This window comes from Scomber japonicus, chromosome 13, assembly GCF_027409825.1.
Source record: "Scomber japonicus isolate fScoJap1 chromosome 13, fScoJap1.pri, whole genome shotgun sequence".
NCBI classification, from domain to species: Eukaryota; Metazoa; Chordata; class Actinopteri; order Scombriformes; family Scombridae; genus Scomber; species Scomber japonicus.
In genome coordinates, this window is record NC_070590.1 from 22286322 (window position 1) to 22430500 (window position 144179).

Here is a 144179-nt window from a genome sequence, read left to right on the forward strand (position 1 = left end):
ATGTCAGCTAGTAGTTCTGTGGTCTAAAAGCAGGATAAATAATGTCTCATTAGTCCAAACAATAATATGCCAAATCAGTTTTGGATCTAAAAAGAACATTTGTGAAAATACTGAGGTATTTTAACCTGTTTTGGCCCTGTATCAGGGTGTAATCCTCCAGCTCTTTCAACTGTACATGGCTGTCCCATATGCTGCGTTGGCTGCCCATCCTCTCGTGTTGCTGGTTTCTGGCTGACCTGAGAAGTTAAAATAGATACCAACATTAAAAATGAAATTTAATATGTACTACCTACTTACTACTTTCTAAAGATTTAGAGCCTGGTCTTGACAACAGTTCTATGATACTTATTTTGCAATATATTTTGTAATGCTCAATTACAAAACAAACAAACACACATAAAACATTATGTTTACCATTACCAACTAGTTGATGCATAAAATGCATAATTGAATACAATTCATAGATATTGAATGCCCTGGACATGATGACCGTTGACAAACTATCAATCAAAGGTTGCATAATGTAAACACTTACATACATGACATATATAGGCAATGCTCTTATCTCATGCTAATTAACTTGTTGACATGTACCAGTGACATTATCTTTGTCACATTCTCTGGCAAAAATGTATGAATGCACCAGCAGCAGATATCACGGTTGGTATAAGGACTTGTTACCAATCTACAGACAGGTAGCAGGGGGTGGGCGGAGTTATATCAATTACATTTCCTGATTATTATAGTTTTTTTTTCCTCTGCCAGGAAGATTCGGGGCTAGTCGAAAAGCCAATAAGGTCCTGCTGTGGCTTGTAGCACCTCATACTGTGCCCACTGGACGCCAAGCCCCCTTTAGCTCATGGCTCTTCTCCTCCTCTTGTCTTGGTATTACCATTGTTAAGCTAAGCTTTCTAGTCAGCCAACAGCCACTGACTTTTTCTGAATACTTATTGTAACTGTATTGCAACTTCAGCAAATGTATTAATTAGTTTTTTTAATATCATCTCTTCTCTAACTTTAATGTATTATTGTGTTAGCAGTGGCAACACAATTTGATTACATTAGTGTCAGTGCTAAACTATTATGCAACATGTTAAATTAAATGCTTGCCTGAAGCATGTTTCATTAAATATTTCATATCTTGTGAATCTGTAGTTGTGATGCTAGGCTTTGTCTGCCCTCCAACATTGTTGCTGAAAAGGCTAGTACATCCTATAGGGAGCACAGCATGCCACCTCAGATGTAGGTAGATACTCCTTAAGTCACAAACACAACTGACTGCCAACAAACAAAATAATTGAATGATTCAGTGGCTATTGTCTCATTAAAGCTGCCTTTTTAAGTAGTAGATGACATATATAGATGAAACAGCCAAACCTGATAAGGTTTCAGTGTCTGACATTTGTCATTTAACTCTACATTGACTAGTATTGATTAAAGGCATGTTCAAAAAAACAAAACAAAAAAAGTATACCTTTGCCTTTTAAGAGTTCATACTTTGGCCCAAAGTGTAGTAATTGCAACATAAGCATGTAACATTTTATTAACATTTCATAATTTATTAACATTATTATTACTTTTTTTGTTAACACCATGCAACACCATCAAAAGTAGTGGCTCAAGGTGGTGGAGTCATCAGGTAATTTGAAGGTTCACGATTTGATTCCAGCTCCTTCCAGCAGCATGTTGCTGAACCCCACACTGCACAAGGCTTAACCTGTCTTTTGTTGGCTGGTGGTTTAGCAGAGTCTGAACATACAAAATAAAACGTATTTTAATGTTCAATTATGGAAACACATTTTTTTTTTTAAATCCAATAGGACATGCAGTACTCACATAAAAACATATCTTCATTCAAGCCTCTCAAATTGACAACCAACACCACAAGTGTTTCTATTGCTTTTCCCATGCAATAACCCTGCAACATAGCACTCAATCCATAAAAACTTCACTGCCCAGCTGGTGCACAATTACCGTACCATCCAGTGCTTGTATGTCTTGACCTTCTTTCAGCAGGGTGGTTGCTTACAAGGTCCAATGTGAGTATCTCCTTTGGTGATATAGGTAAAGATAAAAAAGAAGCATAAAGACAGTAATTAGTTGTGTGTTGAAGACGGTTTTGCTTTACTTCTATTTGATTTACAACATGGCTAAACACAATTTCCACATAACCACGCACCTGCAACAAATATTAAGGGAAATTTATGTTTATGATGCACCCTCAGGGGTTGGAGTTCTCAAGCAACATAACACCACCACTTTCACACAGCTGGCATGTCATGCTAAACGGGGAGTGTTAAGAGAGGTTACATTATAATCTTATCTGGGTTATGCTATCAACATGTATTTGAATGTATGAATTACGAAAGGAATGCTTTTCTATAAAACCAGTGACGCATAGGTAGGAAAAGAAAACAAGGCAGAATATAACCAGCACAATATTTAACATATGTCAGAAACTGGTCTATCAATTAGAGGATAGACTGTTTCCTCACTGGGCACGGCCATTGAATACCGTTTACTGACGGTCAATCAGCAACAATCACTGAACCTCTTTATTAAGAGTCCCACTGTGACATTCCCTGTGCTGTACACCTTATAAACACACCAATGCAGGAGCCATTTAACTAGCATATGACACATCAACAGCATGACTCATTAACTACTATGTAGCTGCTTCAAGGCCATACCACTCTCTCCTGTCTGGGGTATTTGATGGAGCCCAAAGACAATCTGCTGGCTTGCACATTTTGGAGGATGGTGAAAGCTTCACAGTGATCTGGGATTCACACAAAATATCAATTACTTCAAGATTACACACAAACACCAAGATGCTGGCAGCTCATGTTAACTAAGCTGGGGTAACCTAGCTTCAATTTAGTTTTGATTGGTCAATTTCACAAAAATTGCAAGCAGCTGCACTTGTATCAGGCTTTACTGCTAGCCTTCCACCTGTCTGAGCAGAGTTATTATGGATCCCACTGATTTTCTTAGCAAGACCTGTCCTATTCTGCCTATAAATGTCCTTCTCTGCCTTTGATTGTCTATCCCTGATATTCTTACCCTAACCCTAACCAATCCTATTCCCCATGCCTAAACCTAACCAACCAAAGCAACAAAGTCAACAAGTACTAGCCAATCAGAGGCAGAGTAGGGTGGGTCTGAACATAGATTTGATGCCTGGTAGTGTGCAGAGGTGGACAAAGTACACAATTTCACTACTTTAGTAAAAGTACAGATACTCCTTGTCAAATATTACTCCAATACAAGTAAAAGTAGCTTAGTCAAAATATTACTTAAGTAAAAGTACTAAAGTATTTGCTTAAAAAAATACTTAAGTAAAAGTATTTTTTAAATATCTCAGGAAATACAGGAAAGTAGCTTTATTGTCATTATACAATACACTGATGCGATTCTGCTTCAGACATGTTTATAGCTCAAAAATACTTAGCTGCATTCAACAACAAATGAAATTTCTTCATATTGTACAGTAGTTATATTTCAACACACCTAACCCCTACCTTGGACTCTGATACGAATTGTATATATAAACATGAACAGAAAGTCAACTTAATCATTCAACTGCACTGCAACAGTTACCATATTTTTAAACCATTTAAAAATGGCAACTATGATACTACAAGCACATACGATTACGTTTAAAATTAACATTAGTAACATTAAGTACTTTTTCAGGTTGGAAGACGGGTTTTGGAGGCCGTGATATAATTTGTTCGCGGTAAGTACAACAAACGAACTGAAACAAATCAGTTTTTGTGACAAAAATGGGTTTGAGATAAGGCCACGGGTGCTCGATGGGAGTTTCCCCAGTTTCTTCCTCCATTTCTTCATATGGCATGACGTAGTACAGGTACGGCAATACGACAAATACAAATCATATGCAAATCAGCAGAAACAGTTTATTTTCTCAGAATTTTGCAAAAAAAAAAAAAAATCTGACCTAAGCTCAAAAGTAGAGAGTAACGAGAGCATCAATAGAAATGTAGTGGAGTAAAAAGTACAATATTTGTCCTTCAAATGTAGTGGAGTGAAAGTAAAAGTATCCCCAAAAATAATACTCAAGTAAAGTAAAGATATTCAAAAACTGTACTTAAGTACAGTACTCTAGCAAATTCACTTTGTTGCTGTCCACCACTGGTAGTGTGTTTGTGAAACAGTACAGTAGTTTTAATGACCTGATTATGTTAAACTGATAGCTGACTGCAAGTGAACACCATGCTAGTATGATATCCCTCTCATATATCCCATCCTTAATAACTGGTAGAAATAATCCTTAACAAAGAACTTTGACCTAGATCAGATCAGTGATGTCTGTACTAAAATCCATAAATCCTCAATCAAATCTTCATCCCATTGTGGGTTTCTGGAGGCTCATGTTGCACCCACTCATGCCCCACCCCCTGGTCTACAGACCGAGGGGTTCAGGGCTGCCAAGTCTCACGCATTGACCGTGAGACTAACAACAACTGACACTTTTCACATGCTCTCACACCACACATCCATTTTCTCAAGCAGTGAAAAACAAATTCATAACTGATAACATTGCAAGACAAAAATAAAACACTGACCACACACGGACAGACAAGACAGAGCAGCATAACACAACACAACTGCTTGCACAGTGCTGCTGTTATTCAGACCATCAGGGGGAAAGCAAAAAATTCACACAAATCTATTAAATTGTAATTTATTTGCATGCACGCTGCTCAGAGTAATTTCAGTCAGTGGCTCTTCTAGCAGGAGCACAGTGTTCTTCCTCTCGTTTGTGCATGCAGGCAGGAGCGGGAGTTACTATGGTTACGTTATTTATGGTTACGTTATTTATATTATTATGTCTTTCTATTTTTCTGTACTTTGTTTTTATTATGGGGGGGTGGGGTGGGGTGGGGGGTTAATTGTATGTTTTAAGTTTCTCAAATTACATGTTTTTCTGTTTTATGTAAAGCACATTGAATTGCCATTGTGTATGAAATGCGCTATATAAATAAAACTGCCTTGCCTTGCCTTGCCTTACAGGGACACTGTTTCTCACGCTCTGAAACTTTCTTGCGATTCCCAATAATAGGTTTTTAAGTTAGTTGTGATTCCATTTCATTCATTCAAGCTGTTTGTACATTGTTGCATTTGCTAGACTTTGAAGAGGTGTTTTGAGTATTTGAGAATAGCAACCATCACGTTTAACATTATTGTATTGTATTGTCATGTGTTGTAAGGGTATAAATTGTTGGTTCTTGTTTGAGCTTGAACATGGCCTAGTAGTCTGCAACCTACTAATATTTTAAGCTATGTAATATTTTTATAAATATAATTCAAATATGAAATAGCTATTCTTCTAATGAAGAATTCCTGTTTTGATCCAGCCAATTATATTTGCTGTTCTTGATGCATTCTTGGTTTTCGTAGCACCTTCAATCTAACTAATCTAAACTTGACTTAGAAATGCAGGACATTTGTTTTAAATGATTTTTCCTCTCTCAAATAATTACTACTGGAGTAACTGTTCAATAAACTTATCTACCACCTCATGTGTTGTAATCCTTGTTTTTACAACAAATACTGATTACAGGCACTTTAAGCAAATGTCCAGCTGACCAAAAGTGGTGCCTGTGCTGTCTCATGTGAAGGCAAAGCATTGAGATGTTTCTTTACACTTTGAAAACGGAATGGGAATGGACATTTTACACCTAAAGTCCTTTAAGCACAATCCCAAATTTTTAACCAAAACCATTATCAGTGGTCTATCACATAGAGAAAGTGCTTTCCTCCCTTGGGATTTTTTCTCAAAGTGAGTCTTAATAGTTTTGAGGGAGTCAAATAGTGGTTAATGACTGTAAAATGAATGGATCTCCCTTAACACCATTTTGGAATTCTTATAAGGTGAACCAATCATTATCTGTAAATGAAACATTGAAATCTTTCCCATAGTGATTTAAAGGCAGTTGGTTTAATAAACTTGCACACTAAACGAGACTAATATCTAAGCACCTCATGACCACATCTGAATAAAGCTAACAGCTGATCAATACTTTTTTTTTCTCATGAAAAAGCAACATTCACCCAAGATGTATTTTGTTGGAGACTGCAAATTTGGAGATACCTCCATCACCGAGCAACTAGCAGTTTGTATTCTTGACAGATTCTCAAAGGGCTTCAAGGTATTGCTGTCATATAGATCTCATATCTTTTTCACCAGAGATATCAACCCCATCAATATGTAGCTACTACTTACCTCTCCTCCTCTGCATTTATATAGCTGACTCATCCTGCCATGATCCCACTCTGCTCCCAAGGCTCCATTCAATATTGTACATAGGGCTGTCCCACTCAACCTCATTTCACAAACACTGCTCACACACTGCAGCCAAACTTCTCTCTACTTTTCTATTAGCATTTCACAGTCTCAACTACTCAGGTACTCGGAAAGACTCTCACAATTGAAAGAGAATATAATACATTTCTGGGACATTTCTAGGACATCGACATTTCAAATATGGTTTCCCACATACTAAAATTGTCTAAATATATAAAACTGGATTTGTGGATTTAGGATTTATGACCAAACACATTGTTTCCACTGCATTAAATAAGTCTGCAGTTAATTAATAAAATCAAACAGAAAATGGCTGTTGCACCACTCATATACTGCAATGTCCTTGAAACCAGTCGTAAACCACTGACTGTAGCACCAGAAATAAATTCCTGATCATAGGACCAGAAGTAAACAGCTGACTACACAACTGGAAACAAACAAGCAGCAATGAGACCAGAAATAAATGACTGACCCACAGAGCTGGAACTAAACTGGTGATCACAGGAGAGTAGATAGATGACCAATTATCAAGCGGTGAATAGGCAAAGCTCCGAGGGTTTGACATCCGTGAGCTGTGTGCGTATCCCCTCAACAAGCCGGTGCCCTTTCGGCTGCCTCTTAAAAGAGTTGGTCGCTGCGAATTTGCTGCCTACACTGACTGTCCCTGAGGTAATGGGTCAGTTCCTCCTAAAGGTTACATTCTGTCACTCTAGGGGAGGAGGGTGGGTTGTTCGTGAAGATAACAATCAGCTGGTAATTCCTGTATGGTAGGTGTGTGTATGTGTGTGTCAAGGGCGTAGGTTTGCATATAGACAGTATGAACATGTCCCTACCCATATTCTGGGAGGACAGAATTGTCAATTATCAATATCTCAGCTAACTTGTTGGCATCATCTTTATGGTGAAGTCATATTAGATAATTCCATGTGCCCTCCCAGAGGCTACATCTACAAGAAGATTAATCTAGGCATGCTAGCATTTGATTGGCTGAAAGGGAGAGGAGCTATCAGAAGGCTCCTGATACCTGCAAATGTCGTCTTTACTGCCAGGCACAGAGGAGGCGAGAGCTGATCAGTGTGTGTTATCAGTTCTGTCAGTCCATACCTCAAGCATGGGCAAAAAATGTGTCTCCCTTACTCCCTTTCCTCCATTGCCTACATTGCACACCACACATAACAACATTTTGTCCACGCCAACACATTTTGTACTTTGTAGATATCATACCAGATGCCACCAAGAAAGTGGAGAGAGTAAGTAAAAGGTAGAAAACTAACTAGCCAGTAGCCACTTTGATTTAAAATGAAAACTGATAATTACATAACACCACCAGCCCAGTAAACAATAATTTCAGCTAATATCAGCTAAACAAGTTACCTTTCATTATAATTACAATATAATGAAAGTGTTTAGCATGTTTAACTTCAACCCTGGCTTCCATAATCTGTAGCCAAGCACTCAGGTTTCCAGCAGGAATACATATAAAATGGGTGGATATATTAAAATATGATTTGAATTTTAGTATAGAAATCCCATGAAATTGTCACCATTAATGAATTATTTTGTATGCAGGAAACACTCCAGCAGGCTAGAGAAGCAAAGCATGCTGATGAGGAAACAGATATTTCAGGGCTTCAGGTGAGAGGCCAACAATGAATTATAGTTTGGAATTATAGGGAGGCATTAGCATCAAAATCTTATGATGTTCAGCAAATATAATCTTTGAAAGTCAACACATTTGTTTATGAGTTTAAAAAAAGAAATGGGAAGAGAGAAAAACATATAACATCAGAACAAGTTGGTTTTATAAGATCTTAATCACTCCAAATTTAAAATTACCATCAGTGCATCATTTTATTACACAGGAAACTCAAAAATAAGTAAAGACATTGATGGGAAGGTTAAATGGGAAGTAGCTGGACTTTCAGGGTTTAAGATGAGGTCTTGAAATGATACCATTAAACATATACTATTATAGAATAATAATAAATTACCAACTTACATGTAATGTAACCATAGTCTACTTATTTTGATGTAAACTTAGTAGACAGTTGATTTGTTTACCCTTTAGAAGACAATCATCGTGAGTGAGTGCACATGGGGAGCAAGCCGTACTAGCCTAATCCAAAATTCAAAGAAGAATAGCAATCTCCAAACAAGATGGTGCAATCAGGCAAACTGGTATACTTAGTATCCACTGCTTCATTGTGGTCTAACATGTGAAAAAGGTTCTTTGTTTTGAGTGCGCCAAAGCAAACACCATAAAATAGACAACTTTGGAAATAAAAAATGACCCTGTCTTCTGCAAAAAAGGGTTTCAATAATTGGAAGAATGCCACAAGTAGCTTTAGTCGCCACCAAGCCAGCAAAGGACATCATCATGCAGTTAAACTCAATTCACACACAATATCAAATGCATGGTAAAATGCAGGAGGAGGCGAGGCACTGTCTGAAGAAAATGAGTTCTTTAAGGTATCTGGCTAGGCAGGGAGTCACATTTTGAGGAAATGAGGCAAATGAGGGGAAATTGGACCACTTTGCGACGTTACTTGCAATTGATGACCCTTTTCTTTCCCCTTGGCTCACCTGTTGCTGTGATTATGTCATTCCACAGTGCCAAAATGAATAGCCTTAACCTTGCCCAATAACACAATTGGTAGAGGCATTGAAGCAACAATCAGGTTCTTACCAGTGGTTCAGTGTTCAATTATAACGGATGGCACTCAGGATATACTCTGAAAAGACCAAATTTCCATATGTTTTAGATTTGTGGGCCAAGACCTGGTGCCACAGGAAGAATTTGTGGGATTGTATGAGGTGCCAGGGACAACTAGTGAGCAGATAGCCAAAGTAGCTATTGATGTGCTCCTGAGATTGAATATTCCAATTTCAGGCTAACGATGGCACTGCTAATATTGTAAGGAAGTGTTCAGGGACACAGGCATTGTTGAAGAGAGAACAGCCATTGACTCTGTATATGAATTGTGGTGCACATTGTGTAAATCTTATAACACAATGTGATTGCAGTGCTTCTTCCCCAGTGTGTGACGCAGTGCAGTAAGTCTTTGAACATAGAACTCTTAGCAACCAGTCAGAGAAATTCAAGAGGCTATTGGCTGGACAGGCAATATGGGCCATACCATACAGTCAAACCTCTGTGTCCAACTAGGTGAACAGTTTGTGGACAAGCTGTTGATACTGTACATTTCTTAGTCAGTAAGCTGTGTTGTCCAGTTTGAACTAAATGGCCTTGGAGTTAGGGGTTGGTGTAATGATTTCCTACACAATACGGATATCAATATGTTTCTGTACTGAGTGCTTTTTAGGCCAATACTGTAATAAAATAAGTATAAAAGTAAGCAAATGGCATGTGAAAGGTTCTGAATGAATTGATAAAATGCACTTTACTGCTGTCTAATATTAATCCCCCACTGAAAGAGTATTTCAGCACAGATAATGCTAGCAAATAACTGTTGGATTGTGGTTGATAAAATGTTGAGGAACTGATCCACCTAGGAGGTTCCTGGACATTTTATCCAGCTACAAATAACCAGTATCTAGTCTAACATCAAAATTGTGGCAGCCTTTTCAGTGATGGGCTTTTCAAACCCATCACTGAATTGTGAATAAAGTCAGTTTAAACACTGCAGTACATCAGTTAGGAGATTGGTAAGCACTCACAAATTAATTCCGCTATGAAATGCCCGGTGAAATAATAGGTTGCTAGATCCAAATAACGTAAAGTGTCCTGCGGAGAAAATATGGAGTTGGGATAATGAGCCAATCAATTATTTGAATCTGCCCAAGTGACAGTTGGCTCTAACCATTCAACAAAGTTAACTCATTGCCTGCAAAATGTCACTGAGTGTTTCTGTTTTGCACAAGATTCCAAAATACCCTCAGAGAGGGGAAGACACATAGAACAAAAAGGAACTACAACAAGACTTCCAAGAAGAAAGTGAACCACAACCAATTATTCTATCACCTAAAGGCCTCTGTAAAAGGTTGACAGATTGTATGAGGCAGGTGATTAGTTTTAAGTGTCAGATGACTGGGCTGTGAACTCTGCACTTCGAGAACTATTACAAGGACTAATGGAAGGAAAGCTAATATTCTCAGAGAAACTCCCTAACAAGCTTTCTCTTTTTGATTAAATATAATGAAACACTTCAAGTGTTGAAACAGCTTTCTCTGTCAAATACCTGGAAACTCTTTTTACACTGCAGCAGCCATGATCATGCCTGGCACTGAGCAGAATGACTTCTAAGCGAATGCTACAACTGTACTTTTTCCACAGTAAATATGAGATTTACATTAGATCTTCCCTAAAACCAGCATGTGAAGTCACTGTACTGTACGTTACTCTGCTGCTATTAAATTACTCACCAAGAAAGATTCCGCTAATTAGACTTAATATTTAATTACAAATCACAGCCTGTAAAATATAATATGCCAAGACTATCTTCCAACAACAGACTGTAATGCCTGAGGGCATTACAGTGTTCTACACACGACTTTTGTTTAACATTTCATTTGCTGTGAGATTTCTTCTGTTCTTACAGATGACTTTGGATATGTCATGCAATTCCACTTGCCGGTAAATCTTGAATCTTAATGAATGAACACACTCTGATACTGTGACCTATTTGTGGTTTTCTTCTTCTTTCATTTTTTTTTTAGCAATGAGAAATAATGCTCTGGCTTCTTATTATAGGGATTATATTTATTTATTTACCTATTCATAGTCTTTATTTTATACCGTGTTACTTCTTCTACTTCGGAACAAACATACATATTTCATGGCCACTGTCTACCCTTGTCTTCATTTACCTCCTGTGTTTTCTAAGAGTCTATTCTAGCCCTTTTTGTGGTTCTTAACAGCAACACGCATTACTCAGCGTATTTAGAGCCACACATACCTCTTCCAATCTCTCCTTTGATCATTAAAGTTTTCTTTCCATTCCGATCTCCACCTGGTTTGTATTGGGTAACATCAGTCTCAAAAATGTTTTTTTCCCCCTGTAATTGCACCTGACAAGCAACCTGCTGGCCCAAGTAACTGTTTATTGACTTGTCTCTCTAGAGAGCAGTGCTGCTTCTCATGGTGCAGTGCCATTGTAGTTGTTTCAGAGGCACAAGGTGCTGGCTTGCACCCATCCCCACCCAGGTGCCACAGTGTGTAAAGGCAATGATCGATTTCAAATTTCTCGAGAGCTGCAGGGAATGCTTGTGGTAACACAAAAACTGTCCCACAATGAGAGAATCTGTACATCGGTCCCTTCAGTATCTCACTGAGCAAGACATAATTTTTTTGTGTCTCTCTTTGCTTACATATTGTATGTCCTTCTGGCAGCAGCAGCGACCAAAAAGATGAAGGAAATGGGTATTTGTGCCTGCCTACTTTAGATTAGCCCAGTTACACAATCAAAGCATGTGATTAAAGTTGATATGTCTGGTATTGTTTTAGGATTATTATATTCACATTAAACAAAAATGTCAGGCCTTAATAAAACATATGAATTGGGTGATGAATGTTCGCAGTAGATCTGGCTCGAGTTCTAAAAGTACGTCTCACTGAAATTCAAGTGGGCAAAAAACACACCATGACCTCTGATGTCGAGAGCCCTTATTAGTTATTGCAGAGAATAGCTATTGTAAATGTGCAGCTTAGACTGCTAATGGAAATGAGTATGAGAGAATGGAGAAACTGCTAATGTAAGTACAGCCATCTGAAGATGTCTATATGCTGTATATGCTGAATACATTTTAGGCAAATGCAAACTGCGTTAATTCCATTTGGACCTGTAGTGCCGGCTTATTAGATTACCACTTAAATGTCATGTTTATCAGGTTTAGAGATGTAAATGGAAAACATTAAATGTCTCCTTTAAGGCTACATAGGGGAAGTAAGTGAGCTCTCCCTGGCTAACAGAGAGCTTGTGTAGAGTTTGTGGCTGATTTATTCCAATACAGATCACTACTGGCCCACAAGCCTTTCCGTGTGTGGGTGGTTTGCATTAAACTAAATGAATATTTGGTACTACAGTCAGCCCAGGAAGTATTTGAACAACAAAATACTGTTTGATATTTTGGCTCCATTCTCTTTCTACTTCAAATGCTCAATGAGATCATGCTAATGAGGTTAGTTGGTTTTTAATTTAAGAGTGTCTTCAGATTCAAATTAATATTCAATGAAGCACTAGTTCATTTCCTTTTATTTTACTGTTAGAGCCATTATGTGCATGTGGTGCCTGGAGACACAAGTACCTCTCCATGAACAAGGGGGTTGTTGTGAACAGAGGCCAGCAGCACTGAAGCACCGCTCACCTGTTCAGCCCGACAGCCAACTTGGCACTGCTCAACCCTGCCAAGCAACCAGCTGGTGGCAATCTTCAATTACAACACCTGAGCCGCATTAACTCATCAGCCCCGACCCTGAATGCTAGCAGGTGTGTGAGGAATAGGTGCCGGGGCTCACTGGTACCTGTGGACAACCATCGTCTCAAGTCAAAAGGAAAGAAAAGTAGTTTTATTAATTTACTGAGGTGGAATTTGCAGTGAGAAATTGAGATAACTATTGTAAGAAAAATAGTAAATGATCAGTTAAGTGGTTTTTCGTGCAGTTCTGACAAATGATATCTGTAAATAATACCTTGTTAGAAACTGTTGATGTCTTAACTTACTAATTGTAACATAATAGTTTCCTATTTATGTGGCAACTTTTATCCTGTCAGTAAGAAATATCTCACTATGAACTCATGCTGTGAAAACAAGCCACAAGCTTTCATACATTCACACATTTGATTTTAAAGTGAGAGAGTGATGATCCTATCTTGGCAATCAGAAAGCTACAGCAACACGTGGAGTCATCACCTTAATATTTAGTTTCTTTGATCACATTTAATTTTAATAGGAGCATTTTGCAGAGAGAAAATATTCAATATTTGCAGACTGTCCACATATTATGTACAACCTGCAAGTAACTTTGAAAAACAACATGTCTGGAAAGGAAACAAATTGTTGAGTTTCATGGTGAGGTAATAGCACAAGTCTGACATGTTATCTGACCAATTACTTTTGACATAATTAAATGTAACCACTGTGTACTGAAGAGGTGTTTTTTTATATACTGTTATCCTTGATTAAAGTGAACTCTCTGCTCAACCTCACAGCCAGTATGTCCTCCCCTTGTAAAACAAATCATTACAACAAACTAAAATTAAATCTCACTCTCACTCAGTGCGATGGCATCATAATAAGTCCTTGATCTCAGTGGCAGTTTGCCTCATCGTTTGAATTAATGCTGAAAATACTCTCAGCAGTTGGCACTATTTAGACAATGATTTATTGAAGTGAGGATATTGACTCTGAAATTAATTTCTGATATTTTCATAGTCGAACTGAGAGGGACGACTAAATTTTGTTGACTGTTAGAGGGTTTACAATTGTAGCTGAAAGTAAACCTCTTCTGTGTTATGATAGATTAACTTAATTGATCTATAATGTTCTTCAAACAAATTAACCAAAAGATTAACACAGTGTCTATAAGATAGAAAGATCCAATACAGTGAAATTTTATGGATGATTGCAACGTTTAGGTCTTCATGCTCCTTTTTAAATGGCTCTGAAATCATCAGTCGCATTTTGCCCCGAGTCTGTTTGAGGGCTTTTCGCTCCATCACAAAAGGTCTGTCAATGCAAATGGAAAGCTTGTGGCTAATTCCGTAATGACTGAGAGTGTGCTCAGGTGGGAGGTAATAAGAGTTAAATGAGTGACGCAAATCTTCACAGACTCAGCTGAGTTGGGAGAAATGCTTTCATTGCAGGCTGATACAGACATAGTTTATGTTTTTTTGTCTCTCTCTCACTCTCTCTCTCTGTTTTTAGTATGTGTGAGAGCAACTGACGGGAATAAATTAATGATGATGTTATACATGAAACATACCAAGTGCACTTCTACAGAGGAGTTATTCACTTAAAGCAAACGTCCCGTAATAATTCACTTAAATTTACTCCATCAATTTTAATGCAGTAATAACATCCTCAGTTAATCAAAGTAAAAAATTATGGGATGTGACATAAATTGCTGAGTGTTATCAGACTTAAAGACTTGTAACCATAATTCGTCACACCTATATTTCTGTTATCAATCATTTATATAGAAATGGCCTTGAATAGATGAGAAAAAACGCCTTGCTCTCAAGTACTTGAAACAGTAGCGCACGCAGAAGGATGCAGATTTGGATTGATCACACAAGCTCTTTTTCTTCCTCCAGTGAACTAACCGTGTCAATGTTTGGAGAATTGTTTTTGCTTATTTGAGCACAGGGCAGGCTTGAAAAAGCATTCTTGTAACAAGGCTGTGTCTGATCCATGTTACATTTGTATTCACGCTACTAAAAGACATGGATTTTTGAAGTCATTCATCAGTATAGCAACCATAGTGCAAGCTTTTAGAAGCATAGCTCCCAGGTGCTTGGTGTATTATATAGAGAGCAGATGTAGCTTTAAGAAACATTGCTATTTGAAAGTATTTAATTGGAGACTGCATTTCAAGACAGCCAGCCCTGCCGCTGGTTTTATTCTAATTGCCAGCAGCAACGCACTTAATGAAGCGAGTGGTGAAGAGTGTGGGTAAAAGAGTGAGAGTGACCAGGTTTCCAAGGCAACAGCAGCGGTAGCCGAGTAGTGTTTTCATCTTGAGGAAAAGGCTACAGGAGAGCAGTGTTTCCCTGCAGTGCTTCCTGCAGCTCTATAATGAATATCTATACGGTAATAGATAGTCGTGGAAATGTTGCAGAGCTGAAAAATGCATGCAAACCTGTGGAGTAAGGCACTTTACAATCCACTAGAAGAACAATTTTTCTCCAAAACTCAGATTAGGCTTGTGTTGGCCACTTCAGAAGTACAAAAGTGCGCCCGGTAAGTCTTTGAAAGGGCAGGGAGAGATGTTTGAAATGTTTGAACAAAGAAATAGGTTAGTCATGTTTTGCCCTGTTTATTCCATTTGTACTACTTCAACTATGCATGCCAACAATGGATTATCATTATCCCTGCAGTACAGTTCTGCAAACTATCAGGTTAGGGGTTTTTAGTGCACTTCAGCCTCGGGTCGCGTTCAGGTTGGGTTATTTTCAAATATCATTTATGAGAAATTACTCTCTTTTTTTCTTTTTGCCAATGGTCTGTATCCATGTGTGTTATGTGTTCCAAGTAGGACACACTAGGCCCAGCAGGAAGGGAGAGAGAGGGAGGGAGAGAGAGAGAGAGCGTAGCCAATGTGTTGCATTAGCCTAACGGCCAGTAATGGCTGTAATAAAGCAAAAACTTGCTAAAGGGAATATCTCAAAATCCCCAATGATTCGGGGAAGGATTCTTTACTGTAGGAACATGATGACCTTGTATGATCCATGATTATGCCTGTTTATAGAACTGTTGAGTTCATCTGGGAAAGACCGTCAGGGTTTAAACAAGCTGGGATCAACACTAGCCAGTATTGGGAAAGGCAATATTGAGATATATATAGACTCACAAGTAAGTTTTCATACCTCAGCAACTCAATACATCATCAGTACCAATCCATTCTAAATATGTGAGAGCTTCTAGTCTACTGTGGTTAAGGTTTAAGAATGAAGAGCTTGTTCGTAACAAATTAGCATTTAGGTTAGGCAACTAAAACCTTAAGTTTAGGAATGATTGTGATCATGCCTAATTGTAACCAAACCCTGACTGAGTACTGTAGGAGATCAGTCTCAATCTGCGGTTGTAAAGTCAAATCCTTTAGTTGTTCACCCACCTCCCTGACATCCATATCCTCACTTGTCAGTGTGCTACAAGCTTCATGCTTGTCCCTGATTTGGCACTGGTTGCTAAAAGCTGTTTGAGCAAACAACAAGTGCTCGTCTTTATCAGAGGAGGACATTCTCCAAAGGCAGACGCTTTGTTATTATGGAATATTATCATGCCATGTGCTCTCATGCTATCACAGCTGGCTGCAATTTGTGTTATTTTTTTTCTATGCATGTAATATACTATAAGAGGAAGTGATAATTGGCTTATATATAGCTGGAACCCCCTTCTGTATCATTATCTATGTTCTGGTCATTGCCAAATTAGTTATTAGAGATTTTTCTTTGTCACTGAGGAAGTAATAACTCAAATATAACAAAGTTAGTTTCCATTCTGATATTTGGTTGTACCAGCATCAAATTGTGTCTTAAACTCATTGTATGGGCCAGTTTTTTTAAGTTCAGTATTCTGTGGATAATTATCTTTATAGATTCATTTAGATGTCTCAGATTGGTCATTTTAAAGCAACCTCATGTTAACAGTTGATACCAGCCTATAGTGCTTTCACTGTAAAAAAGAATATGATCTGTAAAACTCAATTACACGTCAGGTGGCACATGAGATATCTATGCAGTTATTGACTCAATTTAACATATTCAATTTGTCATCCTCCCGGTCTCATCTTTATTGCACTGTCAATTACCACATAGTCTCGGGTCTCCCTCACCCAATTCTAGGTGACTCCCCTGAATAGCAAAACACTTCCATGAGTCAAAAAGCAGATAATAACCATAATACTGAGACAGCACATCCCTCAAGTAAGAGGTCTCCAGCAGAACATAGACATATTAATAATTGATAGATATCTAGCCAGTACTACATAGCAATGCTGGGGAGTCCAGTGCCTGACACAGGAGAAAATTCCAGCAGCAAATAGGTCTTGAAGGTGCCAGTTATGTCATCTTTCACTACAACAGTGAAGTGAAATGCCGAGCAGGTCTAATAGACCAATAAATTAGAAAACTGAGCCCTTTAGCCTAGGTTAAAATTCAATAGGGGAATAGATGTGTTGTAATGCCAAAGTAACAATTGAACCAGCATACTCAGATCCCAAAATGTCTGTGAATGGTAAAAATGCACCCCTAAACCAAAAACCTCAAAGACTTGGTCATAGCAATGTCAGGTTGTAACTCTGGCTTTCCACAGTGTTATAACCATATATGACAACAAACAGCAGTATCCCCAGTATCCCCAGTCTACCAGTTGCTGCATCTGCTATAGTTAAATGCGTTTAACATGAAAACCTTGAACTTCCTTTTCTTTTCAGTTTCTATCACTGCAGTAGATGATGTAGTACCATTTGCACAGAAAGCTCTGCCCCTTGTCCACCTTTAAGGTTACACAGTATTGATGATATTGGCTTCCTCTCACTCCCTGCCAAGCACAGCAGGCTAAAATTAGCAGCGAGTTTAGCAAGGCATCAGGGCTGATAAACTCAGTAAAGTTACTCATGCAAGTTGTGTTTGGAAGAAAAGCATTGGAAGAGAACCTGATAGGACAATGGTGTCTCTTCAAGCTCTTGTGCATCCAACCTACTGGTTAAAGTGAGAGTGAAACTAATTACTGCACATAAACTGGACTTAAGTTTTATGTTGTGTCATAGTTGTGCCTTTTTGCATTAAATTGGCCTTTCTGTACGTATTGCAACTTATGCAGTAATAATTGTAATTAAGCCATCACTGTAAATACTCTATGTCCAAATATTTTACATTGGATTGAAAAATGGCTCTGTTGGTGTTTGGAGATGCCTCCTTGCGCAGTGGTCCTAGAGGCAGTCACCAGGGAACATAATCCCTCTCAAGCCGTTGTCTATTAAGACGTGGCTGCTGCTTGCCTTAAAATCAGGTTCAGAGACATTTACTCTCTCTGTTTGTCCAAGTCACATACTCACATTGAACCAGAGCTTTTCCATGCCATAACCCATCTCTCACACCTTAAAGCATTAGGAGTTCTCTCAGGGCTGGGATGGTCCACTTGGATGCTTTTCATCCTCCATCTCACTGGGTGGAAAACCTGCTTCACAATTATGCCCCGCTCTTGCCGTAGCATGTTATGTCCAACAAACAGGTGCGCAGCAGCTTTTTATCTGTTAATGCTGTCAGAGAGCCTGTCAAAACAGTTGCCCATTGACCTGGCAAAGGCTTTTCACAAGTCTGTGTGGAGAGAGTGTGGAGGAGATCATGGTTAGCACCATGCCTCTACATGCTGGCTGGTTTTCTCTTAAGGTCTATTTTGAACTCAGGTTCAAATTACCTATGAGTGCTGAGCTGTTTTCCCTTAATCTGCCACCATTTTCCAGTGCTCATTGTTTTTCAAGGATGCACATTCCTCAGCCTCAGCTGGTGCTTAGCACTACCAGGGCTGGCAAGAGCAAGAGGCCATGCAAGATACCCATATCCAGGAATATAGCATCCTCAAGGGAACCGTGCAGATGGCTATCCAAGCCTTAAAAGTCCTGTCTGAGGTTGTGTGTATACTGTGATAGTAAATATTGTGACATTTTACACACTTAGCCAACAGTCACATCAGGCAAATGCTGAATACAAAGCCAACCTTGAGCTCAAAGACAAGAAAGAGGAGAACTCACAGTGGCAAATGGTGGTACACTCTGCTGCCTCACTTCCTCTCAGATAGCCTTTCACTACTGTGCAATGTCATGAATATGTAGTTTATGTTTACTGGACTATATCCTCAAATTTATACAGGAATGCAATGATGAACTGTGATGTTGTTATTACAAATGCATTTTATAAATAAAATAAACATCAGCAACATCAAATTAACTGCAGAAAGGGATTTGTATGTATCATCCAATAGAACACTATACTCTATAAAGTCACTTTTCTGTGTGCACCAAGGCCGTGCATGAAAAGCAAGCATACCATTTTTTTACTACACAGATATACAAAGCCATACATTGACTAGTATTTTCTATAATGCTAGCTGGCAGCTATGACTGTGGACAACGTGTCTAATGAGTGTAGATTAGCAGGCTTATATAAGGGAGAGTGTCGCCTCTTTCTATTTCAAGAAGAGTTCACGCAGACAGTTCTGGTGGCCAGTGCAGATGTTCAGCAGTCACAAAGTACTTGATTCTTGATCTCGGAGGTAAATATCATACACGTACAGCAGGTTCATCATTACAAGGCTGTGAAATGCAATCTGAAAACCCTTAGTGCTGAACATCCTACACTGTTGAGTTATCTGTTTTTAGCCTTGATGGGTAGTTGGTGCAACACTTTGGTTGAGGCTGAAATAACTCAACGAGTATTAAGTGGATTACCGTGAAATTTTGTACTGACATTCTTGGGGTCCTGATTATATATCCTAATTATTCTTGTGATCTTCTGACCTTTCCTTTTGTTCCACTAGCAGGTTGACAATTATGGTTCAGAGTAAAATGTCTAGTGGATGGATTATCATGCAATTTAAATGGGAAAAAAATGATAATGACTTCTGATCTAGCACCATCATCTGGTCAACATTTTTATTTGTCCAATACTTTGGCCTATGAGCAAATTCCCCCAAATTTAATGATATTCCCACTAGTCTCACTTTTACTTTTTGTGCTAATTAGCGTTGGATTGGACAGAAAATGACCTGTGAGCGATGTATTATAAAGAGTTCATGCCTAAATGTTCAGAACAAATGAGGACTTTGTTTGTTACATCTCTCTAGCTCATTATTACATATTTGCTCAACCAACACTAGATATATAAAATCTCACAAGTGACTTAACATGATGATCTCTCTGCTTTCACCATTTTCACACAAACCAACTATGACATACTGAAATGCACATCTCTTAACACTGTCATGCTTCAACATGATAAAGCTGTGGTACTGTATATAGAATGCCAAAGGCCACCCTCAGGCCAATTACTACATTTATCTCACCATGCCTGCTAAAGATCAAAAACCAAATGTATTTATGTTTACAATGAGTATTACAGAGCCTTGACTGTAGAGCCCAAGTCTTGTTAGCTTCCTCATTTAAAATGGCCTCTTGTCATTATCTTCCTGCATTTTGGAAGTGGCCTGAGATGTATAGTCACAATACTCAAAATATTATCCATCTCTCTGGCTTGATCTTGATACATTGTTTGATGTATAATAAATATATGCACTGTCTACCATTTTGGTGATTATTGAGGGCAAGATTTTTCTTGCCGTTGTCTATACCCCAACTGAATTAAAATGAGTGCTGTCTTAAAAATCCTTTAAGCGCAGATACTGCAAGCAACCAAGAGTAAAAGACACAGTGGCATGTAGTCCTATATTCTCTCACATCTTGAGAAGAATATATAGTAGAACTACATTACCAAAGTGACTGAAGTCTTGGATACTACTTGTGAAACAGGCCTAAAATTGCTTAATCACTCATCTTATATTACTATAGTTCACACATGATTAAATAATATGGTATCTGTGCAACAATGATTAAGTCAATTAAGTTCACAACTAATGTGCTAATGATCAAACACAGTAGAAATGCCTCAAGTGTGAACATCCAGGCAGAAGAGTTTGCCTTTCACTGAATGCTTTCAACCGTAGCTCATTGTCCGCGAAAAAAAAAAAAAATCTCTCTGACTTAAAGCAAGGGCACAGAGACATCTCAAAATTAACATCACAAGACAGCGGTCTCGTAAGCTTTGGCCTAAATGTGTAGCCATGGCCAGCTCATCAATGCTTTAAAGAAATGTTCTGTATTATGCGGAGCGCATGATGAGGACTGTGTACTTGAGCCACTTTGTTTTTCCTAGTTGAAGTAGTGAACACAGGTCCTGGGACTCTGCTACTTCAAGCACTGGAATTTATCCCTCTCAACATTCTGGGGCTTCCTGACTTAGAAATGAGACGCTGGTCCCCACATGACAAGAATACTAGTTCTTCTTAATGAGCCCCGGTCCTAGAGTGAGACACATTTTACACAATGTAGCTCCAAGGCTGCAGAACCGCTTATAAAAATGTAACAACCAAACGCTTGTTTAACACTCAAAAGCGATGAATAATAATAGAAAACAAAGACAACACTGACAGCATTCATTTTTTCCCTGAAGTGATTTTATTACAAAGTTCATGAGGACTTACAGTATTACAAGAGAATTTTGTCAACATGCGAAAACAGAACGAAGCAGAACACAGGAGTTTAACAAACTGGTAAGATAAGACAATCCACTGTTCACAATAAACATAAAAACTGATTAAGTCCTCAGGAGGTGGGAGCCGGTGAATGACTACAGTGCAGGCATAGAACGGCCACATTCACACTGACTCAGCAAAGGTCAATCCAACCAAGGCAAGATGTGCACATCTCAAGAAAACATGTTACAATTTTTATATGCCATCGGCTTTTCTCAGAACTTTTAGAAAGCTTCACTTTTATGTACATAAAACTGTACAAAAACATGGCATCACAAGCATTTTATCCTATATAAATATACCAACAATTAGGATAACAACTAGATTCTCTCTTGCAAAGACATATTTTCAAGGCAATTGTCTTTGTTCTAGATGAACTGTGAAAAAGATGAAATGTGTAGTTTATTTCAGTCTGTTTGGGAGAGGGCCTTTTGAATATGAACCAGCACTGACATTTCAGAAGGTAAATTAAAAGAAAGCGAGTAAACTGTTTCTACCAATTATCTTTGGAATTCATGCTAAAATCACCGCCTGCTTGACAGCAGACACGGGGTTGTGGAGATCTATGTACACTACACCACCAACATTTCTTTATTTTTTCGCACAACCAGTTTGATAAGAGTCTTTGATCAGTAAGAAAAAAAAAATCCCCCTTGCCAATTTCAATACAGTAATTTGTCCATCTGTCCACAGAAATGATCACCATACAATACACACTACAGAGAGGCAAAAGATACTCAAGTGAATTCAACATTAAATCAATGTTACAGTACAAATTAAACATTATCCAACATACTTTTGAGTGTATTTAGGTGCTTCATGATGTCTTCTCACTTTCATCAAGGAGAACCATTCTGGGTTTGAGAGAGAACACAGTTCATTCAGCATGAGTTCAAAAGAAAGGTCGAACCTGGTGATATATTGTTCCAGGGGTGAGTAGCAGGTCATTATCAGCTAGAGTGAACAAGTCCAACTCATCAAGAGAGAAAGGGGTTGGGGGGGGGGCTTGTTGTTGTTATTTTGTAGAGGACTTTAATCAAACTCCTGTCATTCCATTCAGAGCAACTGCTGATGATCACGACTTATCTGTTAAGAGTTAGCCGCATTTATTTCATGTATTGGTGATCAAAGAGACAAAATCTGAAGATACATTCCAGACTCACTAAAGCGATAAGTGTACTTAGGCTGGAATCAGGTTAGGATTTAACCCCCAGAGATAAATCCTGATGCAAAGCAGTTATGAATCTGAACTGAGCCAAAGCATTTAAATAGATAAAGTTGTGACTGAGGCTATGTGACATTGGCTTTATCACTCATTGCTATCTTTCTCACTTGTCATTAATTCCAGGTCAGTGATCTTACCCGCTGCCTACGATTCGTGAAGGCACAGCTCTGAGAGGGGGCGCATGGGGGGGAGCCGTGGGGGTTTATCACAGTGTATCATGGCTGTTGTTTGAATTTTATTTCAGTCACTAAATGGCTTTGAAAACGGCATAATGTGCTGTCTACCCCTCAAGGCAGGATAATCGCCCACCTTATTTAATCATGGCCATGTCCGGTAATTTCCATATGTTTTCACTTTAATTATTCTAAACACAGTTTTCAATGGCAGCGTGATGAAGTAAGTGCTGATAAAAATACCCCTTTTAACTGATTGTAGCTCTGCGGGTGGATTTGCATTATCTGGTGGGTGTCTTGTCCTGGGGGGTGTGCTCACACATGCCCTCGCTCAGGACTCATTACTCACCCTAATTAGGAAATGTCCATTCTAGGCTCTTCCACCCTTACTCAGAGACACAATCTCACTATGGAAATACTCTGCAGAGGTGAAAGGTATCTACAAATCTAATCAAATCAATGTTTAAATCAAAGACACCGGCAAGCTCTACAATGTTGTAAGGCAGGCTATGTAGTCATCATTAACATCCAATTACTGACTAATACATAGTGTCCTTCAGACATATCCTTCAGATTCACTTGTAAAATCTTTGTAAAGATAAATGAAGCCCACGGGCATGCCCTATTTTTATTCTTTGCTCAATAGCCAAAGGAGGAAAAATACCTAATAACTTATTAAGCATGTTGTCCTCAATACAAGGAAAATCATAATTAACAGGAGTTGCAGTAAATCGAGCCTCACTCCCACTGTCTAATCCTACATTTAAGCTCAAATTTTCCCCATATTTGTGGACATAATTATTAGCATAAAATCAAATATTTAAACTGAAATCTATTCATTACACCTCAAGGACCACACTGACTGTGGATTCTTTCCATTCAGAGGGTGCGCTGAATACCAAATTCACCTCTGAAGAAGTCCATTTAGAGTGAGAATACAGAGGGATACTTTGGGAAAGAAATGAAAATGCTCGGAATGTAGAGCACCTGTCTAGTTTTACCACAGCGTAATATTAACTTCTGTAAGTACTGGATCTCTCGTGTGGCTCTCAAGACTCAAGTGCCTTCTTTCATGAACGTTCATGTAAATAACTCCTCATGCATTCATTAAATCTACAGTTCTTATGGGTCGTGAGGGGAAAGGATTATGAGTTGCATTTAGAGGCCCATCTGATTGTCACGATAAGAGAAAAAGCTTTTTAAAACTGAAACGCCGGTATGATTCTGCCAAACCGAGCGAGTCGAAAGCTTTTGAATGAGAAAGCCAATCAGAATGTATCGAGTGAGCAGTCTGCATTTGGTCATTTTGACTCCGGAGGGGGTGGGGAGGGTGTACTGTGGCCAAATCATGATGAACGATAGGTCACAGTGCTGAGAGTCAGTGGAACATAATGTCAGTTTAAATGTTGCCACACAGCTTTCTCCACCAGTGGCAGAGCTCTACGGGGAGCAGAGGTAAAGGCCATTCTACTATGATTATGGGTCGAAGGTGTGTGTATGTGTATGTGTGATTGTGTGGAGCGGATAAATGCTTACCACAATTTCAAACTCTACTCCTGGAGATGATTTCAATCAAGTTTTAACAGCAGCAGCAAAGAAAAGCTTAAATATGCTAAAATTCTGAGGCAAGTTTTTTTTGTTGTTTTTTTTTGTTTTTTGTTCAGCTTATGCCAGACGAAAAATATATGTAGAACACACCATTGAAATGTATTTACAGCACTGTACATTAAGAGAGACCATTTCATTTGATTGTTAGTCAAAAGTGTAACGCCTTCTGATAGGGCTTTCACCAGCTGTCTATTAAATTGTCTAATAATGGCACAAGAGCACTGATCACAACTTTCAAATTCAAGAGATCACTTCACAGAATGGGACTTGGCTAACTACAACAATAATTAGTTACTACTAAAGTAGCAATTACCATCTGCACTTCCTTTTGTATCCTTCAAGATTTTGTATAAATAAATGAGTGAGTGCATTAATTAACTTTGTGAAATTCTTAATAAATATGCTAATAAATTAATAATTTAAGGAGGAAATGACAAAAAAACCCAGGTGTTCATGCCAGTGATTGAATGAGTCACAGCCTATTGTTACCTACAAAAACGGGCATTGGCTTTAGCATGTTTAGCATGTTTCTCCTTCCGTAGTGGGTGTATCTTTTCTTCATTTTGTGCACCGATCGGTTGATGATATTCCTCACAGATAGATTTCCCTTTTGGGAGTGTGGCCAGAAGGGGAGGTGGGTGGATACTCAGAGGCAACGCTCAGGGGCATCTCCTCTAAGGGGCAGTCCTGATTGGCATCATGACCACTGCTGGAATAGGCACTGCGGGAGGGTGGAAGGCGCGACCGGTGCTCCTCGCCACCCAGCCTGGCGCTCCCGTTGGCCAGGCGTCCCAGGCTCCCTCTCTCCTGGTAAGGCACGAAGGTGGAGAGTTTCGGGGGGTTCCTGGTCTTGCGTACAGGGGAGGGATGCCCGGGCATCCAGCAGGCATCCGAGTGGCCCAATTCGCTGCACTCGGTTGTACAGTTTCCGGTCATTGCCACATCAGGGAGAGAACGGATGTCTGTGGGCAGCAGAGAGAAAACAGCATCATGAGAGAGCTTCGTAGTGATAAACATTCTGAACAACATTCATAAAAAATAAAAAAAATACATAAAAAATGTCATAAAAAGCATTTGTGAACAGAAATGGTGTCATCTGAAACACCCCATGAAATCTGCCACCACTCCTCCCCCCCTCCCTTTCTTGAGGTCTTTGCAGCTGTTGCTAAGCAGTCAGCAGCAGTTGCTATGTAGCTGTTGCTATGCACTGTGTAATGAGCGCTACTCTGTGTGTAGTCCACTGGCTGATGTGATGCATTCAGGAGATGGTGTACTGTGTCTGTGTCATTTAGAAGTATCCAGAAGCAGTTTGTCTACTATGTCTGAAATATATCACTGTATTGTTTACACTTTAAACAGAAATGTATTGATTTCTACTATATGTGGTGTGTTTGCTGTAAATACCCCCAAATTTGTGTCACATAAAGAAGATAAGCATGGACAAATTACTAAAAAAAGAAGAATAATAATAGTACAGTGTCTGGTAACAAATGGAATAGATGGATTCCTTTGGGCAAAAACACTGTTGAACGAGTTATTGATTGACAGTGCTGAAATGAGTTCCCTGCCCTTGATTATCATCCATTTTTTATTCAGTGCTCCTAATTAAATAAATGGGTCCATGACCCAGTGACCTCATTTTAATGTGCAAGCTGTGATAGCTCCAAAATACGCTTGCTTCAGCCATCACTAGAGTGTCACATAAAAAGGAACGCTTCACAGAACAACGCAATGTTCTAGGCAAGTAAAACTCCACAGAAGAACCCATGTATTTGTTTACCAGATATGTGCAGCTGGCAGCCAATAGGCTTGTTAAACAGCCCACCTGTTGGCACGCTAAACATACAGCTGAGATGAAATGGAAATACCCTTCAATTTATCTTTGTTATCCCTTCAGACTCAGACTAGGGCAGCCAAATCAATGTCTGTGGAGAGAGAAACAGACAACTAAGATCTGTGAGTCTGTGATGTCAGCCACATGTTAAGTTTTGATTGCTGTGATAAATGCATTATGTAACGCCACAGTGTTGTCCACACCATGAAAGAACATGTCCATCACTGTTGCCCTGTCTTGTTTTGTGGCTACGGGATGGTGTGTAAAAGAGAGAAAATGTATTCACAGTAAAGAGCTCAGCGTTTCACACACAACGGATGTTGCTGCATGTGAATGATGCAACCGCAAGAGATGACGTATTAGAAGCAGTGGTGAGAGTTAGAGAAAATGCAAGTTTGACAGTAAGCCTATGAGATGCACCATCAGTATTGTACTCATGACCAATGGCAAGATAATTATCCCACAAAATGTCAGACTTCTGAGGCTGGAAAAAGTGCATCTGGTCCACCAAGGCTTCAATCCATCAATAACCAAGGAGAGGCAGCTTGTGTGTTGACCAGCCATGACTTTAAATTTGAAACTGCGTAATGAAAATTAATGGCGGGTATTTATTCTTATTTCACGTTCTATATTTATGTCAAAACATCAATTTCTCATGGGTAATCCATATACAATTGTGCCATTGTTTGGTAAATAATAATTATTGGACAAAAGAGAATGCATAGCTCAATCTATTGTTGCCCTTAATCTCATTGTTCCTGTAATCCTAAATTGCTAGATGTTTAGGCTTTGAAATACATTTACTTCACAATTGAGCAATGTTCTGCCTTATCCATGCTTAATTATATCATTATGCCTAAGTGGCAAATTCTTCTGTCTGTTTACTAGGCCTATGTCAATGAACTAGGATTCTTTTCAAATGAATAAAGTACACTTTTATGCCTGATTAAAAGAGAAGAAACAGAGTTTGGTGCTTTAAGAAAAGACAGTCTACCGAGGCAAGAGTGTGCGTGTGTGTGTACTGCCTCATGCATGATGATCAGAGTTTCATTTTCTCAGCTTGCTAAGAGCGTTGTCTGTATGCATCACTGCAGTGAAATGGACTCTTGCTACAAAAGATGTTCATGGGAAGAGAGTTGGGGGGGGGAGTGTTGAGGAGTACGCTTCTAAGCACAAGCACAGTTGTGTAGGCATCTACTCCAAAAGGATTTCACACTTGATTAAAACCTCTCCACAGCTTCCAGGAGGTTTACGCCACACCAAGCGGCTTCGTGTAAAATTCTGCGCAGCTGGGCGACTAAAGATCAGTGTACGGGAAAAAAGGTACACTTACACAGGTTTTCTAAAACACTTGCCATGCCACAATCGTTCTCGCTACTATCTTTATGAATAAGAAATTGCCATTGCATGTGTGGATGTGAAAGAGCTTGTCCAAAAAAAGGTACATAAAGGTTCCATACTTATCTATTTAATGTAGGTTTTCTCTTTTTACTCATTCAGTCGCACAAAAGAAGAGATAAAGACATAAATGTTGAACCCAATTGCCACATCTTCACTGACTGTCAGTTCGATAATTGACTTTTGCTCGACTGTGTTTTTAGAAAATATAATTTGGACTTATTTAATGAAATGCCAACTAAAAGAAAACATGTAATGCAAAATGATGCCATGCACCAGTGACAGGAATTAAAGCCCATTTTGAATCCATGCTCATCATCATCAAGGTCCATAAAATGAGCAATGACAGCTAAATACACTGCCTGGCTTGCCAAAGTCTGCCATTTTCTTCCAAAGGTGCCAAAAGCACATATCGCACGTCATCAAAGGAGAACACTGATGCTCAAATGCCAGCTATTTTTGTAGGCTACTACCTTGTCTGTGAGCGTTTCATCTGCATTTTATATGGTTTTATTTATAAGGTGGCTTTGACATATCATCTGTTCTTAACAGACAATTTAACATATGGGAGGTCTAAATTCAGGAACTGCAACCCATCGTGTTGGAGTAATTGTAGCTACACGCTGTCATTAGTGTACTATAGTTTATATTGCCAGTCGCAACAGGTTTTCAACATGCAATGATAATAAATTGGCCATCATGTAGTTATCACAGAATGGCATGATAGGGTGTATCATTTGTAAAAGCACAAGTTTTTACATTTGCTTGCACTGACCTTTCTGTCACACTCAAATCCATCCCTGCGGAAAAAAAATCAATACTGATAATTATACTTTTGTGTCTGCCTTTTGCTGAGGCCATTAGCCATCTGTAGCTGTAGTACCCTGTTACAGCATGGCAGAATACTGTCTGCTCTGCACATCAAAACACACTCCCACACGTTGCTGAAATGATCATTGTTTGAATATTTGGTGGACATGATGAAGCAAATGAGTCAACCATGGGGTGAAGGAGCAGCCAAAGGCACAGCGGGAAAAATTGGTATTTTCTCACCCACTCAAACCTGTTTTCTCCTGTTCCTCTACCTGAAATAAATCTGCTCACAGGCTGGAACAAACCCTTTAGAGTTTATAGTCTTGTATGTCATGGATGGAGAGCCAAGGTGGACAATGGAGAACAGAGGGGCAAACCACAGCACAGTTATGCTATTGGCTGGAACAGGCTGACTGGATTTACTGAGCTTGTGATTTGGTTTTGAAGAGTAGTGACTCAATGACATTTTTCCCCCTCTCTTCACACCAGAACTCTTGTCCTCTACACTTGGAGATGGATTGCACCTGTAGCTTTCTCCTTTTTTTATATTGGGTCAGCCTGCTTAAAGCAATATTGTGGGAAAAAAAGAGAAAACAATTTCCACCTTCCACTGCCCTCAGTAACACATCAGCTACTCACAGTCAACCTTAGCAAAGCTGCTAAAAGCACCTCCAACTGCAGTAGCATAACATGCACTCCACAGTGCAGTTACAGAGTGGGGGTACACACAGAGCTTAACCCCCTGGCTGACAGATACATGTGAGGGGTGGGTTTGCATGCTGCTTGCATCAGGGTGCCAGTGGGAGGTGTTGAGTGTCTGAGGCAGGCTTCCTCATCGTCTGATCCCCTGCCCACAGGCATGGGGGAAGCTGCCTCTTCCTGAGATTTCACACTGCTCCTCTCTGTTTGATTGCAAATGCTGCCTCTCCCCACCGGCTGCTTTCCAGCGTGTGCGCCACACCGCTATGATCGATGGCGAACAAATATGAGAGACCCACAGCTCATAGAGGGATAACAGGGAAGGGGGAGCAGCTACTATTGTTTGGGAGTGTATGAGTGATATTAATGGTGTATTTGTGGTCCCTGCAAACAGTTTATATGGCAAATGACTTTAAAAAAAAAAAAAAAAAAAAGTTCCAAAAAACAAAAAGGAGCAAAAAGAAATATTCCACATCAGAGCAGACATTAGTGTCTGGTGCTGGCTATCAGTGTAATAACTGGATGTGAATGTATATTGCAGTTGTCACACAGTGAGGAAAAAACAAGAAACTAGGATTTTGTATTTCTTTAGCTATGACATGTCAAGTCTTGTTATTCAAGTGCTCAGAACAGTTTCTCACAGTAAGCGGAGGCAACCAAAAACACTCTTTTTTTTCTTCCCCTTTTCTCCAGAGGGGTGCATTTTTAAGAGAGGGAAACTTGCGACAAGCACACAAACACAGTGTCGACATGCGCATTCTCCTTACTTATTGTAATGGAATACAAAAGAACAATGTTTTGCAGTTTGTAACTTTAGACGTGCACTCTCAAAGCACATCTCAAAGCAAAATTAGAATGTGTAGGCTGGAAGGCTTTGTCACCTTATCTGTACAGAAAGTAAAATGTGAGATAAAGCTGCAGTTCACCATTTTGTTACAATACTGCTGTGTTATGCTATAGATAATTGGTATGTGTCTACAGGCTTTGTGTACAATTGTTCACACACACACACAAACACACACACACACACAAACACACACACACAGCACAGAATTGTTATGAATGCACATCAACACATATCCCACTTACTGCTGTTTTTTGGTCTTATGAAAACAAGATAACCTGTGAACAAACCACTTTACACCGCCTTGGAGAAACCTCTCCGTCTTTGTTTGGTCTCTAAGTGTAAACGGTTCAATGTTTTGTTGAAACAAGCTAATCAATTTCTCAGTCGAACTGTCGAAGCAAGGTGATCCCCCGGATAAGTATTGCTATTGAAGTTAAAGGCGCATGTGTCAAAGTCTTCCTTGCAGATGTAAGGTCTGAAATGTTTGGCTTCCTGAACAGGCGAGCCGCTCGCTGACAAAGTCTGATGAGTGGACATGTCGGCCAGCGGCACGTCAGGAAAAAGCGGGCTGTGGATGGTTCAGTGGGTGATGGTACACCTCCTGTCAGTTCTCTCACCAGCTTCCATTTTGTCTCGGAGTTCCTTTTATTTGAAGACTGCCTTTTGTATCACTGCATTTGACAAAGCCTTAGCACCTGCTGACAGATCACGCTATGCACCAGTTCCTCCAATTGAGAAGTTGATATGCAGTGTGATATGTCAACCAACACTAAGGCTTTGTCAGACTGTGACATACAAAAAGGCATCTTCAGATAAAATAGATTCAAAACATTGGCGGGGGACTGCGAGGAAACGGTGATAAATGATGATACAGTTGCTTTGGTAAGTAATATAATCGTTTCTCTCTTTGCGAGCAGAGGTGTTGGTGGAATGGTTGTGTGGAGAAACAGCTTCATGCCTCTGCCCACAACAATCTGTATGGCTCGCGGGCCAATTACTGACAGGAAATTGCATTCTGAACCTTGACAACAGAATATTGATCCATAGCGGCTACCAATGCAAAAAAAAAAAAAAACAACAACAAAAACCAACACCAAAGAAAACAAATTATTTATTATGAACCTAGTGATTCAAGTTTATGATTATCATCACAACTCTCAAGACCGTACCTCGATTGACTTACTTCAAACAGTACCAGTTATGTATTTGTGACTGCAAAGTAATGGTAAAATAACAAATAAATGATGGGTCTGCAGACAACCTATCCATGCATTTGTATTATACATTAAAACATCGTACAGAACAGTATGTCTTGACCATGGACAGTAATTCAACTTAACATTGCCTTGATAAGAAATGATGCCTACATCATTTTACCTTAATCTTTCATTTGGGCAGTCAGCTTGGATAATACACAGCATTACTCTATATGCTGTATTCAATCTCATATTCATGCAGAGAGGACTTAAGGGGCTCAGAGTTGTATGTGCATGTTGAGTTTGAAAGGCATTAGTTAGACATCACTGCCTTCCTCTAAATTTAGCAATGAGTCTTTAGGCCATTATAGGTATTCTATTAATGCTGTTCATTTAAATCTGTATTGGGTGTAAACACAGGGGCCAGCATGATGTAAATTAAAATAATATTATGATATACATGAGTGTCATTACTCAACCTTTTTATTACAAATTACTATGACTTTCATTCCCAATGACTAATATGAGTAGCTATAGTCACTGGTGTTTTAAAAGAGTTTTTTTTTGTTGTAATCATAATATATATTTATACTGGCCTTGTGATAACCTGCCTGCATAATTACATTTCGACCCACTCTGCTTCTTCTTTTTCTTCTTTTTCTCACTCCTGAAATAGGAAACCTTGCATTTCCCATTCAGTTTTCTGTGTAATTTAATTAGAAAAGCTCAAAGAAACGTAGACTAAATCCCTGTGGTGCAGGGTTGTGACTGGATGTTCAATGGGCTGTTTTTTTTTTCTTTACCCCACCACCACCACCCTCCCTCCCACCCACCCACAAAGACTACTGTAATTTCATAACACATTCTGCACAGGTCAAGCAAGAAGAAGAACTCGGCTCTTAACAGTTTGAATCAAAGTTTGTTGAAAACATTTTCCGCTGCTCACCACTGAGCAACCTGATTGTACTTGATTCTGCTGTGAGCGCGTGCCGACCTGTATTTCTGGTGCAGATTAAATATTAGAAAAACATGTGGGATTTTATTTGGCATTTCATAATTGGTGATAGCACTGAGGTTGGAAGTGACAATAGAGTTGAGAAAAAACGAACCACCAAAAATAAGTTTTGAGACGTTTATGACTGATTTAATGGGAAATATTGTCATGATAATTAGTCAGACTGCTTTATCACCGACCCTTCTCTGATTGCTGTGTGACATTTGCTTGAAGAGTCACTTGTCTATTCCTGTCTCACACCCAAATGTTTTTTTTTTCTTTTTTTTTTTCCTTGTCTCTTGTCTGAATGTCTCTTTCTTGGTCGCTGCCTTTGAAGCTTTCTTCCTCCTTTAAGGCTTTCAAATTTGCACTCTGTGGCTCTTTCTACCACAGTGGCAGCACTCTGTGGCCTCATACGAGCACGTACAAGATGTTTCGTCTTGCAGCGGCAGAAAAAGGAAACATATGTATTCAAGCCTCACTGTTAATGTTCATGGCATTCAGCACAAAACATTACAGTCTGGCTTTTATCTTTGTCTGACGCCCACATACTAACCTGTCTCTAAGAGCCTCCATTTAACCCATTACAAGACTCACTTTCTTGAATTCAGTAGGAAATATATATATAATTTTCATAATTACACCATGGGGGTGGTGAAAATGTCCTTTAAGTGTATTGAACATTGTGACTGGATTTAAATGGCTCTGGATTGTTTTGCTGGTTAGGAACAGTTATAAGTCTATGTTCAAATCACACCAAATAACTTTTATTTTCATCAGTAAGAAAATCAAAGTCTTCTCTATATGTGATCTACAGCTCTAATCATCAAAGAAGGAATTATTTTTCCTCTCAGGATTTTCCCCTGGAGTTAATTCCTATGCACCACTTTCATGCTCACTATCTTTCACCGATTGATCTTATTGACATGTAAAACGGATGTCTTCCATGATCCATTTGTTGTTTTTCCTCCCCTTTCGATCAAGATGTTATCTCTCTGCTAATTCTACCTTTGATCTCCACGGTCTACAGTGGGAGACGTCATTAACTTGAGGCTAACATTAGCTGCTAATTATGCCTACACCTGCATACAAGGTGGAATAGAAAATAGAAACGTCAAACCACAGAGAGTGATGAAAGTTTCGCCTCGGAGTAGTTATGTATTCTCAACTTTTTGCCATGTCATACCTTCTCTATGGCCACAGTTACTCCAGGTCAACTTTTATCATTTCATCATATCCTTAAACCAGAAACCATGAGGTCATGCTAAGATAATGATCTGAGAACTGTGCAGTCTGGATGCATCGTAGGCAACACGCATAAGCATGAGTGATATAAAGATTTAACCGCAATATAAATGAATACACACAGATTTAAATAATGCAGCCACAGGAGATGAATCATTTTCAGTCCGAGTATGGACAAACATCAACATAATCTCACAAAATCCGATCTTCAGAATCATATAAGCAGCCCATGTAGCGGCTAAATGATGACCCTGGAGAGGCAGAGCTTTATTTGACCGCTTACTGTAGCTAGAGTGTTGCTGCGTGACTGACAATTTACTGGGAAAGTCAGCACACTAACGCAGTGAGATGGAAAGCTCTGTTCCCACAATGCTCTGAACAATACAGCTATGTGTTTGGAGCAGGACAATTCAAATTTATAACATGATGAAATATGAAAATTGCCTTTTTGTGCAGCAGAGATTCAACAGGAGAGAACAGCAGCAATCTCGCAACGCTGTGCTGCCAGGCCTCAGCTTTTTTGACAAGGCTTTGATTAAGAGAACGGGAAAAAATATATCACATGGAATCAAGAGCATGATTGAATATATAATTATCAAGGGAAACTGCAAATTTCAGTCTTTAAGTATGGACTTGAATCGAAACGCAAAACACAAGAGGCAGCAGGGGGTCATCATGTCTGCTTATGAGGCGAGCATGATTCTCCCCCCATATCTGTACTTCCTTACCAATCCATAGCATTCAGCTGCTTGTTCGTGATTGACTTTTATAAGCTCTGGCATGGAGAACAAGTGTCAACATTCACGTCCTTTGATGTTGAAACCCTCTAACAGAAATAATCATCACCACAACAACAAAAGGTAACCTACTATTAAGTGAGATATGGGAGTAAATGTGGGGGAGAGGCAAGAACACTTGGGATTTTCTGGGAGGCCGAGTATTTTAGTTAATTGAATGAAGACCACATCTGCACTTTAGTACTCTCTTGTGTATTAAAAGGGCATTAAAATAGCAATATAAATGTTTTATCACATTAGAATAATATAAATGGACAGGACACTACACTACATACATTATGAGATAATAAAATGAAACTTTAATGAACTGATGGAAAAAATAGGTCAGTGCAGGAGTCTGGATTTGTCTGTGACCATGGGCATGCACAGCTAAATATCAGCAGTTGGCTGAAATGTGGAGGCTTATCAATGATGTTTTTCACTTTTAATGTTGGGTATATTGCTTTTGTGTCATGTGAATGTGGCTAGTGATGCAGTAGACCAAGGCAATCAAGTGTATGGAAGCCACAATGAGAGTAAACATCAATGTTGTTGTTGTTTTTTTTTACATGTTTTATTAAAGTGGCTGCACCCACCATCTGTTTTTTTACAGTGCCTGTGGTGGCTGTGAGTATGATGGGTACCTCAACTCCAGGGTAGATACAGTTTCAAAGTAGACAGCTCATCAAGATGAGTGACAACTGTGTTGGGACCTTCAAAAACAGGCCCATCTTAGGAGGAAGTTACCCAAAGGGAAAGTGATGACCAGTGACTTAAAAAAGGCCTATGTGCTTCAGATTGGAACCAGCATGAATCACTCACAATTTTACAATGGAGTGAAGTACACTCTCTAATTAAAGTAGATATTCGGCAGAAACGCAGGGTGAAAACAAGCTTCATCATGCAAAATTCTGTCAGAATTACTCCTCTTCTGGCTTGAGAACAAGGGCTCTTTGGGGAGGGCTCGAGCCAGGAATTGAGTTTTAAAGTGAGTTTGGAAAGCCAGAAATCTCCAGTACTGGTGAAGTGAACTGAGATGTGGCATTGATCAAAAACTATATGAAACCCCTGTAAAAATACCGTATATGTTTTTTTGGTAATAGGGCAGTAAAGTAAAATTAAGGCACCTTAAATGGATACCAATGTAATATACTTGTCCACGAGGATAAGCAAGACAAATTCAGGTAATTCATATTTAGCTTAAAGGCATGTAGAATATTGACTGCATGATATACCATGTTAAATTAAGAATTGATCCATTCACAAGGCGGATATGTCCATTTATAAATAAATGTACCGTTTTCTTCCATTTAGTGTTTAGAGGACTTTTTCATTTTCACTGGATGTAGTCCTCATTGAGTTTGTAGGGTCCTTGAACTGCAGTGAATTCTGAGATATCCTCAACTGTCTGTGAGAAAGCCTTAAAGCAATAGCGGCTCCATTCCTCTGTGACTCACTGGAAATAAGGAAATGCATGTCAGACCCATACAGTACAATTCCAGTCCCTCAAGTGCCATCCATCATTGAAGGGCAGAACACTAGTTAGAGGGAGGTTCAGCGGCTCTCGGTCCCCATCACACTATGATGGAGAGATGACCCCCAGGGCCTTTCTCTGATGCCGGCTTGAGCTGCCCGACCAACTGAGGTTGAAGTGGATCTGGCCCCTTGCCAGCATCCCCTCCCTGATGCACAGTGCTCTACCTGCTCTACGAATCACATCTGGGGTCAGACTAGGTAGGACCCTTTGAGAGCAATGGAGCACTACCACCACTTTCTATTTCTGCCTCCATAATTATCCTTAAAGTTCCAACTTAAGATCTCTTGTACCTGCCAGTGGACACTCAAGCTAAAAGAAACATCTCCTATAGCCAGGAGCGACACCAGGCTAATTAAGAAATCTTTCTCCATGTGTCTTTATAAACTTGTTCTTTCAAACCCACGTTTAAACATACATTACCACCTCCAAACCTGCTGCTTCAGCAGGCTGTTGCCCAGACTCACTGGTGTGGCAAGAGCAGCCAGCGTGCTATCCAATTTTTTGCCTAAGTACAGAGAGCCATCCACTTTTGTTAGAGTAATACATGAGCACATCTAAAGCTTAGGGATACTGGCTTAGGCATACTGGCTCACTCATTCACTTTACAAGCTTAGTGCTAAAACCGGACATTTTTGGTGGCAGGATGGTGTTAAAAGCACTATTTATGGAACCTAATGTGTGCTTATATGCATGTACTTTTCTTTCTGCTCATAATTCAGAATACTCATCTGGGTTTTCATCCATGTTATATACATGTGGATAAGAGCCGAGTAGCTTGTGTAGATCTCGATTAAAATGAAAAGATATGTCCCTAGAAAAATGTTCCAGAAACCTTCTGCTAAATCACTCATGTTTTTTTTGCTTTCTTCTTCTTTATAATTTAAACATTCAAATAAACATGTTTTATTATTCATATAACATTTTCAATCTTTTCTCAGCATTTTCATAGAATAGATACAAAGAGTGATACCAAAAAAGGAATACAGAAAAAAATATATAATTCCCAACATAAAAGCTACAGTATTCAGACTGTACAAACTAAACCTGAAATACTTTTCAGGTTCTAACAAAAGCAAGTGATGTTATCATCGTAGTCTTCCAGTCAGCTGGACACAATGATGAAACTGCAGAGAAATCGCTTTTATGTGTAAAAGAAGGTAGTATGAAATTGAATGCAAGGGGTAGATTTATTGGGATAATGGGCTTTTATTCTGGTTCAATCTAGATTTCACATGTGGCTGCAATCTTTACCACACAACAATATGTCAGTTCACACTAAGACACAATAAGCCAATTCTAGACTTTGCTACAGTTAATGGTCTGAGCTGTGATGCCGTCTCTTTTCTCTCAGACAGCCACCCTATTCAAAGGTTTGGCCTGTCTGCAGTCATTTGACATACACTGTTATGCACAGGGCCAAAGTTTGGGAAGAGCATGCGGATCGCATTGTTAGTGATCAAACAAGCGAAAGCACATTTTCAGATTCAAATTGGGCGAGGAAAATCTAGACACGTTTAGAACTGTGACGACTTGACACATCATCAGTTCCATTCTGAATTCAGATGCATTGTCCCATAAAGTTATTGGTAAAAGGGTGACAGTAAGCCATTGTCCATAGTGTCAAAGCCTAATCCAGGTTAGAGAGTTTAATTCTGCTCCAGTTAGGATCTTCCAGTGACCTATTTGCTCTGGAATAAAATTACAAACAATTGGGGGTAACAAACAGCAGCAGCTGATGTGAGCAGAGCACAATGCGTGTGCTAGAATGAGCACGGGATTATAGGCGTATTACTCATGACAACTTGCCTCAGGGGACCACTTGTAAGGACATTTTTTTCCACAAAAGCCTCCACAAAACTGCCAGTTTCATGACCTGTCCCTTCCTGGGTGGTGGCAGTTCCAGTGGTGGCCGGTGTAGGCCACACTGCTGGCACTCCACATAGTGCTCCATTGTTTCTCTACCAGGGGTCTACTGGTCCATGGTGTAATGGCAGGGTGTCTGTGAATTAGTAAAATACATATTTTAAAATATCTGTGTTTCCTTAAACAGTGATCTGGACTTTTATTTCCCTATTTAACTGCAGAAGCTAGCAGGCCTTTATTTGAAAAAGGCTTGTATTAGAGGCAGGCCTTTATTTCTAATTCCATCTGTGATGAGTATAATTAGTCATATTTTAGTAGTTGAAGACTAATTTTGATCCGCTCTGGTCTGCTCTAGTGTTTCAGTGGACATAAACTGTCATGGAAAGCAGGGCAGATGGACCTAAATGCACAAGATACAAACAGGGCTGCAGAAAAATGGTCTGGTTGTTTTCAGGCTAACACAAAACTAGAAGGACTAATGAGAACTACACAAAGGATCCAACAGAGACTGAACATAAAATCCAAGACTAAGGCCCCGTTTATACGTACCCGGTTATTTTTAAAAACGGAGACAACAAAGGGCGTCTGTTTAGACACAAACGGAGAATTCTCCCCTAAAAACGATGCTTTTTAAAAACTCCGGCCAGAGTGGAGATTTTGGAAAACTCTGTTTCCACGTTTGCATGTAAACAGAGAAAAACAGAGATTTGGGGAGCCGGAAACTGCTCCTGGGTTAAATGCGACATCGTTTACAATCTGTGGTGATCATGGAAGCATGCAGAATAGCAGTCACATTTATGCTGGTGCAATCCCTTTGTATTTGTTTGCATTGCAAATATAAGTGCTGTACTATGTGGAGGAATGAAGTGACATTGTTGTTGCTATGCGGGATTCTGATTGGCTAACGTGGGCTTGAGCTGCTCTTGACGGCATATATACACAGGTTAGTGTAAACGGAAACTTCTCTGAAAACGGACTGGTATGCACGCAGGTTTTTTTGTAAATGGAGAGGATGAAATGTCCGTATGTAGTCTTAAACTTAAAACCAAACTAATCAAACAATGGGGAACAGGTGGCACAAGGCAAGGGCAGGCTGGGAGCTGATTGGCTAGGGAAGACACAAGGCACACATGGCAGGGCTAATGAAGAAAATGCAGGACTGGTGTGGATGAGGAGCACACATGGGAAACAAACTGATAGTCAAAACCTGGAAATCACCCTTAAACCCCAAAATAAATGAGCAAAACCAAATGGCTGAATACACACTGGAAACCAAGAGAACAAACACACACATTAACCCATGACAGAAACCAATCGTTTCTTACATAAACTGCATGAAAATAATGGAAGTGGCCACCATGATGTCACCCATTGGTTTGAAGCTTTGAGTTTGGAATTTTGGCTGTTAGCAAAAAAAGGGTTTGAAACCATTAAAACAAAATATACTTACCAGAAAAAATGGAACAACATTCCCTGCTTTGTGGTCAAATCTAAATGAAATGGAATCGTGATTTATAAAATGAACATAATGATGTAACTAGCAATTGAGACCATAAACTCATTAGGAAAGTGTTTATTGAGGTAATAAATCCAGTGAGAAGTAGGGTCATTTCATTATAGACTACTATAGAATTGGACTCCTTTTTGGAGCTAGTGGAGAAATAATTCAGGTTTTAAAATATAGTACCAGTACCCAAAAAAGGTTGAGAACCACTAGTCTATTCCACTTAATAGTACAAAACAGGCAGGAACTCTGACAAGGCACAATGACATCTGTTTGAGGAAACCCACACCCCTGCATCAGCATGCTATACTGGCACCTGTGCAGGGACCCAAGCTGGCACTCACACGACAAACAAGCCCCATTACACTGATGTTCTGCCTCTCAAACTGCTCGTCTTCCACCAGATATCTCTTTCTTTAAAAATGTTCCTCATGCTGTGCACATTATTTTATTATTAGTGCACACCCTAAACAAGTATTCACATAGACCCCGTGATGCTGAAGCATAATGAATGAAAGCAGAGGAAAAAATTCCCTGACAGGAGTTCAAAAAGAACAAATATATGACACTACATGCATCATCTGAGAGATCTAAGGCAGGGAAATCAGACAGCATTACTAAAGAACCTCATTATCATGCAAATGCCATTTATTCCATTTTATCTCACCCCTCTCAATAGCCCATATGGCAGTGAGTCCACACAGAGGAAGACACAGTGAGACCTCACGCTGGGCAACCGGCCACATCAAAATTCCTCCATCTGTGGTCAATTGAGTTTGTGTGTGAAAGTGTGTGTGTGCGTGTCTGTGCCCCCCCGGTACCTGTCTTCAATCCACCTGTGTCCTGTCGGTGTTAGCCCTCATATCACAGCCAAAGACGTCTAACAACTGATCCCCAGAAGAGTGATTATTGTCTTGGTTGGACTGGGCATGACGGGATTGCTGATCAAACTTGTGTCATAAGAAGAGAGCAGAAGCCTATCAAGGGACCCAAATAAGTCATGCCTGAGGGTTCTGGGTGACACGAGGTTAAACAGTTTATGTTATGTGACTTCTAGTGTGTACAAGGAAACCAAAATATGCTAACCAGCGAGGGCTGTCATTGGTTTTCTTTGGTATGAAATGTAAGAGCTGAAAGCAACTGAGAAACAAGGTGGAACAAAATCAAACCAAGTGAATTCAAGGATTAAAGCTAAATAATGTTGACTCATGTCATCTTGTGTTACTGATAGAAAAATAACTTTTTTTTGGTACTTGTGTCATTTTTCAGAGGACTTGAAATGGCAGACAGCGTGTAATGTAAACAGCAAATCACCAAAGCAATGTGTTCTCCCTGTGAACTGATCAATAACAAATACTATACTATAAATCATTTTGATCTTTAATTAAAATCTGATCAGCAGTGTCTGACTGGATAGAAAGATTGAATTTATCTTTTTTGGTAATTTATGTACTGACAAATGTCTGGGGGATAAAAATCATGTTTTGTTTGAATATAAAAATTCAAGCATTGTTGAGAATACAAAGAAGTACCTGTCAAAATACTTTGTAAGACATCAGTCTGTGGTTAAACTTATATTATTATATTACAGACTGACAAACCCAGGATAGGATGTAAACTATGTGCATTTTTGAGTAATGATCTGCTTCTCTTTAAATGACTTAGTCAGAGCTAAAGATCTATTCTGGTTGTTTACCATTGTACTGCTGTTTTGTTTTATGTTTGTTCTCCATACTACGATGTGTGGTCTGTAGTGAATAAAATCTAAATCTGAATCTGACAAATCATGCATCTTAACAGCGACCATACATACATGATAAACATTTTTCATACCGTCTAAAGCAATCAATTTGAAAATAATTACAGAGCTCAGTGATTATGATGAGAGTCTATTAAAGTAAAATAGCACTGTAATCAAAATGATTTAGTGATTTGGGTGGGTGATGTTAAAAAAAAAAACAAAAAAAACTCCAATGCAAATACATGCATGCAGGTGCACACACACACACACACACACACACACACACACACACACACACACACACACACACACACACACACACACACACACACACACACACACACACACACACACACACACACACACACCACACACACTCACGCACGCACGCACGCACACACACACACACACACATAAACACACGGACACACTCACGCACGCACATCCAAGGGATAAACATTTTCTGATGAGACTATCCAACAGCTGAGCTACGTGCAAGCGACACATGCGCGAACATAAGAGTGAAAGATACACATGGGAAAACTGAAATGGAGTGCACGCTAACACAGCCTGAAGACAAGAATTAGAAAAAAGTAGGAGGAGGAAGCAGCTGCTCAGGCATAGGAAAAGAGGAACTCTAGAAATTAATTGCTGCAGATCAGGCAGCATGCATGCCTTATATCAGGAATTTTATTACTGTCGTTTCAATCTACTCTTAATATCAAAGCCTAGCACCATAAGGGAATAAGCTGATGTGTACTTCACTGAATCACAGTAACACTTCTCTCTACCAACCAGTCTAAGAACACTCTATTAATTAGATTTGACAACAAACATAAAATTTGATTCAAAATTTGCCAACTAATACAAAAATAACTGAAAATTTGTCTTTGCTAGTTAGCAAACTCATTAATTTCCTTCATACTGGCCTGTCGACAGACCCTATATCAGCTAACCCACTTGTATTTAAGTGCACTTCAGGAAATCTTCAGCTGCTTTTAAGGATAAAAAACTTTAGCCGCTGAGAGCTCAGACTGTGGAAGCTGACCTGATCCCAGTCTAATAGAGTTTAAGTCTGACTGTTCACATCATTTCCACCAACAGCCAAAAGTGGATCTCAAATGGATCATGAACTACATCACTCTCCACTGTAGGCCATCGGCACACTCTCAAAATGTAGATTGGACACTGTCAAAGTTCAACTCATACAACAAAAATGCACATCCATGTCGATATTTCTGGGGGCCAAGAGATGCAAAGGCTGACAGTTGGGGGTTCATATATTGCTTTTTATCCTACTTAAATGGAGTGACACATCATGCTCACCTTCCCATTTTTTGCCCGTCAGTCATCTCTACTGCATTGAATAAAGCTCTGCACCAGTACAACCTGTCACTCTGTCAGTCAAATGCTTGAAAAAAGACTTAACGTCACTATTCAGGTGGAGCTGGGGAGGAATTCCTCTGTCTCTTTTGATTTTCCTGTCTAATCTTTCATTTTATCTGGGCTCTCTGTTATCTCCCTGAAGTGGGAATCACATTTTAATTAGGTCTATCCTTGGTTAGCAGTTCATCTTCGCATCTCCCTTTCCTATGTGTTCATCCTATGGGCTTTGCCTCCTTGTCAGAGACTTTTAGTCCCCGCTCCCTGTCACAATCTAACATCTCCCCCATCTTGTGCCATCTTTTCATTCTTTAACTGCTCCATCTTCACTCGCAATCTTGCTCTCCTGCTACTGACAACAAAGAGCACCCTGCTTGAGAAAAACCTGTGTTCTGCAGATGGAGAAAATAAAAAAGACAACACAATAAACAGCCACAACAATAGAGTAAAAAAGGGGAGAATGCATATATTGCACAATTTAAGTGCAGAGAGCAGATGGAAATAATCAGCTGTTGGCTCATGGGCCTGATCGCGTGCCTATGTGATGACTAAATCTATCCATTAAAATGGGATATTACATCATCTTTGACCTCTGTAGGGCCAGAGGATGCTGCAACATTATCATCCTCTTGTACACACCCACCACCCCTTCCTGTCCTTAAATTATTTCACTAATTGACTCATTTACAATAGAGATGATACTCCTTATATAACTTTGTCATGTGCTATTTTGGTTAGAGGGTGATACATTTTAGCCTTTGATCCTGCAAGGCTTTGCAACCTGGGACACCTGAGATTGAAATAGTCTTTTTTTTCTTCCCCCTCACTTAAAAAAAGAAAGATATCTGTGATGTGCAGGCCGATTGACAAAGTATACATTTGTGTCTTTTTTCACTTCCAGCGTGACATAGCAAATGTGAATGTTGATCAGCAGCTCTATCAAGCCCTTGCTGATACATACCCATCATTTTATTTAGGTCACTAAAAGCTTTATTAATACCCCCCAAAATCCATGTTATGCTAATCAGCAGAACTATGCATGCTTTTGAAATAAAGTTTTACGTTCACACACACACACACACACACACACACACATACACACACACACAAAAGAAATTGTGAGCAGAGAAATATCACTATATAAAAGTGTCTAATCCAGAGAGCAGTGCAATGCAAAATACTGTAAGTGGAAATGCACCATGTGAATCACTTATCATAGCGGGTTACAAGACAGGTAATGGATTATGTTTGACAGCTTAAGGCAGCAAAATTGTTATTATGATACTCAGTTCATAGAACGGCAGTTACAGGTTTGGCTATGACTCTTTTTTTTTCCAATATGGTCCAATGCTGAGATCATCAGTGTTCAGCCTCTGGATTGATTACTGTGCCTTGAAAAAATATGGCTCCTGCACACCTAAGCTGCAGTTTAACTTCATTCCAACTAGAGGAGAGGAAATGCTTAGAGTAAACACTGTGTTGTCTGCATAGATGTCATGGTTCACATTTATTTAGAGGGCAAATGCTCCATTAGTTGGGCTTTTTTAATTAGCACACTTGTGAGGGAGGGTCATTAAGGATGTCTGACAGTGGACCTGCTGATGAGGAGGATGGAGACACTGCTAACACCGGCTGAGAAACACATGCGCGCGCACACACACACACACACACACACACACACTCACAGATCTGCTTAAGAGCCAATAACATTTTACACAGTCATCGACACACACAGCAACTCAACGTCACGGGTGCCACAACATTTCCTCACTAAAATGGCCACAGAGCACAAACTGATCTCCCACAACTGTCTCCATTGCCAACACACACATACACACACACACACACACGCACACACACACACACAAAAAGCCTAATAGATCTATTTACATTTAAATACATATTCATACAGAACAGAATGGAGAGGGACTGTCATACCATTTTCAGGGTGTTCAGTCTCTCCAATGCTGCCATCTGGAGTGGTTCTCTCATAGTGGTCCTCAGGCAGGGTCAGGGGTCCGATGCGAGGACCAGAAGATGACTTGCTGCTGGGGGTCTCTGATTCCTCCAAGCCACTGTCATAGTAGCTGTGCTGAGAGGCATCCTGCAGGTCTTGCACAGGGTTGGTGGTGGAGAAGGTCACTCGCCGATGGGGATGCTAAAAAAACAGAGAGGCAGCAAATGAGTTTCTTGTTCAACTTCCCTTCTTTTCTTTCTTTATTGTGTTGTTGTTTGTTGCATCCACAGAGACACCAAGTAGGTTGCGTGTGAGCAGTTACAGCTCAAAACTCCATTTAAGACAACTGTCTGAATTTTGCCGGCCTTATAAATTCACTCTTCAAAAGTCAGAAAATAGAATTAAATATTAAACAGGCTTAAATATTAAATAGTCTTTTGCACTTTTATTATTCTGAAGATTATATAAGGTAGAAATATATGAACAGAGTGAGGTCACAGGCTTCGATAATAAGAGTGTGCATATTAGAAGCAGCATAAATTGAATAAAATGAGAGTAAAAAAAAAAAAACACACGCTATTAAAATCTGAATTTAAATATCTAAATAAGGGCCGTGTGTTTAAATATTCATTATGATACTGTTCTGTATATTTGTATGCAGTATATAATGAATGAGCAGATGTACTGCATGTTCAAGAACTTTAGATTAAAAAATGACGCAAATCCTGACGTGTTGATAATGTACATGATGATAAAGCTCTACACAGCTTATCTATGATGATGAAATAGCAGATACATACAGGGTACAGAATGAGGACTAGTGTATTTATGCTATCAGATGGAGGCGGTGTACAGTATGTACGAAATACCAATAATGTTTATGTGATTTACACAATTACACTCCGAAATTGCTATTGCATGTAGACGTATGGATTCTGTATACAGTTAAAGTACTTCCTGTGGAGACAATACATACTATACAGAAAACAATTGTCATAGGGTTCGACAGGGATTGAAAACATGATGATTATTAGTCAGGCAACAGTTTCATTTTATAAATCAGCCACTGCCAGATGAATTCTGATGACAATGATTGGAACACTAATCAGTAGCCCCAGCGAGCTACTTCCTATCTCCATATTTTAATATTTCCCCTTTCCACAGCTTTTGATGTTTAACCAAGCGGAAAAATAGACAATATTTCTACAATTTAACTGAAAAGGAATCCCAAGAAGATCTAAATAAGGCTAAAAAGGAAAAAAAAAGATCAAAACTGAGCATTGGAAAAATAGTTTGTGACATTCACTACTTTGCCAGCATTAGATTACACCATTAGATCTGCTTTCTCTGTTATATACTGATAAGATCTGATGAAAGAATAAAAAGAGTAAATGAATGAATGAAAATATAGATGAAATCTTGAATTCGATAGCTTGAAGAGGAGCACAATGGCATATAATAAATCATTCAGGATCACACCCTTTATCAAATTGAATGGCTTGTAAATACAGTTAGGAGACCATTAAATTTCCTCTCCCAAAGATCAGTTTACTAATGGCGACTTACCACCGATCCACAACAGAAAGATGACTCCTTACAGTGCACATGCAATCATCCTCTTCCCCTCCCACCCCCACACATGAGCACCCCTCGTAAAAGTCAGGAAAGCACTGATACAGCAGAACAGGCCTGCCTCTGCTGCCCGAGTCACCCCGGATCAATACCACGGGTCTGTGCTTTCTACCATTCAACCACTTTTCTGGCAAACAAATCCATGCTAGAAATCATTCGAACCATCATCCTTTTAGTACATACACAGCATCCACTGACAAATGCTTTTAGAGCTTAGGTAAGTGCTATCAACACTGTGTTCTTAGTACTGTTATTGGGCTTCAAAATGTTTCCAGAAACCTGCTCATCTCCCATCATTTCAAACAGACATGTTTTTTTTTTCTCACTGCACAGCTACATCTCTTAGTTTTTCATCTAAATTATGATTGAGTTCTGGGATGCATCACTTTTTCTCTCTCTCTCTCTCTCTCTCTCTCTCTCAGCAGTGCAATAACACCTAAATACCAAATATTTATCTCAGTCCTATGAGCTACCTGTAACAATTGTCAAATTGTCAGACAAAATTGAAGGATTCTGGAGGCACAAGACACTACTCTATCTCTACTGTATTTGTTATTGATAGTCATTTGTCTGCCTAGTGCAAATATAAGAAAGGGGTAAGAACATTCTTCCTATTAAACATGCTTTTTGATTGGTGCAGCTTTGCACAGTGACATTTTCCAACTCAAAAACTGTTCAGCTGGAAATATGTTATCTACTGTATCACAGAAAGAACACACTGTGATAAGAATCCAAACTTAACAGATATCCTCAGTTATTCTACAGCTATATATGTTATTGTGATATTTAAATAAACCCACTTTTGCCTCATGTGTTTGGATTAGATGAATTACATATCTCAATTGTGTATCCTTAAAATGTTGGACGTCTCTGCGAGTATTTAAAATGTGAGGCGGCATTTACAGTAGTTGTTCAAATATGGATTCTTGCTTAAACTTCTCCTCAAGGCATCACTCCAGAGAGTCAGCATGTTTCCTGGTTATGATAACTAGCTAAGGCTGCAGAGATGGGAAATAGATTCTCCTTTTAGTCGTAGCACAAATCCTTTGCCAGGCCTTGGGGGCTGCAGGGATGCGGCAAGACGGAAGGATGGGAAGGAGAGGCTGAGCAGGAGTGGTGAGTTGGTCAGGCAGACACGGACGGCGCTTTGGCTGGAGGGGACAAGCAGAAGGATTAGATTCTGGGAGACTGGAGGCGGGAGAGGGGGATTGTTTGGGCATTGTGGGTAGGAGTAAGAAGCTACAGGGCTAAGAATGAAAGAGGGGACATTTATGACGACATCTGAATTCATAACCCCATTTAGATTGGGCTAAAATGGCCTCATTTATACGTGTAATAGTACAATCCCAAAGCAGATGGAAAGATTCTGCAGGATTCTGCCTTTACGAGGGGACCAAGACACATTTTAACGGCGCAATAAACAGCAATCATCATACCTGGAGCTCCAGAAGCATTTGGAGCCCCATTTTTTTCTGTCAGGCTGCCAGAAATATTATCTACAACCTACTGCCTCAAAAAAATCTCAAGCCACACACGGTTGCCCCTGAATGTTTCTATTGATACACTGATCAAAAGAGATGCTGGCAGTAAATTAACTATGTAGTGATTTTGTTGATTCATTACTGAATGCATGGTATGAAAATGTATGGTATCATGGTCAAGTGCGAGATTAAAAGTGATCACAGTTTTATTATCTAGTGTAAATTAAGTTTTCCCCTTTAATCAAATGACTTCTAATGTGTTCAGTTAAAAAAAATAGTAAAAGAAAATGTGAATGACTGTATCAACCTTTTAGCCTTAGGCATTTCAATGTCATAGATCTAACACTTATCTACAAAAACACTAGGCCAACCCCTATATGATATAGTGTTGCTTTATTGCCTTAAACATAATACGCTTGAAAAAATCAACTAAAATATGAGCAGTCTGTACACCTACGTAGTGTCACAGCCTGTGCCTTTACTTTCCCATCTGCAACCTCACATGTACATAATTTGTATTTTCAAACATGGCTCAGTACCTGAATTAGTCAACTTTAAATGAACAAATAAGCCACTTGTTATGAATCACATTTACAGGAATGGTTTGCACATCGTTGCTTCTCAATACTAAAATTGTAGCTCACAGAATAAAGATGGGAGATTATTTTCTTCACAGACAAAAGAAAATTGTGTTATTTTATATATTTTTTAAAGGTTTTGGCAATTTCTAAGAAATATAGTGTATAGGCCTAATAAAAAAGGTTTGATATCACCTTCTTGTTTTGGACATTACAACATACATTATAATACTGTACCTTAAAAAGTGTTATCCAGCTAAGGGGAACCTTTAAAGATGTGTTGTTTTAGGTGCCAAAATGTCAAATTAGACACACAATTAGTCACACAACAAAAATTAAATTAAATTATTTTTTTCTTTCTGAAAAAACAAAATTTAGGCATACAGTGCAATAAGTAAAGATCCATTACAAGCGTTAGATGTTCTTATGGCTGTGGCTCAAGATGTACAGCGTGTCCTCCACTAAACATAAGATCAGTGGTTCGATCCCCGGCTCCTCCAGTCTGCATGTCGAAGCGTCCTTGGGTAAGATACTAAACCCCGAATTGCTTCTGAAGGTTTTGCCACCAGTGTGTGAGTGTGTGTGTGTGTGTGTGCGAATGGGTAAATGGTGGTATGTAGTGTAAAAGCACTTTGAGTGGTTGGAAGACTAGAAAGGTATATAAATGCAGCCCATTTACCATTTCAAGTTGTTATGTTGGTTGAAGGTACTCTATTCTTAAAAAAATTATTGATACAATACAGAAAAAAAAACAAAAAAAACCCTTTGACTTCAGAAGCACTACACCTCCTCTCCCTGTCGTAATTAATTCACACATGCAAACATGCCAACTGTAGTGTTGTGTCTGCTGGTGACTACACATCATATATTAAAACAATGGGATACCACAGTACCACAACACAATGTGACATAACTTAGCTTGAAACAACAACTGGTCGTGGATAAACTGATGTGGAGTGAAAACAGTCTGACGCAGATCATAAGTGATGATCTAAGTGAGTTAAATCATGAGCTTGAGGCTCTATTTTTATGGTAAGAGAAGCCTGCTAGTCTGAATTTAGCATTTTAGGCTATAATGAGACTGGCAGCACATATCAGATTTATGATACACAATAAATATTTAATCTATCAATTATCAGATTCAAACCTCAATTCATAGGTGGATCATGTCTGATGTAGTTTTCAAACTGTCCTTTACATCACTTTCAGTTTGACATATGAAAGTGACGTCACATCCCAAGAGCTATATATATATATATATATATATATATATATATATATATATATATATATATATATATATATATATATATATATATATATATATATCTGTATGAAACACCTCTCACTGTCACTAATGGTGTCTGGTTTGATGGAGGACTTCTGTGCTGAGACTGGATATTGCTATGGTGTGAGAGGATATATCTCCATTATTCACTGAGCCTGCAGCTTACTGTTTTGTGTTAGTATTGGAAAAAAGCACCACCACTTTGTGAATGCACTCATGCCTATGTCATTTTCACAGCAGCTGATGCAGATGGGTTATCATTAAAAGTTATATCTAATCACTATCAAATAACAGTCTGGACGGACTGCCCTAAAGATTGGACTTGAGAAAAAAAAAAGGTTTTGCCTACAGTTTGAATGAAGGAATAAAAAGGGATTTTTAGGACAAATAGCTTTGCCCAAGCAACAAGGATAGCTTTTTGGTGACTGTGAAGCATCTCTATTGCCATTACTGATTTGCACCAGTGATCCCTGATGGGACAGCAGAACCCACTGCTGTTATGCTTTCCCATAGAACAGAGTTCTCAGTGTGAATGCCCTCGAGCTACCTGACACCACTCTGCCGTAAGGTGCCCTGTCATCCAGCCAAGCTTCACTGATTGTCAGTGCACAGGCCTGCTGGTACTTATGCAGATGGGAAAGCTTTTCCATCTACTCCACAACTTTCTGAGCAGACTTTCAGCAGAGTTGCAGATGAGTTAGATTTACTGTTTGAATCTCTGTCATGCTTTCAATTTCCCTTTGTGATTTGGCAGATCTGTATGTGAACGTTTGGTGATCAAGCTGCATTGTCTGTACTTTAACTACCTTGTAGAAATAATTCCCTGGTGTACTGCAGTTCTCAGCAAGCAACAGTTGACTGGTTAATTGTATGGTTGGACTACATATTGTGGCATAACACAACATAAAAATAATCATAAAGAATATTTAATAATATAACAGAAGATGATATTATTATTGTTATTATTATTTTAGAATGGTACTAAGGTGCATCTTCTAAGTATCCCCATTTGCTATTCATATTAATGAAAATACATTCATTAATATCTAACCTGAGATTGAAAGCTTGAGGAAGCATCTAATCTTTAAGGCATTAACCTCTGATTTTTAATCTAAAATTGTTGATACCCCATTTACGTCATTCCGATTGCATCTTCATTTATGCTAGTCTGTCTGATTGCTAAAACATTTCAAGATCAAAGTCAAATAGTGCATAATTTTGATGAATTAGTCATAAAAAATAATCCTTTTTAATCAATCCAGTTATCATAGCATCATGTGCTAGATAGATGAGATGCTATTGGTTATAACACTAATTTAATTCTGCTTTATATTTCCATCTGTCTGTTTGTCTGTTTGTCTATCTGTCTGTCTGTCTGTCTGTCTGTCTATCTATCTATCTATCTATCTATCTATCTATCTATCTATCTATCTATCTATCTATCTATCTATCTATCTATCTATCTATCTATCTATCTATCTATCTGTCTGTCTATATTTTTTTGGAAAAGCTGAAATCATTTTCAACAGAGAAGGCACCAAACACTGTATTCTAATAAAAATCTTGTGTTGCTTTCGTCGTCTATTGGATAGAAATGTATTTGTCATGGTTTGGTTTGTTGCCAAATGTTTTCATTTAAATGTTTTATTACACAGAGGTATTGTTCAAGCTGAGTCACCGAGGTCAGTGAAACAGGCTGAATTTTGGTCGGAGGAGCAAAGCACAACCACCATCTGCCTTTCATAACTTTGAAGAAGATGTATGAATGGGAAAAATAACCAAAAGCAGTCATTGCTCTGTTGTATAGCAACATGGGTGGTATTTGCTAGTGGAAAATACAGCTTCTGCAAAGAGTTACACAGCGGTATCGTTTCCTCAAAAAAGGTACATGGTGAAATGGGAGACTTCAGAAAGTGAATAATGCAGTCTATACGTTTCACACACACACACACACACACACACACACACACACACACACATAAACACTGACAGGTGAAAAGAAAAGAACGAGGGTATGAGCACGATGCTGGATTTCATTTACTTTTCAATGAAGTGCTTTTAACCGCTTGTGAAACAGCTATAGTATACTCATCTGGGAAACTCTCAACTTTTCAAGCTGCAGGAAACCTATGTGGCCTTGTTTATAAATCCTGAGCTGAGGTATATTGTATGTGTACTGGAGCTGGAAGCCAGACTTTTCCTATTGAATCACAGTTCTGTGTCTCTCAGATATTATGAAATGGGTTTTCTGCCCATGTTAAAGGAAACGGCTGATGTCTCAGTGCCCCTGTGATATGAAAAATTCAATTTAAAAGGATGAGAGAAAGAATGGTGCACGGCCTATTTTCATTCCCCCACACTGAGAGATATGAGAATGATGTTCTATTGTGTGGAGGAAATGATGCCAATCGTACTGCAGCGAAATTCCTTCATAATTCAATTCAATTTCTTCTAAATCCCAATGGCAAGCTCCTCTGCCAAAGAGAGGCAGAGCGACGGAGACAAAAAGGGAGGGCTAGAGACTAAGATGGAAGGAGACGGACTGAAGATTGAGACTAAAACAATGGAGAAGGAGGGAGTAGGCAGACTTGCTGAAAGGTAAGGGGGGGAAGATGTGGTCATATAACAGTGGAGGGGAAGTGGATAGAAGAAAAATGTTTTAGTAATGATTAATTTTGATCACCGTGGCATTTTAAGTACAGCCAACTAATTTTCTGTAATTACCTCTCTGCAGCGTCTGACAGCCAGCAGAAAAAAACATTTTTTGTTAAGATCTAACAGGTCAAGCCACTCTAGCTAATGTTTTTGTTAGTGTTCAAGCTGGTTTACTTGTCTATATGAAACCCTGTGGTGTATATATCATCTTATCTTATTGTGAATGTGAGAAACTGTTGCAGAATGTGCATGTAAACTCTTTGATATAGCCTGCGAGAGTTTCCCCGAGTGTGATACCTAGAATTTCCATTTAGTTCCAGCGTTTGTGAGTACATCCTGGCTCTGGCATTTTGGGCGTGTATGCAGGAATCAATGAGCTGCTGCCTCTGAAGGCGCAGAAAAAATGAGCTGCACCAACAAATATGACAATGAAGAAGTGCACCTCTCAGTGTATGCAGCAAGCGTAAAACCATAAAGACTGAAGCAGTTGAAAAGGAAATGCATATGGAACTGTTTTATTTTCCATTCTCCCATTATGTCTTCCATTCTCATCCCATCTACTGCTCTCTTCTTTCTCTCTCTTTCTCTCTCTCTTTTTCTCTGCATGCACTCACACACACACACACACACACATACACACACACCCACACACACAGTTGTTTTTGTAGGTGCAATAGCTCCAAGGCAAGCAGCGTGGAATTGGAGTCTTCAAAGAGTCTTGGATTATCAAAGAGACACAGCTACCAGAAAACTAGGGGACACGCTGGAGAGGGGGAGGGAAGAACATAAGTGAGAGGCGGGGAGGGGGGAAGAGTGCAGAGGAGTCAGCATGGATTTGGGTGGAGGATGAAGTGATCAGACAGGGGAGGAGGGGGGTGGATAAAGACCAGAAGTCCCTTTGTTCACGTACTGTACTGTAAATGGAGAGAAAAAAGGCAGAAGTGAATGCATTAAAAAACAATCACATAGACCTTAATGGTCTTGATAGGCAAGACTGAATTCACATTCTTCACTGTCTGTGCTGCCGCCTATTCTTGAGTATTTTTTTTTTCTCCTACACAGAGAATTTCATTTCAATGGGAGCACTGGCCTTGAAATACCATAATGTTGTCACAGTAAAACCAAGTATTACTGCAGTAGGATCCACCAAGTGTGAATATAGCTGCCACATCTAATGACAAATCTGACTGTTCACGCCATTCCATATGACAGGATGTGGGAGTGCTGGTGTGAATGCATCACCCTTCGACAAAAAGCTCTCCGTCAGCCTCTCTGTCCCACAATGAGCTATGGATGTCTTTTTTCCCCCCATTACAAGAGCACTTTTCACTATAGAACACATTTCAAGTGAGAGTATGAAACGGATTCTGGTCGGTTCACTGCTGTCAGCTGCAGGGCATCATCCAGCAATGATCCTGTGTCACTGCCACAGCTAGCACACATAAACCTCCCACCTTCACTGACCTGCTCTGAATGAAATTAGGTGTATTTGTTGTCTGATGAAAGCGGTGAAAGCATACAATGTCAAAATCAAAGTGCAAAAAGACATTTTCTCTGTACATGTCTTCTTGAAAAAATGTAGTTCTTATGTGGACAAAGTCTTCTCCATTTTCCAGTGTTGGAGAGTAACTAGTCACATGTAACAGCATTATATCATTTAATTACAATATAAATGTAACTGTAAATCGTTACAGTTAATGAGAAAAAAAGTGTAATTAAATTAAAGTTACTGATGAAAATGTTGCTGAATACAAGGAGGTTACATCTGAAGTTACACCTTTAAGATTTTTCTCAGGAGGGTTTTTTAATTTAACATGTTACTGAATACATATATTGCTGTTTTTAATTCTTTGAAATCTATATAGTTTTTAATATTTTGTAAATAAATCATGACGTGAGTTTAACTGGAACAACATGGGCTTAAATGGGTGTCAGACTTTTGACTTTTTTCTTAAAATATCTTCATTTTATTTTCCAAAATCTACACATACGAATGAAAAAATGTTCAAATGAGAGATAAATGTTATAAGAAATTATCTCCCTTCAAATCATGTCAGTACCCATGAAAAACAGCTGAACTTAAATGTTGGTGCTTAATGGGTACACTTACCCTAACAGCTGAAAATATTGGTTAGAAAATATAACCCTAACCCTAACCCTAACCCTAACTACTAATCTGTAACCTGTTACATTTCCAAAGCAACCTTCCCAAACCTGATTATTTGCTAATTTTACTAGTGATTTGATATTGTTTGCACTGACACACAAAGAGGATGGCAGTTGTTAAGGGAACTGCATGTCTTAAATATGTTCTGTGCTGTTTTGATAGCATCAGTTAATAAGGGCACGGATGTACATGAACATAGAAACCACATTAATATAGTCCAAATATGGAATCTTGACTGATGTTTCCAAGCCACAATTAGCTAAATAAAGGCAGAAGGTTGTGTGAGAATATTAATAACACATGATAAAGATATCAGAGAAGAGAATACAATTAAATATGTAGATTCTAAGTATAGCAATTGATGATCAAATAGTCATTTCGTGTGTGCCAAAGATGAATTGTAATTGATTCATCAGCAACAGTTGCTTCTTTGAGCCTGTGCGGCTGTAATGTCAAAGTTAATATACGTGTGTACTGAGTGACAGCTGATTAATAATAATACACAATATCATTTTGATGATTGGTTAGTTTCTGACATAATGAAATAAGATGATGAACTGGGGAAACATAAATGAAATATTCTTTGGTGGCAAGAGAGATTTTAGGAGTGGGGGGGGGGGGGGGGGGGGGCGCTTTTGGGGAGCCAGGGAAAGGATCAGTGCTAAAACTTAATTGGGAAGGGCACAGGATTAAAATTTTTGATTGGTTTAGGGTTTAGATGGTGATGTCTTCTTTTTTTGGTCTTTTTTTTTCTCAGAGACACTCTCATTGTCTTAAACTGTAGGGACTAAATATGCTAATATGAGCTCAAAGGGCCAAATAGTACAGATTGAACAAGACTTAGTTGGGGGTTTGCAAGCGATGTGCTACTAGACACTCTGGGAAAGAATCAATGTTCCGAGCAGAGAAACAAAAAGTAAGAAGAGAGGAGAAACGGAGGGCACAATATAGAGAGAAACAAAGCAAAGAGAGTCAGAGGAAAATAAAGTTGGAGAGGAGAGGAACCGCTGAAGCTATTCTCTTCCACCATGTAGCAGAAGAAGAACTGAAAGACAGAAAAAGGAAAAGCTGCCAAAGCTGTTTGGAAGAAAAGATGGTGTTGTGAACTTAGAGATTTTACTCAGAGTGATGTTAAAAAGATGCTCAGATAAATAATTTAAAGCAGGAGGAAAAAGAAATAACTGAAAAGAAAAAAAACGCTAACCCTTACATGACAGAAGAGGAGCTTTGATGATGGCTACTCTTCTGGCCACTTTGCTCAAACTGAAAATATTTCTTTTAATGTCTGACCTTTTGACTCTTGCATGATTTCTTTTATTAATGCATTGGTTTTATTACATCAACACTGGGTTTTAAACACTGAATGGCTGTTAAATCTGACCATGTTCATCCCATCTCCATCAGGCGTTAAATTGTTTTAAGTGTCTTTCTGGCATTTGCTGAAATATTATAAATAATAAAAAAAACAAACATAACTATTTGATGAGTCACAACATTTTGCCATATGCAATATACAACTTATACAACTGTCCTTGTGTTTTTAATGTTCATTATAAAACGGGTAGTTAAAATCTTGGAATCTTGCAATCTTGATTTGTTGATAGCTGTGAGATCATGAGCATATGCTACAGCTATGATGTTTAATGTCTTTTTACTGTTCTACTTTTTAATCATTACTTAGTGGCTACTGTTATAATGTTGCCAAAACTCTGCAAGCAACCACTGTCTGTGCAGCACCATGGTGCGCGAACAAGTGGGGGGATCTCTTTCCAGAACTACAGGTGACCAAAGTTCAGACACCAGAAACGATGGAGCCTCTCCACACCAAGCAATGCATCTCCTTACAAGACCCCACATGACATGGGAATGTTCCAATTAATGTGAATAAATAAACTGTGGCTAGATTAGCAATTTACTAATGTTGCATAGCAACCGCAGGCAGCTGGGAACTACTAAATGACTCTTGTAATGTAATTGTTATATAATAAAACAGATTTTATTAGCTTGTGTCTCCAATTTCTATATTGTAATATTTGATAACTGTTTTATAAAAGCAATATCTCAAGACTGGCAGTGCTACCTTGTGATATTATGACAGAGAAGGAGGTTGTCAGCTAATAGCGACCCTTAGCTGGGGTGTAATCAAAATATACCATTGCCAGTCATGAGATATTGCTTAAATATACAGTATATAGCACGTGTTATCATTGTTGCTTCACCGGAGCAAAGGGTTCAAGTTCAGGTTCAAGGTGAATTAGTTTCTGTTTTGAGTTACTGTATGTGTAATTATAGGTGGTGAGTGTTTAACTCTACAGAGCTCTGTCCTTTTCATTGGCGTCTAAGACCCAGACATTAACGCTCCTTTGAAGGACACAGTATATTTGTAACAGTAGAATTTATAAGAAAACTGCAGTGAATTAGAGTGGCTACATTGAACCTTGGAGGCAGGCCAGCAGGGTGCAGGGAAAATAAGAAGCAGAAAAGGCTCTAAGAAGAAAGTACCTATGTATTATAGACAAACAGATTTTTCTCCACAGCCTGGAGTTCTATGCAAACATTTATTTTTCCATTTCCTTTGTTGGCTTCGTTGTTATGGTTGCTTGTTTCACATTGCTATACATATACAGTATAATGCACTACAACAGTACCTGGCCTTCATCGATAACCAAGTAAGTAAAAGAAACTGCCAACAACCTACGCCATAGAAACACTAAACCAGAATAATAGTTACGTCTGTTATATAATGTCATTGTACATTCACATCACCGCACATGGAAAACATGGTGACAGTGATTTTAATTCTTCCAGAAATTGGACTTCAACTTAAAAACTGATGCTGAGTGACCTCAGCAGGATATTTTAGGTTGTAAATTTTCACCTCGCGAGTCTGCGCTTCCTAAGCAAGAACATCACCCCCCTCTTCTGTGAAGTTCCTTTGGTGATACACTGTGAAGTGTTGCACTGGTGTGTGGAGTGTGAGAGCAGCTGATTTCATGGGCTTTGATAGAAACCAGCCCTTATCACGACTATGATATGTAATTTATTCTTATCTGGCCTCAATTACTCGTACTGCAGGTAGAATTCTTTTTGGTCAAACCCAAATGATCAAACACTGCTAACTTTAGCCAGCGTCTGGAATTGAAGCTCAAAGTAAATCCCTCATTTTCTATGCCAAAAAAAAAAAAATGAGAGAAATCAAATTTTACATAAATGTCTGGAATTGGCCCCAAAGTTTGTCGGATCACATCTGGTCATGCTCTATAATGTTGCTGAGCAGGCGCTTTGGCAGCTTTGCAAATTGTGATATCTGTGTGTTTGGCCTATGGGTTCACAGCCCTCAGATGGTCAATTGCAGCTATATTTTTTATCTAAATAATGTCCCAAGGGCAAGGTTCCAATTCAATCTCCAAGTGCTGTGGTCTTAAACAAAACTGAATTAAAGGCAGAAAGAATTTAAAGGCAATACCTCAACAGAAAGACATGAATAGGAGTAAAGTCAATGGAACAATTTCCTACCATGCTGATGATAAGAACACTGAAATAACCCATTTGGACTGTTTGGATGCGTACAACATAAATATATACATTTTTACTTGAAAGTAAGGCTTTCTTTGGTCCCAATTCACTATCTTGTCTGACATGGATTATAGCTGCAGTTTACATTTTGTATTGTTTTAGCTTGCACACAGTGGCTTTAAGTTCAGTGAAAGCAATCAATATTTACTGTTTTTAAGCCCAGAGCAGATGTTGCACAGTCACCACATCCTAATAGCTGTCTGTGGGCCAGTATACACTTTGTCAGTGTATTCATGTCAGCAAGGAGTGGTAAGCTCAATTGAACAAGGTTTACTTCAAGTACCTACTTAAAGTTCTGCTACTTCTTGGAGTATGCACTCATTGCAGATTATGGATTGCCATTTAGCTTTTTTTCCTGCACATGTTCCTCCGTTCCCTATAAGATACTGTAAAATAAGCATCTTCCAAACTGCCACTGTGAAAGACATATCAGAAGTTAATAACGCCAGAAGGGAAAGATAGACAGAGAAGAAGATGGGCTGATGGGGGGAAGTAAAGAATCAGACATGAGAGAAATTAATCCTCAATATCCACTCCCTGCTGGGTACCTTATTGCCTCTCAAAGTTCCCATCTTCAGAGTTAATATCTCTATTGCTACAGCATATGACTGAGAAGCATGCATACAGTTCCATTTGTTTGAACTGGAACATAATTGGATTGGGTAGAGGATTGAAAAAGCCTTCAACCATACTTAAAACTTTTTTTTTTTCTTTTCTGGCCATGGTCTAATATTGTCTGTGCATGCAAGCGTGCGATTGGGTGCTCCGCCGTGCGTGTGCATTCACATGTATGCCTTTGCTATTAATAGCATCTCTTATGGTCTCGCTTGTCTTGATTTGTTACCCTGCATCCAAGATGTCCCGATTGGCAATAGATTCCGAGAGCTGGACGATTTCGGAAGTGTGTCTGCATCTCATTCTTCCACTCAAAGTAATCCTTTTGATGCAACTGGATGGGGAGCCCTCATGCTCCTCCATCTTATCAAGGAACTTAAAAATCATGCTTAATTAGATTCAGTGACCTTTTTCATCTCTGGCTGCAAGCGTCCAGCCACTGCTGAAGCAGGATGTGTTCTCAATATTGATCTTTCTGCAGACCAGGGGATTGAGAAGAGCCCCGGTGCAGTGAAACGAGGCAGAAAAACAACATATCAAAAATCATCAGATGAAGAGATTACTCTGTTTGAGTGAGTGGCTCCATGTGTTGAGGCCTTTAGGAGTTTGCGTATTTTTTTGTGAGGAGAGCTCTGTAATCCACCTACTGCATCTCAATCATAACGCAAACAAACTCCAGTATAAAGTCCTGCGCTGTGTTTCATCACCCATTTGCCAGACATGCAAATGTAATCCTGCTGCATTTCTCATTCCCTGAGCCTACCTCCAATCATTCACCCTTTTGCATCCCACCACTCTGCTGTTCTGCAGCAGCCGCCTGCAACTGAGCAATGATCTTCCTGCAGGCTTCAAACAAAAGATGACTTACAACTTCCATCCAGGAAAAAAAAAAAAAAAAGATGCCCTGTCCATGAAGCCATACTGTCATTTCAAGTCAGAGGGGAGTGAATGGCTGCTCACTAATTTTCAATTTACACATACAGCAGCGCATATCGCCAAAGATGCTCAATGAAGTTTACACAATTATTAGTGCCATGTGTATCACTAAAAAAATAGATATTAAGATATCTAAGCAAACTGCCTAGAGTCTAACAATGTAGGGAATTCTCATTTTGAAATCTCAAAAATAATATGAGCAGATTTGTGCTCATCACAGTCCCTCTGCAGCTTGGGTAATACTGTGGGGGGATACACAAGACATAGTTGATATAGATATGGTATGATATTGATGACAGATTTGATTAATCTTCTGATGAAATTTCGTCAGAGTGTTCCACAATGGGCTTTAGACAGAGCCCCAAAGCAGAATATCTAGTATGAATACTCGATTGCCATATCCTTTCAGAGCTCATTTGAGTCATATCTGACATATTTATGGCTCATCACGTCATATCGTAGCCATCAGAGTACAGGCACCATGAACCATTTAAATACTGTGGGCCATGCTGTCATCTCCTGTTAGTAACATATGTCTGATAGACGCAAGAAGAGGCACTCAACTTGATTCTTTTTTTCAGTGCTGCGGAAGAGCTTGAGTCCTGAGTTGGTGAATTTACTGGCAGGGATGAATTTGCAAGGAAGTCCATTTAGTTTAATGCAAAATACGGACTTATTCATATTGAATAGAAAACATGAGGAATAGAGATATAGGAAGCATAGGAAAATACAACAGACACCTTATCAGGATATAGAATGCTACAATATCCTTTTAAATAAGTACAAGTTAACAGTTGCACCCAAGAAATCTATAATGATCCTTTGTGTGCACCTTAACAGAGTTGCCTGGCAACAGAACTAGAGCTCTGCAGTGATTTAAAGTGTCAAACGAAATACATTTGTAATCCAAAGGCAACATGGATTAAATTTTAGACAGTAGGAGTGCCTTTTGGACAAGATTTCAATAGCTAAGGTGGGCGAAGTGAATTGGAAAATGGCAAAATAATTTGCGGTACCTTAATAACTTTCAGAGCACCGGCTCACACCTGAATATGGATGGTTGAATGAGCACAAAATAAGCACAACTAATTAACTGTGTAGTTTTAAAATGGACAGTCTTAATGGATGCAGTTATTCACCTGCCTTCAGCTGGAATCTATGATATATCATGGGGGTTGACAGGAAGCTGATAAATCATGATAGCGTATAGATCAGTGTCATACCTTTTTCCTCTGAATTATTGATTAACTCATACACAGAGCTCCTGTTTGAAAACACATTTCCTGTTCGCGCTCGGCCTCTAAGAGTCACTTGATAAATATCATATCAAAAGGTGGGTTCATGGATAACAATGCTTCTAATTTGCTTTATGTATGAACAAGATGAGAACTCTATGAGACACTCTTGGCGCCCACCCCCACCCCTCCAACCCCCTCGCCCACCCCCCCAACAACTCTCTCTCACACACGCACAAATAAATGCAACTGTTTCATAAACAGGCTGCTCAATTTTTCGCTAAACAATGCTAAGCATTTACACAAAGGGACCCAAATGAGCCTCTGATTGAAGATAGAATCAGTGCCCAAGCCACCCATCACAGAGGCTCTCAATCCCGCATGATTAATACATCAAACAACATCAATTCTCCTTCCTCTTCCACTTGTCAATGAGCACAGACACACAGACACACACACACACAGACACACACACACACACACACACACACACATATACATACATACATACACGCCCACATTCACAGTAATGCAGGCGGACTCACACACGCATACACCCCCATGCACGCACAGACACAATGTACCCAAATCCTTACAGGACTGCACATGAACACGCAGACACTGCCCCCTCCATCATGGTTAATACATCAAACAGCATTAGCTTCCTGGATTCCTGAAGCTTAGACAGACACGGTTCTGACATCGCATGATTCTTCAGTGGCTGCCTCCCCCTCTAGCTTCCCCACTTTCTTTATTCCCTATGAAGTCTGTTTGGGTGGTTACAGAACATTCTGCCAAAATAGATTCACTTACATATTACCTTTGCTTTTTGTAAGCTTGTATAATGTCATGTTAGAAAGCCATATCTACAATAAGCTGACACTGCTGTGGCTCTTTATAGGCTCAGGAGATACAACAATAATAACTCCAGAGCACTGATCAACAGACTTTTTTCTTATTTTATATGATTTCCATATTCTTCTGACATCAGCAGGTATTTATAACTGTGGATATCCAGCAGTTGCTTTTGTACCATCAGTTCATGGAAGTAAAATGAAGCCCCAGATCAGCATCAAAGGCATTCAAATCTAACCTTTATAATTCAAATATGTTTTTTCTTTTTTTTTGGACCAGTCGTACCATCATCAATGAATACACACTGAATGATAAGAGCAGGTGGCTTATTGGATCATTGTCTAATAAAATGGACATTCATTAGTATACCTTCAGCATAAAGTGCTCCGTAATTACCATGAGGGGCCTTCATCCTTACAATACAATTCTGCATATGATCTCCATTTGATTTTACAGTGCTTTCAGCAGGATATTGATTAAAATTAGATTTTAGAGACATGAGCTGTAGTCTTTCCATAAATTAGTAAACAGACATCTTGGACTTTACTGTAATGAACCTCGACCACAAAAGGAAGTATTAGCCGTTGTATATCTCCCCCCTAATACTATCGACAAGCTGTCATGCTTTGAACGTCAAGTGAATAAACATGTGGTTCCCTACAGTCTTCATCTACTTCACTGGGAACTATAACAAACCTAAGCCTTAAAATTTCTAAAAAAATAAAAGCTTTGCAGTTTAAAGCTCATTATTTACCTTATTCCAATACAAACTACCCCATGTTGTTCTGAAGCAAAACAGATCCAACACTAGTATTTTTTCATGACACTTTCACTGGTACTTAGCAGATTGCTTCATGATTTTGAATGATATCCAATGAGTATAGCACCCCGATAAATACAAAAAAAAAAAAAAACTGAAAAGAAGGCTGTGTGTGTTATGGATAGCCTACTGGGCTGCTGATAGTGTAGCTTAAGTGCAGGGAGACTAACATGTGATCTGCTATACTGCAAATCCTCAAAAAGAGGATAAAGAGGCTTTAAAATCACATTTACAGCACAGGAGCAGCATCCCGCTGATAAATACAGATCATGGTATTTGACCCTGTCCATCAGCACATTGAAAGGCTCATGGCTTCTACACTATAGAGTCACAAACCAGCCTTTGTCACTAACAGACACGGGGCCACACTTCAGTAACTCTAAATAATAGCAGCGGTTTGTGAGACCAAGGGAACAACTGAGGGGAAGTCAACGATGACTCCTGAATTTTCCAGAAACTTGCCCAGTCATTTGACCTTTCATTTTATCTATTAAATGAAAACATGATCTTAATTCTAACTCTCAGACTTTGTGTTTGAAAAAGACAGAATGCAGAGCCTGTCGTGAAATATATTGTATGTCACACAAATCGATAGGCTTCCTAAAAGCCAGCATACCATATTTGTTCCTTCATAACATTCAACAACAACCTTAAATGTCAATACTGATCACCATCTGGTAGACATTTTCTGTGCTACCTGAAAGGAATTAACTTCACAAGATTACAGGAATTCAATAGCAGCAGGAGCGTGGATCCTGCATAGGCATATTGCTTTTGCTGATACCAATAACCTAACTTACAATATGTTGGGTAAGTACAGTAAGTACGGTAATATGAAACCTGTGGCCTTTCATTTGGGCCAATGTGTCACAAAGGGCTTTTTTGTTAATTATACAAAGAAAAGAAAAATAACCTGAAGTTTAATAACAGTTGGAAAGTAATATTTCATATTGATATTTATCTTTGTAGGGGATTTTCTCAAAGTGTAGACCTGTTTATTAATATTTCTGTCTTCTTGGAGAGGAAAAAACACTCAAAAGCTGTAATGAATATAATTAATGGATATGGAAGTGATTTTTAAGGATTAGGTAGTGTTTCATCAACCCTGGAGTTCCATTGATCAGACTTATTTTATTGTCCCCACAATCCTAACGGGAAGAAAGATCATCAATTGGCTCCTAACTGTCTGCCCACCAGATCATTGGCACATTAATTGAAAGGACTTGGACAAAACATAAAAAGGAAATAATGCATAGCTTTGAGCATTTTCAAAAATATAATTAACTGGCTAGAATACAAGACACAAGGAAAGATTTGCGAGCCCGAAAAGTGTCCAAGAGGAAATGTGTACAATGTATTAAATTAAGTATAATATGAATTTAAAACTACTCTATGGCTGAACTCAACTTAGTGCCTGAGAACTTTCACCCCTGAGGACACACCTTTCCAAATGTTTCCACACATATAACATATACTGTGTGGAGGGATGTAGCCCCTACTAGCTGCAGCTCGGTGAGGTCCTATCATAAAGGTTTAAATTAACTTGTGAAGGGGGAATTAAATAATTCAATTGCATGGGAAAACATCATACATGAGCTGACATCTCATGTTTATTTATTTTCTCATGTGACAGACACACTGAACAGAGTAATGTCAGATACTAGGCTAGAGGTTACGACTCGTGTCCCTAGATGGACGTTTCTAAGACAAAAAAATGCATAAATGCATATACAGTGCAATGAAAAATGCATACCAAATGGTAAAGAGCAGAAGCTATATATATATAAAATACAAAAAAAACAATGGAATGATACTAAAAGTGTATGCAGTTCTAAGGAAAGGTGCCTGATCACGCTTCAGAAACTGTTTCAAATTAGCTTTAAAATGGTCCCGGCTATGAGCCATTTTGAGGTCTGTGGGATAAGGAGTTCCACATATTGATCCCCTGAACAGAGAAAATTGAGCCAGAAACCCTGAGAGGTTTCACTTTGTCACCGAGCACACGGTGCAGCTACACAAGCATTTATAGATACAGTAAGTTTAGCATTGCAGAGTCAATGGAGATGTCAGAACCTAACAAGCTTAATGTGTCATGAACATGATGAGATTATTGGCATGCCGTCCACAGTCTTCATAGCATGCAACATGTTAACTATTGATTGTCTTAAATGACTTGATGATTGTAGAAAAATGCTTAACCCTTACTTACATACTGCTCAGGGTCAAATTTGACCAATTTTATATTTGAGAGCCAAACTTTTCCTAATGTGACCAACAGTATATAAAAAATAAAGAAATAACGTGCAACATTTTTAAGCACATTTTTTATACATGCACATGTACAAATTTACATCTGCTGTTTAAAAAACCTCTACATTCAGACATATTGTTATATTCATCATATTTTATAAAATGTTCTCCTGGATCATAAAATAGTGATTGTGAATTAATGCTACTGTTTGATTAATAATATGAAAAAATTCATATTATTAATCAAACAGTAGGATTAATCAAACATTTATTAATGGCTGATGGGGAATTTATGAATGTGAATTGGTGTAGAGACTAATTATGTAACGGTTAGAACTATGAATTATAAACACCAAATTAAATAGAAAATAATAATAACTGAATGCATAAAACTCCATTTATCATAAAATAATGACAATTGTAATCATACATAAAGTTAGCTTTTGTAGTCTTGCTCAGCATTTCTACATGTTTCTAAATAACAATGTAAGGCTGTTATTTCAGAAATAGTCTTTTTGTTTTTTCTGAACACTTGAAAAATCTATCTATAGTTTTCTTGATGTTAAGTGTGAAGACTGAAGAGTTTTCAAATCCTGCTGTGATAAATTGCAAAAAGCTGCCATAATGGTACACGACATGACACTTCAGCTACACTGACCATAAAACTACAAGTTTCTTATTTTAAATCAAAACTGATTTACTGCCATTGGAATTCAAACACTGTGGATCATCAGATAGGTCTGGCTTGATAACCGTGTTATTTGAACAACCACTCTAGGAATTTTTCAGTTTTTTTTTTTCCTCCTCCCTTCAAACATTAGAGGCATATGAGGGAAAAAATAGATCTATTTCCCTGGTGGCATTTTAGTGACATTTTGATGTGAAGCGTCTCCGGTGAGTTGAGCAGAAATCTGGTATATATGTTCAAATAAAAAGTCATCTGCACCTGATAACCACCTTGTATCATCTATCTTAGATCGATTGCTGAAGCCAAAATCCAGATAACCACCCTGAATCAATAAGAGGAAATGAAATGTATGTTCTTTATCTAATTTTTTATAGTGTTTCTCTCATACCCAAAGTGTGTTTTCTCATTGTGACGGTGGCTAAAAGCTAGCGCTGCTCACACGCTGATAGAAGCAGTGGCAAAAAGGTTAAGTTTTAGAGTAAATACAGTCATGGCAGGTTTTTCACGAGTGTTGGAGGTGGTTTGTCATGCTTTTCCCTTTCCAAAACTCAATGAGAACAGACCTGGATGACTCATTGGCACTACAGTAGTAGGTTCCTGCCTTATTTATGAGAGCTGGAGGTTTTCTCCTGCGTGTCTCCTAGGCCCAGTGATTCATGAATGGACTAGACAGCCTGAGCCTGCAATTGTGGAGGTGCATTGGGAGCAGTGGATATTGAGGATTAATTTCATTCGTGTCAGACTGTTATTCCCAACCCCCATCAAATCCATCTCTCTCTTGCTCTCTATCTACAATGACTTTCCCATTTCTTAGTTTAATAGTGTGAAGCACAATTATTTGTCCACTGCCTGATAAATGGTCTGAATATTACGATAGAGCAACCCTCTGATATACTGTAGTATATATTTTGTTGTTGGTGGTGATGATTTAGACACCACAAGTCAAATTCTAGCTTGTTCTTAAGCACATATAGGATTTCATTACTTGCATAGTGCACCATGGCGGGGGCCTCGTATCCTGCAGGGTGATGTAATTGAGGGTTCAAAGAGTGAATGAAACAGTATATCTAGCAGCGCTAATGCAGCTAAGTTAAATTATGTCCTGGGTATAGCAGGATCTGGGCATTTTCTTCCTCAGTGACTAAACTTCATTGTCCTTGTGATCAAATAAGGAATGCCCACTTATTTGATTGGCTTAAATAACAAGAAATCAAGCTACATCCTGTCACAGATGGAAGTGTTCGACAGTTAACTTGAAACGTAGCCTGTGTCTCCAGTTTCAGTGACACAGTAGGTGTCCAGAGGAATCTTTGAAATAGATGAATATGTCCTGGTTTCAATAGCACACGTCCCTGGATATTCAGTTTTGGCAGATTGTTAAATATTCCTTTCTAAGTAATGTTCCTTCTGTATCCTGACCCACAAAAATCAAACCATAAAACAAACAGCTATAACCCCATGTGGGGTTATTTCGGCAGCTGTTGATGGTTGCTCAGCTGCAGACGTGCCAGTCAATCACAACAGAAATAGTTTGAACGTTCTTCACAACATTGATTTTGAAGCAACTCCCGCTGTCTGACAGGAGATATTGCTGACATTTTGCATTACACCTCAGCAAAGACAAATTGTTCAACAAAGACCTCTAGTTAGAACTCTTTTGTCTTTGGTTCATACTTTGTCTACTTATGATATTCATAAGCAAAAACTACAGGGGTTCTGTTAGCATATCTCTGATATCTCAAATATAGAAGATTTTCAATCTTTTTTGAAATTGTAATGGGTCTGCAGAATGCCAGTCCATCCAGTGTATTCATTAGCAAATCTGAAGCATAGTACAACTTGCTATTTTGGTTCCTTCAGTCTGCATTTTGCTAGAGTCATGCATACAAGTATCTACAGTGTGTTATGCTGGACTTAACCAATAAGATCTACCAGTGCAAAATAATTCCAAAGGGACAAAAATGGTATTTGCATTAACTATAAAACAAGCAAGTGCAGCAAACTTCAAAAGACTGATGACGCTATTTTCTACTGGCCCACTCAGTGTTGTTGTAGGACAGCTTCCAGGCTGATCAATGTGTTAACTTGATTTATAAAGAACAAGATGTATTGAACTTAGCAATTACTAGGGGTTGTGCAAAATAACTGCAGAGAAGCTCTGAGCACACCCACAAAACCCCCAGTTTGTGCCACAGAGTGGTTTTGATCTACAAGAAAACAGATGCATATATGTACACATCCCTCTCATTGTAAGCCCATTTTGTTGTATAATCTATTCTCTAATAGACTTCTCATAGATCAGCAGTCATTGCAAAGTGTTGCTATTTTGACTCAAGAGCAAAACATATCATTGGTCTATCTCGAAATTCAGCAGATAAAGGTTGTTCACCTTCACAATAGCATTTCTGACATTGTTGAAATGTCAGAAATCATATTCTGGAAAGAGAAAACACATTATTTTACAATGCTAGGTTTTGAGACTCATTTATGAAATGGAGTGTCTAGGTACACCTTTCAGGCACTGTTAATATTACAAGCTGGAACTAACAACCCTCAAACAAACACATTAGGATACATCTTTTCCTATTTTATCATGATGATAATGGAATTCAAAATAGCCTATCACTTATCACTATTTCCTTGAGGCGTTAAAGTAGTTGCTCACATGGTATAAACTACTTTTTTTTTTTTAAAGACGCACTGTAACTTAATCTTGTGATTATTTCTTCATCACACCGAAAAATTTAACAGATTACATTTTTCCTGTGATAACACTGGAAAAATAATCTTTGCCTGGGCTATGCTTGATAAATAAGAGCAAAAATAAATAAATTACTCATACACAATGAGACTACTAGCACTCACATGTGGTATCTTTGACTAAATATGATTATTATGGCTGGTAGAACCTACTGATTACTACAATGTAACAATACTTATATTTAGGGTTTTGTTTTTTACATATATGCAATGTCTTTTCTTGCATTGAACATATTTTTAAAGTGGTAAATTGGACTTTATGTCGATGATGAAGAGAAGGGAGGCATCAGTCTCACTGTGATCAAGCTTGTCAGTGTAGCAGTCACCAACACACAGCCTCAGATATTGATTGAAACGTAATCACTCTAGCTATGCCAAAATGAGTGTCACATTAGCCATGTATGTTTAAAAGTGATTTTTCATTCAAGTAACTCCCACTGGAAAGAATAGATCAGCTTCCCTCAGACTGCAGTCAGACCTAACTAAATAGCCAGGAGGGTTATGATGAGAACAAAACCAACAGGACTTGGATAGCCCGGGAGGTAACAGTGGGTTTATCATAAGATAAATATTAGAAGAAAGAGATGGAATAATTCCAGGCAGCTCAATGGCAACAACACTCTTTCTCATCATGACATCTTCTTCTCTACAGCCAAGCAAATAATAAGGCAAAATTTTCTTTCTTCTTCTTTCCATGTCTCACTCTCTTGCCCCGGTGCTCCGTCACTCACTGTCTGCGGTCTGCTGGGTGTAAGAGCATGTCTGACACATTTCCATTAGTGGGGAGACTATTCAATTACCATAGCTCAAGATATTTAAACCTTGCCAATTACTGAACATCTCCCCTCTAAATTATGCATACACAGAGCTGATAAGGTTGTGTGTAGTGATTTCTCCTTTTGACATGATGCAGTATGTTCTGCTGTGTCAGACTCGCCTGTTAAGAAAGAGGGAAAAAGCTATATATTTGTTTCACACACACATCAATTCACAGTTTGAATTTTATACTCATGTTCAATATCCTTAGCCTTTATCCACGGGTGTTACAGCAGAGGTATAACTTCCATACATGCAGGTAATGCAGCTGCTTTGGGGCCCCTCTTTATCTCGCCACTATTGTATCCTAAGATCTCGAGCATCTTGAGAACTGAGTCTATAGTAGAAACACGGCCAATACATTTTTAATTTTGTTTTATTTTGTTGGCATAGACGCCTTTATTAACCAGTAGAAAGACAGGAAACATGGAAGGGGGGGGGGGGGGGGTGACATGCAGCAAAGGACCTCCAATCGGGATTCGAACCGGGGTCAGCAGTATATGGCATGCGCTCTAACCACTCGACCACCTGCAAGTCCCATGGCCAATACATTTTGATGTTAAATGTAATTAAGTAAGTCATTTTAGTATTCAATGAGCCAGGTCATCTGCCCCATGGTGTAACATACTTAATGTCATTTATTCACCAAATAAATAACAATATGATAAGATAAAGCTAACATTTCTAAATTTAATTTGAATAGGGATTAATGAACAATTTGAGTGTATTCTCAGTTATAGGAATTATTGACATGCATACTGCTGTGTAGCAAAATCCACCCAAAAGAGTTAAAACAGCGAGTAAGTAAGAAACGAGCAAAAGAGCACAAAAATTCAAAAGCATGTTTCAGAGGCGAAATTTGAAAGAAGCAGGTAAGAACTTCCCAAAATAGTTGGTGTCTTTGAAAAGAAAGATGAGGTAGCAAGAACTAGTTGTTCCACTGAGCAAGCGCCAAATGAGACACCTGCTAATGCTAGCACCATGACATCCAACACCACTGCAGATGGTGAGAACAAGGTGCAAGAGAACAAGCTGGAGCTGAAGCCAATTTCTACAACTGGCACCACTGCATTTCTGCATAAGTGTCCAACAGACAGAGAACATTTTCCCCAGAAGGTAAATGCAAATGTCATCTATCCCTGGAACCTTTCCCACAGGACCCAACACAGGGCAACTGTTACTTTTCCACAGCCTCCAACACCAGCAAAACCATTGTGGAAATACCACGGACATAGTTATCCTTCTTGACCAAACTAGATGTGGCCTATTGTGAGACCTGTTGGTTCTCTGAAGATTGCTCAGTGCTAGATGGGAAGACTATGTGGAAAACAAACAAGTGGCACAATTTATCCACAAAAATCCAGCAGCATGACACTTCTTCTGTACATACTGCATGTATGGTATAAGACCGGTGGTGCTTCCATGGAACTATTGACAAGGGTATGGAGAAGATTATTCTTCCAGAATCAAACTTTTGGAGGCAGGTAATGGACCGTCTGATTAATGTCATACTTACTTTAGCTATGTACAACATGCTTTTCAGAGGACATTGGGAAATATTAGGCCAAATGAAAAGTATTAATTGCCTCTATTATTGAATTGATGACAGAATATGACTCAGTCTCCAAAGATCTAATTAGTCACCTATTTCGCTCATTGAAATACAAAGAAGAAATTCTGGATGATATATAAGCAATCCCATTTTTTCTGTTATTATAGACACTACCTAAGATATAGATACAGTAGATCAAATGAGTCAGATGTTCTGTTATGTGACCATTGGGAGAGATGCCTACTGTATAGCAAGTGATGTAAAACTCTGTTGGATTCCATTGAGGTGTCAGATTCATTATCCAATAAACTTGCCAAGGATATAATTGGCACCATAGAGGACGATGGACTAGATCTATCAAAGTGCAGAGTTCAAGTGTACAACAGTGCCACTAACATGAGTGACGTATACACAGGAGTACAATCAAGAATTGCTGCAAAGGAGCTGATGGCTGTATATGTAAAGTGTACTTCTCACAACCTAATCCTTACCCATAATGATTCTATGAAGATACACAAGGTAAGGACAGGTAGGGTAAGAGTCAAGTCGAGTATATAAATGTGTGTGGGTTCTTTGGTCACAGCATAAATAGATGGGTAAAGACTCCAACATCAATCTTAATGTCACTTTAAAAAGACTATACCCTATGTGATGGTCATCACATTATGAAGCAATGACCACTTTGACATACCGCTACACCGATGGGCAGAAGGCATTGACATCTCACTAACAAGCCTTGTTGTTACGTTTTTGGATTGCACGAACACGGCGTCCAAACTTGTCCAAAATGAAGACCTGACCACAGCTGTTAGGTTACTGGACAGCACCATTACAAACCTGCAAGCCTGCCGAGACCAGTTCAAGGATGCCTAACAGATTGTGCATGCCCTCAAAAAAATATTGGGCGGAGGACGGTGAAAGGCATTTTGATAAACTTTTTGTGGGACACTGTTTGAAGACAACAGTGGACACATTCAAACTTCTACACCTACAGTAGAAACACTGTGTACTGCAACAGGGGATGAACTTTTTGAGCAAATTTTACAAAGTTGACATAAAGTTGGCATTCCTAACGCAACTCCAACTGCAACTCCGTGGGTGTTTCAGAAAATGTTTCTCAAAAGTGAAAACAATCCAAGATCCAACTGAGATGCTCATCGCTGCAGGCTTTGGGGAATCTGTACCGTTTTACTGCTTCTCTTAACAATTCCAGTGATTGTAGCATTTGCAGATTCTTTTCCAAACAGACCTGTATATCTGCAAACTGGATCTAAAGAGTTTAATAGACAACTCTGCACAGTGAAAAGCCCAAAGCACCAAAGATGTGAGTAGAACTTATTTATTATTTATTTGACTAAAAATCAACTTACAGTCTTGTGTTTTGTGTTTATAAGGACTATGTGCAGACAAATAATGCGGCCAGTTGCGCTGTCACAGATGTTGTTTTCATCTGTGTCAAGGTGCGCTGTCACCAACCAATTATCTTTTCACATGTGTCAAGGTGCACTGTCGCTGAACGCTTATGTTTTTTTATGTGTCAAAGTGTCATTGATTATATTTTCATCTGTTACAGTGCGCCCACACCAGATTTTGTCAAATACAGCATGGTGGTCTGTTTTCCTAGTAATCATTTAATTTAGGCATCAAATGTGCAATGCACTTCATTGCTACTGGTTGTTTTAAAGCTCTGTGCTTTCATTTCCTTCATTTGCTACTGACATTACATTTTGTTACATCTGATTGTGATATTGTGAGTTTGAGCGAGCTGCTGGTGAAGAGCACACAGGGCCACTGCTGGCTAATCTAAGCTTTAATCAGAATGTGTAATGAGAAAGGCAGCACATTCAGAGAGAAAGAGACTTCCAAACAACGTCTCTCAGGATCCAGGGGGTAGTATTGAGTCTAATTGTTCTGATTAACAAAAACTAGAAGACTTCTGTTAGGACACTGCTTTCCTTCAGCACCACCTGAGTTGAGCCCTCAGGTGCTGTCCAAGGTTCTTAAATTGTAAAAGCACAGAGGTATCTGAAACACAGGCCCTATGACTGTAACTGTGGGCCATTAATGATAATGTACATTTATGAAATTCTCTCGAAATTATTCGGACTAAACCTTACACGAGAATGAGGCTGCTATTGTAACGGAACAATTCGTACCGAAGGGAGAGGGGATGAGGAGAGCCAGGAGGAAGGCAGGCCACAGACTGAATAGCAAGCGGAACATTGTGATGCATTGTGATGGGAAGGCCTGCTTTGACCATCTTGCAATGGGGCACTGACTCTCTATGCCACTGTGTTGTAGCCTAAAAGTTGTAGTCAACACCAGGATTTTTTTTTTCCTGTGTGAAAAGTTGAGCTATGGTGAAATTTGCAAGACTTTGCAATATACAGTACATGTTTTTGTGTGATAAACTGCTGATTTTGCACTAGGCTTTGTGATCTCAAAATTGCTAACGTCTGGTGGTTTTCTCTTAAACAAGTAATAATCATTGGCTCTAATTTTCTTGATGCAAAATCCAGTCGACAAATTGTGTGTGCTTTCCAAGAGCATCTGATCTCTTCCCTCGTATCCTAGCAACCCCCTCCATTTTAAACGATACAGTAACATTCACACATCCTCCTACTCTGCAAGCCCACATACCATTCCCTGCCCTCTGTCTCTGCTCTCGGCACCTGACCCAATCCCCAGGTGAGCAGCTACCTCAGGTCTCTTTCTTTTCTTCACCTTAACCCCAACCCACTCACTGTGGTGTCTTTCTACAGAAAAGAAGCACACATAAAACCTAACCCTCCTCACATGTTATCTCTTCTCTAACTGTTTTCTACACTGTATTTATATGTTGTGCACACTTTAACACATTCTGTACAGTATCGTGGGTTGCTGTTAAGTTACCACTCACTGCTATCACACACAATGTCTCAATACATTACTTTCTTACATGTTTCCAAGAAAGAGAGTTAGAATTCTGAAAATGAACAAATATTGACAGTTATGACCACTGCTAAAACTCTACTATTAATATATCATATTTTTCTAGCAGCTTTTGATGGGGACCTTTGAGGTGTCTAACAGTACAAGAGAATAGCATTTGAAAGTGAGGCATAAGGGTTAAAGGACCAGTGTGTACGATGTAGGGGGATATATTCGTAGAAATATTAGCAGTAATGGAATATAACATAATAGAGTGTAATAAAAATAATAATTGTTGTGTTTTCGTTACCTTAAGATGAGCCCTTTATATCTACAGAGCAAGTGGGTCCTCGTCGATGGAGCCCACCATGGACAAACAGTAGCCCAGGATGGACAAACCAAACACTGGCCCTAAAGAGGGCCTTAAATGTTTTGCACAACTTTGGTGGCTACTGTAGGTTCTCACATGTTTGGAAGGCGAGGGGGAGTAGAGGGGTTATTAATGCTAGATAGTTTCTCAATGCTACACAACAGTCCTTTAAATTATATGATGAAAGGATAGGAACATTTCCCTTTTGATGATATAGATAACTAACATACTAAAATAAACTAAACAACAAAGGGGCATAATAACCCTTCTTGCTTTTCATCCAAAGTTCTTATTTCTCACAGTGCCTTCTGTAGTTGCACCAACATCAAGACCAATCTGCTGCTCATATGTCTGAATACTTAAACTAAGCTCAAAAACGTTTAATCTAAATTATTTATTATTTTCTCACCTACAAATAGCAAGCCATGTAGCAATCTCCCTTCCATAAAGTTGTTTGTAATGTTCTCTGTCAGAATCAGGATAGAGAAAAAAACAGATGAGCTCTGCCTGTGCTTGTTGATCCTAATGTCATTGTCATTGCTTTCAGCCAATGTTGTTTGATAGCTTAAGTCTATATTTAGTTCTATGTGTTGTGTTTATTTACAACTCAAATGCTAGTCAACTAACATGCACGGAGCAAGCTATGTGATTGCTCACCTTATTGGTCAAATTTCACTCACTGGCTGGCAACAGTCCTTTACTTTCAACACCAGTGATCTTTAAATAATATGTTTTAAAAATGAATGTAATTTCTTATACATTATACAACAATGTTGACACTTGTATTATGTATCTTGTATTATGTATCCAAACATGTTTCAAAGTGGATTTAGTATTGCTTTCTTTCCCATTTCATATTGAGTTGCCACATGCACATAACACTATTTGTAGTTATTTAACTTGTTCAAATAAAAGTGCAAACATAGTATCTTGTGCACACAACTTATTATTTTGTTTGCATATTAAATACATGTACAATAACTACAACTTTCTGTCTCAAGCTTTGACTGTGACTGCTTTCACTTAAAACTAATTTCGTTTATGCAAATCAAAGCATATGAACAAAGAAATAAGAAATGTGGCCGCAGCTGCATCAGCGCATTGAGCATCACATACACACATACACATGAGCCCTGACTTGGTCATGTGTGTTTCAAAATGTCAAGCATATTTATACGTGGCATATATTACTGCTACAAACTCCTCTATTGCCAAAAGTGGCAGATCATCTTTCAATGATATTTTCTTGATCCATATAAATGTGTGAGATCTCTACATCTCTTGAAGCCTGACCTAACTTCTGAAAACATTAGAGAAACCTTTAATTATCAGAGAAAAAATGTCAAGACCAAGAAAGTACTTGAAGCAGGCCTGAAATGCTCAAGGCAGGGGAACAATTAAGGCTAGAATCCTTAGCAAGAGTCTTTCTAATAAGAAAACCCTTATTGGCAAAACAGTAAAAAAAAAAAAATCAGGGGCTTCATACTTACATCACCTAACTCTTGATCTTATCCTACAGGAAATAACACAAAGGACCACTTGAAAAGAAGAAAAGGCTGGATTCTAGGAGAGGGAAGGCTGCAGATGAAATTTCTCTTTTAAAATATTCCATTGGTATGGGATTCTTGACATAACAGCGAATGTCATCAAGACGTAGATTAGAGGTGTCAAGTTGTCTGCAATGGGGTTGTGGCATATTATTAAATACATGTCAAATTTAAACAGAATGTGTGAGGTGCAGGTTTTTATTCCTATCATCACTATTGTAACTAGCAGGAGAATAACACATAAGCGGGCGATGCGGGAAAAAGACGAGCACGCATAAAGATTGAGGAGTAACTGCACAAAGAATGGATTGTGACCACTGATAGCACCATGAATTGTGTCATAATTTGTAACCACTATCTTCCCCCATGGTCTCAAAGTCAAGATTCACAAAAGATTTTGCACTAATGATATGGCGGTGCAAACATGCCCATAAAGTTTTGCAGCGGAGTGCGATTCGCTCTTGTTTTGTGTCTGGTTGTGCTAGTGGAGCGTTATTTATCTGTGTTTCAGGCATTTCTCCACATTTCTGCACACAGACTGGTCTTTCATGAAAACTGCAGAGAGCACAAAAGCCTGGAATGTGTCTTTAATTAACAGAGGTCTGCACACACTGAGCCCTACACAATCATAGACTTTCTTTCATTTACCTTCTTTTACTTCTCCAATACTTCACATCTATAACATCATCCACTGGAATGTCAAATGTCAAAATACAGCTATTTATGTGACTCAGGCAGGTCTGAATTCATTTTAGATGAATATCTAAATCTTATAATTATGCTGTTCAGGTGTTACTACATGTACCTGTGTTTTTGCAGAAACATTAGGGCTGATGCTCACAGCTGGCTGTGTGTGACAGCTGGTTGTAGCATCACACAGCAGCTGAAACGATAAGTGTGTTTCCAAACTGAGAAACAGTCTGAGTGCAATTTACGCATGAGACACCGCAGCGGTAACTTCATTAACACCGGATCACTCAGGATGTGACGTTAATCAATGTTCTGAGTTCGCATCAACATAGGTCAGCTGCTGCACTTAGATTCAGGTTTATACTTGGGATTGTTTGTAATAAAGCGGAATCCTGAGCTCCATCAGTGCTGTCAGGCCATTTTTATTTTTAAGTAGCTGAAAGTCCGAGATAAGCCTAAAACCCCCATACCCACTTGATCCCCCCTTCAATGTCTGACTGAAGATTTTCGTCCTTGATATCATTCAATATCAATTCAATATCATTCAATGCCTCACAAGCTTGAAGATGTGAGGAGAAAGGGTGAGAGAGAGAAAGAGTGAGTGGGTGAGTGAGTTTCAGTTAGGCTACCAGCAACTCTCTGAAGATGCTAATCTCTAGCTGCGTGTGGCTATTAGCTCTGGTCTTTGTGAATTGGACTGTTTTTGCAATGAGGCTCATTTGCATAGAAAGGGGCCAATTTTGTGCCAAATGTATGCATATTATCTGATTTACATACGTGCAAATAGCAAAGGCGTACTGAGACGTGTTTTGGGGAGAATTTCACCCGTTGCGGGTGCTTTGTGAATTACACAACTTCTTTTTGTCTCATTTGCGCAAGTTTAGCAACCACAAAGACAGCACAATCTTTTTGTTGAATTTTCCCTTCAGTCTGCTTATTTTGCCATCCTGCTCTTCACTGGACATTCTGACAAACAAAGTACAGTTTCAGTGCAAACTCATAAATCATCTCAAATGAGTGGAGAAGATTAAGGACTTTCATGGAACTATGTCTCCAGGAAAGCAGAAAAATAGAAGCCGACGGCTATTGTATTCTCTTGTGAATACCTTATGTCTTTCATACGAATGAAGGAAACAAACTCTGTTATGCATTATTACTTGTGAAATGAAGGAAATTAATTGAATTATATTCAAGTCATAAGGGTAATTGTTTCTGAGTCAATGACTGTTTCCGACAGTGAGGCAGACAAGCTGAAAGACACAAACAAGCTCCCAGCTGGAGAGATACACAAATTCACAGAATACAGCAAATTGCAAATGGCTATAATCAAATATATACCCTGATAGTATTAAAACCTCACTGAGCTCCAGCTATCTCTGGGCTTTTATCTAATAGATTCTTATCAATAACATAAACCAAATGAAATAATCTGGTCCCCATTATCACTCCCAGACATCTTGTGCCCCTGTGTAGCAAGTTGACATTTTGACTTAACCACACATAAATACACGAAGACAGAAAAAGAATTATAACCTTTTTTCCCTGAGGGAATAAAATATATAGTTTACAATGCTGAGCCAAGGGCACAGCTCACATGGAGAAACTTTGTCAATTACTGCATCCAATCTGGGGCATCGGAAGTGTCACACAGTGTACATACAGGTGCATTATCCCCCCGCTTCACAGTTAAATCTTTGGTTGGACGCAATGTTATGCCATGGGGAGGTTCTCTCATGTACATGAGTTACAAGCACAATTGTAGTGTCTGAAATGCAACCAAGGCCCTCGCTCAGTCGTGATATGAGACAGCCAATACTCAGCTACAGACAATAATCCATAAGCTTAAAGAAATTTACACAGAGTTAGGATCAAATGCATAGTGTTAAATGCACAGAGAACACAAAATCAAAAGAACAGGCTTTATGGACAGCTATAATCAAATGTAAGCCTTATCACACATTTGCAGCACATTGATTTAAGTCATATGCTTATCAAGCACATACAGAAACAGTATTAAATCCATAGGCTCTTTTTTTAACATATTCCTGGGTTGGGGCTTTCGCAAACACACCCTGAAATGTTCAGGTTTCTGATATATTGTATTTGAGCTTATCCATCTATGCAGTGAGTCTGCTATCCAGTTAACAAGCTGGAAATAAGTCAATGGAGCACCACTGAGAGGATATAACCAGCTCCTGTTATTCTGTGGTGAGTGTGTATTCTTACACATTGACTGCACATGTAACTGCAAATCCAGCAATTATCTGTTTTTTTCTTCTTCTTCTTATTTTCTTTTTAGCTCAAAATCTGATTACTTTGCTTGTATTTCAGCATTTCTGGCTCCAAAAAGCCACACAGGGAGAATGGCAATACCTGTTTCTGCTTTCTCCTTTGTGGTGAAACATTTCAGTAATATTTTGCAATCATCAAAGCGCTGAAACTAACCCTGCTGGGATATTTAACACCATCCGATGACCGGAGATACCTTCAAGCTTGGTCCAGACACAGCCGACATGAATGGTCACAGAACTGTAATTGGTAAAATGAGGAGCCGGGTTGCTGTCTTACATGTCAAACTGCAAATATTCAATTCTGCTAAGGATGTCCTGGTACAGTTTTCTTTTCTGCTTCCCTAAATTATGTATGGCCTGCCTCAATGCTCAACTTCCAGCAACTGTTTTGGGGATATAGGACTATATTTTTGTGTAGGTCCAATGGTGAAGTGGCATTTTTATAAAGGTGCAGTGAGGTTATTGTCTTGCCTGCATGCATTTTGATTTTGGAGAACCATTATGTGTTGTTTCAGGAGGAAAGGCACAATATAGAAGTGTCACCGGGCCATCCAGAGGTGGATTGTAATTTTGGTGCCATATTTCAATGTATTTCTTTCATTATTGTTTTTATCAATATTAATTATAATAACATAATAAAAAGTTAATAAAAATGTCAATATAAAGATCCACTAAAGCATCTTCAGCATAACCTTTTTGATTGCATGAATCATGGTTGTTTATTTTATTTGTATCAGATAAGTTTCATAATGATGTAACTGAACATTTTTTCTATATATATTTAAACTTCTATACAACAGCAACAGTATACTGTTATGTAAAACAATATATGCTGCTATGTGGTGGATTTTTGTGGCCCCAAATAAATAAGGTGCAGCACATGAGCTGAATGTATATACAGTATGCAGCTCCTGCAACCGGAGAATGGTTCAAAGTGCTTTGCTGTGCATTACCTTCACCCACACATGCACTCATTCATATGGCCATGGAACCGAAGCTGCCATGCAAGATGCTGACTGCTCTACCTCCGAAACTACTATCACCCCCATGTACAACTGCATCATTACACATGAAACACATGGTGACTGCCATGTCAGTATGTCTGTAAATGTGAATTCAGCTGACAGACATCTTCTTCCTTATTCTGACTGCTGCCTTGCTGCCTATGTGCGTATAGATCTCTGCATGTTTTATATGAGAACAATAGGCAGAGGTGTCCCGAATTCTCCACTCCATTACCAAACTGTCAGTACGTCATGACAGAAGAGCACTGCATTTAAAGGAGTTAAAAAAAGGATGTGAAGTGATTGGCCACAGTTGTTACAGTCCCTAAACAACCCCTACACACACCTATTATGTATGAAAATGGATTCTCCTTAATCCAAACCCACTTCTATGTGCGCCCAAGTGCGCTGTATGCTCTAAGCCATAAAAATACAGAAATTGTGTTACCACTCCCTCCACATACTGCATTATTGACACTGTTTCCTGTACCTTGACTCACAAAGTTAGCGCCTGTGGTCTCCACTTGACCAAACACCTACAAATCCTGAACCTAAGAATTTAAAAAAGCCAGGATGATATTAAAAATACATTTTATTTATGATCCAGGAAAGTGTTTACTGTAATATGTTTTGACAAGGTAAGAAACATCTAAAATGTTAGCCTCTTCTAGACTAGACATGTCAGATAATCTAATACATGATGCCTTGCTCACTTTTCTTAAATCCTATACTGTGGCATCGCTCCTGCTTGTACATATAGACATTTACTGGCAAATTCTGCTGCGATGTCAAGGGGCCATATTATCCTGCTTTCTCTTCTGCATGCTAATGTGACACCTACAGAAAGGGGAAATGGCATTTTAAGGCTAATGCCTGTTTCTTTTCATTTTGATTAATGGGTCAGTTAATTAAATTTGGCAATTAAATTGTATCGTGGTCTTGCCCCTGGAATGTCTCTAGTAATGACAGAGCACTTTGTCAATGAAGCATCCTTTATTGGACATTAGTCAATAGGGAGTATAGAGTATACGTATATATTAGGTCTGCTGAAGTTAAAGGTAAAAAGAAAGTAAATGAACTATGTTTCTATCTTCATCTTAGCAGATACTCTGTCTTAGAGAGCTCTGGGGCTTCTTTAGTGGAGAGGGACTTTGTTGCTCAAAAGTGAGCCTTACAGGCAGCACTTCCTCCCAGTTTGTAAGCCTATGGTATGCAAAAGGGAATTTAAGCACTGCCTGAAACGCTGAGCTCAAGGTAAGACATTCCCATAAATATTCTGCAGCAAACGAGAAAGAAGAAAAAAAAGGTTTTACTAATAACATCATTTGCTATCTTTACCCTTGCAGATTCTGTATTGAATGTAACACTTGACAGCCAAATATGCCTATGCTAAATGTACTGTCAGTCAACAGAAATCTGTCAAACATAATTTAACACTTATAAATGACTGAACACAATATGCCAAAAGTACTGTCACAAGTTCAAGGTAATTAGCAAATGTATCCTTAATTGTTTGGTTTTGTTTGTTTTTTTTAGGGGGGGATGCACTGAGTCTCTATACAGTATTAGGTTTTAAACACTCACTAAAATATGGTAAGCGTTTCAGCTCAATTCATCTCATGAATTACACAGGCTTAAAGGGACCTTTCTTTTGCAGCACACTAGTACAGAAGCAGAAAACCGCTGTTGTAGCAGCCTGTTTTGTGGTAGAATGTCTTCCTGCTGGTGAGTCTCCATTTAACTTAAATTTTGAATATGAAGGATTGCTTGTGTTCTGAGTACATTTTGCTGGAGTGCTGATGTTAAAAACTGTAACAGTATAGCTTCTGTGTTAATCATTTGACAAACACAAATGTACATGCGAACAGGCTTGAAAAGTAGGTTGATTTCAGTTTGACAATATGAAATGCACATTCTATGATTATACTAGAAAACACACAAACACATAAATGTATTTTTCAGTATGCAACAGTGAATGCAGCTGCAGTGGATGCATATTGTTTGAACTGAAGTGGAAGCTGGACAATTGTCCTACTGTAGGATGCCCTGGAGCTCAAACTGTGCAGCCATGGAAATATCAATGTGCTGGGCAAAAGAAGCCTTAGACACAGATCCACTCCAGCTGTGCCACCGAACCTCTCAACAGCTGGAACCCCACACATGAGCCTTGGCAGGCTTGTTTCTTTCCCAATCTGCTGCTGTATAGTACAAAGACAGCCAGGATTGTTTGAGAATGCATGGATAATAACTTACAATAGATAAAATAGACAAAAAAGAGATAAAACAAAGAAAAGCTAGGGTTTGAACAATGACAACTATTGATCTTTGGTCTGTGAGAATGCAACTGACACATTTATCAGAGAAAAGGTGAGTAGCATTCTGATCATGCCGCTTTTTTCATGCTCAAATGTAAAGCACAACTGTGAGCATGACTTCAAAGGGGGAAAAAATAGCATTTCACATTTGTTTGTTGATAGCTAACTGTAATTAGATTGTACCACTGTAACCTGCTTTAATAAAAATACTGAATATAGTGGAAGTTTATCTAACTGTATGGAAGAGGTTTGTTAGTTTGAGTTTGCTTGGAGCTATACTCACACTGGAGCGCCCGTAAGGGTTTACTTTAAAAAGACCCATATCCAAAACATGAGTGAGATGCATGCAAAACCATGAAAACTGTGGAGGAAAAAAGTGTAATAGCATTCAGAGTATGTGAAAATGTTATCATAGGTCAAATTAACTGTTTAAATGATCTTACCCTTTTGCTATTTTACAATTGTTATTATAACCTTGTTATGTCTTTGTGATCAGTACATTAATAAGCACAACAAGAGAATTAAACAAATATTCACTAAAACAATGTTTGCCTTAATATTTTACCCTGTCAATGTTGAGCTAATAAAAGACAAGCAAAGTATCTGCTTGGTGATGTGATATCAACTCTGTTACAACAAGCTTCAAATTCATGGCCAGTGACACAATATAATCAGTTTAATAGTCTAAGAAGGCTGCCAGTTATTCTGACCTCAAGACAGCAGAGCCCACAATAATTCTTGTGGCAAATAATTAGTTTTATCACACAATGACATGGGTCACCCGTAAGGGCTTGATTATAACAAGAGAACAATATAAGAAAATGTGCGGTTCAGTGGAGCTCTCAAAGGGGATTGCTTCTTCATATCTTGTCAAATTCCAGATGACATTTCATATGACTGCAAACCAGAAACAATCCTTCCTTGTGTGAGCCGCTGTAGCTTCTCAGAGCCATTATGTCGAGGGCTGAAATTCCACACTGCAATGCATTTAGTCTTCATTCTAAGTGCATTGTCTGAACTGACACTTAGCAGAAAGGAAGAAGAGACAGAAATCAATGCGAGTGAAATATGTAAATATTATATAAATATGTAAACAAAATATTGAAATTGTATGAAGGTGCTAAGAGTGGCCTTGTTTGCTATTAATCCTTACCTCTAACTGATTGACAGTATTTATTTGAGGTTGTATTATTCATCACACTTTCCATTACCCGTGGCGGGCTGTTCTCTTATTGTGCCTGCCTAAAGGAAATGGTGTGGCAAACATGCACAATTTGCTTTTTTTTTTTCTTACTCTGACTCCAATCTGTATGGTATTGACCATATGTTGAATAATATAGCCTACTATTTATTATTCCAATTACATTCGGTACACAGTATTTTTTAGCTCTGCCTGATGGATTTGCACTCATCTAATGTGTGCAGTGTACTGCTGCTTAACAGACTAAGAATTTGCATTATAATGATTTAGAACACCAATGCATTTTTAATGCTCATAAACAAGTGTGTGTACTGTGGCTTTTCTCACAGAATATTTTTACTTCAACATTTAACTCTGTGTATGGTGACATTTCTAGCAACTCCTTGGTATGAAATTGTTCTTGCTTATATGGGGCTAATCCTGATGAAAATATGTCTTTGCAGAAACACAAAGACAGACATTTAGCTTGAAATTAAGGCGCCTCCATGGTGAGCTGCTGTGTTAAAATGACACAAACTCCAGTCGTAGCTGTGGAGCGACTGTGATGCGGATGTAAGCTTGCCTGTGAGAGAAACATCTCATTAATAGTGTCTCTTATCGTACAGTAGGAGACCTGATGTTTTGATACTGATCAGCTTTCGACAAAACTTAAGAGAATTATGCTTGCCACCGCTGGGTTTTTTAGCAATTTTTAAATTACACTGATGAGCTCTAGGGGGGCTCTACAGCACTCATTCAGTCATTCCTCCGAGCATCACACCATATCTCAGATACCACCAACTGAATTTTTTTTTAAATTAGGGAAATGATGCATACCAACGCTGCATTTGAATATTTTAGATGCAGACTGATTGGCCCAAAAATTGTTTTATACCTTTCATTTTGCTGTATATTAAAATCCTGTCACTAGAGTACATTTGTAAAGAGAGCACAAAAATGGACAAAGCATGCATGGTACATTCCTCCTACTATCAATCTGGGTGCCTCTTCCTACATCAATATTCAACACAGAATATTTTTAATACACAACAGAATCATACCATAATCGTATTACTGTGGTAGCACTATGCAAATATACATTGTCCTGCTTGTGGTGGCGGTGGCTTAATAAGAAAATAGTTCTAGAAATCTGGATGGTGTAAATTACATCTCCATATAAGAATATGCATTCACTATCCAATGCATTGTTTTTAATGTTAGCATATTGGGGATTCATCACTTAAAGGTACATCTGCAGAGCATTAAAACATTGCTACTGTATGTCAGACAGCAAGGCAACTTAACTCACACAATGCACCCACAATAAATGCAAGATAGTGAGACAAGTCTCTTAAGGTATTAGGGTGGCCCTAAGCCTTTATCTTATCAGGTCTCAGTCCAATACACAGGGGGATGGGGGCGGGGACAAAAGGAAGCCAAGCAATTAATTGTCCTCTCTGCTTGGCATCTCATTTCAACACCCCAGAAGGTCTATTACAGGAGCAAGACAGTCATTAAACCTCAACAATAATCACTACTGAGCTATGCCTTCATCCTTCGTGCTACAGTGTTTCCTGCTTAATGGCACTCGGCTATGACAATTCCACTCAAAAGTAATAAAATGTTGTTACATAGAAGGCAATTTATGGTATTTAAATGCCATGTTAGTCACATCAGTGACATGAAACAGAAGCAGGGAGGTAATTATTGTGTGCAAGAATCAGTCGATCTATTAAATGGACTTAATAATCTTCTAAAAAATGACTACATAATGGAATGCAGCAGGACCTCTTCAGATGTAAAAACTTCCAATACTTCTCAAGCAACAGAGCGAAAGAGAGAATATGGAGAGGTAATAGTGGAAGGCAGAGAAGTGAAAGAGCATTGTGGGGAGTACAAAAGAAAAGTAAAAAATGTAGGGCAGAGGAAACCGAGGCTGAAAAAGAACTCTGTAGGTGAGAATAAGGAAGATAGGGGTTGAGGGCGCTCAAGAAGAAAATGGTGGGGGGGAAACAGGGAAGAGACTGAGGGTGAGAAAGGAGTTTGAGAGGCATAAAACTGGCAGTTGGGAGAGAGGAGATGGTTCATTTGTCACTGTCAGATCAGTTTGTTTCTCCTTCATAACTGCAAGGACGAGATCTGGCCCACAACCCAGCCCCCGATCCTCCCCGTTCTTAAGCCAACCACCCATCACCATCTATCCTCCAACCTCTGCCAGCACCTGCCCTCTCTCCTATTGCTGGAGATGAGGATGCAACCCATGCTACAGTGCACACTGTACACACACAATTTTGTCTGCCTGCGTGGACATGCTCACTGAGCTTAATCGAATATATGTCCCAGTAACAGTGGCGACATAGCCTGGAGTAAAATCATCTATCCAAAGGTATGTCTGAGTGATATTAGCATTTTCTTTGGGAAGCCTAAATTATATGTAATGAGGCAAACGCATGCAACTGTAACTTTGATTTCCACTGAATATCCCACTAACACAGTATAGCTTCAGCTCAGTTAGTCCATAGCCCCACTTTCTTCTCTATATGTACCACCCGCAATGAAGCAGAGGCAGCATGTTGATATGGCACTCTTGGATGTATCACGGGCAGAATTTGACAAACTTTTATTGGCTGAGTGTCTACCCCAACCTGGGCCCTGTAATGATTATTATGGTGGTGGTGCTTCTTCAGTAAAAATCTCTCAGTTGGAGGTTAAAAAACACTTTCTTTGGCTCAGGAAGCGTGTTGTAGTTGGCAATCATTTTGCATGTTCAGTCCCCAGTGGGTAATGTGTCTACGCATCCTTCACCAGGTGTAATTAACCTGAATTGTCTGTGGTGTGAAGGTAAGTCAGTAATTACTGCATATAACTGTGAGATGTTTCTGCTGCTCATGCACTTATCTGACAAGCTATTCAGTTACCAAATAATAAGAGTGGTCACGATTCCACAAGGATACTATTTCTTACTTTGAAGGCTCTTTTCTTGTACTAATTCTGCTGGTTTCTGATGGCACAACTATTCGTCCCTGTCTGTCTTCCCCGCTGCAGTATTATCTGCTTATTTCTTTTATTTGCTACTATTTTCATCATTCATACATTTATTGACATTTATTTCTATCATAGATGATTTATTCATCTCATTTCATCTTTTATTTTCCACCCTAGCTACACTTCACTGTGTATTTTATCATTCTTAAATACACCAAATAAATGTTTAAATCCCTGCTGCTGCAGTGTATGTCATATCCCAAAGTCAATGTCCATGAGAGCATATTAAGGATTTAAAGGGATATGTGACATTTTGAGATATTTGCTGAGTTAGATGAGAGGATCAATATTATTTCATTCTCTGTGTGTTTATTACTGAGACCTGAATAGTTATTAACCACCTGAGGGACGTGGGGAGATCAGCAGTGGAGGTGTTGAGTTATACCCCGCTAAGATGCTAAAAATATAAGTTGTTTGACTTTTTGTTTTGGACTGTTTGACAGTTTGGGGGGAACTTTGCCATCATTTGTACCCACACAATGAAACCTGAACTGCCAACATCAAGAGAAGAGCAGGTTGGCCAATGCCAGGAGAAGCCGACAAGTCAGACAGCCGTCAACCCCCAGACTCACAAGAGGATGCTGTGTCGTGTGTAGTCCTAGAGCTACAGGTGCATCATGCCTTTTGCCCCCAGGCCATTGAAACACAACACACTCACAGGGGAACAAACAGGAATATTCTCACTTGAATGCAACATACAGGTTGCAGACGTGTTAGGAGGAAGGTACTGTGTTTTCAAATTTTCTCCCAATAGCCCTAAAACTATGTCTCAGTTTCTAAATGTGTTATATGAACGAAAGAAAAAAAAGGTAAGTAAGCTATATTTCCTTCTTCCCATCAACACATCTCCAATGCACAGACGCGTATCTTCACATGCATTAAAACAGCTTGTCAAACATCTTAAAACATCTACATATTAAGTCTTTCACAGGTGAACAGCTGTAGTGTTATACCACATTGACAGGAGCTGCTCTGGTAGTTCTTCCATGTTAAAAAGTGATAATAATGCACTCAAGGAGATTGGAACTACTCTAAAATAGTTGTCACAATGTGTTGGCTCTGTCAAAACATTCTCCAGTTTAATAAAAAATTGACATAATCATAATTGCCTCACAATGTCAAAATGTTAATGAGAATCATCTGTGTTCTAGTAATAAAGTGAAAATCTTGCTGAAAATGTTAACATTTTGAGCACATCAAAATTAAAGAGATAATTTTCTTTTTTGACATTTTCTGTTCTTGCTCTGTCTTTTCTCTGTTCAGTTTAAAAGGCAAAAGAGCAGCAAGGTCTCTAATCGGGAACGTTAATGGCACAGCATCATTGCTGTAGTCTTGGCCCCATTCATTATGCTTTCACTGGCTTAAAATGAATTTTAAAAATCATATTGAAAACCCTAAAATACTTCTTTTGGATTAGATGTTGGTATGAAGTCAAACTTGTCATTACCCTTTTCATCAAGCCATTACACATGAATCTAATGTTGTACTTGCTTCACCAAGGCCTAATACACTTGGGCCAGGACATCATTGCTGCTCTCCAACATTAACATCAGTAAGCTCTTTGGTTCATTATGTACTACAAGCTACAAGACATAAGAAAAGGGACAGGGCTGCAGATACAGCCTATGTTATTCTTGCAGCTGACATAGTTCAAACTGACATTTCTTTTAAGTGAAATATTTATTCAATTAAAACAGATTCTCAAGTCATGCTGTTTGTCTGCAAATGACACTGTAAGCAATATTATGAGTGTGAGCAATGTGATAGAAGTGTTTTTTCTTCTTGGGAAGTTGATTTCAATTTTTCTGGCTTTAATTTAAGTTTGCAATGTTAAATATTGTGATATAAATACCAGTATGTATTAACCATATACTAATCACAAGATTATGAAGGCTTTCTGTGCTATATAACACTTAATGAAAAATAAAATACTTTGGTCCCCCCCTGCATATGGAGCATAGCCCAATTTAAAACTACATCAATATTAAGTACATTACAGTACACTAACCATATAAGTAAAGTATATATTTATTAGTTCAACCATAGTTCAACCATTATTTACTTTTTTTAACATTTACATTACAACAATTAAAATAACAAAAACAAAACATAATTGCGAGGGAGGCTTTAGAAAAAAAACAACAAATCTATTAGTTCCCCACTTTATGTTGAAAAAAAAAAAAAAGCACGGAGCACGGAAAATGAATCATAACACCATAACACAAGGCTAATTAAAAGCCATTCATTAGGCAGTGCTGTGTGTGGGTTAGGGTTAGGGTTAGTTTTGGTTTGATGTGAGTATGTGGATGTGACACACTGTGTTGCTTTAAAACTTGGTATCCACATTCATAGCTGTTTTGACGATGTTTATTAAATGTCATTAAAACCTCCCAAAATACCAGATGGTAGATAGGATGTAACAATCTTTTTAGGCCCTTTATCATTCAAAAATGTACCAAAAATAGCAATTTATGGTCAAGTCAGGGATCCACCTTTGACTTGATGTAGGATTTAGAATTTCAAACTCGCTATGAAAACTGTGTCTGCCTCTGGAAGATTTGGGTCAGGCTCATCAAACGTAATAAGCAGCGCTCTAATCACATGAGAGGCTGTATGCTGAAACCTCACAGCTGTATGCAATTGTTCTAATCGAAGGAGGGTGAAAGAACTGCCATTCGCTGAGGTGCATGTTCAGGCTGTTACAAAAGACTGAGTAAAATGGGATCTGTTTTAGCTCAATAAAACTTATGCTAATTTATATTTATTGTAAAAAGAAAAAAGAATAGTGCATTATGTGCTGGCTTGCTAACCAGAAAAATGAATGTGATAACTGCATAATTAAAACAGCTGTCACCAGATAGTACTGATTTTGGGAAGAATTTCAATGCTACTTAGATATGACTATCACAATTACATTCATGAAACTAACTGTCACAACCATGTAGCAAAAATATTTGTTACATGAACCAATGCTTTGTGTAACAATCTCTGACACATGGACTTGACTAAAGATAAAACATGTCATTCTAATGACAAATCAAATAGGTTTTACACCATCTGTAACTGAGCACCTTTGTGGCTAACTGGCCTTAAAGGTGTCTGTGGGCCAAAGCACTTCCCTAATGGACCTTAATGGGTTTTATGGTGTACTGCAGGCTTCTAATGGGGTATTATGTCTGATGGGATGCTGCTCTCTGGCCCTCCTGGGCCTTGTCTAGGTTCCTAATGTGACCTGAAGAGTAGAATACATAATGTATCACTGTTCCTCCAAGTCAGAGGTTAAGACTTTGTGTTAAAGAAAGTAGAGAATATTGGGGTGGTAAAAACAGGGAAATGCAAGGTTATGAGAATGTGTTAGAGCAAAAGACACAAAAAAAAGAGAAGCCCAGGAGTTAAAGCAGCGGGAGAAAAAATACCATGGCATATTATTGAGGGACACTTTGGTGCTAAGCTGCTTATTGATAAAAGCACTAATCTGCCTGGCAGAAGGTAAGGAGGCTGGGATGTGTGGTGATATAATATCTCAGCTAAAGGCAATGCCATCAGGGAGCTGAGCCTCCACACAGCTTTACCTAAAGGAGTTACTCATTTTATTTTATTTTATTTTTTACATAAAAGAGCGAATCTGACCATGTGCCACTCGCAGAAAGCATATGAGCCTGAGGAGAAATGAGAACAGATTATTGTGAACCACTGGCCTTTCATCAGACATTTCATCAGACATGATCGATAAGGAGAGACCATCACTTTTTAATACGTATCACTAGCATCACTTTAATTATTTTCCCTCTACATCAATGAGCAAGTCAGCAGTGCTGGGCACTTTGACGACATCAAGAAGGCTGATAGTTGGCAGTCAGGGCTAGCTGCATAGAAAGTCCAGTTACAATTGCCAAGTCTTTTTGCTCTTAAATCAATAAATAGTTACGTTATCTAAGATTTTTAAATGCATCATTGCTAAATTAAGGCATGAAGCATGAAACAGTATTCATGACCGGTTCCATTAACTGTTAAAACCTTGGTTTGGAGGTGTTAATGCATCATGTTGCACCAATCCAAGTGGATTTTTTTAATGTCTGTAAAAAATTGTTCAAAACATGTTAAATGGAAGTAACAAGTTTCATACTATATGGGTATTTTTGTGCAATCTAAACTCACTAGTATCACACATTATTGCCACATTTTTGTAAAGTCTTTCTAAGAAAGCATCTCTTGCCACTGCAGAGAACAATGTGTGGAACGTTCCATATTTCAGCTTTTACAGGTTACTTGGTGAAAGGGCTCTCCAAATAGCATTAGACAAAAACAACAATAATGTGTTGAATGCTAAGGGTGTAGGTTTGCATATGGATGGCAGGGACATGTCCCTATCAATATTTTGGGGGGAGAGAACTGTCCCTACCAATATTTGAGCAAACTTGTTCATATTATCTTATCTGGGATGAAGTCATATTAGATAATTTCATGTGCCTTCCCAAAGGCTACGTATCCAAGACAACCAATTTGGGCATGCTAGCATTTGATTGGCTGAAAGGGAGGGGGCCTATCTGAAGGCTCACGTCATGTGCAAATGTCGTCTTTACTGCCAGGCACGGGGGAGGCGAGAGCTGATCAGTGTGTGTTATCAGTTCTGTCAGTCCATACCTCAAGCATGGGCAAAAAATGTGTCTCCCTTACTCCCTTTCCTCCATTGCCTACACTGCACACCACACATAACAACATTTTGTCCACGCCAACACAATTTGTACTTTGTAGATATCATACCAGATGCCGACAAAATAAAGAAGGGAAATCAGGAGCTGTATCATAACCAAAAGTTTCAGTAAAAAGTTGAAAACTAATTAGCCAGTAACCATGTTGAAAAATGAAAACCTGCTAACTACCTAACATCACCAGCTGTTCCACTGTTTTAAATAATGTCAAAGTGACCATGTTACCTAGCTTTATCTAGCAAGATAGCATTAGCTAGCAAGCTAAGCTGACTTCTGTCATCTGTAGGCTACCACTCAGGTTTCTAGAAGGAGTCAACATAAAATAAGTGGATATATCAAAATATGATTTGAATTATAGTCTAGATATTTCATTAAAATGTCACCTTTTAATGCATTATTTGGTATGCAGGAAACACAGCAGCAGGCTAGAGAAGAAGAGCATGCTCAAGAGGAAACAGGTGTATCTTCAGGTCCTAATTATGAATTATAGTTTGGAATTATAGGGAGGCATCCACATTGAAGTTAGTTTTATTATGTTCAGTCAACATATTTGGCCATGAGTTTAAAATGGGACCCCAAGTTGAATCATATGTTTGGATGCATCTTATTCATCAATGCATACCTTTATTAAATGTAGAAAATTAAGAAAAAAAGTAAAGTTGCTGTAGAAAGGGATGAGGGAAAAGCAGCTGCTTCTGTTGAAATTACATGTCATTTTGATGTTAACCTAGTAGTAAATTATTATATGAGAGGATGCAAAATAATTGATTTGTTTTCTCTTCACATGTTACATGTAAGTGTAGCAGTGTCATGGACATGGGGAGTAAGCCATACCAGTCTGATTCAAAATTCACAGTACACAGTACACAGCAATTTCCAAACAAGATGATGCAGTGTTAGGTGAAATGGTACAGTCAGTATCCATGGCTTCACTATAGTCTAACACTAAAATGCTCCACTTCTTTGTTTCGAGCATGTTTTGAAAAAAAAGGATGTCCCTGCCTTCTGTTCAAATGGTTTCAGAAAATGCCACAGGTAGCTCTGGTCGTCAAAGCATATCATCATGCAGTTACAGTCGATGCACAGGAGCAAACTCCAGTTCACGCACAAATATCAAGTGCATAGGCTAAAACACAGTAAGAGGTGAGGCACTGTCTGGAGGAAATAACAGGTGCTTTATGGTATCTGGTATCAAGTATATGAGGCAAATGGGAATTTGGACCACCTTGTGAAGTTACTTGCAAATGATGACCCTGTTCTTTCCTCTTGGCTCACCCGTTGCCATGATTATGTCAGTTCACAGTGCCAAATTGAATACTTAACCTTGCTTGGTAACACAATTGTCATAGGCATTGCATTGTTACCAGTGATTCATTTTTCAGTTATAATGGATCGCACTCAAGACATACTTGGAGGCAAAAATCTAATTTCTATATGTTTTAGATTTAAGGGACAAGACTTGATGCCACAGGAAGAATTTGTGGGATTGTATGAGGTGTCAGGGACAACTGGTGAGCAGATAGCCAAAGTAGCTATTGATGTATCTCTTGAGACTGAATATTCCATCAGACTTATGAGGTCAGACATATAACGGCGCCACTAATAATGGTAGGAAAGTGTTCAGGGACACAGGCAGTTTTGAAGAGAGAACAACCATTGACTTTATAGTCAGTGGTTGTTCTCTCTTCAACAAATGTGTAAATATTATAACACAATGTGCTTGCAGTAAAGTAAGTAAGTAAGTAACTGTATTTGTATAGCACCTGTCAAGAGCAGATACATCACAAAGTGCTTCACTGAGGAAATAAAGCATAAACATACAGTACATACAGACATAACTAAATGAAAAACAGAATAAATAGAAAAAAGAAAAAAATACACAAAGGGAAGTCTGAACAAATGGGTCTGTCCACAGTGTCAACAGATCTTAAATCCAATGGGAGAGTTAAGGATCCACAAACTCAAACACAGTCTCCTTTAGTTCTAAGCCTAGTTAAAGGAAGAGCCAACAAACCCTGTTCTGAAGACATTAGAGACCTGCTGGACTCCATGCAGAACTCAAAAGGTGATCACAAGTACTTTGAATTAGGTTCTGAATGTGGGTTTGATGGTGAGCCAAAAAGAAACTGGTGTCATATGAGACCTTTTGGAGGGCCTTTTGGAGCCAAGATTTTAGCAGCAGAATTTTGGACCACTTATAAATGATCCAAACACATTTTGCTGAGGAAGGTGAAAAGAGATGTACAAGTAAAGATGGGGCGATATAAAAGCATGAATTAACATTTCCATCACAGCTTGGAACACAATGGGCCTGAGCTTTGCAGTGTTTCTCAGCTGTATAAAACAAGAAAGAATCTGATGCTTTTCATGTAGGTCTAGAGTCATACAGTAGTGGCACGTAGATTTCTTATGAAAGATTTAACTCGAGGCCACCCCTTTTATTACAAACACAGAAATAAGGCATCTATTTAAACTGATGATGTATAATGAATAGCTATAGTTTGAGGTTTAAATGAAGCATAGTTGAATATCATCTGTGTAGTAGTGATAGAAGATACCTTCATAGTGATATAGAAAGGAAAACCGAATAGGATCAAGGACTGAACTTTGGGGCACACCACAATACAGAGTTTTAGAAAAGGAGGCAAGACTGCCAACAGAAACTGTGAAAGAGAACCACTACTGCTCAAGTCTATCAACAAAGATACAATTGTCCACAGTATCAAAAGCTGACTGAGATCGAACAGCACCGACACTGAACATTCTTCTGCATTAGACTTTAACTTCTCAAATATATCATGATCTATTGCACTTGCAACCACTTTTTCTAAAATGATGGCTACAAAAGACAACTTGGAGATGGGTCTGTAATTTAGTTGCAGAAATGGATCGAGATTTGTTTTTGTTGTATTCCTACCAATGTTAAAACCAACCATACGCCTTTGTTAAATACTAAAAAAATGTTTACTACCCCTTCTTGTACATAATCTTAGTCCATTATCTCAGAGGGCCAACACTGATCATTCAGTTGCAACATTAAAAGAGAAAAGTTAGATCATGTGATAATCTGTAAACAACCATGGATTTTTAAGAAGGGCATCAAACAAACAAAATGTTACATGTTCCAACGTTAACCTGGTGGTTTTCCTTTGATTTTTGTACTTCTACCATGTCATATAGAATCTTGTGATTTTCCATGGTGTCAATGATCCTCCAAGACTCTCTGAACACTTTACTTCTGATGTGGTGCCACTGGTTATGACGTAATGTTGACGTAGTGATGGGTTATACAATTGGGAGTCTGCCCAAGATGTTTTATTTAAAAAAAATGACCAGATGCTCTGTGCTGTTCCTGTGTCTGACTTCCTGCCCGGCTCAATCTGCTCTGTGCAGCTTGTTTCAGCTACTATCAAAAATAGACAAGGTGCATATTTTTAGCTAAGGAGAGTGGAGGGACGCTTCTGGGACACTTCTGAAAGCCACTATGGCATGTCTGGTGAAATAACAAGCAGTGAATAGAGTGGTAAAATAAAGTTATCATTTGGTATTATAAAGTTATCACTTCATGTGTGCTGAGCTTTGGTTTTATGAACTACTGAGTAGTAAGCAGAAAAAGTGTGAAAAAAAGAGTGAAAAAAAACCTGATTTAGTGGTGTATGCTATTTTCTGAAATTAGATGTTTTACTGTATATAATGACCATAATGATGTTTTTGCAGTGTGTACTGTAAATATGACAGCCAATCGCTGTATAATATGTACTTTGTTGTAAATGACTATAAGTGACTGGATTTTTAGTTTTTGAATTGAGTTATTCATTCTTGATCACTGTAACTAGGTACGTATTTCTTTGAAATGTAATGAACATAACATTTTTAATAACATCATTGCTTTAAACGCTTTGTGTGTTATATTGCAGTGCATTTATATAGGCAATTTTCACAAAAGCTGTAATCAGCTCTGGCACCAGCATCGGAGCCAGAACATGGTGCACGTGCCCGGTGGAACCACTCTGTAAGAGTGAGATGAGAATGAAATCAATTATTATGTCCTAGTTCAAAGAATGGTTTTCTCATTAGGGCAAGCCAACTAATTGAAGTCATTTGCCTCTCCGCTGTCTCTGTTGGCCTCACGATGTTGATCATCCCTCTAGTTAAAGACTTTTTTATTGAGAGGATTCTGAATCAATACCTGCTGTTACCTGTAGTGGGAAACCTCCAAGTATTATCTGCTTACAGAGTATGTGTGAGAATAATTCCTCACTTCCTGTGAATATGTCCCTTTTATACTGTGTATTGTATATGGAGAGACTGGCAGCAGCTTCTACCTTGAAGTTACTGATTTTAGAGTGTTACAGCTGCTAGAATAATGACTTTGGTATTACTAGTCATAGGGAAATAAAATACGTTTCAATATCTCTTTAATTTGTTGTTTGTATGTTTTTCATATGTGAATTAAATAGATGCACTTTTCAATATGGGCCCAATTTACACCTTTCACTTACGCCTTGTGATAAGCAGCCTCCTGCCAGATGGGCCCTCCAATTTTCAGTTAAGTCAATTTCTAATTTTCTTTTCCTCAATTACCAGGAACTTGCCAATATGCCTGCACACTTCTATCCGTCTGCTGGTGTGAAACCAGAAATCAGCGTACCAATGAGCATCACATGCACCAAATAGTATATGACTTGTGAATTCACAAGACTTAGTCTCCACCGTTCAAAAATGTGTTTTTGCTTATTTTTACTTTAGTTTGATGTTTAAGTTTGACTGTGCAGAATGACGTATGTACAGAGTTTGTCACTAGGAGACTGTTTTTATATTAATCTGCTGAAGGGGGAAAGTTTCTCTGTGCTCATCGAAAATCTGAATTTAAGGGGTTTTTGGTCAGGCTCTTGGTCAGCAGTTAAATTACATTGATTGTAGATTTTTCAATGAGGGAGAATAGATATCATTAGTAGATATCATTTTAATGATTTTAATGCAGTAATTGAACTTTTTTTGTGTGCAGAAAACCACATTCAACACATATTATTACTCCAAGTAGAGTATTTTTATATGTCTTGCAACATGTCTAGAGGGGATCTTGAAAGAATCTCTGTCGCTCCAAGTTTTGACAGTTGGTTGGCTTCTGAATAATTAGAATGTATCCAAGTATTTAGGTGCTCCAGTCTTTAAGTGAACATGAAACAAGGCAGCATTAGAAGGGTACAAGGAGGGTGCCAAGAAACTATAAATGTGCTGAGTATAGCAGGTGGTCTGTGCATCCAGCATTTCCGCATAAGCCTTGATTATTGAGGTGTGCCATCTTTTATATTGTGCAGAGCCAGATCGCACAGCTGACATCCGTCTCCATCTACTGTAACTCAAGGTAACACACACCCTCTCTATCCTGGCAAGATACTTCAAAGGATGTCTGGGGATGCTATGTGAATATTTTTGGCCTCTATCCACCTGTCTAGTGCAGTTTTTAATAGCAAAGAGCAGACACACCAAAGAAAATACGAATGGGTAGGGTTTCAGTATTTGACTTAGTAGCCCATTTGACTTGAATAGTGAAATTATAACCAGTAAAAATAAAGTGATGCTTATTTATTCATTTTTTAGGGATTGAATTTATTCATTGGTTTAAACATTATTGATCCCATTTTTGTTGCAGAGTCGTGTTGTGTGTATTTCAGACAAAACCAAAGAAGGAGCATATTTGACAGTGTACACTCTTGCATGCAGACTTTTTTTTCTCTACTTGGTACATGAGGAATGCTTGCACTCTGTTTACAATGCCCAAATTTAGCAACAGTCTGTCAGCGAGTGAATGGGGGAAGCAGTTGCCTGTAAAATGTTAAAGTTTTGACAATGTATCAAAATGTGGTTATTTATTTCTATTTTTTTGTATAAAACTTTCTGGCACCATTTCTACATTTGGAATAGCCTAAATCATTCCAGGATGTGTTAGGAATATTTTATTATACTTTAATTTAATTATTGTCCCATGGGGAAGTTGCCAGTTAAGTCTTCGTGTTCAGCCATCCCAAACAAAATGAAATTAGAAGCACACAGTATTTAAAGGCAATGCTTCAGCAGAAAATAATGAAAAGGCTCTTGAGTCTTTGGCTTCATTTCGTAATGGCAGAGAAAGAAAATCTGGATGGGATCAGCTCAAACACTAAAAATCCAGAAGACCCGTGTAACTCGATAGGGTAATGCAGGGCATATTGTATTTACTGTTTTCTTGAGATGTGGATGGCATTCGGCACTAAGCTTATTGTTGTTCTGACAATCCAGGCAAACCCTTTATTATCTGTTCCCCCTGTAGCATTATCTCAAAATTATACCTTGCCAAAATCTTGCTAAGTCAAAAATGCATTATGTTCTATTTTGTGTTTGACTCCTCTGTTGCACGACCTGTAACAGTCCTTCACTTGCAACAGCGTACACATACAAATATGTTGTTGTTGGGTTTTTTTTTAACATTTATCTCAGATACAGTTCAATTCTGTCTCACTCACACATTTGTATTGTTGGTATAATATGTTGAACACTGACTGCAATCACAGCTCAGCGAATAATACAGACACATGTTGTCTTCTGCATTGTCTCCGTCTCTTTCAGCTACAGAAAGGCACATTCAGACACAGGCTCAGACTGCACTCTTTCTTGTCTCAGTCTGTTCAGGAATTTTACCATTTCAGTAATTCCTCCCATCCCCAGTTCCTTTCTCGCCCACTAATAGACCCATTTCATAGCACACATTCGAACTTATCAAAGCAGGCAAAGCACATGTGTAAATAATAACGTTAACAATGGCTTCATTCCATTAAATGTCCCGGTAAGCCATGTCACTGAGTGAGCAAGCACAATACTGGCTCAAGTAAATGGAATGTGGTCATCATTAATGTTATTAACTCCATGTGTGCTTGTCCTGCTTGGAAAAGTCAAAGTCTGCTGTGAAGTAGCATCTACTCTTTCCTACCTGACTCAGTCACTTGTCTGCTAAGCTGTTCCACATTAGCAATTAGTCCTAATAATTGCAGAGAGAGGGGTCATAGCCAGCTTACTTCACATTTCATCTTGGGCAGACTAGCCATTTCACTTGTTACCTGCACTAGCCTGAAATCTTCCTGACTTACCTATTACCTGCATGCCTTTGCCTTAACCAACCTCCTTGTTGAGAGCTGTAAGCCTCAAATTGCTTCACCTAGTAAACTTCCCTTCAACTGCTCTGTTCTGTATTGGTGTCTGCATTTGAGTTAAGCTTCTTATGTCAGTTACCTGAATGGTGACAGTATGATTTGGCCAAACTATGGACCCAGGATTTACTTTATCATTGAAAAGATGGTAAAGGAGGGGATGATAGATGAAGCGCTGTGAAAAAACATGTCCACTGTGTGCATAATTTGTACCCTCATGTTATCTGCTTTCTCCAATAGTGCAAGATTCCCAATTAAAATTGACTCAAAGCTGCCTCCTGAGAATCTGCTCTTGTCATCTTTACAGCATGACTATGTTTGATCCAGCCATGCCTTGGCTCCATCAAGTCTGGATCAAAGTACCATATATTCATTACTGGCTTCTGCTTTTAAAACGGCCTCTCAGTGTTTGTTTCCATGTCAGAAATGTCACCTTCTCTAAGCCATAAAAATACATATATTTTCTTTCAACGTGCGTTTGGGTTGGTGTTTTGAACTTAATGATGTTCCTGTAGCTGGACTCGTGCAACCTTGCATACACTTACTTTATAACATAACTATATTATATGCAGATTTTCATATAAATTGATTCATAGAATGTTTTAATGATGCTGGACAACCTAAATAAATGGATAATAGTGCATAATGAAAACAGCAACCGTATAGTTTAGTGTCACTAGTTGATTTGATTGATGGTATGTAGGTTTATATTGGTGTATCCTTACAGTGGAAAATGGTGGGTGTTTTTGAGAAAGTTCAATTATACAACCTGACTAGCATCATTTCTCAGAGAGAATATGTTCTCATTATGAAAAAAACACTATACTGATGTCACTAGTCTTCAGCTGAATAGGTCTGGCAACCCAGTAAGCATACTGCTATATGGGCAAATGTTTGTAAATAGTGTTGTGAAGATGTGAAATGGAAGCTAAACAATATACAGTATTTTCAATACAATGCAGTGACAACACAATATATTGAATCACACTATTATAATATAAAACAGTAAGCAAAATATGCAGTACACGCAGGGTATATTATTCCAGCATCTACAGTACAATGCGTTTTACCTCTCTTTCCTTCTAGCCTTCCTTTACTGGGTAATCAGCCAGGGCAAATATGTGGTGCACAAAGAGCTGTGTGTGTGTGTGTGTGTGTGTGTGTGTGTGTGTGTGTGTGTGTGTGTGTGTGTGTGTGTGTGTGTGTGTGTGTGTGTGTGTGTGTGTGTGTGTGTGTGTGTGTGTGTGTGTGTCTTTATCTTTCTGTGTTTGTGTGTTGTGTATGTGTGTGTGTCATTTGAAAAATACTGGAAGGCAGATTGGATACAAAGATGGGAAAAGATAGGGGACATCCGTCAGCTGCACTCCTTTCTTTCCCTATTCACTTAAATGCAGATGGCAGACTGTATTTCCAATGATTTCTAGGTTTCACTGGTCTTGAGTACAAGTAAGATAGAATAATGTGTCACAGTCTTGTAGAACAAGTGCAAATTTTGCCTCCGGCCTCCTCTGTAAAATACACCTCTGCTGAGTTCAAACAGCAGTATTGGGCTAAATTGGGCTAATCCCAGCTCAAAGGGATGCCTAAAGTTCACAAAGTGTGGGCCCTGCTTAACAATGAGGAGGGTTAATTAAGACCCACACTGACTCATTCTACCCCCTCTCTCCTGCTCTAAGAATCCACTGGATTGGCTTTAAGGAACTGTAGACGGGAATGGAGATGAACGTATAACCTCAAGGAGAAAACACTCATCCACTTCTGATAAATAAAGCATTTCAATTGCGTGGTATAAAGGATAAATTTAAAGCTTTTCAAGCAGCTGTGACTGTGACTGCTTCTTGAATTCTCAGTGTTTAATAGCACTCACCATGTGTTTTCCACAAATGTGGGATTCTCATTAAGTGCAGTGTAAAAAAAAAAAAAAGGTGTCAACTTTTAGACCCACCAGGACTAATTATCAGCTCTAATGACCAGTGTGAGTCACTGGTTTCTCCAGCAACCATCATGTAATATCACACATCCAAAAGGTGACAAGGGGGGAGGACTAGAAACTACAAAGATAGTAGTTGTTGAAGTGCACAGACCTTGTTTTAGAAATGGAATAGTCTACCATTGTTATTAGTGGATACAACTGTGCAACAGCAGTGTGGCACCTCAGTGAGGCACTGGAATGTAAATGTGACATCATATGAACACAATTGAGCAAATCACTCAAAATACTTTTCTAAAAATAATCCTCACACTAAATGTGAGTAAGTAAATGTGTATGCATGTTTGTGTGAAAACACGCGCATTACATATTGCACATATGAATTTACATAGTACATGATATTGGTAATTATTCCTTTGAAATATCTACACCTTCCTGTATGTAAATGCCTACTGTCACTCAGCTAAATTCTGACATACAACTGAAAATGGTTTAACTTGCCAAGACCCTGATGAAAATTCCCAATGTCCCCACTTTAATTACAATATTACCTAAACAGGTGCAAACAGTATGAAAGCAATTGTAAGGACCTCCTTTCAGCACCGGGAAGCTACAGCATCATGCAGGGAGCTCATCCTGTTTGTTGAAATCTAGCATAGAATAGCCATTTTAGGTTTGTTTGATCATACATTTGCACTTTGAAAAGGCTTTTTATTGCAAGCAAATAGAAAGGGGGAATAAAGAACATGGCTCAGGTCTTCTGCCGCTTACAATAAAATACTGCATTATTTATTTACTTTTGGAGTTTTTTTGTGTTTTTTTTAATTTTAGCAATTTAATTCAGCATTTCAAATAGTTAATTAATGTGTGGTATAATTCTAAAGACCATTGACCACAGAGTCTATATCAGCCTCAAACGGGCTATCGTCTTTCTCTCCGCTCATGATGCAACAGTACTCCATTTGTAGGCTTTGGAAAAGTTGGCAGCAAAAGCGCTGTCCATGGTTCTGAATTTCATTGGTTTTAGACACATACAGTACATGACAACCATTGGTTACAAATGTGGTTGAGGGTTTTGGATGTCTAAGTCTATTCCTAGCATTTTCTGGTTCGTTTTTTTTTGGACAAGCATTTTAGAAAAAGGATTTATTTTGAATTTCCTATAAAGCAATGGATTTTTTTTTGCCCAACTGCCTTGAACTGTGTTTAGAGGCAGTATGTCTGCTGTAATATATTTTATCCCAGAAACTGCATTTCAGGAATTCTGTGCCGAAGTGGGTTAATCTAAAGCAATTAGAGGGCTGGAAATGTCTTTACAGAGTCTTGGGAAAAGATCAAAATGCCTCTGAATTGATAGCAGTACTAGACCCTAGTGGAGAAAAGAAAAGAAATATGATTTTGCACATATAGCTGGCAAACACTTAGACAGGTGTGATCAAATTAAGACATCTTAAACATTTGTTTAAAATTTTTCACCCTGAACAAACCAGTTTTAAGGATACATGATTTAAATATTCTTCTATCCAGGCTTAGGTTGTTCTCAAGGCTAGCACTTATAGGAGTAGAAATGTCTAAAAAATGAATATAAGGGCAGTGTAACACACACACAATAAAGTATGTCTATAACTTGTGTCTATTATTAGTCTAGGTATATATGTGATAAGATGTGATGCACCCCAATCTACTAGATACAGTACCAAATGTATTGCTCCTGCACATGCATACATACTTTATATATACAATAGATTTAAGAATGAGGGTCTGCCATGTTGACTTGTAGACCCTCATTGATATAATGCACTTCTTCCTAACCTTAACACTCTCAACTCTCAACCTAAACCTGATTCTAACCTTATCACTAAACTCAAATTGGTGCTCTAAAAGACATACGTACAAGGGCAGCCACACATACATGTTACAGCTTTCAGAGGAGGCCACTTTAGCAACTAAAGCCTAAAGGAGGACACAAAATAAATGTATACAAAATTTAAAAAAAAGCAGATATTTGAGCTAAACTTATTTAGTGGCACACTAACTGAAATAGTTGTAAAGAAAAAAACAAAAACTAACCTTGCTTTACAAAAAAAAAAGCTTCTGTTTCATGTGATCATAGTCTGTGAACATGCATGCAGTAAGATTCAGACATAATATCAGACACCTGATCATATTCTAAATGAAAAGCCATTGTTGAGTGTAGCACAGTTAATTAAAGCAAGGGCACAACTCTACATCTGTCACGTCACTTGGCAGTTACTTTAATTATATATTTTGGTCAATCTGTTCTTCCTGATGTGAGAAGGGGATGCTATACATGAGACAACATCTGCTGAGGTATGTCACATGAGCTTCAACATCTGTCCATGTTTTTACAAAGTCTGTCAATCACTGCGTCATGTCTCATACGTATTTATGTTATCGTATTGAGAAACCACAAACACTGTCAAGTGCTGAGAGCTTACATCTGTGCTGCAGTTACAATTAACACTCTTTCACCAAGCAGCAACTCTACTCACAAACACAGAGATTGGCACTACACACACATACCCAGACACACCCTGTGGCTTGCAGTCATTTTGGTCCCTTATGCTGTCCATCAAGAAGACATTGGTGACTATTCTCAAAACTGACTCCACCCACAAAGGCTTGTGATCACCTGAGCTGTCAGCTAGCATCTGCCGAAACTAGCAACCAGCCAACTGTGAGACTGGCTCTGAAGATATCTCCACAGAAAATGTGTCACCTACACATGTTCAGATCTCGGCAGCACATCTTCCACTTCTATTTTTGCTAATTTACATGTGGCAAACTTTATCTGCAAAGTCTTGGAGAATGTCAAACTGTTTTGTATGTAATGCCACTGCGATCTGATGTATGGAAGCATCTTGAAGTCCCAAGTCATCTTGTTTTGGATGGAAATACATTGTAGACATCAATGGCAGCTATTCTCAATACAGAATGATGGCTATCTTTTGGGATTTACTGTTTGTAACCAGAACAAAGAGATCAGAGCACATTACTCCAGTTCTAAAGTCTTTACACTGGCTCCCAGTCAGCTATAGAATAGATTTTAAAGTTCTGCTACTGGTCTACAAATCACTGAATGGTTTAGGTCCAGAATACATGAATGACATGTTAGTAGAATATAAACCCAGTAGAGCTCTGAGATCTACTGACTCAGGTCAGATAGTTGAGCCCAGAGTTCAAACTAAACATGGTGAAGCAGCTTTTAGCTGTTATGCTGCACACAACTGGAACAAACTACCAGCAGAACTGAAATCAGCCCCAACTGTGAACACTTTTAAATCCAGGTTAAAAACACGTCTGTTCTCCTGTGCTTACGATTGAGCTCTTTTAAAACACTTTACATTTTAATCTTTCATTTGCACTCTATGTCCTTTTAATGATTTTAAAGCAAATCATTATTTTATGCTGCAGTCTTATATTTAATGCTCTATTCTAACATTTTATTTATGTCTTTCTATTTTTCTGTACTTTGTTTTTATTATTGGTGTGGGGGGTTGGGGGGGTTAATTGTATGTTTTAATGTTTCTGTTTTATGTAAAGCACATTGAGTTGCCATTGTGTATGAAATGCGCTATACAAATAAAACTGCCTTGCCTTGCCTTGCCGTTGTGTTACTGCATGATGCAGTAAATACAGCATGATTGGAGCTAAGTTGTGTCATTCAGAACTGTATCAGGAAACAGTAAAGTTCAGAGGTGGCAAGAAATATCAGTAATTTTAGGTTGCCCGTCAAGGACATAATGTGTTTGTTTGAGAAAGAATGTCCATGTAGTTGGCTGTTTTTGGGTTTGAGGACCCGGATGAAACTGTTTCTTCGAGTGTTTTTTCCTTCATGTTGAAGAATAATTAAATTAAGTGATTATTGGATAAAGGGAGATGCATTTCAATATCTTAAGTATAGCTGTCTTAGTGAACTAATGGGATGCCAAAATCTGGACATTTTGCTGTACTACTAAGAATATAACACTATTACTATAAAAATAATGCAAGTCTGTCCTTTTCCCTCTGCGTGCACACACACACAAACATAAACGTGTCTAGTCCAGGACTCACATTCACACAGTTGTACATGACACAGAAACCTAGAGACATACTAGCTTTATATCCCCAGACTCTACAATTTTCCGTTCATAATCCCCCTCTGAGTCTATTAATATTTCTGTTTCCATAGCGATTTGAGCCTTGCCAAATGTTGTACAGATAAGAGGAGATAAGAGCATAAGTCGCAGGGAGATAAGAGCAAGTGACCTGCAGAGATCAGAGCACTAGAGGTCACGCAGAAGAGCAGAAGTAAGTCACTGAGAAATGGACCTTCCCTTCCCTGCTCAACTCAACTGCCAGGCAAATAAATAAACAGAATTTGAAGGGCCATGTAAGTTTTCTTGAAGTGTAACATTCCTGGAGTTAATCATTTTTGCAGCAGCTTCCTTTGTGTGTCCAATCATATCCTTCAAAGAAAGTTGCATGGGAGCAACACAAATACATGATAGCATGTGGCCACAGTTAATATTATGAGAAACAAATAATACTATATTGTGTTGATAACTAGAATCTACAAAGCTGTAAATCTTTACTGCCAGAGTATATCAATATGACAATCAGACATTTTAGTGGCAAATAGAATTTAGGGAAATGCCATTTTATTTATTTAGGCAAGTCATATGCTTTCAGATGAGAGTAGGCACAAGTGAGCACTAAATTGAGAATAAAACATATGACAGTAACAATTCTGTGGGAAAGTATAATTTTTCAGCTTTACAATCCAGACTGGTAGCAGAACAATAAAACAAAACACATTCAAATTATTCAAATTTGGAATCATAGTTTTGCCATTTGAGTAGATATAGGCATACTACTATAGCTGACAACACAAATGTGTGGGTTTTCTAGTTTCTGGTCCTACATGAGTGTTTTTCAAAACGTTAGACACTTTCAAGAACTGTTGCACTCAAGAATAATAAAATGTATAAGCTCTAAAATTGATATCTAAAATTGAGCCCTGCAATACCCTCAATTTCTGCAAAAGTAACACACCAACCATACTCTCCTCTTACAGACCATCTACACAGTAGTTATGTTTTGTAAGGCGTTACTTTACCTGTTTGTTGTACTTCGGCTGGCTGGTCTTGTAGCTGTAATCTGAGTACTGGTCTGAGCCAGTGGAGTTGTCATCTCCTCCCGTTCCTACGAAGGTGTTGGCGGCAGGAAGGTCCTGGACAGCCTGGTGTTTCTGTGAGGCGGAGGGGGATTGGGCCTGCAGCTGAATGGAGGGTAAGGGGGAGTTGGAGCGGTAGTGCCTGCTTATATCAGGGCTTCCTGGCGAATAGGTTAAGGGCAGATGTATCCTGGGGCTATCATGGACTCCATCAAGGTTGAACTTAAGACTCTTTTGAAGGCTGACCTCCTCCTCTTCCCCGAGTGGTTTTGGAGATTTCTGAGGTTTTCCCTTCCTTCCTCGTTTGCCTTTGGCATTCTTTGGTGCCTGTTTGGGTGCATATAAGTCCTTTGTTTCTTTTTTGCCAGCCTGATACCCACTCTTAGTTTCTCTCTGGATGCGGTGTCGAATAAATACCACCACCAAGATCAGCATGACAACACCTGCTACACCAGCAAGGCTTCCAAACAAAATGTTACTGCGCTGTGCAGCAAAACCATTGTCAGGATCACCTGCAATGTCCCTGTCCAGTGGAGTGTAAAGACTGTGCCCAACTAGGGCTTCCACTAAGCTGACATTTGAAATGGTTTCATTGACATAGATGTGGACCAGGGCAGTGGCATGACGTGCAGGTTTCCCTCTGTCACTCACTCGTACCACTAGGCGATGCAGTCCACCATGTTTTCGGGTCATTTCCTTTGCTAGAGTGATCTCTCCACTGGTGGGGGAGATGCGGAATAACTGGTAAGGGTTTCCACCAGCAATACTGAAGACCAGCTCTGCATTAGGCCCACTGTCTAGGTCTTCAGCTTCGACTATCTCCACATGACTATCTGGGGAAGCTAGAGGTGACAACTGTCTGAAGGAGGAATTGGACGGCTTGGTGACCACAGGATCGTTGTCATTTTCATCCAATACATTGATGGTAACACCCACATATGAAGACCTGGGTGGCTCCCCTCCATCCACTGCTTTAAGTCGGAAAGTGTAGCTGCTTTCTTTTTCTCTGTCAAATGAGATGCTAGAGAGAATGGTGCCTGTCCCATTTTGAACAACAAACTTTCCTCCGTCAGGCTCTACAGACAAGTGAACCCGAGCGTTCTCCCCTTTGTCCACATCCAAGACTGTCACCATGCCAACTGGACTGAGGGGAGGCATGTTTTCCAAAACTGAAAAACTGTAGCCGCTAAGCATGAACTTGGGGTCATTGTCATTGCGGTCGATGACTTTTATTACAACAGTTGCTGTTCCTTTGTGAACAGGTGACCCTTTATCTGCTGCGGTGACCCGGAACTCATACCGTTCCTTCTGCTCACGATCAAGTGGGCTTCGGGCTCTGACTTCTCCAGTATTTGGGTCAATCTCAAAAAGACCTTTGATGGATGAGTCTCCCACAATATTATAGAGAAGTTCTGCATTGGTGCCACTGTCAGCATCGGAAGCTGTAACATCCAAAACCTTCTCTCCTGGTTGGTTTTCTTCTGCAAATTCTACCTCAAACAAGGTTGGAGAGAATATTGGTGAGTTGTCGTTCACGTCAGTCACCTGCACCTTCAAAGAGTTTGTACTAGAGAGTGCTGGATTTCCAGAATCCACAGCCACGATTTCTACTCGGTAATCCCTAACTCTTTCAAAGTCGAGAGGAGTGGTGGTCTGTAGGAAATATTTCCTCTTGTTGTCAGTGGTTGAGTCGCTGGCAGGGCGGAGTTGGAAGGGCACATCTCCTGCTACCACACAAGTGACCACGGCATTCTCTCCCTCATCCTTGTCCGACACTTGCACCAAAGCAACGGCTGTTCCCACTGGCATGTCTTCTGAAATGTTAGCCACTCCTTCACTATGAGTCACAAGACCAATCCCACGAATTTCCACTGCTGGAGCATTGTCATTTTGGTCAGTCACCTCAATGGTTACAAATGTATTCGAGCTTTTGGATTGAGGACCCTTATCCCTCGCCACCACATAGAAGGACAGGCTGCTGATTTCTTCTCTGTCAAGTGGTCCTTTGACGTAGATAATGCCAGTGGACCGATCAATTCGTAAGAGTTTCGGCACTGGGTCTACTGCTTGGTGAAGGGTGTACTCAATTTCTCCATTAGGGCCCATGTCAGAGTCATTTGCTTTGACCTACAATCAAAAGAAGTTGTATGGTTAAAGCCGTGAATTACATGCAACAATTTAAGGTTGGAGTAGGATTTTTTCTACTAATCATTTGTGAATTAATTAATCAATACATTGATCAATGCATGCCTGATCATTTCAAAGCACAGCATATGAACAGCTCCATATATATTTCATTATTGCCCTTCCTCTCTGCTTTTTAATGGTTATGTCACTGGCCTTTTCTTCTCTTCCGTGGGGCGTTTTAGACAGGAATAGCTGTATGATGAGCAGGTGGGCACCTTTTGCATGGCAGCCTCTGCCATAAATGTATGAATGCATGTGTGAGTGGGTAAATGTTGGCAAGTATTGTATGGCGCTATGAGTGGTCGATAAGACTAGAAAAGTGCAGTCCATTTAACATCTTTTTCCCTTTTTTATTCCTGAGAATGGGCTATAGAAAGGTTCACATGAAATCATATGGCAAAATATTAAGCCTGCAATTTCTTTCATGACAGTCAGTGCAATTTCACAGTGGGATGCAGAGAAAATCCTACACAGAGCATCTTACTCCTACACTGGCATTGTGTATCTCTAACTCTATTTCTGCAAGTATAATAGACCAACAACAGCAATAAGCAGCTTAATTACCTGTACAAGCATAATATGCTAATACTCTACTACTTCTAGTACTTAACATGCATATTAGAGTAATAGAGTGAGACAAACTAATTTTAGCAATATTAGATATGTGAGTGGCTGGTTTCCCAGAAGCTCTATATCAGAGGTTAAATTATACTATTTTAAACCGCAACAAAACATATATATCTATGATTGGAATGTACACATGAAGACTGTTTCTGAGGAATAACAACTATGTACAACATGATGCATGGATTAATTTTTCAAAAAACATCTTGATAAATTGGCTGAGCACTCCTGCTGAATATACAATTCAAAACAGTACATCAAGCAACACTAAGAATTACACTCCAGACTGCAATTCAATTTAAAAAAAAAAATGTTTACACACCTGCAACACAGAGTGCCCGACTGGACTATTTTCAGACACTTCCGCCTCATACGTGGACTTTTCAAACTTGGGTGAGTTATCATTGGCATCGGTAACTACCACTCTCAGCAAAGCACTGCTGTAGCGCTGTGGGTTTCCTCCATCCACTGCTTTGATGGTGAGGTCATAGGAATCCTTTAACTCACGATCTAGGTTGCCAAGGACAATGAGTTGTGGGAGCTTTCCACCCCTGTCGTCAGCCACTTGTAAACCAAATAGGGTTGCTGCGTCGGGCCCTGCAGTCAGGGCATAATCACTCACACCATTCCTGTCTGTATCCCTGTCTGTAGCTAGAGGTATGGAGAATAGTGCCCCCATGATTGTGTTCTCAGGGACAGAGATGGTGAGCACAGAAGACGGAAATTGCGGGGTGTTGTCATTGATGTCCTGTACCTCAATGCGTCCTTCAATGAGTCGTGGGCTCTGATTTTGTATCAGATCTGTCACTGATACTTCAAATTCCAGGTAACATGGTTTGCCCTTAACAAGGGACCGGCAGTCCCTTAGGGTCTCTCTGTCTATGGGAATCTCTGTGGTGAAAATATCTCCCGTCTTTCCATCGACACGAAGATAAGGGGCACCAACCTCTAGCTTGTAGAGATGACCCGAGTCTGGCAGGCCCTGGTCTGCTGCCAGGCTACCAATAAGAGTGTTGGGAGGCTGCTCCTCCTGGACCCGGTACAGGATACTACCTTCAGTGGAACCACAGTGCAGCACCAGGAGCCAAGACAGCACAACTCGTAAATTAAGTTCCATTAGGTCATCAGAAGATCTGCCTGTAAAATGACATAAAGGAAGAATCAAAATATTGTTTCCTAAAGGAAATCATGTTTAAAGAATTAGCTGTAACACATTTGGTATCTGTATCAAATTCCAGAGGCAATAATTACTTAACTTTTCACAGAACACATTAAGACCAGGGTGATATATCAAGTCAGCAGGAAAAAAGAACAACAAATTCTCTTCATAGTATTTTTTCTATTATAACTCACAGGCTGTAAAATGAATTATTTTTGTCAATACGTTGTACCAAAACCTATCGCAGGCCTGGAAGCACAACATAATAATTAGACAGCAACAACAAAGGGAAAAGAGGCATTAAAAAAATGCAATCATAACTATATCCCAACACTGTTTCTTTTCAGTGCCAGAGCTTGAATAGCTTCAATAAATCTCTCAGTTTTTACAAATTTAATGTAGAACATGTAGGATGCAGGAAAAATAAATTATATCTTGTGATCTTACACACAAAATTTGGGGCCCAGTGTGGATTGCTTCAGCTGCGTAATCAAATAAAAATGTAATACAAAATCTCAGTGATTCCACCAAGCCGAAGAGACTCATTATTTCGGAATTACACCACTAGACATTGAGTGGTTAAGCACCGCAGCTCGAAAATAACCTTCCATATACAGTAAAACATGCCCTAAAACATAAATCCTCACGAACCTGCCAAGATATTGTCTATTTTCAGAACCAAACTGTTAGATCAATTTCGTTACTAGAGAGGCCTACTGTATGACTATGAATTCTTGTATACAGAAAGGTCAGACAGACAGTGAGGCCATTTCTTCTCATGCAGATTACACAACTTGGCCATTATCATCTCATGGAGCTTGCAACAATGCACAATTCAGAAAGTTTCATCCACGCTCCATTGCTACTGGCTAGCTCAAACACTGTAATCATTATGTTTGATTTTGAACCTTTCAACTCTGTAATTACGACCCATTATTATTAAGTTTTCTTTGATCTGTATTCCCTCTAGCTAAAGAATTCTGGCTTTTTCCATGCTGCAATGATTTTAGACTATAATTATTTCCTGTGTGTGTGTGTGTGTGTGTGTGTGTGTGTGTGTGTCTGTGTTTGTGTGCGCGTGTAGAGTTCTATTGGTAATTGAAATGTGAGCAGATATTGAGGTTAAGTATCAAGGTCCAGTGCTTTGGACAACTTAGTGGTGGCAACATTTACTAGTTTTGTATGTGTGGTGCATCTAGAGTGTCTCCTCACTAATCCTGCAGTGCTCATTTCTATGTGTGCTTCCAGTGCAGCCTGTTGTGTACAGAATCTATTGCATGTGTCAGTGATGCACCACACCGTACGTAATAAATGGACTGCGTAACTAGACCTAAACACTGTTCCTTAGTCACTGTCTAGAAAACACTGCAGTTTCCTGAACCTTCTTAAATCATATAATGTGTGCAAGCTTTTAAAGATTGTTAGTGTGGTAACAGCTCTGTTTTTGGTTAAAAAGTGATATATGGTATAGATGGAATTGGGTAAAAGAACAAAGGGCTCCTTAGTTTGTTTGGTTGTGAGGAAAATAGAGGGTGAGAGACAGATTGATTGAAATAAACATGAACATGGGCCGATATTCTGGAGCTTGAATCTTAATATCAGTAAATCTGCATCTCCTCACATGACACAATGTTCCAAAGAGGAGAAAAGCAAATATGCATTAAGCTAGACAGCAAAACACAAATATACAAAATCCAATGAGAAATCCAATTCCTTTTGAATACATTAAAATTGGAAGTGCAGGTTATTGATGCACTAATTGCTCAGTTATCGATGTGTCCCTTTTACATTTGCAGGGGGAGCCTCTAGTCAATGTAGCGTGAATGGAGAGTGTGCTCTCTGTGTGTTCATGTGTACAAGGATAAAAGGAAGGCAAGAGTAAAAACATTATCAGAGGATTCACTCCAAAACATATTTCTTATATCTACAATTGATATTTACCATCCAAACATCACAATTTGTGAAACATTTATAATATACTTATTGTAAATATCACAATAAACAATATCTTGCGGTCCCTGATGACATTAAACTCATGAGCATATATGAAGTCTTTTACTGAATAAGGAAATGTAATATCCAAATAGTTCAAATAATCTGATAATACTCCTCTTAGAATATCATATCTTGTATAACGATGACATAAACTCAGGTATGACACACAGGTTGAGAGTGTAATAGTCATATTTGTGCTTCAGACAATTTGACACATTATTTTTCAATATTTGATGTTGAATGGTAAATGGACTGCAATTATATAGTGCTTTTTTTGTCTATGGACAAGTCAAAATGCTTTACAACACATGCCAACATTAACACACATTCATACACTGTTGGCAGGGGCTGCTATATAAGGTGCCAATCTGCTCATCAGGACCGATATAGTGCTTTTTATCCAAAGTGTTTTACAGTGCTTCTAATGCTCAATCACCTATTCATACACACACACAGTCACGAACCAATGGCACAGTCACCAGCAGCATTTTGGAGTTCACTATCTTGCTCACAATCTCTATCCATCTTGTACTTTTTACATGTGGACTGGAGGAACCAAACCTCCTGAGCTACAGCCGCCCCAAAGTTGAGTTTAAGTTTGCAAAAATTATTTCAACAAACAGCCATTAAAAATGAAAACCATAATTAATTTCACAATGTTTTGTTTAACTATAACCGTCCCCCTCCCCTGGCAGGCACCTCTAGAATGAACAGGCGTGCTTTGATAGTGACATGATTGTTATGGTTGATGACACTCATGACTTAATGTCTTCCAGTTGGCCTCATGCCTGTCTTCCAGATGGCACCGTGCCTGGCAGCCACAGTGAATTGGTGTTCTCTTTTTTTCTCCCTTTGTTTACATTTACATTAAAATTCATGTTGTTCATGAAATATGCGTTTTTGCCCTGTGGGGATCAATATAGTTTCATCATCATCATCAGCCAGGGAGAACCTCTTATCAGACATATATTGACACCATGCCTTTGTGTTTTTATCTAACATTCTTCAGCTATTTTAAAGATATTTTATCAAAAGTGTGACAGGACCATTTACCCACCATTTCAAAGCAAGCTAAGGTTGTGGTGAGAGGATGTAGGACTTCTTGGACTACTACATGTCTCCACCAAAGTTCACTACCTGAACAGCAAAATGGATAAATTAAAACTGCTGAACACAACTAGGAGTGACATTTCCTGTATCTCAGCGCTTTTCCTCTGAAAAACTTGGTTATCATCTGCCATCCCAGATGGTGTAGTAGACCCACAAGACTACAAGCTGATTCAGGCAGATCACAATACATAACTCAGCATAAAATCAAATGGAGGAACAAGAGCTTTTCTATTCGTGTGTTCAAATGTGTCTGTTGTATTGCAGTCCTGGTCAGTCACTCTAAAATCAAATAGTTTTCTTTGTCATAATTGAGGTGTTGACTTTCGTAATGACTGAATTCTACAAGAATGTAAAGAAATAAGGAAGATATTGAAAATACATCCAACCTGTCATTACTCAAACACTGTGTCAGCACAATAGTGAGGAGTGCTGCAAAAACTTTTTCATTGTTGCACAGACTACCCATTACAATTTCTGGTAGCTACAACACAGGACAACTTAGACCTGCCTGGTGTTTGAGGGGCCCCTACTGTGATACAACTTGTATGAGTGCAGTACACACTATGTCCTTTAAAATAGCTATTAGGGCTCTCTGCAGCCTAAAGGGCTCATAAAGTAATTCCTTAAGCACTGTATACTGCAAAAACCCTCCAGCACAAATAGACAATTCAACACCCTGAGCCAGACACTTAAGCAGGAGCTACAAAGCAACAAATATTCAGGAGAAATATCTTTCCAGACACAAGGCACCCACTGTCTACAGTAGGAAAAAAAACTTTTAACTCCACCAGCAAAGCAGCATTCTGCATATAAACTCACGCTGTGATCATGCAATGGTCCAGATGGTTCCAGCATAGAGAAAAACTGAAGGCAAGCTGTACCACAGTATGGAGGTGGACCTTCAAACACGGTCCGTAACTGCCTGATTGGTCTTCTATTTGCTATATATCCTGCAAAAATGTTTAACTTTGCAACAAAGAATGCAGCCAAAGCAAAGTTGCTCAGCAAGGGAGTTTAGGACCCTGAGGTACATCACAAAGTAGGCTTGCCACACAGAAATAACACTGCCTGGCCAAAACCCAGATTATTAAGACCATCAGGGGTGCCAAGTCCAAGTACAAAACTGGACTAGAGAGTCCATGCTTCATGACTCATGCTCAGCATGTCCATCACTCCACAGACCAACAAGCTGCAGGAAAAGCTCACCCAAGCATATCCCTTCAACTGCCAATGACCTTTATAAATAAGAATGCTTCTAAAAGCAAGGAAAGTGCTTCTCAATCCTGCCCACTGTCACCAGGGAGTCTGTTGTCACCATGTTGGAGTTTCACTCATATGTAGAAATGTTGTGATTGACATCTACATGACAGTTTTTTTATTATTCTTTCTCTTAAGGGCCAAAAAAGAATGTTTGTAGACCATATAAGAAACAAAAGAAATCTACTGTATGTTATAAGCATTAAATTATGTTGGGTGAAATCCTGGTTCTCCAAATTGGCAAATATTTTATATAAAAATATAGCCTTTTAATAATCTAAGAAAACTTTATTTGTTTCGTTGAAAAACAAAATATGCAAAATAGGATCAAAAAGATTGTGCATTCACAATTATAATGTTGGAATTTTTGCAACTTCTATATGAAAAAAAAGACAAGACTAGAATTTCATTAACGGTTGCAGGCAAAGGGGATGTCTCCTGACATTTTGCCATGGCTCCCTTCCCCTTTGTTCTGATCTCTCCCTTACCTCATGTTTCTACCCATTTCCTCTCATGTCATTTTGAATGACAGTGAACTCCCAAAATTCCTCCTAGCAACTGGCGACAATCCTCTATCCCTGCACCTCTCCCTGAAGGATCAGTGCCTGGCGACAGTGCCGCTACTCTGCTCCTCACAGAGGAGAAGGTGAGAGACTTCACTGGCAGCTAAACATCAGTCAATCTGCAAGGTGTGATAGAGTCTCACCTGGAGCCTTAACACAGTGCACCACCTAACTGCCCACACTGCTCAAGAGCACATTTCAACTTCTTCATGTCTATTATCAACATCCATACCTGTGTCACACTGTGCACAGTTGGTTTTGTTCCCAAGAGGGTTACAGTTCCCTGACTTAATGAGGCCAGGGGTGATGACCTCGGTCATGACAATGACTTGTTGTGATGAACTGGTACCAGCCCAGCTTACAAAAATCACAATATTACCACTCTTCCAACCAGAGTTTGCCTGCATAGTGATAGACAGTAAATGCAAAAAAAAAACCCAAAAAAAACAAAACATCTGTACCACCTTGGCCCCTACGGAAGGATCCTGTTCTGACTCACAATCATACCAAAACTACTCTGCATGTGTTTTGCCAAAAAGCTTTTGCACCACAGGCAGTTGTCTAACTGTCATTAGGTGTTATAGGCTGGCAGGAAGGGGGAAAGAAAGCAAGGTTAGCTGGTGCATTTTTAACTGTGTGCTGTGAGATGAAAAAGTTAATGGGCACACTAATGCCAAGCATAAAGCATCTACTGCATATCTTAATATCTGTGTGGTTATCAAAGGAAATCTACAAATATATATTTGTAGTTGGAACTAGTAGATAGTGTTTAACATCATATAAATCACTGACGTCAATGATTATTAGAGGAAATATGAGTTTGAAATAAAGATGTAAAAAGGAATGAGTTTGAATTAATAAAAGTTATGAGTAGAAATGCCAAAGCAGTGCTTCAAACTGTCAAAATTGTATTACAATAATTTAGGATGTATTTCATCATTTACAACATTTATCATCAAATGACATCAACAATCTATCATCATAACCTAAAGTATTTCCTGAGTGTGATCTGAATGTTCTACTGTTTTTGGTAAAATAAAATCATTTGCAGTCATTATCTTAAGTGGTATTGAAAGAGATGATATTGTGTGTCACTTTTTTTGTGGAAGATGTATCGGATTTTGGCTTTAAGTGGGAGAAGCAGAGAAATAAAAAGAAAGTAAGTGGCTGAATACATATGAGTGTTGCCTAATACATTAAAAAGGGTATTAAAAAAAATAAGAAAAAAAAGAAAAACCAAATGATTGTGTTGCGGAGCATGTGCGCCTGTTCTGGTTACCATAGAGACAGACTATCTACTGACTGAGTGACATTTGCTCTTTAAGTTGGCTGAGTCCACAGGTCCAGCAGAAATGACTCAAGTGTAAAAACAACTGAGGCATGATTGTAAAAAATTATCTAATGTCAAAGGGCAGGAAGGAAGGAAGTGTTGTGTTGGGAAAATGTCATTAAAGTAAAGGAATACAATTGATAACTTTCTACTGTAATAATTGCTTGCTTTGAAGTAACTCCAGGAAGGATTAGGATCTAGCAGCATAACCAGAACATGACTTTTCACCTGTTACTTTTCACAAATCAAACTTTCTACACTAGGATGTGTGGAAAGATAAAGGATGATTTAATGATTTTCTCAACTGATGTGATTTGATATATCGGCTGACTCTGTGCCTTTAGCTAGTGTAACAGGTAAAATCCATTACTCTCTCACTAGCATGATTTATGATGGGTAGTATCACAGCCATGGGTCTCTTCACAGCTGATCTACCAATAGCATTTACAGCAAAATGTTACTTTACGCACTTCAACTGAAGTACACATTGGCCATTGGCGGTGAGAAAGCCATGGGTCTTTGTTTTGAAACACTTGCTAAGGGTGCTGGTGTTGGAATCAGTTATTCATGTGGGCTACTCCACACACACACACACACACACACGCACACACACACACACACACATTAAAAAAATCCTGATAGAGGGTCACACCTAGCACTAAAATAAATCCCATTAAATACACCAAGATCAAAGAGACTGCATTCAGACATTGCCAGAAAGTTAGAGGGTGTTATCGACATACTGACAGTTCACACTTTATATTCCTTGTTTTTTCAGTGTGCGTTACTAGAACCAGAGTTTCGTTTGATTTCTTTGCAGAGGTACTCTACAGTTTGTAAATCACAGTATTTTATGAAGGTTCACGCTCAAGTTCAAATACCTGCAGTTTTGCCAGAAAAACCCCTTATGCAACCTGTCCATAATTTTATCTGTTTACCAACTGCCACACATTTAGTATCACATCAGCAACTCCAGTACATGACACATTGCATTTTATTGTCTAATATAGAACCTAAATATTCAGAGAAAGTCTTGTCAAGTAAAAATGTAAATCTACAGTGCCTCATTTCAAGATAAGTGATGATGATATAGCAAATTAGGAAGCCAATACAGATGCTGCTTTATCATTTTCACCTGAAGACAGAGATGCAGATAGCCAGACAGACATATATGTGATCATATCCTTAACCCTAACCCAAGAATAACCAGCAGAGCCGATTAATTCTGCCATCTGTGCGCAACTGCTTCATAATCGACAGATCGTCACATTCATCAGGTTTATGTTTTATGGACAGTTTGTCAGATATTTGGGGTAAAACTGTGTTACAGGCCTGTTTTAACGTGATTTGTTTTGACGACCCTGTAGCCTACAGTATGTGTGGCAACTTAGACCGACATGGCAATGTAAAGCAGACTACTAAAATGTGCCTGGTGGTCGGTGGAGAGGCGAGAAACAACACCCAAGACTCTCGCTGGAGAAAGCAGGGGGAGATTACCCGTGTGGATGAGCTGACCGAAGATCCCCCTCCTCCTCCTCCTCCTCCTCATCCTCCAACTGAATGTACCAACCTCTCAATATGTAAACTGCCGATTAGTTATTAACATGGCAGGCTGTACGTCAGAACAGTTTGCGCAAAAAAATCGCTCCAAATAAAGAGCCACTAATAAAGGCAATTAGTATGATGTTTGCAGACAGTCCAAAGAGATGGCGATAGAGCCGTGATACAAATGGATCACATTTTCTGCTTCACAGAATTATAATGGTAGCTATAACAAAATGCAATTAGGCGATCGCCAGTACAGATCACATTGAAGCGCACTCATATTGTAGCTGAAGTGCAATGATATGCGGAGTTAATGACTTAATACCATTACTCACGGAGGCTAGACCTCAAGCCTATTCCGATGTGTTTTACTTGCAAAGGCTTCGTCTTATCAATCATGCAGCGCGTCATTATTGGAAGTGACAGATCTAGACTGTTGCCTTTCTATCACTGTAGTCTATCCTGTCAACCTGTAACGCCGAGCAGCTGCTGGATCGTTTATTGTAAAGTGCAACGCGGGCAACTTGTTGTATAAACAGTCTATTTGGGCAACGGCCTGTTATTTGACATCACTTCAGACAAGTCAGAACTGTTTCTTAAATTAACTTCATTCCGATCGGAGCATACGTCTCCACAGCAAGCCCATCACACCAACTTTCTTGGTTAAATGTTGCAGTAAATTCAATACCTGAGCCAGAGACTTCTCTATGTGCGCTTGTCGCGTTGCCAGTCCAGTCCAGTCCGCAAGCTGGTATGTGTCCACCGTTGGTCCCAGAGGCAGGTGTCTAACCCTCAAACCTCCGTCACAGTGCCTGACATCAAAATAACTTCAGCGGCCACAAAATCCATTCATAGCATGTGGAACTTTCCGCATCAAAATTCAGGATACTGCATCCACCGTCGTCCGGTAGTCTCTTCGTAGAGCGAATATAGATTTCTGTCCGTTGAAATGTGTGAAGTTATGAGCGGTGTTGTCTTTGATTATTTTATGATAGAGCTGAGAAACGAGGAGGCTCATTCCACCAGGGATAGCCCACAGTGTGCCATTTTCAATCCTCAACAACTGATCCCTGCCAAGATTCGCACTCGTTGGCGCATCCCTTTGGTCCAAGTTTCTCCAGCGCTCCCCCCTGATAGAGAACTAGCCTAAAGCGCACTCTAAGGACGAACTGGATGTCTAAACGAGAGCAACATAAATGTTTGTTTTTTTTTTTGCCCCGTTAAAACGGAATAGATAAGCGATAAAACAAGAAGCCCATCTGAAGCATTTCCAGAGAGCAAGTGGTGAGATACTGTGGGTTGGTTAGTTGCTCCCCTCTCCCTCTCTCTCTCTCTCTCTTTCTCTCTCTTCTCATCAGAGCGTGGGAGGAGGTGGGGCTCCCATCCACCGCAGCACACAGCAACTTCACACTCAACATCACATTATGCCTCGGCTGTCTACCAGGAAATTGTGTGATTCCTACAGTTTAAAAAGATCTCATCAAACTGGGTCACCTCAAATAGAGAAATGCACCTCATTAAATCAGCACATCATGCACAGAGCACGTCCTGCACTCTTTTTTTTTATTTTATTCCTGCTGCAAAAACCACCTGCGCTTCTTTTGATATTAAAATGCACTGATTGTGCAACTTGTTTAAAATTTGATGTAACAGGTAGCCTGGGCTGACAGTGTACTTGTTGATATGCATTCCATGTAGCAAAATGAGTGGCCTAAAAATGGAGGCTGGTTGGCCACTATTTATTCATTTGGCGCCACCCTCAGGCGGTTATTATAAGGAGGAAGGGATGTAATACTACATCAGCTGAGGAAATTGGGGGAATCGGATGTTAACAGTGCTTGATGTTGAAGTAATGCACATTATAATGTTGGTTTCTTACCACTGAAGAAAATAACTATTAATTGTACAGGATGAAAGGCTGTGCTGCTGGGGTACATTTGGAATAAACTAGTTATGTCTGACATCATCTGTTAAAACTGCAGCAGTGTAATTAAAAAAAAAAAGAAAAGAAAAATAGGGGAAAAAAATCAACACAACAATGCTTTTGCTCAGGGCTATAAATCAGCATGGCTCAGCAGGGAGCAAAACCCATCCCACGCCACAGTTACTCTCTTCCTTTCTTCCAAAAAACACTGATGCCAGTGATCATAACTGCTTAAGCATATGCAATGGACCAGGAGCAATGAGTCAAATGCAGGCTTTTGTCACAAAGGAAAGCCTTGAGCAATGTCCTCCGGAGAAAACTTGATTTCCTATCTTCCCCAGCCATTCTCCAGCAAGAGTTTATCAGTGTTTCCAGTCTGTGATCCTTTACTCCTCCCCCATCTCTCATTAGCTGCAAACACACAGCTGTTGGGTTACCTCTCCAGGGCTCCCATTAAGGGCTGCCACTCAGACTTACAGTGTCCCTGAGCCAATCATATTAGAGCTCCCGCCCACGCACTGCCACTGTTAAGCTACTCTTCACCAGCCATACTAATAACATTTAAATATTTTCACAGGTGGCCCACAAGTTTTCTGATAAGAGAGCAGGTAGAAAGAAAGGAACAGACTTTGCCATTTACATGAATTCTAATAAAAGAGAAAAAAATCATATCATTTGGAAATTGCTTGTCAGGCTTTACAATGATGACGATCAACCATTTGAATCAAGTCATTACGTTAGATTTTACATTTTTAAAAGCCGAATTTAAAATGAAGCTTTAGGACAATAAACTATTCAAATTCAGATTTCTTGTTATTTAACAGAAATTCAGTTAAATGGTGTATCGCTGCTTAATCAAATATTTTCTCAGCTGCTCCATTTGATTTTATATGTAACTACAAATCAAACTACTTAAGACATAAATCAAAAAAAGGAGCTTAGGTATGTGTTACAAGTTAATTACACCTACACTGACTACCTGTTTGATCAACTTATTACCGTTTCAGTTAGAGGATCTTTATCAGACACGTAGCGTTCGTATAATTAATTCATTGAAACTCATGCATTTCTTAAACTAAACAGCAGCGACAGACCAGGGCCACGATTCCACTGTGGCATTGTCTATTTCAGGGATGACAGAGTGTGGGCTGAAATACTGCTTCATTTGATGTCTTTATTAGTCGCCTGTCTGTTTGATTCCCACTCACCTTTTCCTGGTGGCCATATTTGAATACGAGAGAGGCAAAAGAGGGAAAGGCAATAGTAATCAGTGCATCAGAAGAAAGGCAGAGAAATGGCCTTAAAACGTTCCCCAATTCCCACCCAAAAACAGTCTGCCCACCATATCTGTCCAACACATTGTCTGAAGCCAGAGCCTTGAATACTACAGCGTTGTACAATTTAAGCTTCTATCTGATTTAGTCAAATCTCAACACATTCATCATGAAGCATCGGTTAAGTAAGCAAGTCTTTCTCACAAAACACAATCCATCCAGATCCATTTTTATTTTTGTCGTTTGGTTGCTGAAAAAACTTTGAAGCTCAGCACACTTGAATGCTCTAAAGGCAGACGCAATGTTATAACTCACAGCTCATGGTTTGTTTGCTATTGAGGCAAGCAGCGGCACAGTGTGTGAATGTGATCTGTATACATTTACATCTGTTCTCTTATCACATACCACACCTAGAGCACCTTCTCTCACCCCTCTTCCCACAAACACTTTTATATTCAGAGAAAAGACAAACAAGACAGACAGTACAACTCACAGAAGCACAGAGAGACACACACATACACACACACACATACATACACAGCACATATAGCACTTGATGGTGGGATAAATCTAAAGATAGAATGAATGTGGTGAAAGAAAAAAAGGATCCTCCCAAAAGACAATCTGCACAAAAAGTTGTCAGATGAGTAAATCTACACTGAATGACACTGGGTAAAAAACCAAACTGCACTGCTCTCTATAGGTACAAATGTTCAAGGATGTTGTACTGTAGCTCTGGTCACATCCCAGTCAGTGATGTCACAGCAGGTGTTTTTGACAGCTAATGGAAACCTCACCCACTGTGACATCAGGGGGTGTGTCCTGATGTACAGCAACAATCAAGCCCACAGGCATCAGTGCAGCAGCAGTTTTCTGTCATGTGATTCGGTGTATGGGTTTACTCTTTAAATGTCACCGCAACAAAAAACAGAGGCAGAGAAATTTCAGCTACCATAGAGACAAACATCAGTTTTGCCTTCCTCGTGTTTTTCTTTCCTCCTCTCGGGCAGACAGGGGGTTAAGGAATACGCCGCATTCAGATTTGTAGCACAGCCACTTGTAGAGCGAGAGCAGTTCAAAAAAAAAAAAAAAAAAGAGGGTCAACTGAGGGATAGAAGGAGCAGTGATGTGAAAAAGGGAACTCCATGATTCCTTAAGTGTTCAGCCCTGAGAAAGAAAAGAGTCAGCAGTTTATGAAGCAAACTTTAATGCATTGATATAAATCTAGCGTGCAAATACTTTCTATCACTACTGAGATTACTTGTGAATCTATCCAGATTAAAAAAAAAAAAAAAAAAAAAGATATTATGCAGCAGACTAGCTGAACTATTGATGGTTTCCAAACATAAGCATTGATACAATGCTGGCATTTATTCACAGACAAGCAAAGTGCATCTGAAAATAGCAGAGAATACCTGTAAACATTACTGATTCGCAAACAGTACCAAATTTACATCTCAAAAACATGTGCGTGTCATCATCCTCATCCTCCATTCCTCAATATAACAGTATCAGCACCGATTTCATCAGCGGTAACAGCTGGATCATAAAAACCCACTCTATTTTGTGCTGTGCTCAGTTTCCTTCTCTACATACTGTACAGCTAATATCTGCTTTAGCTCCATATTCTGGTGCACAAGTTTAGGAAACTTACCTAATAAATGCTACTGTCTAAACTTTTGCTTTTTCAGCTGAGCAAATGCTTTCACGGTATTACAAAGAAGCTGATTTTATTTGGGTATCACTAATTCATTTGCACAACTTTAAACCCCACTCGGTGAGGAGAGTGGGAAGTGAGGATTATTTACAGCATAATGGGTGCAAAGCAGGTTTTAGCTTTGTAAAGAGTCTTAATGAACACAATGCTGCATCACTGTAGAAGTGTTGCCAAAAAATACTAAATACATTTAGTCTTTAACAAGAAAGATGCTAATCTCGATTTTGACGCCATACCGAACATCTAATGCACATGCGTTTCATTTGGTTTGGTGACACGTTTAAGAGATATCTTTATTTTTACTATTGATATTATCACAAATTTCTCTTTAAAACCTGTTTAATCTGATGTTTTCATGTCAATAAGATATCTAGCTCAAGGAGAAAATTCTCTGAGGGTTGACATGATCGAACAACTGAAATGTGTTAACGGACAACTGATTTCCTATAATGGCACGCTGGCATCTGAAGAGATTTAAAAGAGATGAGTTTATAAAGCTGTCAGCACCACATGAACAACTCATCATCATTCCTGTCATGATTTTGCTCAGTGTGTAGATGTAGATGTATGTGTGTGTGTGTGTGTGTGTGTGTGTGTGTGTGTGTGTGTGTGCGTGTGTGTGTTTCTGATTGGCAGTTACAAAGGCTGAACAATTTATCCACTATTTCCACCAGCAGCTGTCAATTTAGTTATCACTTCAGCTCATGCACACTTGTTTATCGTTTCCAAATAATATTATAGATGAGACAGGTGGAGAGCTTAGCATGAAGATAAGTACTTAAGTGTAAAGAAAAAAAAGGAGGAGGTGGGGGAGGAGAATAAACAAAAAATGACAGTTGAGGTAAAAAAGAGCAAGAGGAAAGGGCGGGGTTAAAATCATGGTTACGGCCATACTCACGATGTGCATTTATTCTTTGACGTTTGCCTTGAACGCTCCTCGTGGCACATCGCTGTATGCATATGTAGACATTTGTTTAATGTGCATCTTCTCCTCCAAGCTCTTATTCATAGGGAGAGCATACTGCACTGTAAACACAATGGGCTCTCTAGCAAGCAGACAGTATTAAGAGGTGGGAGGATCCGCATCACTCCTCCTTCTTGTCGAAAATGCAATATCTGAATTTGGAGAAACAAGGTGCTTTACAAATACCTCCTTCATCTTTCCAAAACTGGACTTCAAACAAGAACTCTATGAATACATATTTAAAATGAATATTCCATAATGAGTATGGTGTACTGCAGGGGTTAGTACTCCTGTTGCTGTCATGTAAACATGTCTGTGTGTCTTTTACTTGTGCATAATTATTTTCATTCCAGGTTCTATGCAGCAGTGCTGGAAGTCAGTGTTTCTGGTATACAGTAGGTGGGGGTGGGGATGGTTACAGTGTGTTTAACAATGCCAGGAGCTAAAGTAGTTTGCATTTCCTTTCTTTTGCTCATTGTTTATGTTTGCCACCGGGTTTGGATTATATCCATAAGATCCTGACTGTTAGGCATGCAATAATAGCAGCAATAACATTTCTGGTAGTGAAACAGTAGACTTTAAACACTCCTGTAGTCATTTGCTGCACAGCACAGAGAGAGAGAGAGAGAGGGAGAGAGAGAGAGAGAGAGAGAGAGAGAGAGAGAGAGAGAGAGAGCAAATTAAGCTACTTAGCAATTTGGTCTTGCTTTTTAAAATGATTAAATTGTGTACAAAGTCATATATAAATTCTATAGATTAGCAAATGGCAGCATTCATCTACTTCCGCAGTTTGAATTAGGGGCTTGACTAATTGAATTGTGGATCAAGTCATTTTGTCTCATTTTCCAAACTTGTATTTTTCTTATTTACTATGTATTGTGCCAAACCATTCAGTTGATTACAGCTTCAGTCTAATAGCAGTGGAAATGATTCAAGTTTTTATCAGGTAAAAAACAGGGGAAAAAACAGGGGAAAAAATAGCCAGAAAAACAGGAAAAATATGAGTCAGAAAAACAGGAGAGAGAAAATTTATCAGAAAAACAGAAATAATTACCTCGAAAAACAGACCAAAAAATAAAGTACTCCAAAAAAACAGATTTTTTTTAATTATTATTCAAGTGAATGCAATACGCTTACGTACTCTTGACAAAATTCTAGCTGGGTAAAAACTTCAGAGCCTCAGAAGATTATTGACTGGAGAAGAAAAGGCACACGTGGATGTAATGGGGTTAAGATATCTATATTTGTTCATACCAGTCCAAACTACACTAGATGAGAAAAATAGACTCAGGAGAGTCAGGTAGCACTCATGAAATAATATAATACAAGAGAAAAGAGTTGAGAGGTTGAGATTCAGCTATTTTCTTGATTGACTAATGCATCTTTGGACTATTAATGTTTATTTATAATAATATAGAAGGGTTTTAATGATTGGACATTAATAATTGGCATGGCAAAAGCTTAAGCTGCATGAAGGGAGACAGGATTGATCAGTATGTGGTGGAGATACAGAGTTGACTGTAATTTGCACAGAATGCTGCATCATTCCTCTCCCTCATATGATTCTGTTAATCATACGACATGCTTGGCTTTTTCTGTGATGCCATTAACTCCCCTTATTATCTAGGTTTACCACATTTCACAGTTCAGTTGTAGATAAAGCTCCAAACAGCTCCAGTGTTTGAAGTAACTGAGATCACTTTCTTTTTTTTAACTTACATTTTTAGATGCAAAGAGATGGATGCCTTTTCATTTTAGATTCAGGTGAGAAATACTGCATATGAATGATATGCCTTTAATATGAAAGATTTTGCCACGCACTGGCACCGAATCCAATATGAGTATTGCATATAAAACTTAACACCAAAAATGTCTTAGAAATATTATGGGTTTTTTGAGGAGAAAGGCAGCAGTGAACAGATGAAAAGCCCCTTGTATTAACTTCATTGTTATTTTCATTATTAGATATTGGTAAAATATGATTTTGTTTTCATGAGTTTAATAATGTTCAAAATCAGATTCAGGCCTTCAAAGGAGTTTGGGTACTGGCTACAGCAGGAAATCACTTTTTTCTTTATCATTCTCAAATGATTAAAGTCGATTTAATGAACACCATATTTATAATACATATGAGATAATAACACAAAAATATGCTTCCACATTTGGATGCATTACTTGCTTTTTTTGTTTGTTTTGTTGATAACACTGTAGTCCTTGCCAGCAAAACTAATAATCTTTGGATGCATATGCACAGAACCAAAACAGAGTGGGTCTTCTGTGCAGCCGGGTCATTTAGTTGCTTTGTATTTACATCTCTTTTAGTATTATTCAGCTGAAGCTCAAGAACCTGTAACATAAAATAGATGTTTAAAGCATTCATAAACACTATTCAAACAATGAATGGTTCATAACAAACTATGATGTAGATTAAATATCTTTTGTAACAGCTATAACTCCTTCTATGAGGCATTCACAACTGGTATAAGAACACTTATTGAATGCTTAATAACACTTTATAACATATGTGTTGTCATTTACTGTATAATCATATGGCTTCAGTAGTTTTAAACACATCTGCTGCACATGTGTACAAACAGATAATACATGCTTTATAACACTGTTAAACTGTTCACATGACTGATTACTTACTACTTGTTAAAACACCAGTCAGACAACTCACATGGTGTAGATAATGATTTAAATGTAACGTATGTGCAGCATTAGTGTTTTGGTGTCTAGGCTCTGACCTCATCGCTCCCTACAAGGAAACATCGATCTCACACAGCAGGGAGCAGGGGAGTGACAATACTAACTTCCTCCCAATAAGAAGATAGACTCATAGCCTACAAGTGGATGTTGTGGTGGAGGCAGGGCTTGTGAATTGCTATATGAACAGCGGTAGCGGCATAGCAGGAAGCAAGTGTGAGCAGAACACTGACAGCTTATATACGCCTCCATGATTATAAGGGGGCGTTGGATATATGTTAAACTGAGAGGCATACAGCATGAGAATGAGGCAGCAGCTTGAGTTGGGCTGCCTGAATTGGCTTGCAAGCTTTGCTTCATTTAAGAATGCATCAAAAAGGAGAAGATATAGTTAAATACTACACATGTCTTACCACACTATAGTCTGTTTTAAAAGCTAAAGAGGGGGAAGTTTAAATAAAGTGCTACCAAGATGGTTAAATCTCCCACATCACACCCACAGACAATATTTTCTTTATTCTTAATCTCTCTTGTTACTCCACTAGGAGCAATCTTAGAATTATGTTACCACTTAAAGAGCGTCTTAAATAAGTATTTCATTCCTGTGACTGCACATCTCAATGAATAGCCACCCTTTCATCCCCATTTCTTAACAATCAGTTTTAAATTGAAAAAATCTTGTCCTTGGTGATACAGGTTCACTTTCTGTCCCTCTCTTTGTGCCAATTCAATGCTTCAATGCTCAATACTTCGCTTGGTGTCTAGACAGGATACAGTGCAATATGTTTTTAACAAGTAGTCTATTTGTTTCTTCTTCTCAATACTAAGACTTAAAAAAGTGTTCAAGAGGAGTATACCTACACATTTCATCGGTCAGACCTGGCTATACTGTTAAACAAGCTCTACTGAGGTCACATGGGTCAAATCCACAGTCATCATCAGTACTATTCAAGTCATGCATAATGTCCCGCTGAATTTTCAAGTGTAATTTAAAATTCATTTTGATTGTAATCCCTGCAGGAAAATAAGATCAATGTGATCTAATGTTGCACTTAATATGATTATTCTTTTTGTTCCACATCGTGATTCGGTACAAACTGTGCAGGGTTGATTTATAGTACACCTTACAGCTTCTTGCTTCACCTCAAAACAGAAAGGATGATTTGCGAGAGGTTATAGTAACAATCTAATGCAATCCAATTAGCTTGCAACAAACAGCATCTTTGCAAAGCTTAGACTGTTGTTGAGATTGAGTGAGAAAGGTGTTGATTGGTCTCCGTGGGAATAGTTGACATCGTTGTTCATAGTGATGCTGTATTGATTTGTTTTTTGTAAGGCATTTCTATTATTTTGTCCACATCCAGTGGACTTTGTTGGTAATGGATTTTCTTTTTTTTTCTCTTTTTCTTTTTTTTTAAGAAAATAGAAGCCTTCCTACTCAGGGATATAGGGCACATATGTAGGAGCAGATGCTCATAGATTTTCCAATGTAAAAGAGAAGTCCTCAAAGAACAAGAGCCTTGGTGAGCCATCTTATGCTACTAATGACTCAACCATTTATAGAATGATTGTTTTCCTCTATTCAATATGAGCCAATATGGCAGACATCCAACACAAGAGACACAAATACAGTGTTTTACTATTGATGACTGTGTTGGTAATAAAGCAGAAATAAATAATATGAGAGCAGGCCTTTAACAGTACATACCCTTGTGGTCTTATAGGGCATTTCGAATGAAAAACATTCAGCAAATGGCATCTATATAAGAATATCCACTGGCTGAAAATGAAAGAAATGTTTCTTGCTTTATTGTGCATCCAAATAGCTTCTTGAAAAATACAGAGGCTCAATGCTGCCAATAGAATACTTTGGGGAAAAGAGAGAAGGCAAAACATCTGGCCTCCAAATTTTAATTAGACTTACCAATGGGATTTCTTCCGTTTTACGTACTGGGATATTTCTCATCCTTAAGGAATACTTGACAACATGAAATAAATAAAATATAAGTGGAATGCCATTCGAATTACAAATCCACATTCATTTATAACTCCTATTTGACTGTCTAGCAGATCAATCCTAAAAATCTCCACATTCTACAAATAACAGATTTGACTTTACTAGTTTGCACCAAAACCACATGTATCCCAAGACTTAGACTTAGGGGATAATCATGATGTCTTGGACCTTCACTGTAAACAAGCAAAGCTATATTGTCAGGTTGTTTGTTTGATTTGAGACTTATATGCCTAAATTAGTCTAGTTCAACTGAAGTGCAACTAGCACTGAAGCGGAAAATGTACTCTTATCTATAGAAAATACCCTAGAGTGAGTTTATATCGCACAGGGAGGAAAACTGCTGCTTCACTACTCTAAATGGGTTTAAAGTTTGAAGCATTAATCTTTCTCCAAGCATTCTTTGTGCAGCCTCTCAGTCACCACTGTACATTGTATTGCAAGACTGACCAGCCCTGCCCTTGCAAACTCAAGCACAGGAGGGCATAGCTTTAAAAAGGGGAATACTTGGCAAGCCTTACCGTTACTTGGGATGAAATTTGCAGGCCAAGTCCTGTAAGTTTTTTTCTGCTGACTTAAGCTTGGACATGTAGTTTCAAAAAGACTCCTCATTATCAATGCACCCCTGTACCTGGCACAGCCTGATAAATACTGAAAGCAATACGTTTTTTAAAGCATTATCAGGACTGTAAATCATAACTGTATTAAAGTTGTCCTGTGCTTTAATGGGCCAAACTTTTATAACTTATAGAAAATGATAGTGTATCCTTGGTGTTTATTTTGACTTGTGTATTTGGTCATAATTTGAAACAAAAAAAGCAAATATATGTTTTATTTTGTTTCTGCAGGGATTCTGTTCTCCAGGGCATATTTGGTTGTGACTAACAAACTGGTGCAATATGTAGGCAGGAACTAAAATAGTTCCTTAATATCATGTTAATTCCACTGGCCACACAGGCAGTGAACTAGCTAGGAGGCGGACTGCTTAGTCCCATCTGTGATTTGAGCACTCCCTGTATTATTCTGTGTCGTGATTCAAATCATAGTATAATGTAAGCAGTACTGAGGTCACATGACTACTTGTTAATTTTGACAGAGAGGCTATTTGCCATCAGTACAACTGGACCTAAGAAAGAGAGACAGCCAACACTAGTTAGAACCTCATCTGTCTTTGATGTGGGTTGAACACAGCGCTGAATGTGCAGGAGCTGCCAATGACTCAGCAGGCGTTCAAAAAATGTGAACAAAAAGTAGCATATAAAGGTTCCCTCCAGACATGTTTGAAGACATAAAAAATATTTTGCTTTAAATACTCATTTGTATCTGATAGGGTTTTAAGTGGGATGTTAGCACATTACAAGTGGAGTACAAACTCAACAGCACATCGTTTGAATGTTGTAAAGGCACACACATCTTAAATCAACTATGGTACATGTACAATACTGTGTGCTTACTGAAATGTTTGTAGTTGGGAAACAACCTCACAGAGGCCTGGAGCTTAGACACTGGCTGTGTCTGACATCACTTCTTCACTCACTCCTTCTCATATTAATAGATCAGGGGTGTCAAACTAATTTTCGTTCAAGGGCCATGTACAGCCCAATTTGATGTCATGTGGGTCGGATCAGTAAAAAGATGGAAGGAAGGAAGGAAGGGAGGAAGGAAGGACGGAGGGAATGAAACAAGGAAGGAAGGAGGGATCGAAAGAAGGGAAAAGTGACAGGAAGGAAAGAAGGAGGGAAGGAAAGACAAAAGGAAGAAACGGAGGAAGGACAGATGGAAGGAAGGAATGAAGGAAGGAAAAATGATTAAGGAGGAAGGAAAGAAGGAAGGGAAAGGGGAAAGGAAGAAAGAGAAAAAGGAGACAGGAAGGAAAGGTGGAAAGAAGGGTGGAGGGAAGGAAACAAGGAAGGAAGGAAGTACGAAAGTGAGGAAGGTAGGACAGAAGACAGGAGGGTAGGAAGGAAAAGAAGACAGGAAGGAAAGGGGGCCAGATTGGACGCCTCAGCGGGCCGGTTCTGGCCCATGAGCCGCATGTTTGACATCCCTGTAATAGACGATCAATCATTTACTCTATTGTTAACAGTACAGTGGCATTTTAAAAAACATAGTAATTGTCATGTTGCATTATCACTGAAAATGACTGTAATTTTCAAATCCATGAAATGCATTGTGGGCTTGTTAACAGAAAGGAGGGACCACTGCTGTTTTTCCTTCTATTGTGGAACTTTTGAACACTATATAGCGATATATACACAGTATGCAATCCAAGAATTCACTCATATAAAATGGTGAAGGGGAAATAAAGCACACTATATAGTCAGTGAAGTGATTTCACAGACAGCCACTGTTAAGTGCAGTATCATTAGAGTTTCTGTTTCTTTACACAAAATCATTTTCTCTCATCTTAGACTTGGAAATCTTAGGTTACATTAAGGTTAAGCGAATCAAATTATACACATTAATCATTAACATATATAACGTGTTTTCTCTCATTAAATGTAAAATAAAATAAAGAAAAGAGTAATCTGTAATTTGATGATTTTGAATTCCATTTCTTATTGAAAAAAAAGAAAATGTCAAACAACAATGAAATAGTTCTAAAGGAATATATTAATAATGATTTGATTATATACACGTCTCTATGTGCAGAGACATCTAATGAAGAAACAAGAGGTGCATTGACTTCACCAATTTAAGCTCCTCAGGTAGGACCTCAAAGCCTGGGGGCCTGTAAAGAAAAGACTGAGTTGCCTTTGGTCTTTAGTCTAGACTACAGAATGGCCAGGGGGGTCCTGAGGCTGTCAGGTCACACACTTGCTCAGGTTTAATGATCAGAGATACCTTTACTCAGATATAACATAGTGTTAAATGAATCAGTTCACCAAAAGACAAAAACACCAGAGAGGGTAAATTAGAGGTAGTATGATCTGACATGTGCTTAGTCTTTTTCAGTAGCCTAGCAGCAGATTTCACCACAATCTGGAACCATGTCACACTCAACTGAGACAGGAGAGAGGTACATTACAGTTGTTGAAAAGACTACAGTGATTGTGGTGGACGTTATGCACATTTTAAACACAGGATCCAAGAATATAGGAATATAATCTGAATAGTAGCAAACAGATTATTGAATAAAATAGGTCAATCAGGTTATCATTTGAATTAACATCATTAATGCATTTGTAATCTGGCATTTTCTGGCATCTTCTAAAGTATGCAGGAATCTGCCATGATACAGCACAAAAACAAGCTTTCAAACAATAAATGTCATATCAACTAAACAGCATGTTATAAGGGTGAAAAGTACAAAACGCATCAGTTCCTTCTTTGTTATGCATGCAGTGGTTTAGAGGGGAAAAAGGGGGAATCGCAGGCCTGACGAGCGGAGTAATATAACCTTGTGTCAGTCTAGTCAGAAGTGGCAGTCTATGCAGAGGCAGGTGGGGTGGAGACTTGTGATTTAACAGTTGTCAAGGTGAGATAAAATGTATAAACCCTACATAATCTCACCCCCATTATTTAAGGTGTGTGAGTCATTTTGTGTGTTGCTCATGTTTTATACATGAATGCTATATAACTCCTTCATTCTGAGATGCAGGGCTGGCATAATGGATGAATGGATAAACACTACAATACTTTTAACAACTTCTGGTCTATAAGTCTTCCAAAATGAAGAAAATTGCTTTATGTCATGGCCATAAATACTGTTTATTCGAGCTGCTGGTTTATGTAATAGTCTCATTTGTGATGTAGCTATGGAACAGTGAGCGGTGTATTTATTTTTACAAATATTTTAATTGTCCCTGTCAGCTTACTTAAAAATTAAAAATAATGAATGTCTTATAATGAATTTGTGAATACAGATGAGGCATTGTATTGTATATTCTGGGTGTCAGTGTAATTAGTAGTTATGGTTGTGCCAAGAGGACTATAACATTTGAGAAAATGTCTCTGAATAAAGTGACAACTTAATGCCATCAGACATATAGAGCAAAGAATAGCAGTATTTATAAGTGGCAATTATTGAGGCATTTGTGCATCGCTACATTGTGAATGTGTCACATCAGAGATTGTAGTTAACATACAAAACCTTAAATGCTCCTTCTGCTTTCAAAGATTATGTTTACCACAGTTGCTCTTGTTTGACATGAAAAGTACATGTCTGTTGGTTTTTAACTGTTCCTATACATTGCTCATGAATTTCCCTGCAAAACATGTCAAGAAACCAATTTAATCAGAATGTAAGAAAAACGCACATATATCCATGCAAGCACTTCATTTTCAATGTTTACAGCAACATTCTGAACACCATTTCAACATAACCATAAAACGTTACTTGATGATTAAAAAAAAAAAAAAAGATTTTCCTTGCTTGTTCACTTTTTCCATAAATACAATGCTGCCTCTCCTTTATTTGTTTGGTTTGGTTTTGCTACCACATCTATACCCTGAAGTGCAAATGCCACAAGACTTTTTGGACTTTCAAAGTGACAAGACACCATAACATCCTGTCATATATAACTGGCTTCAGGTTGGTGGAATGTTGAATTACGTGATATGGTAAAGAACTGATAAATAACTATCCAACATCTCTGCAATGACAGCAAAAAGGGAAGTCCACTGTATGCTAACTATCCAGAACCAAACAGCAGACTAAGTTAGCGAATAGCTGCTGAACTTAGTGAAGTTATATTTCCCACAATGGGGTGAAGACCAAAACAAAATTAGATGGAGAAACAATATTGAACCAACATTCATCGGATCAAGATAACGCTAATGTGTCTCCACATGTACTGGATTTGTAAAGACACAACTAGTTTGCCATGACAGTACTAAATTTTTCTGCTTGCTGTGGTGTTCTGTCCCCAAATAGCCAAAAAAGTGATTAGTGGAGCTAAAGTAGTTAATGGTGGATACTAAATCAATAGCTGTTGTTCATAAGAAAACTACTATAAAAAACTATATTTTCAAAGTTTCTATGGTTGCTGACCTAGAATGTTCTTCAACTTAAGCCTGACACTAGTGATCATGGGGACTGTTGGAAATTTGCATGCACAAATACTGAGGACTTGTATACTGAGCAGTCTTTATAATGATCAGGCAAAGCAATGCAGAGATTGTGACTTAGTTCCTCTCTCTGGAGTTTGTTTGCCAAATTAATTTGCATGTCATAGACAGACTTCTGTTGATAAGCTATAATAGGGGCATCCGAACTGTGTCTCATTTTGCATATGGTAAAGACTGGATGAGGAAAAGAGAAATGTGTTGAAATATAACCTCAATTTCCAATACTGTACTGAATGGACTTGAAGGTTGTAATATATTTAAATAAAAGCCAAACTTTGGACAGGTGACAACAGAGGAAGTGTAATGTGTGTCTAATAACTGTAACTACACAGGGAATTTAGAGTGTTGGTAAAGTATTAACAAAGGAAGAGTTAATTATACTGTGGATAGAGTCAAAACCCTTATATTTAACTCTCAGTGGAAAACATGTGTCATCAAAACAAAGTGTTTTTAATTCACATTGTTCAATAAGTAAATGAAATACTTTCTGTTAACATTATGTTTTGATATGTCACTCACTTAAAGATGGACCACCTTTGTTTTATTGGCCACTGCCTTTCTTCAACATTCTGGCATGTGATGTTGACGGAATGAAAAAGTTGGAACTCAAATGTTGGTTTTAATGACTAACCCTAACCCTAACATAATTTAGAAACTAACTAATTAGCGGAGCAGCAATCGCCATTAACAAATGAGAGCAGCTGACCAACACACACTGCAGCACTTAAACAACTTAAACAAGTTCTGAGTTGAAGAAAAAAACATTTCGCCTGCTGAGCATGTTGGATAACAATGTCCTTCCCTTGAGCTAGCGGTGCAGCGGAGAGGCTGCTCTCCACTGCTGTAGACATGATGTTAATAACAATACAGATGAGCACTCTGCTCATTAATACAGTTAGATTTTTAAAATATGAGAAGGCTGTAGACCATTTATCTTATCTCTATGTTTCATATTGTATACCAGTGGAATAGGGGGAACAGTTAATAGTTTGGTAAACAGTATATCGGAGACTGAAAATGGTGCTCTCTTTTTCCTATTCATTTAATAGAGAACAGATTAGAATTTGATCAGCATGCAGGTATCGTGATCGTATTGAATCATGTCACAGGTTGTCTTTTTGTTGGGTCAGAAGAAAACATCAATATTATTTTATACAAGTAACCCAGGTAACATGTTTCTCTGGACATCACCACACCAAACACAATCATAAAGGTGTTGCTTGTGTGTGACCACAGAGCTACATAAAGATTGGGCTGAAGAATTTATGTACACAGCAGGACAGTGTGACAATGTTATCTTACTGAAGATTCAGGTACCTTCAAAGCTGGCTTCTCATTCACATTGTTTCAGCTGTAATCTCATTTTTAAAGGCAGGAATGTCAGAGATAGTGTTGTCAGCTCTATGTCTAAAGAACCTGCACAAACTAATTGGCTTTCTTAACAAGTGTGTGGAAATTAAAACTGTGGAAATGTGCACACTGTTCAAATACACTTGATTAAGATATCTAATCACCCCCAATAGAGGGAAGAAGAAATATGAAATACATGAAATAATTCATTAATTGTGTCAACACATGTCATTTATATCTTGAAATGCCCATGTAGCTTTATGTATGTTGGTCAAACAAAGTTTAACCCCAAACTGAGAGTTGCTGAGCATAAGGCTGTGGTAGATGGAAGCATGCATTGTGCCATTGCTATGCACTATAATGGGTCAGCTACTTCCTTCAAATGTATCTGCATTGAAAGGGTGCGACTCAATCCAAGAGAGGGTAACCTGATTAACCAGCTCTTAAAAAGGGAGCTATTTTGGATTTATGAATTAAACACAATTGAACTTTGTGGACTTAATGAAACACAGGATTTGAGTTTGAGTTCCTTTCTGAAGAAACTTTGCTAATCCTATTCTGTCAGTTGTATACAGGAATTAGTTTTCTAATGAATTTGAAATTATGTAAAATGGTGTTATTCATGTAACTCTGTATTATAAAGCTTGCAATGTTTTTTTGTAAATGTAATTTTGTGTATGATAAAGTCACAATAAAAGTAAACATTGTCTGTGTCTATGGCTGGATAAATTGTGCAGAGAGCTAACTTCTCATTCATTTACTCAAATACATTAAGGAAATGCTGGCAAATGTAGAATATGGAGGTGTCTTAAAATACATAAAAGTTTCACAAATTGATGAAACTGCTTTCCTCCAGTTTCATCTCGACTGATACATGAGGTACCGAAGTTGACACAGACATACTTGAGGGGCTGATAAAGTCAGGGGTCAAAGGTTGGATACTGCCAGAACCAGCTCACAGGTAAGGTTATTAAATTTGGAAGAACTGACTCAGTAGTTTAATGTTAGCGTATCAATATTTTGATACTTTCTCACACCAATTTATTAAACAGTTTTAAATAAATCAAACTAGTTTGATGCATTTTCCATAATGTTGACAACTCATGCTATGATTTATTTAATGTGGTCTTATATTATGTTTATCATATTTGATACCCTTAAATATGATTTCATGTCATGTTGTCATTCATTTTTAATACTCTTCCCATGAATGAGTTCATTTTTTCAATTTTCATTTATCTGTGAACCAATTTTTAGATCTTGGGATCATCACCAGCTTCATTCCCAGTCCCCCAGCACATCCAGCGTCTTCCATTTCATCAGATTCAACTATAATCCTCTCATCCACAAAGAACAGGAAGAGGGTCCTGAGAGAGCTGGACTGCAGTGAAGCAAGACAGTCAAACCTTGAACCCATCTACAAATGTATTAGATTTTAAGACTAGCAGCACTTAAACTATTATCATGCAACTCATAACAGTTGAAACCAAACTAAATTTAACACAAGTTACTTTCAAAACTAAATATTTATTCTGAATAAGCTAAGCTAAAAGTTTGAAAACAATGTTTTAGCAGAACGTGTACACTGTTCTGAGGTCCAATCCAAGGGGTGAAGAAGTCTTCACAGAGTGAGTCAACACTTAAACGCTGTCAGCTGCAACATGTAGACATGTGGACAACATTCTGGATGCATAATGATAGAATCATATGGGTAAGAAATCACTTAAAATGACCAATCAAAACATACATGGATTGGACACAAATGTAATAAATATTTTGTTTCAAGTGTGCAGACCAGTTATACACTGGGAGATGTGACCCTTTGTACATATATCCAGGATCCATACTCAAAAAATGCATAGGTAAGTTTTAATGTTGCTTTGAAGTCCAAACACTGCGTTGTTGTACTACTTATGTCCTTAGACTATATCTCTGATTAATATTCATAATGTTTATGATTGGGCTTTTGGTGTGTGTGTGTATGTGTGTACATGTGTATGCATGCATGCATAAGCAGGAACATTACTATGATCCTGAGTCCAATACTGGCTATCATGAGACTCACGCCAACGCCAACACCATGGCTTCAGTGGGCATCCCAGGCCTAATTTTCAGGACAGCCAAACAACCCAACAGAATATCTGTTCATTTGTGAACAGCTCTTCAGTGAGGAGTGTAGGGAGGCACTCTCTATAATTAGACACTCAACAGATAAATCCATGGTTAAAGAGAAGATGAGAGCCACCTTTGAGTAAAGACAGAAGCTGGTTCACAACCAGAATGCAACCTCTTCAGTTTAGGGTGTATTCCTTTGTTTCCTTGAAATACCTGGATCGGTAAGGATATGTATGGATCATTGCTACTGTTTTAACTATTTGAAAAATAGTGTAATTGCAATAATGCAAACCACAATCAAGTAACCTGTATATGGACATTATGCCTCTGTTTAAAGACTGATCAGAATTTTTACATGATGTTAAGGGAAAGTTTCTTGCAAAGTGGCCTTCATATTTCAAGCACAAAGACATAACAGAAAGTCAGAGTCTTTCCTTAAATCTCTGTGTTGACGAGCTGCAGGCAGCTTTTGCCCTTGATGCTGCAATTGACTGTGGTAAATATGGACAGTTTTTTCTACATCCAAGATACACTGGCCTGATTTAATAAGTCCAAAATGCAACAAGAATCTAAGTACCTAAACTAAATATGTCCTGAAATAAATTTTTTTTTTCTCTGTGATCATTTGAATATTGACTGTAGCAACAAAATTACCAAGAAGTAGAATTCACAACTTGATAATTTCAAATGTGTTAAAAGGAGTAATTATCACAGGGCTGTTGTTTTTTTCCCTATTTGTCTCCATAGCTGGGATAGAGATATGTCAGCTCTCCTGTTGCTGTTGCATTTCCATAAAAATAATGAAAAAACAGCCAAGATTAGCTCAGTGAGTTATGTAACAGCACCTTTTTGTAGTACCAAAATCATGATTTTTGTGTTCTGGGGTTGTAAGTATGTAGTGAGTTGATATAGGACTGCTAGAATAAATCTTACTCTATCTAGTATGTATATAGATATATACGCTTTGACATCAGTGGTTGCTTTTGATGGACTATTCAAAGCTTACTATGCCTTCAGACTCTTTTATGATGATATACTTGGGTGTATAACATTGATGTTGGAAGTGCAAAGTAAAGCCCATGGGTCAAGGAACTGAGAGCATGACTACTGCGACAGAATTAAAATGCCAAAAGTTCACAAAGGCCAGCGCCTTGATTAAAAAAAAAAAAACAGCAGTTCTTTGTCATCATTTAAAATCCCAATCCTGCAATTGAAAGAACGTCCTTCATCTTTCTGCACGTACAATGGCTTCAGAAAGAATGCTGTACATAGGCATTACAATGATTAACAGGCCAATACTAACAGGTAGACAATTTGAGGTAAAATTTCTAACAACTTCTGCATACATGTTGCAGGCTCCTACTGTTATCACACAGAAGTCTCTTCATAGAATGTGCAGATCAGTTGTGGCATACTTCTAAGCTTTTGGTCTTTCTGAAAGCACGGCCCAAACAATAGTTTATTCAATGGCGAAAGTTGTCAATGACGTTTAAGTTGAGCATGAGAAGGAGTCCTCCAAACATTTTCTACTGAAAATAAGGTAAGATATATACTCTGCTTCCACTCACATAGTAGGCATGCCAACCATTTTTTCTCTCATGTGCATGCAGCAGTTTTCTTGGTGATTGAACGAGAGGAATGGCTGCAAGTACAAGTGCTATTGATAACTATCCATGGCTTGATGACAAAGCAGACACACAGTGAAATATTGCATTATTTTGCTTCAACGGCTGACAGTCAGGACAAGCCCACGTACACCACAGAGTCCATCTGTAAAAGTTTCAATCCCACACAAACCAAGGGAGCCAACTTGGCAAAGCATCTCAACATTTGGTCAAGGTCTTCAAAGAGTAACAGATTAGGAAATGTGATAGATAGCATCATTACGTGTCCTAAAATATAAGTCAAACAACTGTGAATTATTGTGACAAGTAAACCACCAGAGTTTGACGAGACAATTATGGGCAATGTTTAATTTAGTTTTAGCTTTTTAGCTCACTTACCAATATGACAAACATCTCGTTTTTTTTTAATTCATAAAAAAGGTTATGGTCTAATAAAGTGGGTTGTACTGTTGACACACTGTACTTTGATCCATTCCTGTTCCATTACTTTTGCTGATGTTTTAGGTTTTTGCCTTGGAGTATCAATATATTTAGGCAGGTAATCATGTCAATGTCATAATTTTAGCATTGTGACAACACCAACAGCCACCAGAACTACTACAGAGAGCTGTCACTATGATAGTGTAATGGAGCAATATTACTATGAACAATATAAAATACAAGGAGATAAACAAATACAAAGAAAATAGAGATAATTTTAAGTCAATCGTGAGATCAATTAGATCAACATTTTCATATGGACACAGAATTTTAAGATTTACGGATGAGGTATGAGGTAGGGTGGGTCTTCCACTTGGATGATCGGTGGTTCAATTCTCCAGTCTGCTTGTTGAAGTGTCCTTGTGCAAGATACTGAACCCCGAATTGCTCCCAATGGCTGCGCCAATGGTGTGTGAATGTGCTTGAGAATCTTAGTTTTCTCCTGATGAGCAGATCGGCACCTTGCATGGCAGCCTGCCATAAATGTATGTGTGTGTGAATGGGTGAATGTGAACTGTAGTGTAAAAGTGCTTTGAGTGGTCAGAAGACTAGAAAAGTGCTATACTATAGTACAGTCAATTTACCATTTAATGTAGTAACAAAACCTTAACAGAGTAAACAGAAGCAGGCAAGAAAACAAGGAGGCACGGCCTTTGCCCCAGCCACTTTCAGAGGAAATATGGTACTAAAATCTCTAATTGATGATTTAAACATTTTAGAAACAAAGGGAATCCAACTTCTATTTATTGGAGTACAATTGTTTGGCTCTGTAATTCAAGTCCCAGGAGATACCATTGCTTTAAATAACTTGCAAGGTTTTGTCAAATCTTTCAGTGCAACACATTGGTGTAGTTTCAGTCTGATAGATAAGGAAGAAATTCAGTCTGTATTTATTGAGAATAATCATGGACTTAATCTGTACTCCAAAGTGCTTCATACTGAAAACTGTAATGTACTACATAAATATCCTGCTCTACCTACCATTTATGCCATAAAAAAAAACTTACTGATATAATGCATGATTTGTTAGAGGGTATCATAAGGTATGAGCTTAAGCTGTTTAATTAGTAACTGATTAAAAATGGCTACATCTCCATGAACACGCTATCAGACAGGACACAATTATGGTTACATTGAATGTAAAAGCAAAACAAGTAGATTAAAAATAGATGACAAAGACAAGTACTTGGGTTTAAATGCTATTCAGTCACTGTATGTTCTCTGCAATACCACACTTATTTCTGTACAAATAACTGTACATTTGAGCTCCTTTTATTACAGATTGTTAATATGTTTCCCCTATTCCTACTAATAACACGTATTAGCTATGACATTTGATCTGTGACCACCAAAACGTATCCCCGATAAGTAATTGATTCCCAAACATAAAAAAATGCCACTCTGTAGTAAATTAGCGTCGACTAGCTTTTTACTATAAAAATATTGTTTTTTCTTAAAAATAAAAACAAATGATAGCCTGGATTAGTTGGAGAATTACTGTGTGAGAGACATTAGAATTAGATGTTCAGATGTATTCATTACAAGATAGGTTAGAAATGATGGCACTGAGTGATTGATCTATTTATATGTACTGGAACATCTCATGACCTGCGTGTGTTTGACAAAACCTGCAGTAACATAATGGCTTGTACTGTTGACACACTGTACTGTGATGAGTTAACAAATAAATATGCCATGATTTGCATTGGTCAGCTCACTTATTTTTGAGACTCTTTAATCAATAATCAATACTCTATTTTAGTTTTTGTTTATAGTGCAATACAAGTGACCAACATGATGACATAGCACAAGACAAGAGGAAGAACTAGACTCAAACAAAAGGAGACTAAAGCAAAAAGAAAAGCAGCAGCACAACAACAACAACAATAATATATCAAGGAAACAAAAAAAAGGATACAATTTGGCTTAGATTTTCTTATTGTAGTATGCATTCACGTAGGTAGCAGTGCATGTGTGTGTGTGTGTGGGTTTTCTGTATTAAAGATATAAAGGGGAGAGAGAGCAAAAGGGGTAAACAATAAAAAAAATAAGAGTGAAACAGGGTGGATGTGGGGGGTCAGGTAAGGACAGCTGGGTCAGGTTTTTAAATGAGATAAATGAGTTGTCTAGAAATAGATGGTGGAGATGTGTGAGGTTTTTTTTATTCCCATGCGTTGAAATAAAGTGGAGATTTGTTAAACTGAACATCCAGATTGTGCCAGAGAGGGGTGTAACATGCAAGGAGTCAATTGTGATTTACTAATCTTGAGTGTTTTCCACCAGACTGTCAGAGTTGAGGAAATGTGTGGGTTTTTGAAACAAATGTGATGTTTGATGTGTGAGCCAATGTAGGGTAAATCAAGAGGGGTTTTTTATATTGTTACATTCTGCTTGTTCTAATTTATTCCAAGATATATGAGCCGACTTTGTGTGGGTCCACTTAACTAAATACTGTAATTGGTTTGCAAGATAGTAGTGAAGAAAAAGTAGTTCACATAGCCACCCCCAGTTTGTTTTTTGTATTTTTTTTTCCCCCAGTAGAAGTGAAATATGACAGAATTCAGTGTCTGGAACCATTTGGCAGTAGGTTTTTATCAGAATCATGAAGGTAATTGATTTAATGGTTGCTATTCATCCGGTTAGAGAGAGGAAAACGTTAGACCATCACTTTAGATAATTGCTGATTTTTTTTCTAATAGTGGGGTGAAATTGAGCTGGAGGAGATGTTAATACACAATGATATCTGATATTACCAAAGAACAGTGTGTGTCTTGGGTTGCAGGATTCCATGAGTTCACTGAGACAGGAAGTAGATCTTGAAGATAGAGTAAGATACTGTTGGCATGTAAATTAATTTAGTGTTTAGGTTTAGGTTTGCAGCTTAAATTCTCTTTACGGTTTATCTGATGGCACAAGCACAGGTTCCATGAAAGTGGCAAAAAGTAAGGGAGAGAATGATAATAATAATAACTTTATTTTGTATAGCGCCTTTCATAAAACCCAAGGTTGCTTCACAATAACAAGAAACACAGACAAACATACACATTTAGCCTGCAAAATCCTGCAGGAACAAGTGCCTTTTCAACAGAGATTTAAAATTGTCCAGAGTTGGTGCCTGGCGAATGTCCTGAGGGAGCGAGTTCCAAAGTGTAGGAGCTACCACACTGAAAGCCCTGCTCCCAAAGGTTTGCCTTCTGGTGCGGGGGATGGACAGGAGGCCCAAGTCGGCGGAGCGCAGGTCCCGTGAAGGGTGGTAGATATGGAGAAGGTCCGTTAGGTACTGGGGTGCAACGGCATGAATAGATTTATAGGTGAGAAGAAGAAGTTTAAAAGTGATGCGGAACTTAATTGGCAGCCAGTGCAGCTGTTTGAGTGTGGGGGTGATGTGCTGCCAGGGTTTTGTTCGAGTGAGAACCCTGGCAGCTGAGTTTTGAACGTGTTGGAGCCTGTCCAGTGTTTTATTGGGGACCCCATACAGGATGGCATTGCAATAGTCCAGACGTGAGGTGATGAATGCATGTATGAGAGCATGAATGGACATTTCTATCTGGTGTCCCTGGGCACTTTGAACCTTTGTAATGTGATCCCACATCACAAAGGTTCACACTGCACAGGGGAAGTGACAGTGGTCGTGACTGTATTACATGGTGTTTTTATCCAGTTAATGAATGATTCGCCATAATCAAACTTTTGTAAACAGTGAAAAGGAAAATCAATTTTACTTTATCAAATGCTTTCTCTGCATCTATTGAAACTACAATTCTCTTTGCTTTGTTGTGTTGTGAAACGATGATAAAATGTAATCTTCTGATAGTGTTTGTAGAATAACCAGGTTGCCAGTGCCTTGGAGATGATTTTTGGATGGTAGAGGGTAGAGTTGGATCCTTGTCCGATTTTAATAAGGCTTTTATGGCAGCTGTGTTCATCGTGAGGGGGTGACCTTTGTCTTTAATTCCGGCTATCTGACCATCTTAAAGAAAAGTGCTCTAAGTGTCTACCAGAAGTGTTTAAGGAATTCAGCAGGGGATCCATCTGGTCTGGTGTGGGTGCTTCATTATAAGGCATTTGTGTAAGAGCATTGCATAGTTCAAGTGTTAATGGAGCTTCTAAAATGCACGCATGATCTGTGGCTATTTGTGGTACTAGCAGATGATTTAAAGAAGTGAATAGTTGATGGGTATGGCTTATTTTCGGGGAAAGTATCATTTATGGCTGGAAGAGACTGTGTATGATTCCCTGCTGGTTTCTGTTTTTATTGTGTTATAGTAAATTTGCTACAAATTTTAATTATTTATAATTGTGTCCATAGTTCTTGTTCTCAGCTGTTGGAGGACTAATTCAGCTTCTTCTTTTCTTCTCATTGGTATAGTATTTAATTGAAATCAAAGGGTATATTATTCATTCCAAGTGTGCTCAGTGGGGTTGTTTACATTCATATCTGTCAATCATACTTTTTCACTTTCTAAGTGACTTGTAGTTTTGGCTTGTTTTTTTTTCCTCATGAGAAGAGTATGATATATGTTTCCCTATAATAGCCACCTTACCTGTTTCCAATAGTAGTGTTGGAGATGTATGTGGAATTGTTCATTTCCAAAGGGGTGCCCACTCCTCCTGATTAAGCTGTCAAGTTTAGGATCTTTAAGTAGTTAAGTATTAATGTGTCATGCACTGTGGGGTATAACAGATTGTTAAGCCTTCAGGGTGAGTGTTACAGGTGCATGATCTCTTATTATGATTGGGTTTACTTTGTTTTCTGGGATATTTTGAATGATAGAATTGCTGAAAAGGAAAAAGTCGATTGACGAATGTCGAATGACTGATGTCGGGGAAAAAGTAGGAGTATTCTCTTTCAGTCAAATTTTTAAGCCTCCAGCTATCATCTAGACCAAAGGCATACATATACTCTGTTATAACTGTTGAACATTGAGAAATTCTTGAATTGCTTGACTGTGATGATAAGTCTCCAATTACGGTTATTGAGTTAGAGGTGGGATTGGATATTTGAGAGAAAAATGTGTGATAGAATGAAGGGTGGTCATTGTTGGGGCCTTACAAGTTGCAATTGTAAATGGTTTGTTGTTGATTGATGCACTGATTACACCACATCTTCCTTCTGGGTCTAATATTGATTTATTGTGAGTAATGTGTATTCTTTAATGGATCAGAATGGAGACACCCTTTTGCTTATTATTGTAGGTAGCTGAATAGGCTAGATTGTATTGTGTGCCTGTTAGGATTTGTTGTTGTGAATTATTTAGGTGAGTTGCTTGTAGTACGCATTTGCCTGCTTTCAATTTGAGAAGATGATTTATGACTTTTCCTCTTTTTGACTGTGAGCGAATGCCACAAACATTCCATGAAATAAAAGTTATGCATAGAAAAGATAAAAAGGACAAAGAGAGTGTTATTAGTTACTCCTTGAGGTATGTAGTGTTGGAATGTAGTCTGTGTGCATGATGAGCATATATATTATGTGTTCACATGCATATGTATGTAAATATGTTAGGTCTCTGGATGGATAGTACAAGACAAAGAGAACAGCACAAAGACAGACAAAGAGACATAAGAAAAGTGTCAAAATATACATAACACACAAACACACCAGCAAACATAACAGGGCAAACAACAGATAAGTATGACCATAGCATAGCATTGGGAGTGGGGATAGTGCAAGTGGGAAAACACATGGGTCTATGTTGCTGTGATTGTGTGTGGCTTTGACAACTGTCTCTGCTTAAGGGTTTAAATGGCGTGTCTTCAGTTGGAGTTTTAGTTGTTGGAGAGTTAATTGATAATTATATTGTTTAGAATAGAAATGGTTTGGTTGACAGTGCAGCTGTCCATCTGTTTATCTTCAGGTGTTCTTTCATGAGGTTTACATATTTTTTCTCTATGCACTTATTTCTTGTGGAAATGTTTGTTCCTTTCTTATGTACAGTATGAGTTCTTTGTGTTTGTAGCGTTCCAATTTTGCCATGATGGGATGGAGGTATTTGAGGAAATGTTTTGCTGAGAGTTCCTGGACCATCAGCATAAGCTTTAAAACATAATGGACATACCCACTGTGACAGTTTATGGACTCCTGTTTTTATGCCTTGAGTTTGCATTTTGACCATCTTGGATTTTTGGACCTACAAGTAGCCATAGTTAGACAAGAGGGTGCATCAGACATTAAGGCTAGCATTAGCTGCTAGCTTGGATAGCACAATGCATTTACAGTCTATGGTTAACTGTGATAAGGCTAATGCTAGTTTCTGGAAAAGCATTGCAGAGGAACAGCTCGCTTTTAAATTATTTCATATTTTACACGTTTGATAAATGAATTTGCATATCACATCATATCAGTTTGGATTTATCAAAATTCTGTTTATTTACCATAATACGTACCTCCCATGTACGTTTCTTCTTCCATATAATGGATTAATTATACTGTTTACAATACACACAATACAAATTGGTGGCCAAATTAAAAATTCTGATTTGCACATCAATTTTAAGAATTGTCCTTATCTGAAAATATGTCATCTTTCTTGTGGCAAGGGAAAAATAAAGTATGTTTGCTGAAACCAAGGCCAGATTTGACCAATTTTCCAGATGGGCTCTACAACAGTAACTCTACATGATTTACAGGCAACAAAGAAATTAAAATGGTTTCAAGAGGATTTTCTTTCTAAGGGTAAGGATGATGCTACTCCAGCTTTTGAGTGAAAATGAATAAGTGTGCCTTTCCGAGTTATCCTCGTTGAACCTAGGGGATACAGATCAGCAGTTTTGTGAGCAGCAGCGTTTTGTAA

General features: G+C 38.6%; 1 protein-coding gene across 1 annotated transcript; it reads right to left on the reverse strand.

The window, feature by feature from the left end:
• Positions 1-24916: 24916 nt before the first annotated feature.
• pcdh1a (protocadherin 1a) lies at positions 24917-108313 on the reverse strand. The gene is made up of 4 exons (XM_053331759.1): positions 107510-108313; positions 104320-106503; positions 44094-44313; positions 24917-25287 (listed from the first exon to the last, which is right to left on the reverse strand). The coding sequence occupies exons 1-4, from the start codon at positions 108302-108304 to the stop codon at positions 24917-24919; spliced, it is 3570 nt and encodes a 1189-aa protein (XP_053187734.1). The 5' UTR covers positions 108305-108313.
• Between the last annotated feature and the right edge of the window lie 35866 nt (positions 108314-144179).

Bases quoted from the DNA above. Each gene is read 5' to 3' on its own strand.
- pcdh1a (XM_053331759.1), bottom strand. From the start codon at position 108,304: ATGGAACTTAATTTACGAGTTGTGCTGTCTTGGCTCCTGGTGCTGCAC. The intron at 106,504-107,509 runs GTGTGTAAACAT...TTTTGATTGTAG, and splicing joins TCGGGCACTCTGTGTTGCAG to GTCAAAGCAAATGACTCTGA. The intron at 25,288-44,093 runs GTATGACAGTCC...TGCTGCCCACAG, and splicing joins GACTGAACACCCTGAAAATG to ACATCCGTTCTCTCCCTGAT.